This window comes from Saimiri boliviensis, chromosome 3 (genome assembly GCF_048565385.1).
Source record: "Saimiri boliviensis isolate mSaiBol1 chromosome 3, mSaiBol1.pri, whole genome shotgun sequence".
Lineage (NCBI taxonomy): Eukaryota > Metazoa > Chordata > Mammalia > Primates > Cebidae > Saimiri > Saimiri boliviensis.
Genome location: NC_133451.1, coordinates 14,945,389 through 15,067,284, shown reverse-complemented (window position 1 = coordinate 15,067,284; position 121,896 = coordinate 14,945,389). Strand labels below are relative to the sequence as shown.

The 121,896-nt window shown below is 42.5% G+C and overlaps 2 protein-coding genes and 1 pseudogene across 11 annotated transcripts; all 3 read left to right on the top strand.

Annotated features, from left to right (window-relative positions):
- Positions 1-1,158: 1,158 nt before the first annotated feature.
- Positions 1,159-107,651, top strand: PROM1 (prominin 1). 10 transcript variants are annotated; one of them, XM_039468378.2, is made up of 28 exons: positions 1,159-1,214; positions 7,082-7,512; positions 39,783-39,838; positions 42,740-42,766; positions 45,035-45,240; positions 53,187-53,307; positions 54,175-54,238; positions 55,156-55,245; positions 60,217-60,434; positions 62,888-62,962; positions 65,974-66,037; positions 69,916-70,075; positions 72,335-72,487; positions 79,533-79,656; positions 81,228-81,331; positions 84,374-84,458; positions 86,060-86,203; positions 86,826-86,897; positions 88,317-88,409; positions 90,378-90,431; positions 93,747-93,827; positions 93,949-94,017; positions 95,474-95,566; positions 98,620-98,735; positions 99,259-99,282; positions 99,704-99,772; positions 104,165-104,204; positions 106,178-107,651. In XM_039468378.2, exons 2-27 carry the CDS (start codon positions 7,293-7,295, stop codon positions 104,178-104,180), a joined length of 2,598 nt encoding a protein of 865 aa, XP_039324312.1. In that variant the 5' UTR covers positions 1,159-1,214; positions 7,082-7,292; the 3' UTR covers positions 104,181-104,204; positions 106,178-107,651. The 10 variants fall into 10 exon arrangements, with proteins under 10 accessions (XP_039324312.1, XP_039324313.1, XP_010336446.1 ...); XM_039468379.2 differs by lacking the exon at positions 1,159-1,214 and adding an exon at positions 1,277-1,965; XM_010338144.3 differs by lacking the exon at positions 1,159-1,214 and adding an exon at positions 1,277-1,983.
- Positions 70,238-70,350, top strand: LOC120363782 (U6 spliceosomal RNA; annotated as a pseudogene).
- A 4,364-nt stretch (positions 107,652-112,015) lies between the features above and the next one.
- FGFBP2 (fibroblast growth factor binding protein 2) lies at positions 112,016-115,799 on the top strand. The gene is made up of 2 exons (XM_003927456.3): positions 112,016-112,777; positions 115,403-115,799. Exon 1 carries the CDS (start codon positions 112,086-112,088, stop codon positions 112,755-112,757), a length of 672 nt encoding a protein of 223 aa, XP_003927505.1. The 5' UTR covers positions 112,016-112,085; the 3' UTR covers positions 112,758-112,777; positions 115,403-115,799.
- Positions 115,800-121,896: the final 6,097 nt, after the last annotated feature.

Here is a 121,896-nt window from a genome sequence, read left to right as displayed (position 1 = left end):
AGGGGAGGCCTCAGGAAATTTACAGTTATGGTAGAATGTGAAGGGAAAGCAAGCACTTCTTCACATGGCATCAGGAGAGACAGAGTGAGAAAAGGGAGAGTGCCACACATTTTTAAACCAGCAGATAACATGATAACAGCAAGGGGGAAATCTGCCCTCATAATCCAATCACCTCCCACTAGGTCCCTCTCCCAACATTGAGAATTATAATTCAATATGAGATTTGGGTGGGGGCATAGAGCTAAATCATATCACCACCTACCCTTGCCATGCCCTTATGTAATTTTTGGAAGACTTCTGAACTAACATTTCTTGTCTAGAAACATGCACACTCAAGATCAATTTAACTAGTAAAAACAAAACAAAACAAAAGCTTATTTTCTTTATGTTAGATTCTGGGGTAAGTGAAAAAGATACTGATCTATCATTAATTTGTAGCTTGTGCATCCATCCTTTCCTCTGTCTATCCACATCACAAACATGTACTAAACACCTACTGTATGTAAGACACAATCCTGAAGGTGCTTTTCTTCCCTAAGTCTTATTTTGCCTACCAGAGAGTACAGTATTCCCAATTCAAGATAAGAAGTGATGAGTAAGAGTGAGGTGAGGTGCAAATTTTTGAGGACAGTTAGAGGAGGGAGTGATTACTTCCGACAGGTTTCCACCACCCAGCTAAGTAGCAAGGTGAGGACTCCGGGGGTGAGCTGCCACTCACAGAGCGGGAAGACCAATATGCTGTGAGAAAAAAAGGTTCAGTGGCTTCATGCCATAGCAGATGCTGGTGTGTACACGTGGGAGCTAGTATTGCTTTATGCCGTTTTTCATCCGCCTCAGCCACTAGCATTGGAACTGATGCACACTAAGGATCCAAATGATTTTTTTTTTTTAATTGCATTGAGATCATGCAGCAGAAGGGTCTAATGGTGAGGGATGAGAGAGGAGAGTTTTTAGGAGGGTAGCTGCATTTCAAGTAAGGGACTCTGCTGGGGTACAAGAGGATTGAGCACTGCAAGAAGGGTTTGCGGGATTAACCAGGCACCCCTACAGGAAATGGATGCTGTCCAGGTGCTGATGGTCACCCAGGGACAACGTGGCGAAGCAGCTCAGCCGGTCCAATCAGAGTGCGTCCAGGGCTCGGGTTTCGCGATCTTTAAGTGACTGAGTCAGATCCCCACGCGGCACCTAGCCATGCGCTTAGCTCTCCCACCGCCGTGAGTATATTTAAGGAATCCTTCCCATTACAGCGGCTCCCTACCCAGGTCCCCGCCCGGGACAGAGGAAGCCGCAACAGGTCCCCCCACCCCCGCAGCCCCCGGCACCCGGGCCTCACTCTCCAGCCTCCCACCACGTCCGGGAGTCCGGCCGCAGCGCAGCCTGAGCCCCTCACCCGCAAGCAGGCGGGCCAGCGGGGCGGGCTCTCCGAAAGCCGTCGCGGTGGTCCCCGAAGCCTGGTCATAAATAATTCAAGAGCTGGGGCCTGGCGAGCTAAAGGAAGGGCGGCGGCAGCGGTGACTAGGGCGGGAGCAGGAGCGGGAGGCGGGTGCACTGTGAGTAGCTTCGTCCTCATCCCGGAGCGAGAGAGGCGTCGGCTGTCCAGGCGCGGGGCTGAGCGCACACCTTCCACTGTCCTGGGGGTGTGCCGTGAGGAGTGGACGGGCTCGCTCGGCGTCCCCTTTACTCTGGCCATCTGCGCCGCCTCCCTGGCCCCGCAGCAGGCGGTGCGGGCCGCGGCAGCCGCTGGGGGCCGGAGGGACTACGGGGAGCGCGTCGTGGTCCAGGTGCCCGGCCACCCCAAACTTTTTCGGCTGAGTGGAGGCCCGGGCCGCCCCGCTTGGGTCTTCCTTCCATCCACTGGAGCTGGGGGCGCTGGTGGGGGTAGCCGGCGGCTGTGGTTCCGGAGCCGAAGTAGGAGGTGGGTGTGCGCACCGGACTGGAGCCCCAGAGACTTCGGACTCGCTCTCGGTGAGAACGGTGATAGAGGTGAGACTCGCCAGGGGATTGGGAACGAGTCTTCGGTTAAGGAAGCACTAGGATGGCCTCGGGGACGTGAGGCGCTGAGCCTCCCTGGTTGAGTGCGGAAAGGGGCCAATACTATGCAGCCGACCACAGCCAGAGGAGGGATATGGGAGTGCAAAGCCAAGCCTTTTCCCTGCGTCGGTGGGGAGCGCCTGCACCCCTGGCTGGAAACACCCTCCCAGCCCCCCGCCCCACGGCCCTTCTCCGTGCATGCGCGGGGATCCGTGGCTATCGCTAGATGGAGAACTGGGGTGCACACGGCGCACTCCGCCAGAACGCGCCGACCCGACAACAAAGAGGAGCGTGGACAGATAAGGAGCTTCACGGCTGCAGAAAGTCGGAGGCTCGGGATCACTTTCCCTGAGAGCCCGCGTCTGGAGGGGCAGGGGGTCCGATCGGAGGGAGGAACTAGCTCCCTCCGATCTTTTCTCTCTGGCGGGATCGCCCCCAATCCGTGCCCAGCAGGGGCCGCGACAGGGAACTGGGGCCGACGCGCTTGGGGCAGCCAAGTTTCTCTGGCAACCTCCTACCCTGCGCGGCGGCGAATTCCTGGAGTCTCCCGGCTTCCCGCGCCCCCGCCGCTCATTCTTTTGTGTTCCGCAGCTATCGAGAGGCTTCTGCCCAGAAGGGAGCTAGGCCAGGAGGGGGTCTTGGCCTGGAGGTGGTTTGGAGGGAAAGGGCGGGGAGGCCGGGGGCCCAGGCTTCCTGCTGTAACAGGTTGCTCCCGGAGCCAGGGATGGGGACTGACCTTTCTGGAGAAAGGTTTGCTGGAGTTCTTGCGGCGGCAGCTGCTCTTTGTTAAGATAATCAAGTGCCTGATCCTAGTTCTTGAGTGCCCCCCAAGACTCACACGACAAGAACAACTGCGGCGATATGTTGAGTTGAATCATGTGAAATTGTCGGTTTCTTGAATGGAAGATATGTATATCGTCAACCTCATATGATTCAACTTGTGTGACGTTACTTATTTTTCTTGTGATGTTACTTATTTTTCTTTTCTCGCCGTCGTGTCTGTCAGTGTGATCCTAGGAGCCCCGGTGGAGTTGAGATCAGAGTATTGATGCTAGCAGAAGCAGACAGGCCCCAGATAGCCTCCCAGCTGCGTGCCCGGTGCTTTACCTAGTAGGTCGCTAGCCAGCCAACCCTGTGCGAAATCCCCCTTTGACAGATGAGCGGAAGAAGGGCTGGGGAATGCAAACAACTGTCATCTTGACCTAGTTAGTGAGGGGGACCAGAGACCCCGGCCCTATCTCAGGAGCTTGGGCTATTGTCTATTCAGCAGTGCCCTTTAGTTTATTCTTCTTCTTTTTTTAAATGTGTTCCATACTTTTTTTTCTAAACTTCCTTCTGATTTTTATATGAGACCGTTTCCTTGTGTTTTAGTACAGCGAAATAAACAAATGCGTCAAAGGACAAGCTGAAAACTTTAAACCAAAGGTTGTTTTGTTGGTACTATTTAAAATATAAAGGAAATAGGTTTCTCAGGAAGCAAAGAGCTATTTCTGAGATTGGTTAAGGGTCAGGATACTTTGTTAAAACAGTGGAAGCCGAGACGGGGGTAATTTTGTCAGATAAAGGACTTATTGGAAGAATGGGCCCTGGGTGACTTAGGGAAGTAGCAGGAAGGCTGGCTAGCCAGGCTTAGGAATCCAAGACACTCCACGGGACCCCTGATGGGTGGATGGCTGTGGCTGCCAGAGCAGGACTCTGGATGTTTCTGCTGGCATTGCTGCCATCATGGCTAGAATGAATTAGACACTGTCCTGCTTCAGAGTGCGCAGGCCCAGGCCCAGAAGAAAGCTTCTGATTGGCCCAGCGTGGCTCAGCCCCACCAGGACACAGGTTGGGCACCTCTACTGGCCTCACAATCCAAGGCAGAGGTGCCTCCCACTCCACTCACAAAGGTGGGATTAGAAGTTGGGTAACCCCCGTGTGCCCCCAAAAAGCACCCTAGATGACAAAAATCCATGACAAAGATCCTTTTTAAAAAGAAAGATACTGAGAGGTTTCATTGAAAGACGAAAAGAAAGTGATTGATCACCATATTTGCTTTTAATCCAGTATTGAAATACAGTTCTCTAGACTCCAGAATCATGTAAGGTCACCCAGGCTGGAGTGCAATGGTGTGATTATGGCTCACTGCAGGCTCAACTTCCTGGACTCAAATAATCCTCCTGCCTCAGCCTCCCGAGTAGTTGGGACTACAGGTGTGCACCACTATGTTCGCTAATTTTAAAAAGCTTTTTTTTTTTTTTTTTTTTTTTTTTTTTTTTTTTTGTAGAGACAGGGCTTCACTATGTTGCCCAGGCAGGTAGCAGTCCTTTCATTGAGTACCAACTGTGTTCCCGGCCCTGGGGATACAGAAATAAACCAGGAACCTGCACAGCAGCTGGGATAGATCAATTCAAAGCAACATGAAAAGGACATTTGGGGAGATTTCACCTTATATCTGTTATTCTTCAGTATGTTTGGGAAGTCTGAAGTGTCCTTGGAAAGCAGCATGAAGTGGCTAGGTGGATACTCCAGGATCAGAGTACTCCAGGAACAGAACTGTTTTCTAACTTTAGTTGTGAAGAATCAGTCCCCAGGACAGCTTGTTAAAAACGCAGATTAATGGACTTCATCCCAGAAATTAGGTGCATTAGTAATCTGCATTTCAAGTAAACGCCCCATTTTATGCTTGAGACATATGCTGCTCTCAGTGGTTCTCGGACCCAGTGGGGTTTACTAGGTAAGACTCAGAGCTTCTCTTCTTGGCACAACCTATTAAGCCCAGAATGAAAAACTTCCTCTTTGACTTGACTTTAATCAGTTTCCAGTGTTTCTTGGTGAGATTTTAATATTTTCTTAATATGTACTTTAAAACTTCCTAGGGACCTACATTTTGGAGCAAGATGTAGAGAAATGTGGAAGTACAACTCTAGTTGCTGTCAATCTCAAATGATTGTCTCCTGTCTTTGCTGTAGTGAGCAGCTGTGTTTCACTTCACTGGAAATTTCCCTTTCCCTTTTTGTCATCGAGGGAGTTGGAAAGCCTGTTTGCTCATAGTTGTTCGCTGGGCAGTTTCTCTCTGGGCCGAGGCTTGGTGGTATTACCAGAAAGCGGGCCTTTCTCAGCATCTGAGCCTTTAATCCTTCCAGCGGCTGTGCTGGAGGCTTACCTCTCTGTCTGTCCTGTAGGAAAAAAAAAAAGATGAAGAGTACACGTGGTGTGTATGTGCTTGCAGTACATATTCAAAGGGAGCCCTTTGGAAACCCCAGGGTCGTGGTGTCTACTGTGGGTGTGATGGAGGCAGAACCTGACGTGTGGGGCACGAGGTTAGTACTGGCAGCCACCTGGGATCCCAGCAGCCCATGATTTGACAAAGGAAGAGTTTAGGGCCACTATATTGGTAGCTTTGTGCAGGAGTAATTGGAGTGGGACAGGACTTAGAAGATGAGGCAATGGAGGGGATCAGATAGGAATTAACATCTTTGCTTAAATAGCTCATGAAATCCCATCTCTTGTCTGAAGCTTTCTTTGACTTGGAATATTGGTAGTGGGTCCTCTGGCCTCTTGTAAAGTATGTCACTTTCTTTCTCATCCCCCTTCCCTTTCTCACAGTGTATGTTTCAGGAGCACCCTGTACTTATCTAGAAAGTTAGTAAGTATGTATCTAGCTCACAAAATGACAGTGGCTTGCTCTTGCCCCGGAACACTTAATACAGACAGGAAGAGTGGCACATTCTGGATCCTTCCAGGTTCTGTGCTGATTTGCCTAGTCTCATGAAATGGCACAAGGAAATAACATATTTTGGCTTTGATGCCAGCGCCTGCCCTGTGGCTCTGGAGCAGGCTGTGTTTGGTTTCCACCCACCTACTGGGAATAGCTGAAGGCCTTGCTCTAAAGCTCTGCAGCCTCCTCTCCGGGGCAGTTCCTGGTGCAGGCAGGTTACCTGCATTGGTGACTCTGCCGCTATTTCTATGCCTGCCAGGGTTGGTGCCACGAGTGAAAGAAGCTACTCATCAGGCTCTTACTAAACACCGACCACGTGCCATGCCCGGTGTTAAGGTCTGGGGATTGAAAGACAAGTAGGACAGGGTCCACCTTGGAGGCACTTTCTGTCCCATTCCCTTCACAGATGCTGGAGTGACAGCTGCTTTAGGATTCTTGTGTCTTTCTCCCTCTCCCAAGGGGTAGGTAGGAGTCTACCTCTGCCCTACCTTTCATCTGTGAGACCCCTAGTTGTCGAGGTGGTAACTTAGGCTGAAGGTTTCCATCAGGATTACTTGGTGAGCTTATTAGAAAGACAGGTTCCAGTGACACACATGGCCTCAAACAGTGTGGTCCTTATCCTTGAGGCCATGCCCTTTTAGTTTGGACTGGGGGCAAAGTGGAGAGAGTGGTGTTTGAAATGAGATTAGTGAGCAACTAAGTAGAATAGAAGGCAGAGTAAGGTATATATAAGCGTCAAGGAGAACAGCACACACTTGGAGAGGAAATAAGCATATACTCGACTGTGGGAGCCTCAGTGGCTCTTACTAGAGGCTGAGAGGGAGGGACAGTGTGTTGAAGTCACTGTTAGATCTTGGACTTTGAAGACAAACTAGTGGGTTTGAATCTTGGCTGCATGGCTACTCACCTGTGACCTTGGGCAAGTCACAGGTGAATTCTCTCTGTGTCAGCTTCCTCATCTGCAAAATGAGATAATACTTTAAACAAGGAGGACCTTGTTTCTATCTGTGAAGCATGAAGAACAGTGCCTGGAATATAGTAAGTGCTCAATAAACGTTAGTTTCCAAGATCCCAAGCCTTCTCTACAATACCTGGTATTTCCTGAACCCAAAAAGGATCTGTGTTTTGAGTGTGGCCCTCCTGAGGAAGGATATTCTCCGAGTCATGGCTTTGATGCCAGCGCCTGCCCTGCGGCTATGGAGCAGGCTGTGTGCTTGGTTTCCACTGACCCATCCGGATTAGGCTGAAGGCCTTGCTCTAAAGCTTTGCAGCCTCCTCCCTGGGCAGCTCCAGGTGCAGGCAGGTTACATGCACTGACGACTCTCCTGCTGTTTCTCTCCCTGGCAGAGATGGTGCCTTGAGTGAATGACCCCCTTGGAGAACATTCTTCTGTATCCCTCACCTCAAGCCAGCCCCAGCCAGAAAAGGAAGATTCAGCAGATCCAGTCCTTGCTGCTCCTCTTCTGCTCAGGAACACACTTGTCTTCCCCAAGGCTTCCAGAAGCTCTGAGGCAGGAGGCACCCAGTTCTACCTCATGTTTGGAGGCTCTTGCTAGCTATGGCCCTTGTACTCGGCTCCCTGTTGCTACTGGGGCTGTGCAAAAACACCTTTTCAGGAGGCCAGGCTTCATCCACAGATGCTCCGAAGGCTTGGAATTATGAATTGCCTGCAACAAATTATGAGACCCAGGACTCCCATAAAGCTGGACCCATTGGCATTCTCTTTGAACTGGTGCATATCTTTCTCTATGTGGTACAGCCGCATGATTTCCCAGAAGGTAAGTACTGATGGCAGGCAAAGATAGGATTTATCCCCAAACACACCCACGATACTGTTTTTTAATGTCAATGCAATTAATATATGCTATATTCAGTATTTTAGTGATTGCTTTGCACAGAAGCAGAAAGCATTTAGATAGACGTTAAGAAGACTTGTACCAGGTTAAATAGGTTGTGAGGAATGTTATTGTAAGAAATGAAAGCAAACGATGTTGATGTGTTGGTCTTCTGAGTCTTTACCTTTTGTTTGGTTTGGTTTTGCTTTGTTTGGGTTAGAGCAATGAATTGTTTCAAGGGACTTAGAGTAAAGTGAAAGAGTAAAAGGAAAAGCAAGGTCAGAGTAAAAAGTAAGAGTGAAGCTAGAGTAAAAGTTAAAGTTAGGATAAAAATGCAATTGCGTATCATCAAAGGAGAAATGAATAATTATCTGGCATCTGATGGCCACCTCAGTGCTTAAAAATTTAACTCTCTTCTGCCCACCACAATAGGCAAATTTTGACATTGCTTAGGGTAGGAAAAACGTGTTTACCTGATCAGCTGTTTTCTTCAGTGCTAAGAGCTTGAGTGTGAGGAAGAGGATTGGCACTTCCCGGAATCGTCATGCCACAGTGCTGTTCTTCTTCACACACAGTGTTCTTTGAGTGTTAGTTGTTTTCCCTACTCTTCTGAATTTAGGATATGTGTTCATAGAAATGGTATCGTGAAAATAAAAATAGGCTGTGGGAAATGTCTGCTACTAGGGTTTGGCATCTAAATTTTTGATTGGCTTAACATGAAGTCTGTCCTAAGCCTGTTGTTTTAGCTACAAAGATTTGAATACAATCATTGATCATAAAATTTGCAGTAATCTTTCTTATCATTTAGCTGGTTGACTATGTTTGTAAGAGGCTACTGGCGTGTGTACGTGCCTGTGTGTGAGAGAGAGGGAAGGAAAGAGAGAATGTATTTAGTGAACCTCATCACTTGTTTATATGATGGAAAGTTTATAGATTTTCATTAAAATACATTTTCATTGATTTCTTTAACATTTATTTGTCTTAGATTGGGCAATTAAAATAGCTCGAAGTATAGTTTTCAATATTTTGCTAATTTAAATTTCAGTTCACTGGAACAAATCACTTTAAATGCTTATTTTCATTGAAGAGAATTCTGAACGAATGCTATTTACTGTTTCTGTTGCTGTTAAAATACTAACTTTGGAAACCCAAAAGACAGAAGTAAAAAATTAGCTAAGTTTATTAATTAACACTGGATTCAAATTTACTCTTCTAAACAGATATCTCTCGGTTTATTTGGAGACTTAATATGTGTTACTGAATAAAATACCTACTAGTTTTTTTTTAAGAAATTTATTTTAATTTTTGTGAGTACATAGTAGGTGTGTATATTTATGGGGTACAAGAGATATTTGATACTGACATGTAATACATAATAATCACATCACATAAAATGGGGTATCTATCCCCTTAAACATTTATTCTTTGTATTACAAACAATCCCATTACTCTTTCAGTTATTTCAAAATGTACAATTGTATTATGATTGACTATAGTCGTCTGCTGTGGTATCAGATACTAGGTCGTATTCATTCTTTTAAACTATTTTCTACTAGTGTTTTTAGTCTTTGCTTCTTTGTTTTGTTTTAATATAAAAGGCATATAATTCAGTCATTGAATATGAATTTACAATGACTTCTTCAAAAAGATTGGAAAGCTTCCCATGTCTCATTCTAAGGCATGTCATGTAATTAGTTAATCTCATAATCTCTCCATATGTTGCTCTATTTTGGTCCCTTTAGATTCGATTGGAAGGTTTCCTCATACTTTTTTTTTTTAAATAAGCAAAAGCAGTATATTTTAAGGTCTTCCTTCTAGTAATCAAGTTACAAGATGTCTTTTGGCTTACACAACTTCCAATGCATTACAAGGTTTTTAACTGCAACAACATTGTTAGACCGAAGGAGGGAACTGAAGAATTGTAATCCTAATGTAATCTGAGGGTATTAGCCTAGTTTGTCTCTTAACCTCCATCAATACTTATTCACTGGAGAAGGAAATTCTCAAGTTTCAACCGTAGACCAGGGCACACCAGCATTAGCCCTTTGAGAGGAAAAATTATTAGGTTGCTTAAATAATATAATATTGTATTTAACAAATGAATCTTGGGGTACTGGTTTTCTTCCATCATCCCATGTGTTTGTATTCTTTCACCTAGTTACTACATTCCCTAGTAGTCTCAAAGTGCCCACTGGGTGCTTTGCAATGTAGAGGAGACATATAAGACAATCGTTATTTTTCCATTTGGGGCCAGCGTGTTTCACAAGCACCAAATCATAAATAGATGCCCTCATAATCCAATATGCAAAAAAACAAAACAGAGAAAGAGGGAGTGAGAGTGTGTGCATGATTGAGTCCTATATATTGTTTATTAGTTGAATACCTTAGTACATTAACCAGACACAAGACTTCAGGACAGGTCCTCTGTGAAGTAATGTCTGCATAGAAGCTGTTCTCTCATAGGCATATCCTTTCATTTGAAGCATGCACCTACCTGCCCAATGGGCTCTTCGTGTCTGCTGCCCAAATAGAGCCGATATATTAAGGCAGGGAAATTGCAGTGGAGAAAGAGTTGAATTCAAGCAGAGCTAGCTAATAGGAGATGCAAGTTTTATTATTACTCAAATTAGTCTCCCTGAAAATTTACAGATTAGGGTTTTTAAGGATAATTTGGTTGTGGGGGTGGTTAGAAAGTGGGGAGCACTGATTGGTCAGATCAAAGATGAAACCTTAGGGAATAGAAGCTGTCGTCTTCTTTTGTCAGTTCCTGGGTGGTGGCCACAAGACAGATGAGCCAGTTTATCTATCTAGGTGGCATCAGCTGATGCATGGAAACACAGGCTCTGCAAAGTATCTCAAGCACTGATTTTAGGCTTTACAACAGTAATGTTATCCCTAAGAGCACACATTAGCTTGTGGCAGACTGAGAAACTCTCACCTCTAGGACTAGTTTTTTCTCCTATAAAACACAGCTGCTTTGTGCGTATTTTTCTTTTATTTTACTATGATGCTTCCAACATGACCATGGGTTAGTACGGAAAATAGTAATTTTTGTACGTTAAAAGTGTGCATCGTAAAAGGCTGCCTGATGTAGCTGATGAGTAGTGCCACTTTCAATTGTATGTGGCTGTGATGAACTTGGTGTAAGTTCTGACCCAGATCTGAGCTATTCTAATGGAGCAAGCAAGAAAAAAATCTCCTCTGTTGTTAGTTTTATATAAACTCTCTAAAATTATTCTCTGCCCTGTTTTGCTTTTTTTTTGGTTTTTGTTTTTGGAGATGGAGCTTCACTCTGTTCCCCATACTGGAGTGCAATGGCGTGATCTTGGCTGACTTCAACTTCTGCCTCCGGGGTTCAAGCGATTCCTCTGCCTTAGGCTCCTGAGTTGCTGAGATCACAGGAACACATCACCATACTTGGCTAATTTTTGTATTTTTAGTAGAGATGGGGTTTTGCCATGTTGGCTAGGCTGGTCTTGAACCCCTGACGTCAGGTGATCTGCCTACTTTGACCTCCCCAAATTCTGGGATTACAGGCGTGAGCCACCATGCCTGGTGTTGGTATGTTTTTAAAATTAGATTTTAAGATGGTCGACCTATTTGTAAAAACATTTTAGGTGAATCTGATTTGCTTCTGGGATTTAGTGTGTGTGGGAGTGAAGTTGGGTGAGTTGGTAGAAGTGGGAAAGGTGGAGAGGTAAGCTTTGTTTCTGTGGAATTTGAGAGGCCATCAGGATGTTATAGTGCATATAAAATCTCTCTCTGTTGCAGGTAACATAATCCTATTAGCTGTAAGGACAAAATTATAACAAATTTTGTGTATAGATCTCAATTGGCTATATTTTCAATTCCGGAATTTGACAACACTTTACTCCATAAAATTGAATAAGTGTTGCAGCGAGTCCAGCAGAGCCTAGCTTGCTAGTCAGAAAAAGGGCTGAAGAAAGCAGAAACAAATAACATAAAGTGAATTGGTCATTTCAAAGTTACTTTCCTTATAAGGCAGGGACATGGAGACAGAGCAAGAGAGAAATAACTGGTTACATCAAGTGACTTCGGGTTAAGGACTGAAAATGGAGGGAGCTTCATTATCATGCTGATAGAAACTGGCCTGTTTGGGAAATAGGCTGTTATCTGTTTCTCCTGATTTCTTGGAAGGTCACCTAACTCAGTTTCCGTTTAGTGACTTTAGCATGGGTGACTCCATTTTGATTTTTATTCTGCTCTTTTGGGGCCCAGTACAGGAGCTTAGTCCAAAACAGTGGTCTCCTACCATTTTTATTTAACGTAGCCAAGGTAATCAAAAACAGAGAGTTTCTCATCAGGACTCCAGTTTGTCTCAGTGCACTAAGTGACATATGAGCTACCACAGAGGGACCAGCCCTCACTCGGATTCTCCCTGCCTCTCATCTTGGCTTCTCTGTGCATCTACACTGTGCCTCCTCCCCTACCCCTCTCCCTCTGGCTGCCTGCACCCCTGCAGTCCTCATGGTGGAGAACCAGCTTGTCAACGTCATAGGTTTCAGGCCAGGTTCTTGGAGAGTGACTGGGAGTTCTTTCTTTTTTTATCCCAATTCTCAATTCCCAGGGAGGGCCTCTGACTCACCTGAACCAGTCACCAACCACGGAGCCACTGAGTCACATGGCTGGGGTTATCTGTGTGAGTCTGGCTGCTGTGGGCCCTCACTGTCACCATGGCCTCAGAGGCAGAGAGAAGCAGTGCCCAGGAAAGGGGCGGCTGAGTGGGCAGCCAAATCGACATGTCTATGCCCATGTCTATGAAGAATCAGACTCCAACATCTGCGTGTCCTTACTTAATTCAGACAAAGCTAGCATTGTCGCCTTTAGAACGTGTGACTCATGCTGGCAATGGGCCTAGCCACAAATTAGGTCACAGAGGAATGAACTGATATCTATTGAACCTTCCTCCTCCATGTCAGTCACTCTGCTGGGCAGCCTACAGCTGCCATCCCAACAGTCAGAATGGTAAGCACCACTGTGTGCCTGCTTTCAGGGATTTAGGCGAGTCAACAGCAGCAGGAACTAAGTGCTATTATCACCTCATTTTACAGAAGGGGAAGCTGAGGCTCAGAGGATCAAATAATTTGCCCTGGGTCCTACAGCTCATCAGTGGCAGAGGAAGGGTTTGAATCCAGGCAGGCCAGGTTCATCATTGCCACTTTTCTTTTGCTGATGAGGAGAGTGAGACTCAGAGGTTAAGAAGGAGTGTCCAGGGTCACACAACCTGAAGACTAAGGATTAGACCAGGGCCCTGGCTCCTCCCTCTGTACTGCACCCTGTTGCCTCCATGGAGGAGGAGATTTGCTACACAGATTTTGTTTGATGTCTCCAGTAACCTGTGCGTGGGTGGTTTTGAGTGGGAGGTGACGTGTCTGCAGATTATAATAGACACTCCTAATCTTCTTTGTGTGTCTTGAATTTCATAGGACAGTCTTCTGCAACCAAACTGAAAAGCTGGTCCTGGAGACTTTTATCCTATTACCTAGCCTACAAAGTCCCTCTGAAATGGTCCTATCTTGCCCTACATAAATAATCGAGGCAGGCTATGCACAGCTGGGAAATGTCCAGCTGAAGACACCAGAAGAAAAGCTTCCTGCTCTGCTGATCTTCAGTGATGACATCCTTTCAGGAGGCCTTCAATACCTGCAGGAAATGATTAAGTATGAATCGTTTGAGACCAGCCTGGTCATGGTGAAACCCTGCCCTACCAAAACCTGTGGGTTTTAGTGACTATATGTACACATTTCTGCTGAGGATATACCTAGGAATGAATTGCTGCAGCATGGGGCATGCATTTTTTCATATCTAGTAATAGTACCAAAAAGTTTTCTCAAGTGCATATGCCTGGCAAATGTTTTAAAAACATTATTATGGAGGATTTCAAATATGTATAAAAGTAGGAGGAGAGTCTGACGAGCCCCTATTTATCCATCACTCAGCTCCAATAACTTTCAACTCATGACCAGTCTTCCTTTGGTTCTATACCATTCATTCCTCCTACCCTCTTCCTTTACATTGAGGCAAATCCCAGTTGTTTTGTCACTTCATCTGTCAGTATTTCAGTATATGTCTCTAAAAACAAGAACAATACTATTATCATGCTGTGGAAGTTAACAGTATATCTTCATTATAATCAAACATTCAGGAAATGTTCAGTTTTATTGATTTTTCTCTAGATGCATTTTTAAAACTTTTTTTGTTTGAATCAGGATACAAATAATGCCCATACACTGCAATTGGTTAATGTATCTCCTTACATTTATTATTATTATTATTATTATTATTATTATTATTATTTGAGACAGGCTGGAGTGCAGTGAGTCATCCAGGCTGGAGTGCAGTGGAAAGATCTGGGCTCACTGCAACCTCTGCCTCCTGGGTTCAAGTGATTCTCCTGATTCAGCCTCCCGAGTAGCTGGGACTGCAAGCATGTGCTACCATACATGGCTAACTCTTGTACTTTTGGTAGAGACAGGGTTTCACCATGGCCAGGCTGGTCTCGAACTCCTGACATCAGGTAATCCACCCACCTTGGCCTCCCAGAGTGTTGGAATTTTAGACATGAGCCAGCCTCCTTACATCTGTTTTTGATTTATAAGGTGCCCCTTTATGTCTTTTTCCCTCTTGCAATTTATTTGTTGAAGAACCAAGTTGCTTTTCCTACAGTATTTCCTTTAGGCTGCATTTTGCTGGTTGCATCTTTATGGTGTTCTTTATCATGTTCCCCTTTGCATATTTTGTAACTTAAACATTTTACTTAACATTACATTACGGGAATCTTTCCATGTGTGTTCCTAATAGGGTGTTGCTTAAATTAAGAAGGTTTTTTAAGCAAGAAACTTAAAACATTCACCAATCTTTTGATGTAGAGCCAAGGCTAAGAATTTGTTTTTATTAGGAGTTAATTGTTTGAAGTTTCAAAATTAGTGTTTCTGATATAAATCATAATCAAAATGCATCCTTTATAATTTGTGGTTTCTTTGTTTTGGTTTCTTTGAAGTGTAGCAAAAACTAAAATACTTGGAGTTCAGAGTTCTAGATTTTTAGTTTCTAGTTTTTCTCCCCAGACTTTTACAATTTACTCACATGTAATTTCATTTGAATGACTTGCCTTTAATAAGTCTTCATAGAACATTTGACTTGGATTTTTCATGCTCGTTCTCTTTATGTTCATGTTTCTTCAGTTTGTGTAGTATTTATTTATTGTTCATTAAAAATTGTGCTTGTTACACAGAAAGAGGCCTGGGAGCAAACCCAAAGTTATGGGTTGAATTGTGTCTCCCGAAAATTTATATGTGGAAGTCCTAACCTGAAGTACCTCAGGATGTGACTTTATTTTGAAACAGTGTTGTTGCAGATGAAATTAGTTACTTTCAGGTTGTACTGGGGAAGGCTGGACCCTTAATCCAATATGGCTGATGTCTTTTTAAAAGAGAAATTTGTAAACACAAACACACAGGGAGAATGCCAAGTGATGATCGCACTGCCACAAGTCAAGGAACCACCAGAAACCAGGCGAGGTCTCTAACAACAGATCCTTCTCTAGGGCCTTCAGAGGGACCATGGCCTTGTTGACACCTTGATCTTGGATTTTCTGCCTTCAGAACTGTGAGACAATACATTTCTGTTGTATAAGCCACTCAGTGTGGTACTTCATTACAACAGCACCGGCAAACTAATTCACCTGTAAGTGGATAAACGAGCTGGTATTTGCAGAGGGTCAAGGGCACTGGACAGAGAGGTCACCTCATGGGGAGGAACAGAGCACAGCCGTGTTTTCTGAGGGACGGAACTGATGTCCATGTCATCTGATCAGCTAGGAAAGTGGACTTTAGCTCTTGCGGTCTGTATTCTACATATTCTAATCTCTATATATACATCTGAATCACATTATCTATTTAATCATGAAGGGTCAACTCCATGTGCTGAAAAGGAAAAGAAAGAGAAATAGCTTAGATAGTACACATGATTCTTTTCACTGTTCTACAGCTAGATCACATAGCATTCAGTGAAGACGCCCTTCCTCTCAGGGTTGACATTCTGCCGTTGCTGCTTCTCTAGAATCAGCTGATAGTGCATCTCTCTTTTCTTAAAATCCTAAGGATTCGTTTTATTCAAGTCTCTGGGTGAGTTCCAGTGGGTAGCTCCATTTTTTCCTGTAGAATTCAAAGTGCATGCATTTTGTGATAGCTATTTATATTTCGGGGACTTAATTATTTATTTCCAAGATAACTGCTTATTACTTCCATGGGAAAAATCAAGTTTATAATATTTTAGCCAACGGGAGTCCCCAGCTTCATAGTAACTACTTAACAGTAATTAAATATCTGTGAAGAGCCCAGGGGTAAGCAACAACTGTGATGTGAGAAACACTTTGGGTGATGCAGGCCAAAGGTAACAGGGCTCCTAGGGTTAGCTGAAATGAGAAGACACAGTATTGAATTAAATCTGAATCATCAAATGGGCTCAATTATGTATGTTGCTTTCTTGTTCAATATTTGCTAAAATAATTTCAAACCAAGTTTATTTTAAATTTAAAAACAGCATATATATGTAGGGAAAAATGCAAATACCACTTAACGGATGAAAAAGGAAGAGTAAAATAACCCCACTTCATTCTCCAGAGTAATTAATGATTACAAAGTTTGTGCGCAGTCATTCATTCATTCATTTGGTAGATGCTTATTGAGTGCCAGGCTCTGTTTTAAGCTCTGGGAAATAAACATCCACAAAATGTTTTAGACACACACAGACATTTTTTTTTAGAAAAGGAATTACTTGAGAGCCCAGAAGTTTGAGACCAACTGGGCAACATGCCAAAACCCTGTCTCTACAAAAAAAAAAAAAAAAAAAAAAAAGCAAAAATTAGCCAAGTGTGGTAGCACACACCTGTAGTCCCAGATATGTGGAAGGCTGAGGTGGAAGGATTGCTTGAGCCTGGGAGGTCAGTGGAGGTTGCAGTGGGCCGAGATTGCACCACCGCACTCTGGCCTTGGCAACAGAGTGAGACTTTGTCCAAAAGGAAAAAAAAAAAAAAAAAAAAAGGAATTACTTGATATTCTCTCTGTCCCTTGCTTTTAAAACTTAAAGTATCTGGTAGATAATTCTAGTCATGCATTTTCTGTAATTTGAAAAAAAAATGCAGGGATAACCTATTTATATGACTGAAAATTTGAAAGTACAAAAGAATATGCAGTGTGATGCTTCGGTCTCATTCTTGATTCTCAGACACGCACCTCCCTTTAAAGGCAACCACTGTTATCAGGGTTTGTGTGTGTCTGTGTCTTTTCAGACCTACTTTATGCATTTAGAAGCCAACATGTGTATATGGTCTTGTGTCCATCAGGGATAACATATTGCATGTATTATTTGGCACCTTGCTTTCTTTTTAAACGTACAGCTTGGTTATTATTTTATATTAGCACATAAAGAGCCCTCTCATCCTTATTTTTTTAGATCTACCCATAACAGTCTGACTACCATTTTTTATTGCTGTATTTTATTATTTATCATTTATTTTATTATTTATAACAAATAAATTTTTATTGCTGTATTTTATAATTTATCAATTAATTTCAACCATTCTGCTGTTATATACATTGTTATAAATTATTTTAATTATTTTGCAAACATGCAAATATATATATGGGATAAATTCCTAGAAATAGAATTAGTTTATAATTTCGTGAATTTGCACTTTTTTTTTTTTCTCGTGACGGGGCTGGAGTGCAGTGACACAATTGTAGCTCACTGCACTCTCCACCTCCTGTGCTCAAGTGATCCTCCCACCTCAGCCTCCCCAATAGCTGAGACCATTGGCATGCACCACCAAACCCAGCTATTTTTAAACTTTTTATAAAGACGGGATTTCCCCATGTTGCCCAGGCTTGTCTCGAACTCCTGGGCGCAAGCGATCCTCCTACCCTGACCTCCCAAAGTGCTGGGATTATAGATGTGTATTTCTGAGCCTGGCCAATTTGCACTTTAGATAGATACTGCCTAATGGCACTCCACAAACATTGAATCAGTTTACTTATATATCAGAAAATGCAGAAAAACTCACTGAATTTTGTCTACTGTCTCGTCAAGTGGGCATCATTTCTATTTTATGTATATGGAAATGGAGGCTCAGAGAGGATAACTCACTTAGCCAGGTGTCACACAGCTTGTGAGTGGGCAGAGCAGGAATTTGAACTCATACCTGACTGATTTCAGGGTCTTGTTTTTTTTCCCATTATCCTCTTAAACAAGGCTATTACGTAATACATCTAGGAGGACTGAACAATGCATCCCATGGAAAATACTTCGTAAGTTCCAGTACTTTTTAGATGTCTGTATAGGAAGAACAAGTGGAGTGATTTTGAACATGTGATATAAGTTTGTGTCCAGGTGTTACTCAGTGGATTTTAGCCCATTTCCACGTTATCTTTCTGGACACGGTACTGCTTCTTTTTCAAGTGTGTCTTCCCTGCTACAACATGAATAGACTTCAGAGTTAAGAGCTGGGCTTTATTGGCTTCTAATGTGCCTTTGAAATGAAAAATTGCCTTTGTTTAGCTTATTTTTAGTAATTCTTCCATTTTATTTTTGGAAGCTTATTTAATTTTTTTAGCCTTTTGAGGTAAATTATTTTATTTTTATTCTTATTTTCTAATAAATACATTTAATTCTGTAAAATTTCTCCTGAGGACAGCTTTGGTTTCACCCTGTAGGTTTTTAAATGCAGTGTTCTCATTTTCTTTTTTTTTTTTTCTGAGATGGAATCTGGTTCTGTTGCCCAGGCTGGAGTGTAGTGGTGCCATCTTGGCTCTCTGCAACCTCTGCCTCCCGGATTCCAGCAATTCTCCTGCCTCAGCCTCCTCAGTAGCTGGGATCACAGGCACACACCACCATGCCTGGCTAATTTTTTGCATTTTTGTAGAGATGGGGTTTTACCATGTTGTCTAGGCTGGTCTTGAACTCCTGACCTCAGGTGATCTGCCTGCCTTGGTCTCATTTTTTATTTCTAATAGTTCGTAATTTGAGTTTTGATTCCCCTCTATGCCCATTTGGTTAATAATACTGAATAAATTTTATCTTTCTGAAAAGCAGTGATTTTTTTAACAGTATGAGTTGTTTAGTTAGTTCAGTAAAAAATGTTAACGTCTTCAACGGTTATGTTTTGAGGTCCACTTGGGCTTCGTCCTGAGCTGAGTCAGATGCCTAGAGCAATTCCTAAGGCCCCTTCACTCTCTGCTCGTTGTTTTCTGGAACTGCACAATGAAACCTGTTCCTTCCACTAAGGTTGCTGAAGCAGTTGTTGATTATGTCTTGGTTTTCTTCTTGTGAGACCACTTGGAAAAACACCTTCTTTCTAGTCTGTTCTCCTGAACAATTGGTACCTGACAGTTTCAGGTGGCTGCTGCTGGGAAGTTCTGAAACAGTGAATCACCCTTCATCACAGGCATAGGATTCTGGTATACTTTTGCTTGTTTCTTGTTCAGCAAATAGGTAAGAAATGAATGGTGTGGGGGATGGAACCCTCCTGCATCAGGGAGCATCTGACTCTCTGGAGTTCCAGTTTCCTCTTAGGGCCCTGGGCTTGCTTTTTCTTTCTTCTTATTTATGTTATCATAATTCTACATGTATCTCTGTAAGCCTAGGTAGATATGCAAAAAAATTAAAATCCTCATCTTTCTTGAGTGGGATTAAAATAAGAAGAGTTGATAATTTAAAACCGGAGAAGGGAAATAGAGATCTGTTTTCCCCACCGACCTGGATGAAAGAAGTTTCTCTAGCCTGGCAAGGGGAGTGGTATGTAATTAGTTTACAGAAAACAGCTGGGGAGACAAAGATTCTGTTTAATAAGCCTGTGGAGAAGAAACTTCTTAGTCTACTCTGGGAGCCAGAAGGTGGTGATGTGACTATTCACATTTGGTTATTTTCTTAGCATTGATAACTTCATGTAGGAATCTCTAAGTTCCAGATTTATGATTTAAAATATTTCAAGCTGATGCTGTCACTGATGACATTAGGACATGTTTACTAATTGAGAGGAAGGCTCTCTTCAAACCTGACTGCATCCTGGGAAAGAGGAGGTCATATACATTGTTATATCCTCTTGGAAACTGGCTGACCCAGAAGTTCAGCCTAATGAGATTTGGACAGCAGGCTTGAAGGAGGGTGATTGATTGTGACATGTTCTGTGCTTTATGTGACAGATCTGTGTATAAATCACTGAGTACCCGGATGCCTGCCTGGCGAGAAATTGCGTTTCTTTAAAGAGCCAATCCAAATATAACTTGTGCATAGAAATAAAACTGAGCTGAAACGAGTATCTCCTTCTGAAATTCAAGTAAATAGCTCCCTGACTTCAGAAATGGCAGCTTCCTGAGAGTTGCATTGCAAAAACAGGATCAGGCCAGTCTTCCTGAACACTAGTTTGCCTGAATGGAAATCACGTGCTCTTATGTGAGAGTGTATTTCAAATCCATCCCCTTCTTACCACCAGGACTGCCCTCCCACAGCTGAGGCTGCCAGTCCCCTGAACAGGGCCAGGGCTCCTAATGTGTAGAGAGAATGGGCAGCTGCGAGTAGACCCAAGCCCCAGTAACAGCTAGGCCAGCCGACTCCCAGGAACACGCCAAACACTCCTCAGCCTCAGCCCCTTCGCTTCTCTTCCTGTTCCCTTTGCCTGGACCACTCTTCTGCATGGCTCCTTTCTTCCTTCCTTCCTTCCTTCCTTCCTGCTTTCCTTCCTTCCTTCCTGCTTTCCTTCCTTCCTTCCTTCCATCCTTCTTTCCTTTCTTCCTTCCTTCTTCCTTCCTTTCTTTCTTCTTCCTTCCTCCCTCCCTCCAACCTTCCTTCCATCCTTCTCTCCTTCTTCCTTTCTTCCTTCTTCCTCCCTCCCTCCCTCTTTTCCTCCCTCCTTCCATCCTTCCTTCCTTCCTTCGTTCTTCCTTCCCTCCTTTTGTCCTTCCTTCCTTCTTCCTTCCTTCCTTCCTCCCTCCTCTCTCCCTCCCTCCCTCCTTCCATCCATCCTTCCTTCCTTCCTTCTTCCTTCCATCCTTCCTTCCTTCCTCCCTCCCTCCTTCCTTGCATTCTTCCTTCTTTCCTTCCTTCGCTTCCTTCCTTCCTTCCCTCCCTCCCTCCTCTCTTTCTTTCTTTTCTTTCTTCTTTCCTTTTTTTTTTTTTCATGGCTTGTTTCTTGTTTTACTCCAGCCTTTGCTCAAATGTCATCTCAGAGGGACAGACCGTCTTCTACCCGCCACCCCCACCACTCACCTTGCTTCATTTTTCTTTATAGCTTTTATTCTGGTATTACAGTAAATATTTGTTTTTCTCACTTGATAAACTCTCAACATCTTGAAGGAGGGGGGGCTCTATTGATTTTTGTTCATTACTCCATATCGTAGCCTCAGAATCTGGAGCAGTGCCCACAACGTAGCAAGTGCCCCGTAATTGTTGCACACATGAGCGTATACACTCTTGTGTACCCTCTCAGGCCCCTCTTCTCGTCCCTTTGTGAGCACCCACAGTCCTGTATTATAAAGATCTTCTTGCCCTCCTGTCCTACCATGACTGTTGTTTGGTGAAATCCTAAATCTGGTTGCAGAGTTTTCTGGTTACTCCACTTTCTCAGACCTACACTCAAGCGGCTGGCTGCTCCTAGCAACAACTGTGACTGTGCCAACTGGACTCGCTTAAATGAATATCCACAGACCCCACGAGGATACTTGTACTCCTGGCAGCTCTGACCTGTTTCTCAGTCAATCCTCTTTCCTAACCTCCTGCTTGCACACGTCCTCTGCTCTTCTCAAATCTCTACCCTGAACTCTCCTCTGCCAGCTAGAGACCTTCTTCTTCATGGAGAATATGGATGGAATCACCTGCAAACTCATTCATTCTTCCCTGATTTTACTTCCAGGTTTTTGCTAGGGTTAGATACACAGAAAACGTTTTTGTTTGTTTTGCGTTTAGTATTCTTTTCCCCAGAACATTATTAGCCAAAATATATGATTAATTTCCAAGTTTTTGAAAGAATTATCAGTCCACGAGCAGGTCTGTGGTGTTTATGCCACCACTCGTGATGTGTTGGGCATTTAGGAAATGGAGTGGTAGGCCAAGCGAGGTGGCTCACACCTGTAATCCCAGCACTTTGGGAGGCCAAGGTGGGCGGGTCACCTGAGGTCAGGAATTGGCTCTTGAATAGCAAGAGCAAAAATGAGACCAGGCTGGCCAATGTGGTGAAACCCCATCCCGTTTCTACTAAAAATACAAAAAATTAGCCGCTGTGGTGGCACGCTCCTGTAATCCCAGCTACTTAGGAGGCTGAAGCAGGAGAATTGCTTGCACCTGGGAGGCGAAGGTTGCAGTGAACTGAGATGGCGCCATTGCAGTCCAGCTTGAAGAGCAAGAGCAAAACTCCGTCTCAAAAAAAAGGAAGAGAAAGAAAGAGGGAAAGAAAGAAGAAAGAAAGGAAGGAAGGAAGGAAGAGAGAGAGAGAAAGAGAAAATGGAACAGTAAAGGCTATGACACTACATTTTAAAAAATATGTATTTCCCATTACTCTTGAGGTTGACTGCTTTTACATCTGTTTCTTTTCTAAGGAGTTTGTCTGTGAAATGCCTCTTCTTAGCTATGTAGCAGAGTCTTAAGTCTTTTTATTATTGATTCCATGACAGCCTCCCTTCAGATGAAAACCATTTGCCTAGGCTGTTTACGGCGAATTGATATTAGGTTATTTGGTTTTAGGGAACTTGTGAGGTAGGGGAGATCTTCTGATCAGAAATAATTATTCAATTCCCCAATCCCATTTTATAGATGAGAACACGAAGGCCTAGATAGAGGAAGCCTGCTCATTTAAGACCATGCAGCCAAATGAGAGCTGGTAGGATAACTAAGCCTGAAAGAGGACAAGGGGAATTTTTGCCTGAGAGGTTATCTCAGAATACAAGTGATCCTCCTGCCTCAGCCTCTGGAGTAGCTGGAACTATAGATGTAAGCCACTATGATCCCCACAATTTCTTAAAAATAATACTGTGATTACGAATCCAGATTTTGTTTCTCCAAGGAAAATAGTCTTGCCTAGGCAAATGCTGGGTTCTTAGATCTCATTTATGTATTTTATTTGGGGCATGCAAGTTTTACTGAGCAATTGCTGCAGGTGGAGAGCACTAGGTTAGGGGTTACAGGATTTGTGTGGGAGAGAGCACATTTTCTGCTTTAAGAAATGAACAGTCTCTCTAGTGAAGGAGACAAAGGTATTTACATGAAATAAATAGTCCAGGGAATATGTAAGCCAGTGAATCATTACACGTCACAAGTGAGTTATGAGTTGCGAATACTACAACTTGAGTACTATTATAGGTAGGGTTTCAATAGGTGGAGAAATAGCATCAGTGGACCTCAGAGGGGTCATGAACAAGGCATGCTTTGGGAGGTGAGGGATCTTGCTGGATTGAAGGAGTCTCATTTGAAGGGAGACATTATTATGGCGACTCTATTAATCGCTCAGTATGTATTGGGCATCTTGCTAAGATTTTCACACATTATTTTTTAATGATGAGTATTATTACCTTCATTTTACAGATGAGAAAATTGAGGCCCAGGGGATTTAAATGATATGCTAAAGTTGCACAGCAATTAGTATAGGATCTGAAATTTGAACTCAGGATCACTTGATTTATGGTGACCATATATTTGTCATTTAAACTGGCACCTTTTGGGCATAAAAGAGAGCACTGGTAATGATTATGCCAGGACAACAGATGTAAACCAGGGCTGTCTGGGCAAATCAAGATATACATTTGGTCACTCTGACTCCAAAGCCTGATTTCACTTTGATTTGAATTGGAATGGTAGGGTTGCATTGTGGGTAGCTTGAAAGACAATTGATGGAGGCCACTTAAAAGGGATTATATATTGATTAACCTGACAGCACTGTATAGAAGGAAATGGGGTAGAAGAGAGATGAGAGACCGAAATAATAATCAATAGGTGACTTCATTGCAAGTAGGGTATTATGTGATGGAGATCTGAATTGGATGATGGAATGCAAGGGAGGTAAGACATCTTAGAAATTGTTTTTTGTTTTGTTTTGTTCGAGACAGAGTCTTGCTGTGTCACCCAGGCTGGAGTGCAGTGGCATAATCTTGGCTCACTGCAACCTCCACCTCCCTGTTCAAGTGGTTCTCCTGCCTCAGCCTCCCAAGTAACTGGGATTACAGGTGCTTGCCACCACGCCTGGTTAATTTCGTATTTTTAGTAGAGACGGGGTTTTACCATGTTGGTTGGGCTGGTCTCCATCTCCTGACCACAAGTGATCCACCTGCCTCAGCCTCCCAGCGTGCTGGGATTATAGGCATGAGCCACCACACCTGGGCTTATAAATTGTTTATAATGAAAAATTCCACACCTACTCAAAACCAGAAAGAATACAGTGAATTCCCATATGCCAGTGGTTCAGAAACAAATTATTTGATTTTGTCATATTTGCTTTATCTATGTTTTCCTTGCATTTTCTTTCCATTTTTCTTTGCTGAAGCATTTAAAGCTAACCCAAACATAAGGTCATTTTCCCTGCCACCACAGTGTGCATTTCTAAAGAATACTGACTATTCGTGGTGTCATTACCAAATTACCAAAGTTAATAAGAATTCTAATTATTTTACTCTTAAGTATCATCATTAAGTGTAGTGCCCACATTTTCTCAGTTATCTTTTTTACTGTTTATTTCTTTCCCTTGAATCAGAATCACAAAGAAAAAAGAAACTCTTAAACATTGTGCTTTTTCTCCAAAACTGAGTCAAAAAATTTTGAGCTTGATAAACGAGAAAAATTAGTTAACTGGTTATCTAGGAAGTAAAGTTTGGAAAAGGGGAATTGACTGCAGAGAAAGAGGTCTAAGAGGTGGGGTGTGGTGGCTCACGCCTGCAATCCCAGCACTTTGTGAGGCTGGGGCGGGCAGATCATGCGGTCAGGAGATCAAGACCATCCTTGGAAGCCTGAAGCAGGAGAATCTTTTGAACCTGGGGGTGGAGGCTGCAGTGAGCCGAGATTGCACCACTGCACTTCGGCCTGGGTGACAGAGCGAGACTCCATCTCAAAAAAATAAAAAGGAGGTCCAAGAACTTTTTTCATTTTGAATAACATCAAACCCTAAACACATTGCAAGAGTAGTACAGATGAACACCGATTTATCCTCTACCTCAATTCATCAGCTGTTAATATTTTGCCACATAGTTAAATACTTCAGCATGCATCTCAGGTCATTTTCCTACATAACCACATGCAAATATGGCACGCAGGACATTTAGCATTATTATAACACTTTTGTGTCATTTTACTTAAACAGTTCATATTTACATTTCTCAAATATCTACATTATTTTAATAGTTTTTATTCAAATTAAATATTTTGTCTGTGGTATGACATAAATGACATGTCCTCTCACTATATCACATTAGGAGGCTCATGATGTCAGTTTTTCCCATTGTTGATGAAATTAACAATGTGGTTAACGTAATGTCTTCCAGATTTTTCCATATGCTATCCTGTTCCCCAACAATCATTTTCCTAGAGCTTTTGGCATTTAAAGGTTATTTTTGCCTTAATAAATTATTTATCACCAGGCCTGGCGGCTCACACCTGCAGTCCCAGCACATTGGGAGGCTGAAGTGGACGGATCACTTGAGCCCAAGAGTTTGACACCAACCTGGGCAACAGGGCGAAATCCCATTTCTAGAAAAAATACAAACATTAGCCAGGCATGTTGGTGGTGTGCACCTGTAGTCCTAGCTACTGGGGACACTGAGGTGGGAGGATCACCTGAGCCCAGGAAAGTCGATGCTGCAGTGAGCCAAGATCACGCCACTGCACTCCAGTCTGAGTGACCAAGTAAGACTCTGTCTCAAAAAATAAAAAATAAACAACTTACAATAGTGCTGTGAAGTGGTGGTGTTCTGTCACTTCTTTTCCATTTATTAAGGGGCTTTCTGCTGTATCTGGAGCATTCTGATACCATGTTATAGAAATGGGGAAATGTGCCTGTTTCAGTATTTCCCAGGAACTTGGTGGTGATTTTGAGTGGCCAGAACAGAGCTCAGGGTTGTGGACTCTGTGGGAGTGCAGTGAGTAAGGCTGGAGACGTGGAGATGTAGAAGCAGTAGGGAGGAAAGGCTGGGTGCTCCTTCAGTTGCCAAGGAGGCTTTATTTAGCCTGGCATTCTCAGCAGGGGTTGAGGAGTGTTCAGACTCAGCTCTCACAAAGCATTCCTCTTCATCTCCACACTGGCCATAGGGTTTCCAATCCCATAGCTCACAAACAGGCGTAATTACAGATCCAACAGGGAAGTTGGTTTGTTTTATGTTTAAATTGAAAGAAGGTGCCCTTTGGGCATTTCATTCCCTTCCTTTTCATTTGGGGTTTTGTTTTCTGACATGTAGAACTTTATGTAGGAGAGATTCAAAGCAAATAAGAAGATGTCATGTTTGTATTGGATTCTAGGAAGTTTCTTGGAGGGCCAATGAGTTCTTACAAACCGCAGTCTCATTTGGAGTCTCTGACTCTGCTCTCAGCTGTGATGAATAATTGGAAGAGTCTGTTAAAATGCCAGGCTCATTAAACTAGGGTCAGAAACCCGGTCCCAGCTTTCTCAGCTGGGAGAAAAACCATTTGTGTCCAAAGACAGTCTAGGTCTTGACCACCTGATCAGGCAGACACAGAGGCTGTGCTTTGGCACAAAGGGGAAGGGACCTTACAGTCTGAACTCCCAGAGCACATCCTGATGAGGCCTTGTATATCCCACTCAACCTGTGGCCAAAACCCCACACTCAGCATCTGGTGGCGTAAAATCAACTCATGCTGTGCTCAGAGAGGGCTTGGCACACAGTAGGTGCCTTTGCCACTTCACAGGATGATGGATATTTAGAGTGGCTAGAGAGTTCACAGCTAATCACTTGTTAATGTTCTCCAGCACTCAAAAAGATGTTAATGATAATAATAACAAAACATTTATAGAAGAGGAAACAAAGGCACAAAGTGGCTAAGCCACCTGCCCAAGGACACACAGACATTAAATAGCAGGGCTGGAGTTCTCTGCTCCTCACTGCTGTGGTAATTGCCTGTCTTTCCTCATCTCCAAAGCAGAGAGTTGCTAAGTCACCTGCCCAAGGCCACACAGCCATTACACAGCAGGGCTGGCGTTCTCTGCTCCTCACTCCTATGATAATTGCCTGTCTTTCCTCATCTCCCATCTTGGCACTTTTATTTAAGCACTGCCAGTTACTTGCAGTTCCTTAAGCCTGTCATATTGTCTCATGTCTGCATAACTTTGAGCATGCCGTTCCCTGTCCCTGGAGTTTTTTCCCTTCATTTAATAGTTGGATATTTCCACTCCTAAGACACAGCTCAGATATCATCTGCTCTAGTAAGTCTTTACCTCTCATAACTCTCAAGCTAGCCAGCTGATGCCGAGTCTTATATGCCTGCATCTCCCCACACAGAACACAGACTGTATTTTGTTTACTGATCTGTCTTCCCAGTAGACAGTGAGCCTATTAACAGCATGGATTGCATTCTTTCATCCTTGTATCCTTAGAATGCAGCAGAGTGTGAAATGTATTTGTGCCTATTAAGCATTTTTGAGAATATAATTTGACAATGTCCTTAAATAGATGAAGGGATTTTAAAATGTTCATGGAAAATGTGTATATGAAAAAACTCTGCATGGATTTCAAAAATTCTTTTGCATTGAAATCAACTTATATTAACTTCTAAGATATCTGAATAGGTACTAGTTTGATTCACTAAGAAGGATAAGACATCAGTTTTAAAATAACCTGGATTAGGCTGGGCACAGTGGCTCATGCCTATAATCCCAGCACTCTGGGAGGCCAAGGTGGGCAGATCTCTTGAGCCCAGAAGTTTGAGACCAGTCTGGGCAACACGGTGAAACAAAACAAAACAAAAAAAAATCAGCTAGGTGTGGAGGCATGTGACTGCAGTCCCAGCTACTCAGGAGGCTGAGGTGGGAGAATCACCTGAGCACAGGAGATCGAGGCTGCAGTGAGCTGTGATCATGCCACTACACTCCAGCACAGGCAACAGAGTGAGATCCTGTCTCAAAAAACCCAAACAAACAAACAAACACTCTATATCAGTGCAATATGAATCCTGAAACTGAAGCAAGAACAAACATCATTTTTTTTTTTTTTTTTTTTTTTTCTGAGATGGAGTCTTGCTCTGTCACCCAGGCTGGAGTACAGTGGCATGATCTCAGCTCAATGCAACCTCCGCCTCCTGGGTTCAAGCAATTCTTCTGCCTCAGCCTCCTGAGTAGCTGGGATTAAAGGCACCCACCTCTGCACCTGGCTAATTTTTGTATTTTTAGTAGAGACAGGGTTTCACCATGTTGGCCGGGCTGGTCTTGAACACCTGACCTCGTGATCTGCCTGACTCAGCCTCTCAAAATGCGGGGATTACAGGTGTGAGCCACCGTGCCTGGCCCAAACATCATATTTATGGGGAAGCTTGGGTGGAAGAATAGTGAAATAATTGATGCTTTACACATAGTGCGTGGTGACAATGCCTCAAAGAAATCACAGTTTACAAATGGCTGACTCATTTTAAGAAGCAATGAGACAAGGTTGAAGATGAAGCCTGCAGTGGCAGACCACGCACATCAATTTACAAGAAAAAAATTAATCTTGTTCATGTCCTATTGAATATAATAATAAACTTTTTTTTATATATAAATTTAAGGAGATATATATTTTTTCTATATATAAATTTAAGGAGATCAGAGCCGTCTTATTCAGTACAATTACAATTGGCAGTTGATAAGTTTTTAATGACAAATACTACGTGCTGAAATACTGTAAAAATGGTTCTAGGTCACATATCCTACATAAGAATATGTTGACATCTGATTTACAGGAACCAGCATTTTTAACTTTGTTTTGTCAAGCAGTGTGTGTTTCATATTTCTTATTCGTGGGTGGGGGAAGAGGGAGATAGAGGAATAGATTAATAAAATTATTTTATTTTAGACATTTAATTAAAACAAATTTACCTGAGCTCAAGCTATATACAAAGAAAAGAATTTCCCCTTCATACTACTTCTAATCTTACTGTCTGTCTGAGGGAAGCCATTGTTGACAGCTGAGCCTTTTTTCACATAGAACAAAATAGGGTTTGGCTGATTCATGTTCTCACAAGCAGTATCTGGGATCTCAGGTGGACCTCCGTACAGACCAAAAAATGCGATTCAAATAACATTCCTTTTAAAGGTCCTCCCAGCAAACTTTCCCTCAAGAGCAGCAAAGACAAAGGCTGTAAATGGAATTATGCTTTCCAGGAATGTCTTAGGGAAGGAAATGTCTTCGGAATCCACAAATATTTTGGTGATGGTCCTTAACCACCCCCTCACCCCCAACTCCCACCTCTCTGGATTCACCAGAGGCGGCAGCACGAGGGCCCGGCCCATCGCACTGTTGGGGAGCCCCAGCCTAGCTGCCCCATCGTCAGGGTTGTCACTCCTCAATGGCCAGGATTCCAGGCTCCGGGAAACCTCTGGAGCCTTCGCCCTGTGCGACCTGAGCACTCGCTTCCTCTAAAGGAACTGGACATAATAATCTTCCCAGTTACAGGCTGGGCTGTACCACATGCTATATCCAGGTAAAGTAAAAATTACAGTCCACACACCACTGAGCATATGGCTGCCAGAAAGCTAAAGGGGCCAGAGTGGTCTAGACGTTTTCACAGGAATAGCTTCCCGGGCAGCATGTTTTCCAAGCTCCTTACCCACAGAGTGAGTTCGTGCCACTGTTAATTCTAGTAAAAGCCAATGTGTGTCAGTCCTGCAGGGAGAAGCCACTCCAGTCAGCTAAAGGAGAGTAACTGATGTTGGAAAAAAGAACCCAAAGATGTTCAACTTGTTTTTTTTTTTTGTTTGTTTTTGTTTTTGTTTTTGTTTTTGAGATAGAGTTTCACTTTTGCTGCCCAAGCTGGAGTGCAATGGCGCGATCTTGGTTCACTGCAACATCTGATTCCCAGCTTCAAGCAATTCTCCTGCCTCAGCCCCCTGAGTAGCTGGAATAACAGGCGCATTCTACCATGCCCAGCTAATTTTTGGTATTTTTAGTAGAAACAGTGTTTCATCATGTTAGCCATGCTGGTCTTGAACTCCTGACCTCAGGTTATCTGCCCACCTTGGCCTCCTGAAGCTCTGGGATTACAAGCTTGAACCACTGCCCCCCTGCCACCTCCCGTACCTCAACTTGTATTTTAAATAAAGGAAAGGGAGTTCTCCCTCTCCAGGGTACTTTGCTACATATGTGGAGGCAGCAGGGATACATTTGATACGTCTAATAAATACGGCTTGGCTTCTAAAAGTCTGAAGCTTCAATCCTTTTATCAAAAACCAAACTGAACAGTTTAGTCATGTGGATGTGAGGATTTGCAGGGTTTAACTAAAGTGTACTGAGAAACTGGAAAGTACAGCCTTGTTGCAGCAGAAATTGGTTGTTTCAACGCGTATCACTCAGGTACTAAATTCAGACAGGCGCAGCTCAGCTACAGCATAAAGAAATGGGCTGTCAGTAAATTTGGTGAATTCCAGGACCCGAGGCCGTTGTGCTGTTTGGGTCCCCCCGAATCACTTATTTGATCTCAGTTTCACCCATACCGGCCATGGGAAAATGTGAGCCCAGGAGTGGACAGGTTGTATTTATTTCATTATAAATGATCATGAACACATTTAACCAAATGGGGTGCTGGAAGGTGGAGTTGATAAGTATGTTTGTCAGAAAAGCCACACATAATCTTTTAAGTGACAAACTTCTTTAGTTCTAGTATTTTCCATAGAAATCTTTTCAAAAGGCATTTATTTGAATTCAGGCCTTTGAGTTGAGTGCACACCAAATATAAATCAACTGTTTTGGGGGGTGGTTAAGGCTCCTCATTCAAGATCCTTGTCCTCAGAGACTGTGTGTGGTCTCTTGCCCCTGTGCCCTCTGGGCCCCGATTGCTTCCCTTTGCTTGGTAAGGGGCTCAGGTTGTCGGCAGTTGTCATTAATGATGGTTTCTCTACCTGCTCTGAAACAGAGCTGCTCAGAGATGTTCTGCCCCAGCATCCATGCAGTGTAACCATTCCAGCAGGAGCAACAGCCAGTGGAGTAGACTTAGACCAGGCTATAGCAGATGATAGACAATGACGCAAGCAAGCATTAACCTAGTGTTGCTGCTAAAAGTGTTTTGTAGCTGTTGTTGACATCTGCAACTAGTTTAATGTAACTAATTGTAACCTTTACATGAAAGGCAGTACTGCCCTGGCATAGTAAGTACCAACTGGGCATGATGGCTCATACCTGTAATTCCAGCACTTTGGGAGGCAGAAGTGGGCAGATCACTTGAGGTCAGGAGTTCTAGACCAGCCTCGCTAACATGGTGAAACCCTATCCCTATTGGAAATACAAAAATTTTCCAGGTGTGGTGGCATGCACCTGTAATCCCAGCTACTTGGGAGGCTGAGGCAAGAATCGCTTGAACCCAGGAGGCAGAGGTGGCAGTAAGCTGAGATTGCCCCACTGCACTCCAGCCTGGGTGACAGAGACTCTCAAAAAAAAGAAGGGCAGTACCCTTATAAAGTGGGTGGCCTCATCCAACCAGTTGAAAGACGTGAAGAGCAAACACTGAGGTTTCCTGAAGAGGAAGGAATTCTGCCTCAAGACTGTAGCATCTACTGAGTTTACAGCCTGCCAGCCTTTCCTACAGATCTCAGACTTGCTAGCTCCCACAATTCCTTAGAACAAGTCTCTGTATATCTATACTACTGTCTCTTGTTGGAGAACGGTGACAGACACGGGCAGTTATCCCCAGTATTTGGGAATGAGGGTGGGAAGGAGTGTGTAGATGGAGAAAGCCTAGCCTTCTGCCTGTTCTAGTCACTGAAGAATCAAGTGAACAAGGTCACGTGGATCTTGAGGCAGAGTCTGTGATGACTGAGGGCTGTCTCTGAAGTACCCACTCTGTGTAGACAGCGTGAATCGATGGGGTCATTCTCTTCTCCCTTGAGCTTGTGATTTGGAGCTGAAGTGACTGGCTTTGCACCACATGATAGGCAAACGCATCTGTATTTGTATGTCTTAAGTTAAAGCAAAACATCGAAGGCTTGTTTTCCTTCTTTTTCTTTTCCAATCAACCTATCAGAATTGATGATATCTACTACACTGTTTCAATGTAGATTGCAACATTTTCACGCAATGAATTGGCTCCTTAAACACTGTTTTCCTTGATAAAAGGTAAATTGAGTCAAGTTGTGCAGACATTTCTGAATTTGTCTAAAGTCATGAGGTACGTTCCTGTCAAGAGAAGACAAATTTTCATTTTAGAAATCGGAATCAGGAAGTTCTAAAGCAAAAAAACAAAACCCAGCAGGCTTAGCCCAAGACTCAGAGGCAGTGTTACCTCAGTGTATAATTTAAGATCCCTTCTGTATAGGAGCCCTGGAGAAAGTGCTGGTGGCCACATATAAACCACATAAATGTTTATGTTTTCACCAATTGGCTCTGCATCTTGAGTTAAATCTGCATTCTTCTCTAGAAAAGGCAGCCTGGAACCTGGAAGCTGGTGCTCCCAGCTCATTTTGCCAGCCATTTGTGTTCATAACTCTTGGAGATGCTACCAAGATGTAAGCCAACTTAGCCTTGACCCCTGTCTGACGCACTATTCCCAGGATAGCACTGTTACCTGAGAACATTTTCCTTAAGTATTTTGGCAGTAAAGACTTGTTTGAATTGGTGGTTTAAACTGATTATGAACATGTGTTTTGTCAGTTAGGACAATTCCATTGGTAGGCTAACTGGATGTGTCTCAGGCCTGGGGTGACTCTCCAAGCTTTGTAGACCATGAATGAGAAACAGGTGGGAAGCGTGATTTATCTGAGCTATCCTCCACTGTATTTGGTAATGATTTTTATAAGTGCAAGTAACTTTTCATGCATTATCTTTTATGAATACAGGAATTCATATCATTGAATAAAGATGTCTTAAAATCCCGCTTTATGTGGGTGCTGATCTATAGGCTTCCCTAAGTCTCTGCACGTATCATATGTATGTATACTTTCTGCTGAGAAGAATAAGTTTTGTTTTGTTTTGCTTCTCATTCTTTGTTTAGTCAAAGCAGTCAGGATAGGCTACTGGTAGAGGAGGCACGTAATTAGAAAATGTTGGGGGTCTTAATTCAGTAGGGCGTGTTTTACTAGGTAAGTAACACCGTTTGCTAAGAGAAACAAGCCCAAGTCTCAGTACAAAATGTCTATGGTTCACTGCTCAGTCCAACGTAGAGGCTGCCGTGAGTTGGGGGGTGTGATCTGGGGACTCTACCTAATGGTTCTACCAGCCCCTTGGGCCTTGGAATTCTCCACTGGATCCTCTGCATTTGTCTGAGAGATGAATAAAGAGGGCAAACATGCAGGGTTTTTTGGGAGGTTTCAGAGGTCAGGCTCTGTCGAAGTGGTGTGTGTGTACATTTAAGTGTGTTCTGCTGGACAGAGCTCAAGGTCTCTGGTCCCTGGTAGCTGCAAGGGAGCAGGGGAATAGTGTCAGGCTGTGGGCTAGGGAGGAAGAGACAACACACAGATGCCACAGGACACTTTCGTTCTGTGCCACTTGCTGAGGGCCAGCAGGGAAGAGTGGAGTGTTGTAGGCTGTGGGATCCCAGAGCAGAGGTGGGAGATGCTAACATGTCTCTTAGCATCTGTAGTGCTCCATATGTTAGATACCAAGCACTGTGCTGGACATTTTTCTTGGGGCAAGATGCCTCTCGATCTTCCATGGCCTGTGTAATGATAGCAATCCAGAGACTTATCACTTTTTGAGCTGTCTAGATTTGTGTTTTTCCTGGGTTTACCAGTTCTGCTTGGTTTGCCTACTTCCCTCGTCCCCTTAGGAATTTGGTCTAGACAGGGGCAAGTTGTCAAATTTATTTGTAAGTGCCTGCAGAAATGTTTTTGTGCCTGGAAAGAAATAATTATAGTTGCTTTTAAATTAGTATTTAATTTACTAAAAGTATGCATATTCAAACCTAGTTTCTGCAAGTCTCTAATTTGAACTTGAATATCATTCTATTCTATGTCTTTTCAAAAAATATGAATAATCTCTTTCACTTTGATCAGTGTTGTTTTAATGTATGAGTTAACATATTAAATCCTTCTTCGCACACAGACACATGTGAGACCCCCTGAACTATGTGTGTTTCAGATGGGGCCACCAAAGGCAAAAGAAGGGACTCTGTGGTCTCTCCACAGAGAGGCATTTAACACCATTTATGCTCTCAATTAATCACATTTATAAGTAAACACAAGTTCTCAAGAGAGCTGACTTACAGATACTATCAGCAAAATCTTTCCAAGAGCACTTAAGCTTGGCAAAGTCTGATAAATCTACTGCAAACAACAGGGGATTTTCGGTTCTCTATTCATTTTACAAGAGAACATTACAGAGATGGAATCTCACTAGGCCCAGCCTGGGCCAGAATCTACATATGTATTAAAAGAAGCCAGTTTGGGAACAGAAATATCTTAGTCAAAGATGAGTTTTGACTAACAAAAAAGATGGATCTGTTATAATTCATGGGTCCTGCACGAGGCACGTTTCTTATTTTAGCTTACTTCTGTGGCTCAGACATCACAAAACTCGTAAATGGCACACATAATCATGCACGCAGCCTGTTGGAGAAGCTCCTGCTGCCTGTGCTATTGATAGAGAGACCTGTTGAAGTGGAGTGAGAAGGAGCACGAGAATCCTATGAAGCTGAAGACATCGTGACTGCGGAGCATCTGTGTGAGAGAGAGAGACAGAGAGGCCCTGAGTTCCAGAACTTGTTTCCACAGACTTGGCTTCTGGCCACAGAAGGTCCATCCTGAAGTCAGGGCTGCTCCCTCCCAGGCCACACACCCTGGAGAGGCTGGCAGTCAGAGCCATGGACAGAGCAGTGGATGTGGAGGCGCAGAACCACGTCCCAGACAGCATCATGGGGCAACCCCTGTGCCCTCGAGAGGAGGCTGCCCTCGTTTTTCTCTGCTTTCGGGCTACGGTACACACCCCTGCCACCTCGTTCACCTCATCAGCACATGTGCATTCAAAATGGGGCCTCCATGACGCTGCCAGGACTGGTTCTCAGGTGGGCTTCAATTCTCAGTCTCTTGCCTTGTGCTTGGAGGACTGTGGCAGTGGCTTCAGACCAACATCCTGTCCACCAGGGGCCTGGGGAAGGGTGGTGTTAGTGAGCATTCCTCCCCTGAAAAAGCCAAGGGTTAGCTGGGTGTGGTGGTGCACGCCTGTGGTCCCACCTACTCTGGAGGCTGAGGCCAGAAGTCAGAGGCTGCAGTGAGCTATTACGGAGCCATGGCACTCCAGCCTGGGTGACAGAACGAGATCCCATCTCTATGAAACAAATGAACAAACAAACCAAACAAAATACAAGAAAATCCAAATTTGTTGAGTGTGTCTCACTGGCTAAAGTTGGATCCTAAAGTTATAAGGGTTAGGGGAATATGTTACTTGGCTCAGACCAGAAGGCGTCAATTACACACTGTGGGTCTCAAATCCCCGTTAACTCTTAAAAATTATTTAGAGCCCCTTTTGTTTATCAGTATTTATCATATTTGAAGATAAAATGGAGAACACTTTAACATATATTTGTCAATTCATTTAAAAAGAATGATAATAAACCCTTCCCATAAATAACTTAATTTTGTTAAAAATAACTAGTTTCCAAAAGCAAAACTCATGAGAAGAGCGGCATTGGCTTTTGCCTTTTTTGCAAATCTCTTGAACATCTGGCTTAGTGCAAGTCAGCTGGATTTTCATATTTGTGTCTGATTCCGTGTTGTTGAGGTACTGGGTGTTAGCTCGATTGATGTAGTCTGCTCTCACTGAGATATGTAGTTGTAATAGAGAGCAGTAATTTAGGAGTGTCTTCAGATACTCGTGGCTATTTTTCTTTAATACCACACTAAAACTGTACAGGTGCTAGTTTTTAAAGGTTATTTGCAACGTGGAATCTGGAACATATGAATTAATTTTTCATACTTTGATCTATTAACATCCACTGGTCTGTCTTCCACTGTATTTATTTATTTAAAAATTTTTTAAATTTGTACAAATTTGTGGGGTACAAGTGTAATTTTGTTATGTGGATAGAGTACACAGTCATGAAGTCAGAACTTTTAGAGTATCCATCACCTGAATAACATACACTGTACCCATTAAGTCATTTTTTATCATCTGCCCTCCTCCCACCTCCCTGTCTTCCACTTTGAATGGATCTTTTTCCATGTGGGATTTTGTGACATGATACATGAATCATTTGGAAAATATTCATTCACTGAGTTTTGCACATCTCCCAAATGTGGACATATTTCATTTCATAGTATCAAAAATTCTTTAATATCCTTACTGATGGTGTTAGAAAGGCATAAGTACTGCAGCGCTGTCAAGCTCATGGTGGTGGATACAGATTTTGCAAAATCCTAATTTTTGCTTAAAAACTCCAATTTTATCATTGGCAACTAATCCTGTCAGTGGCTTCTTAAACTTTCAAGCTCCACTTCTTTCATTTTAGAGAAAATGCTGTCCAAGCATGGTGGCTCATGCCTGTAACCCCAGTGCTTTGGGAGGCCAAAGTGAGAGGATCATTTGAAGCCAGGGGTTTAAGACCAGCCTGGGCAACATAGTAAGACCCCATCCCTCCAAAAAAATTTTTTTAAAAATCTGCTCATGGTGGCGTGCACTTGTAGTCCTAGCTATGCAGGAGTCTGAGGAGAGAGGGGAGGATAACTGGAGCCCAGGAGTTTGAACGGCAGTGAACCACAATTAAAGGCAGAGATTGGGTATACCCAATCTGAATAGTAACGATTTGTCTCTCAGCCTGTCTTATTTTTTTATTTTTTATTTTTGAGACAGAGTTTCACTCTTGTTGCCCAGGCTGGAGTGCAGTGGCGCCATCTCAGCTCACTGCAACCTCCGCCTTCTGAGTTCAAGTGATTCTCCTGCCTCAGCCTCCCACGTAGCTGGGATTACAGGCATGTGCCACCATACCCGGCTAATTTTGTATTTTTAGTAGAGACAGTGTTTCTCCATGTTGGTCAGGCTGGTCTCAAACTCTCGACCTCAGGTGATCCACTCACCTCAGCTTCCCAAAGTACTGGGATTACAAGCATGAGCCACAGGGCCCTGCCTATTTTATTTTTATTCTTTTTGAGTCAGGGTCTCGCTCTGTCACTCAAGCTGCAGTGCAGTGGCTTAGTCGGACTCCTGGGCTCAAATGATTCTCCTATTTCAGCCTCTCACTATGTTACCCAGTTGTCCAAGCTGGTCTCAAACTCCTGGGCTGGAGCAGTCCTCTCGCCTTGGCCTCCCATAGTGCTAGGATTACAGGTGTGAGCCACCGTGTCTGGCCATCAACGTTTCTTCCAAGTAAAGATGGTGTTCCATGAGAACTGTGGCTAGTTGAGCTCACAACTTAAAACACTTGCACACATGCTTTTTGCATATTATACTTTGATGTGCATGAAAGAACTTTATGTGTAGTTGCCATTTTCTTACACAAGATAATAAAAAGCTGTACTCTCAGGTTGAGGTTTAATAAAAATAATTTTTAATGCTTTATCAAGACTCTTTTTAAAAAGTGTAACTGACTATTGAACATGAATGCATGATGGCAAAGAATATAATGAGTATTAGCTGCAACCTTGATTCGTTCTAAATCACCTGCATTCTTTTTTTTTTTTTTTTTTTTTTTGAGACGGAGTTTCGCTCTTGTTACCCAGGCTGGAGTGCAATGGCGCGATCTCGGCTCACCGCAACCTCCGCCTCCTGGGCTCAGGCAATTCTCCTGCCTCAGCCTCCTAAGTAGCTGGGATTACAGGCATGCACCACCACGCCCAGCTAGTTTTTTGTATTTTTAGTAGAGACGGGGGTTTCACCATGTTGACCAGGATGGTCTCGATCTTTCGACCTCGTGATCCACCCGCCTCGGCCTCCCAAAGTGCTGGGATTACAGGCTTGAGCCACTGTAAATCACCTGCATTCTTATCTACAACTGCCTTTGCATCCTAGTGCAAATGTCAACACAACAAAAAAGCAATTAACATCTTGTATTTCTACCTCATGGAAATGTTGAACATATCTTGGGGATTCCCACAGCCCACGCTTGGAGACCTGCTGGTTTAGACCAGTGAGGATCTACCTTTTCGGTGCTGGGCTCCTGGATTCCTCAGTCCATGTGGCCTGAGAGGATGGAAGGAGCAGTTCCCCAAAAGAAACCCAAAGGTTTTCATTTTGGTTTTGTTTGTTTGCTTTGTTTTGTGAGGAAAAGAAAAGTGAATGGTTATTGAATGCCACAATAACACTGCACTTAGCATGGACACTGTTCTGTAATCTGTGTTCTTTAAATCCCTTCATGTAATAATAGCAGGTATACACCAAGTGCCCACTGTGTGCCAGGCCTGGTGCTATTTTATTTATAAATGTTTTCTCACTTCACCCTAAGCGGTCCTTTGAGAGTAAGGACATCTTATTTTGCAGATGAGGATGTTTGTAGCAGTTACTCACCTAAGATTAGATACCGAGTAAGTGGTGGAGCTTGGATTCCCTTCTAAATGGTTGCTAGATCAGGATCCCAAATTGCAACATATTATGCTGTGCAACTAAATGTATTTTAATAAATAGATGATTTCTCATTTTTTAAATTAGCAGTAGACTCATCCAATGGCGTTTTAAACAGAAGCCTGATCTGTAAAACAGGCCAAAGCAATGCTGACTAGTTGAAGGGGGAGGGAGCTTGTGGGACTGGACAGCCTCAATGTCCCTCTGGTCCCTGGGCAGCCCCTGACGTACTGTGAAGGAACTATTGCGGTTCCCAGGGATATACCAGTTTGAAAAATCCCTTGTTCCTGCAGCACAATCTTTAAACATCAGCCCATATCTGAGTTGTAGAATAGAAAAATTATTCTGCAGAAAGCTGTGTGGGAAAGTGCTTGCTTCGTTTTCCTGTATGTGAATCTGAACTTTTTTGCATAAAAAAGAAGTCAATGTGGGGTTTCTTTTGCCCCCCAGTAGTACATTTCAGGTGTGATGGATATAGTGATAGCACTGCAGAAGCTCCTTCCTGGGATGAGAGACAGTGTCCAGGGTGGCGGGAAGTCACCTGCACAGGAGAAGGAAGACCCGGCCTTGATCTGGCCTCCTCACGAATCACTATGTCACCCTCTCTGTCCATGTATCAGTTCTATCCTATCATTCTTAGATGGTGGCTTGGGGTTAAGAGGTGGCTCTTAACCGTTTTTTGTCCCAGACCTATGTGAGAATTTGAAATGCCCTAAATGAATATCTACGGAAAAGTTTAAGTTTGCATTGCATAGATTTTTGTGCACTGCTTGAAACAGGAAGAGAAGGATTTCCATGTTCAGAACTCTTAGGTTATTTACTATTATTGTTTTTTTTATGGAGTCTGGAGTGCAGTGGCGCAACCTCGGCTCACTGCAACCTCCACCTCCCGGGTTCAAGTAATCCTCCCGACTCAGCCTCCTGAGGAGCTGGGATTACAGGGATGTGCCACCATGCTGCCTAATTTTTGTATTTTTAGTAAAGACAGAGTTTCACCATGTTGGCCAGGCTGGTCTCAAACTTTTGGTCTCAGGCGATCTGCCTGCGTCTGCTTCCCAAATTACTGGGATTATAGGCATGAACCATGGTGCCCGACCGAGTTGGGTTAATTTTAAGATTCTTTTTAATCCATTCCTTTGTAAAATATTAATATGCAAATGTAGAATTATTGAAAAATAAATTGCATTTGTGTTTCCAGATAATTAAGAATTGGCAATTTCAGCATAATTTTTATAAATGATTTATCAATAAGCTGCATGTGGTTTGCTGGTAAATATTAAGGTGTATTATGATCAATTACTTAAAAATAACAACTAATTCTGTCACTGGCAAATGGTAAATCAGAATTATTTGTCTTCTATTCTTGGCTTCTGGCTAGAGGTCATTATTTATCTACGTTAAGAAATAGGAATAAAATAAGAATAATGGAAATATAGGTATTAATAATTTGTAAGCATATATAGACCTCTTTTTTCCTAAATATGCATTTTATATTTTTGCTGAAAAAATAATTTTGTTATTTTGTGGCTTTTTTTTTTCCAGATACTTTGAAAAATGTCATACGGAAGGCACTTGAGTCCAAAATTAATTATGATGAGGTAATTTTTCATTGGTGTATTTGTTATTAAAAAATGTGAAGTATGAGAAAAATTTTGTCTGACTTGAAAGTAAATCTTTAAACAACCAGTAATTCAATCTGCAATTTTAGTAACCTTTTTTGACTAAGAACTCTTATGGAATATTGAACCACCTTACAGATCCCATTTGAACCATAGCAGAAGTTTCAAAAGTAGCATTTGAAGAAAACCTTTCAAGTTGTATGTTATTCAGAAATTAAAAACTAAAATTTCTTCAAAAAGAAATATTTCGCTATTTTTCCTTTAGCTGAGGGATAAGAACTCCCTCATTAAGTAGAATTGTTTGAAAATTCCTAGAAACGGTGACTGTGCACTTTGTTATAAAATATCACTTGTTAAAAAGTAGCTTTGCATTTGCATAAGGTTTATGCAGCTCCTGCTGTGGGAGTAGTTGGCTAGAATTGAAGGATAGTGGAGATGAGGATGATAGCCTTTGGTCTCAAGAGGCTAGAAGACAACAGCAGGGACAATATCTGGTTAATATGTAACAAGGATCACACAAGGGCTGGAGCCGGTGAGAGGGGTGGGCACTCTCTCTGCTCACATTCCAGGCTTCAGGAACCATGTAGCAAAGAGGTCAAGGTAAGAAAGAAGCAGGCCCCTAGCCAGAGGGAGAGAAGAAAAAGGTAAATTGGGGTCTGATCATGGGAGGGTCTTAAACGTCTATCTAAAGCGAGTCCATAGTATTTTCAGAAAGTATCAAGGCTCCTTCCATTTTTCTGGTTGTTACCCATGGTGCTGTCAACGCACTCCTCTGCAACCACCTACCGAAATTGAAGAATGGTCTTTTGACTTTGGTGTGTTATGAGTGTAGGTTGCCCACAAAACAGACAGACAGAAGTGTGTAGCATTGAATGTAAGGTAATACAAATTAGTAAAATGTGTTTGCTAGGTTCTCAGTCCTTCTTGGTAAGTAAAGCACTTTGCTCCTTCCTTTCCTGGTTTGAAGGTGGTTATCAAACCCCAATAAGCACATGTATATGTGGACGTGTTTTACTGGCCGGCACAACAAATCTGAATGCTAGTGTTTCTGGGGGCGGAGAGGTCCGTTAACTCTTGCCCAGTGAATCATTGCCTCAGATAGGGTAGTTACAAACGGCCTCATCCTATTCTTAATTTGCAAGAAAATTATATGCAAGAGAAAAGTAAATGCAGAAGCTGAAGAGGAAAGCCTTATCTGGAGGCCATTTGCATTCAGCAAGGGAATACTGGAAGATGAACTGAGCTGTTGCCAGGGCTCACAGCCTTCCCCAGCACCATGGAAAGCATTTTCAGTCTTCAGTGCCGCAGGCTTCATTTATATCTCCCAAACGTGATTGCCACCTCGGCCTGCATCTCTGGGGGGAAGAAAATGACTGTTGCTTTTATATTTATATTCAAATTAGCATAACATTAGTAGCCAGCCCGAATGCCAACCAAGGAATGGAAGTAGGGGGCAGTGCTTCAGTGGGATCCAGGACTTGGAAGACAAGGTCCTGAGACTGCTTGGTGGCCTTAACGAACCTGCAACTCTGAGCTGGAGCTGGGCTACCACTGTCCCTGGCAGGGTCTTAGTTGGACAACTGCTTTGTGCTTGACTTGGTAGTAGATTTAGCACTCCATAACCTTGGTTTATACCTCAGCTCCTGTTCTCCTTCCTTACCTCTGCAAATGAATAAAAACTCTGGCTGAGGGTGAGTGGAGAGAAGATGCAGAACTGAGCCCACATGAATGAGCTGAATCCTCCTCTAGATGCGGAACTGGACCACACTTTCTAAAAGATAGGGGTTTAGTTAAAGCAAAGTTACCAAAGGAGCCAGGCTGCATCTGGAGGAAGGCTTTCTGACTGGATTTAGTCTGATAAAGGCGGGGTGTGTTGGGTTGCTTCCCCTTGAAGCAGACCCTAAGCCAACGACTCCAGGTCAAGTTGTTTGGGAGGTGCGAGGAACACAGATTCCCAGTCTTACCCATATCTTCTGACTCATGTGCTCTTGCGGAGGAGCCCAGGAGTCAGTGGTTTTTTTTGTTTTTTGTTTTTTGTTTTCTAAACACACACTGTGAGTCGCTTTTTTTATGTCTGGTGAGCTTGGGAGCTTGTGCCCTGGTTGGTAACAAGCTTATATGCCCCTTCCCCAGAAAGCGAGACTGGGACCATTTAAGATGCCCAGTGTGACCCCAGAGGCAGGTATATCTGAACTGGCCCCTAGTCCCAGTATTTTGGATGCCTCACTTAAAAGTGTTTCTTTTCACAAATGTTCCCTCAGATCTGTGAAGATCTGCCAGCTAAGGCAATAGTTTCTAACCTTTTAGATTTCCAGGACCAGAATATTTCAGAGAAATGATCTAGAAAATGACATAGAGCCACCTAAGTTTATTTTGCCATAAAAGGACATTTAAAATTAAACATTGAGATGTTCAGAATAAAAATGGCGGGAATCCATTGATCGCTTTAAGCAAGGGAATAACACCATCAGATTTTTATTTTAGAAAAGGAACTTTGGAAGATGCTGTCATTAGTTCTGCAGTTCTCAGGCCTAATTCTCTATTTTATGAAGATCACATGATTAGTGCGTTAAGCATTTGTAACTCCCCCTCTGATTCTCCTTTTCATAACTGATTAGCACACTGATTAAGAACCTTTGGGGAACTCCAAATGTCAATGCAAATGTAAATTTCAGAACTCGAAGCAACTTAATACACCGTTTCTGGAATTTGCACTCAAGTTTTATATTCCTGTCTTGTGTTTATCCTTCTATCACTCAATTTTCTCCGTGTGGGATATTAATGTTTTTGGTTATGGTTGATCACTCATAACTTTTTCTGTCTGTTTTCTTGATGCATGCCGCCTCTGCCAAAATTCCTCACCTGCGTTGACTTCTACAGCCAGAAACTGTCCTCTTAGGTCTGAAGGTAACGTCTTCATCTGCTGTTTCCAGTTGCTCTTTGAAAGCTTTTCTGTTCTTCACTGACGTCCTCACTGTGAAGATTTTTAAATGATCCGTTTCATTTCTGTTTTACCACACTTTTAACCCTCTCTTTTAAGAAAGACATCTCTGTAATATTTAGATGTTGATCTTCAACATAATCAACAAAGTACTCAAAGATCTTGGTGTATCAAAAAACAGTTTAAGTACTGACAGACCTCCATCTATTCAGCCTAGAAGTGGACTCCGGAAATGCCCTGTCTTGTTCCTGATACTGCCTGATATTTAGTCAGTAACATTAGAAAGGTTACGTATCAAACGTACTAATTCTATTTAAAGGTAAAATTAGTGCATTTAAACCATTTCAATCTACTCTCCTGGGGTTGGGTTCAGTGTCTCCTGGAATTCAGAAAGAATTTACGTTTCTTTAAAAGAGTAAATAATTTAGAATATTTGCTGAGAAATGATGGAAAAATACGTAAGTAAAATTTGGAATGTCTGGGCTGGTTTCTTAATTGGCAAGTGATATTGGTCCTCGAGGAAGGGCTAAGTCAGCTAATAATGCCTCTTCATGGACATGGGATGGGGGTTAGCTTAAGCACAAGCAGATATTTGATGGATGAAACAAGATTCAGCCATTTTTTTTAGCAATTTAATTTTAATATGGAACTAGATAATATTCAAGTGCCAGATGTACCAGATTTACTAGTCTTGAGCATTTGCTCAGTTAACTACCATTTATTGAGTATCAGTTGTGTGCTGGGCACTTGGCTAGTTATTTTCACATTCAATCGTTTAGTTATTTGTCCCTTGCAGTATATTTATGAGGTTAATGCTAATGTAACACCATCCAGTTTAGGGACCTGGAAGCCCCCCTCTGGGATGTAAACCAGGTCTCTCCTCCAAAACATCCTATTTGCTCCCAGGAACAAAACTTGTGTTTTATTTTCCTTTACTCAGCTTGGCTTCAGAATTCGCAGCTGTCTAGATTGTCCATTTAGTTGCAAACTGCCAACTTGCAATTTTCTGACATTCTTTAGAAATGTAAGCAACTACATGCATGAATTGGAATGACATCAAGTTTCATCATCCAGTTGCATTAATTTTTGTTTATCCGGGAATAAAGTCAGCAGTGATTATGAAAATATGTTTAGGTCACATGATTGTATCTAGAAATTGTGCTGTTTCTCAGAGCTTAGGAACTGTCTGAAACGTGGACTGCTGAGGTTGGTCCTTCACTGTGAATCTGGCTCCTGGGCTGGCGAGAAAGGCATCTTTATTGTCTATTCAGTGCCTGACACTTGGTCACATTATTTCTAATCATGCCTTTTTGCTCATTTTCACAGTGACTTGTCAAGGTAAGTATTATTATTTCCAGTGTATCAGTAGAGAAACCCAGTGACTGGCCTGTGTTTAATATGCCTGACTCAGAGTCTGAGCCTTTTTTCTAAATTAAGATACATTCCAGATTCTTCTGTAACTGTTTGCCAGCCAATCCAAAGTGCTTTGAATTTTTAATAACTTCTACTTGTGCAGTTTTCCTGGTGTAAAGCACTTTATGTGTAGACTATTTGTTATGCAAGTACTCCTGCCAAGATTTATTGAACCGTTTAAAAACAAACAAAATACCTTTGGGGTTGAAATTAAACCATTTGCAGCTTAACCTAGCATTTAGACATCTTCCTAGGGGCTGAAAGACATCTTCCAGTAACCACTTGGTCCTATATTTAATAACTCAATTCTCTGCTTCCTCTGTTTCAAGAAGGACTTCAAAATGCAAACAACAACAACAAAAACCACACATTCAGATTCAATTAATGATAGCAGATAGGTTAAAAAAAAATGAAACACAGCCAGGAGCAGTGGCTTACACCTGTAATCCTAGCACTTTGGGAAGTGTAGGTAGGTGGATTGCCTGAGGGCAGGAGTTGAAGGCCAGACTGGACAACATGGTGAAACCCTATCTGTACTAAAAATACAAAAATTAGCTGGGCATGATGGTGGGCACCTGTAATCCCAGCTACTCGGAGGCTGAGGCACAAGACTCACTTGAACTCAGGAGGTGGAGGTTGAAGTGAGTGGAGATCGCAGTGAGTGGAGATCACACCATTGCATTCCAGCCTGGGCAATAGAGTGAGACTCTGTCTCAGGAATAAAAAAAAGAAAAAAGAAAAGAGGAACCACGTACACCGTGGAATGTTTTACTTATTATTTCGTATTACAATATGTGCTCTTTCTTCTGTTTGAATTGCAGATTGCCTACTACGAAGCAGGGATTATTCTGTGCTCTCTCCTGGGACTGCTGTTTATTATTCTGATGCCTCTGGTGGGGTATTTCTTTTGTATGTGTCGTTGCTGTAACAAATGTGGTGGAGAAATGCACCAGCGACAGAAGGAAAATGGGCCCTTCCTGAGGAAATGCTTTGCAATCTCCCTCTTGGTGATTTGTATAATAATAAGGCAAGTAGAATCTTGGACAACAACTGATTGTGTTTTAGGCTGATGAAGAACGTCTCATATTTTAATGGTTAAACCATGAGTTTAAAACTAAACAAAATAGCAGCAATGAAAGAAAATCCACAAAACAGGACAGGGAAAACACAAGTGCTTGTCTAGAGTGTTTCAAAAGGATCTCATTATCACCAGACATCAGCGGTGTAATGAAGCTGCCCTAACTGAGCTGTTGAGCCGGCCCTTTGGTATTGTTTTCCTCTTGAAGATATTCTGAGAAATCTTGAACTGCGGAAAGCATTTACCTCCCAGTGCAGCAGACTCCTCTTAATTAGCTGTTTGCAGACAGCCAGCATGTAGAAAAGGGATGGATCTGCAGGTTGATTTGCTGGTTGAGTCCAGAGGAATCTTGATGGACGGATGCAGTCCCTGAATTTGGAAATTTGAGAATATTGTAGAATGCAATTGACTTTCTAATAATAAACCCAGTTTTTTTTTTTTTTTTTCATATTTGCTGTTAATCTGCTACCCTCTCTTGAAGTCTGGAACACACTTCATGATTTAGGGTGTTTCTGCTGCAGATTCTGCTGCTTTCAAGTTTTCCAGTTGACTGGCTGTTCAGAAATACATTGCTTTTAAGATGACATTTTTTTCAAGTCTAGATTAGATTGCTCATCTGAAGAATGTGCACCACAACAGCGTTCCCTTGTTATGATGCTTGGTTATCATTCCACGTTTCCTCACTCATTCCGCCGTTTTATGCAGGGACAGAAGTAAAGTTCCTGGGGCATGTAGGCACAGCAAGGGTTGGCCAACAGCTTCTCTTTGCTGTGTCTCCAAATACCATGTGCTCAGTAGCCATAAGATTTTTTCAAGTTTCACTAAGGAAGTGATATTCAGGAATTTTAGTAGAAAATAATAAGTGCTATGAGTTAGAATTCTAGCTGCAAACCCAAGGAGGAGAGCCTTTAAGTGTGGCCACCAGCAAGGGTCTGATAAGATGTATGGCTTAGGGTGGACACTCACTGGAATGTAGTGTCCTCATTGGAGAGGACTGGGCAGCTCTGGACTTGATACCAAACAGTCACCAAAATAGATGAAGTGAAGAAAGCAGGTTGCAGACCATGTGCAGAACACGATAGCTATGTTAAAAAAAAAGATCAGGAAGGAGACACAAGCACTTGGTCATATTTTTATAGAGCGGATGGTATGTGAAAGGGTTGACAAGAAACTGGCAATGGTGGTTGCCTCTGGAAAGGAAATTGAGGGTTGTGAGGGGAAGGAAGGAAACTCATTTCTTGCTGTAGCTGGGCTTTTTGTCTCTTTTGAATATGTATCAGGCTTGGGTATTACCTATTGAATTAACTAAACTAAAACTTGAACAATGACAAAAAAAATCTTCACAACAGACAAAGGCCAATGCATTTCCACTTAGTCCAGGGCAGTGATTGTTTAAGCAAAGACAGACTTTTGCTGTTAATAGTGGAGTAGTAGAACTTAACAATATATGTGTGTAAACAGGATCCAGGTGAATGTGTTAGCCGACTTCATGCACTGCAGGCTGGCCCGAGAGTTACTTGTTTTCTCTCCACAGGATTGGGGTATGGGCATCTCTGTCCATCAGTCTCTCTCTTTACTGTCTCTCCTTGTACCTCTGTATTTTTCTGTCACTGTCTCTTTCTCTGTGTCTCCAAAAATCATTTGATACTTACTGTTTTTTTCACATTTGCTCTTGAGAGGCAGTTGGGGATCAGGTCAGTGATCATTCCAGATACCCCTGTCTCTCTCTGCTTTGCATTTGATATGCTGTAAGGAATTCACAGACTCCTAGCTGTAGGGGTATTTCCCTCCTTCCCGCTACCAAAAGAATGTCAGTTACAGCCCCGAAAACTGTCAGACCCACCAGGGATCCCTGTGTGTTTCCTGTAAGCCTGAAACTCACAGGCCGCATTTGTCTGGACACTTGCACAGCCATGTTACCCGTTCCATAAATCCTGGACCTCAGAGATGAGATTCAGATATGAAAGTGTCATTTGAAAATACTGCCCTTAGGACTTCTTGCTAGAGTGATTACTTATTTAACAGGTTAATAATTTTCACTTGATGTCAATATATACAGTGTAATTTCAGGAAAATTCTTTATTGAATGTAGTATTTATTTACCCGAATAAATGTTTACATGTGTAATAATGGGTTTCCTTCCCTCTCTCTCTCCTTTTTAAAATTTTCAAGACAGAATCTCACTGTGTCACCCAGGCTGGAATGCAGTGGCGTGATCTTGGCTCACTGCAACCTCCGCTTTCTGGGTTCAAGTGATTCTCTTGGCTCAGCCTCTCGAGTAGCTGGGATTATAAGTGTGCAACACCAGACCCAGCAAATTTTTGTGTTTTTAGTAGAGACGGGGTTTCACCATGTTGGCCAGGCTGATCTGAAACTCCTGGCCTCAAGTCATCTGCCCTCCTCGACCTCCCAAAGTGCTAGGAGTACAGACACGAGCCACTGTGCCTAGCCATGACATTGGGTTTCTTTTTAAACACTGAACTTTCATTTGTGTTATATATGATTATGTGTTATGATTGTTATAGTTATAACTCTCAGCTGATTGAGTCATTTACATTATGTTGAAAATGCCAAAATATATCATCAATAAAACTACAAAGTAAAAAATAAACATGGCTTCCATTTATATGTAAAATGAAAGCTAACCATTTTGTTAATTCTTGAGAATTCAGACCTATCAAATCAATATGTTTTCTCTAAGTATATTTTAATTTAGAAAATTCTTTTTAAAAATGCATGCTGTGATTCTATAGCCTCCTACACATTCAGTTAAAACAATTTTTTCCCACCCAAGTAAAATATTAATGTGAAAATTGTAATTTTAGATTTCAATATAATTAAACCAAAGTTGATCAACTGTTTGAGACTGTGACAAAACTAAAACTAATTTGACTTCATGTAGCACGTTGAATTGATATATAAATTATAAATAGGTTTAAATGAGAATAGTATGTGAATTTTTTTTCTCACTTTTAATTCTGATGAACTTTTTGATTTATGATGACTATTTTGATGGCTTCCTTTTGAAACTCCCACTGGTTTATATCTCAAACATCATTAGTTGAGTAATACCTACATACTGTTTGCAAATCATCAAAGCTAGCCAGGATTAAAGGGAGGATTAAAGACCTGAAAGTTAAAATTTCTGTATTATGAATAGCTAGACAGGAGAAGAAAGTATGTCAGCAAAATTAGAAGATTAGATAAAAATAAGAAGGAAAAGAATGTCAATAGAATTGGAAAGCAGAAAGGAAAGCTAGCAGACTGGACTCTCTCCTGTTTAATGCAGGGCCTCTAGCTGACATTGACCTCAGTGGAGATTGGATAGTATTGAGAAATAGTCTTTGTATATGATTTAACAAAAAATTCTTTTGGAAACCCAGAGCAGTTCATCTGCCCTTTATTGGACTCAATTTTATTTTGTGGTTCAAAATGTTTACAATTAAACCAAGTTAGTTTTCAAGTAATTTTGAGCATCCTTCTTTATTTTAAACTTTTCTTTGAGCGGGCCGAAGAGAAGACATAGGTGTTAAGGAGAAAGATTCCCTAGCAGATGTGGAATCTACGTGGGCATGTTCTTTCTCTGAGCATTCCCAGAGCAGCTGTGAAATGTGAGAATTCCGTATACACTGACATATGTTTATACAGTCTGTTTGACCATCAGCACAAGATCGAATCTCCACCTCTCACTGTAGACTGCTAAGCAGATGGGTCTTACTACAGAAAAGGCCAAGTTTCTTCTTTCTTTCTTTTTGCTTGTCACTGCTGCATTTTTCAAAAAGATTATTATTATTTTTTTTTAAAAAAAAGAACAACTATGCCTGACTTCCTCTCTATGTTTCTAAGTTTCTGAGCATGATAAGCCAGACTTGGTAATAATTCCCATAGAGAATTGAATCTGAGCCATTTTCAGGAAGCTGGCTATTTTTGAAGTTCATTTTACGTTAGGATGTGATTGCTGATTCCTGACTGGGAGGCTGCAAGTTTGTAGAAAAAAGATTGCACTACAATAGCAGTCCTGAAAATCATGAAACTTTCTTCATGCGAATGAAGTCTGGTTACTTACAGTTTAAATGTAATTTAAAATAATAATAATAATAATAATAATAATAAGAGACCAGTTACAGACTGAAAGCATTTATTTGGCTTCCTTTGACTAATTTTACTGAATCAGTAGAAATTGGTAAGAATAATAAAGTTTTAAAGTTAAGATTTAAAAGAAATGTTTAGTCTTACTCTATAAAAAGTTTACTTACTTGTGAGTATATATTTGAGAAAATTGAATTTTCTATAATAAAATATAGAAGATGTAAGACCAGAAAAATAAAAATTCTTATCTTCTGCTCAAAAGTTCCAAGAGATTTTGTTGTACTGCTTAAAAGCACATTTTTGATTGTTTAAAGGCATTTATGTCAAATGGCAGAGAACTGACATTCACTGAAATTATTTTTCCTTTTTGTGTTACGTAAATGTCTCTTAGTATCATTACATTCTAATAATTGACTGGGGGTTGTTAAAAATAAAAATATTTATTCACATACTTTTTTTTTGCTCAAAAAAGACATCAAGCAACAGGGAATATCCAAGTCAATACTACAAAGCATAATTTCTTTATTCTCTATTTGTGTTTGAAAAGGTTTAAATTTGAGATTGCAAATGGAGACCATCAGTTGGACTTCAAAGTATTTAAATCTTTCTTTGATTAGTTGCTAATATTTGAAAATTGGGAGATTTCACATAAGAATCTGGATTCCCAGATTTTCGTGGATAATGGGAAGATACGGTGATACTTATCTGCCATCGTGGTGGCACTTTTGAGACCTGCAGATTAGCTGCTGCTCCTCCAGCGCACCTCTGGCCTCCCGGCTCCTATGGCCCCATGCCACCCAAGTTTTCCTTAATGCTTTCTGCCTGCTTACACAGGCATTTGAATTTAAATACAAAATGTACTTTGTGCATGAGTTTGAAAATCACTAACTTCTACTCTATAATCATGCTTAGTACAGTTTTCTTTCCTTTTTCTCTTTAAAATGGGGTCTTGCTGTATTGCCCATGTTGGACTTGAACTCCTGGGTTCAAGTGAATCTCCCATCTCCATGTCCCAAGTAGCTGTGATAGCAGGCATGTGTCACCACACCCAGCTTAGTACAGTTTTTTTTTTTAAAATCAATGCTTTAATTTTAATTAGACCTATTATTGATTAGTAGAAATATAGGTCTTTCAAAATGCATAGCATTTTGAAATTTAATGTTGTATTGAAATGTGGTATTGTAATTCATTTCATTGACTGGTGATCTGTAAGTAAGGACATTTATTCAATAAAGCACAAAGACAGTTTCTGACTCACATTCCAGACATATGGCCAGTCTTCTAAATAGGCCAAATGAAACCAAAGCCCGACCCTTAAACTCACCTTCATGGAGCATCCAGTGTGAACACAACTGCGTTATGCAACGTTAACAAAGAAGTAGTTTCCACCTCTTCTTAGGAAAATTAAACAGATAAGAATAAAGACAAATTGGAGTGTGAAGTGAGAAATGCCCCATCAGAATTAAAGGGAAAGCCTCTGGGAGTTCAAGGCAAGGAGGTTCTCCCTTCTGGGGATGGGTGGAGGGGTCAGTGAGGTCAAGTGCAAGTGGACTTGTACTGGTTCTTTTCTCCCAAGTTCACTTTGACTTTTATATCTGGAAGCTGATGAGTGAATAAAATAATTTGGACGTTCTGGGAAGAGAGAGCAAGGGACCCCACTGTGAACATCGGGTATGTTCAGGTGGTGAACATTCTAGACTCATCATGGTCTAGAATGTTTTGAATTTGGCATGGTAGCAAGCTCCAGGTGCATTGCTGTGACTCAACTTCTGTGTGTGTGTGTGTGTGTGTGTGTGTGTGTGTGCTTCCTCACAAAACTCCAAAATCATTATTTTGAATCATTTGACTTCTTTTGGCAGGAGTGTCTGATTTAATAACTCTTATTGCTATAGTGCATTGGCTTAAAATACCAATGCATATTTAGGACAAATTGTAAGGCGGTCATTCCAAATGGCACATAATATTGTTAATATTTATTTTAAAAGATTATCATCAGAATTAACCCAAACTTAAAATCTTAGAGAACGTGTACATCCAATGCTTCTCTCCTTTACAGCTTGAGAAGCACTTATCTACTCTAAGTTAGATTGGATCTAATTTACCTGATTAGACCTAGAGATCTAAACTGATCCTTTCAGTTTGGAGATACCAGCTGGAGTCCCACGGAAGGAAAGTGATTTTCTCTGGCTTGTACAGTGCGGTGGTGGTAGGACGAGACCTAGAACCTACATCTTGTGCTCCTAGTCTAGTACTCAGTGCATTGCAACTTGCTAATCATGAGACATATTCCTCAACATTGTATTATATAGACTTTTTTGGATCATTTTGGGAAACCTAATGGACCAATATTATACTGCTATGGAAAAATATGTTTCAAAACCAGTAATGAACCAATGCTCCTGGGAATGTATTTATATATTTATACCATAAGTGGGGTGAATAACTGTTCCCATTCACCCAGGATGAAGAAGTTTCCTGGGAACATGGGATTTTAGGTGCAAAAATGGGATGTTTAAGTCATCCTATCTGTAAATATATGCACAAATAATGCCTCAAGACATTGCTTTTGCTGAAGAGGCACTGTATTAATTTTCTGCATCTGATTTTTTTAAGTTTGTCTATTATTTGCAAAACTTAATTCTAAAACCTTATCTACATCTTCCATTGGATCACTACAAACTAACAAGTTTGTTACTTGCTTCTGTAGGTAAAAATAGTTCCGCTATGTTTATGTATTTCCTTACTGCCATCTAGTGGCCAAGTTCAACAGAACCTTGGCAATTTGCACCTTGTGATGTAACGTTTTAATATTCGAAGGCTTGGGTACAAACACAAGCCAATTGGTCAAATTACTTTAAGTCAAATGATTATCAGTAACGAATCAACATTAAGAGCTCTTAAAAAGTATTACATTAGACATTTTAGATGGATTGAAAAAGATGGTTTTTTTGTTTGTTTGTTTGTTTGTTTGTTTTTTGTTGTTGTTGTTGTTGTTGTTTTTTTCCACATAGAGAAGGCTTTCCTGCAAGATACCTTTCGTACGGCATTTTTGAACCTTTTTCTGAAGTACATTTCACATGGAGGAAAATGTCCTTTTCACAAGTACATATGCATAAATGTCCATGAAGTGAATACACCCATGAGCAGAATACTCTGCCATTCCACCCCTCCTGTGAGCATAACCACGGACTTCTGGCACCACCGTTTCACTTGTTTTTGCACTTTCTGTGGATTTAATAATACACAGGTCATCTGTTGTACGTGCATTTTAATGCTAAAGTAACTCATGGTTCTTTCCAACCTGGACAATAAGGGCACTAACAGACAATTCGAGAAACCAAAAACCTTAGAAGGCTCAAGTACTCTTACCATTTTGACGTTTTTTTCTGTAGACTTCTTTGGGGAGTTGGGGAACAGAGGTGTGCACATGCGCCTATGGGAGGGTGTCCACACACGTTCACATAAGGACAGGAATGGGACTGGTTCACGCATGCTGCCTTATAACCTTTTTGCACCTATTTCCTCCACAGTGTATTATAAACATTGTTCCATTGATGACAGTCATTTGGAACTGAATGGAGATTTGCCTCCTCTGAGAGGACTGAGTCCTGTTTTGTAGCCTCTATGTGGGTGGTGGTTCTACTGTGGGATGGCAACGGGAAGGCTGTGGCAGGAGAGGACCGGGGGAGAGGAAAGGCCAGTCCTTCTGTGGGCCCCTCCCTACTCCTGCTCAGCTGCCTGGACCTGGACAGAGAACCATGGACCACACAGTAAGTGCTCTTCCTTCTCTCTGCCTTTTCCTGCAGCATTGGCATCTTCTATGGTTTTGTGGCAAATCACCAGGTAAGGACCCGGATCAAAAGAAGTCGGAAACTGACAGACAGCAATTTCAAGGACTTGCGAACTCTCCTGAATGAAACTCCAGAGGTAAAAACCATCATCTGTATGTACCACGATGCTCTATATTTTTGGCTTTTTGGAGTTCCTGTGTATATTTGGAATCTCATTCGAACCTTCTAGAAATGCAGCGAACCAGCATAGACTGATGTTATTTTTTAATGTCCTGGATGAATAAATAAAGGCCCAGAAAGTGATTTTTGAGAGGACAAAAGCCGAATTTCAGAATTGGGATTTTTATTTTATTAAGATATAACATAACATGACAATGTGTATTATAAAAGGACTTAATCATTTTAAGGCTCTCATGTTTTTTTTTTAAAGAAAAGTTGTCAGGTGCTATCATCCTTTCTTTTTGGTGGTACGGTTAACTTTCCATCACCTGTACAAAGTTACTCTTGTAATGAAACCATCCTGCTTTATAAACACCCATTTGCTAATGTCTGCACCGGTATGTCAGATTCCTTGGGAAGGACAGTCACACACACTCTCTATCTCACACACCTCACACACACACACATACGCACACACTCACATACACACACACACACGCACTCATGGACACACAAACTTCTTTAGAGAAGGACAATGGGATGGTTGAAGGGTGGGGATTGGAGAGAACGTCCCCTTTTTTCCCCAGATATATTTTTCTGTATTCCAGAAGCATGTTGATGAATTTACCTATTCAGGACATTGTTTTAAAAAGTGTCTGGGCAGGAATCATCCTAAATTTGTGATGCTCACGGTATCAACATGTTAGAAAGTAGAAAAGTCTCTAAGAACTTGTTACCTCAAAATGTTCTGATTCAGGATAACTTTTGTATATTAAATCTCTTTTTGTCCTTGCATTGCCTTTGGACATTAAAAGGGGAGGTCTCACAGAATGCTCTTTTTCAGCAAATCAAATATATATTGGCCCAGTACAACACTACCAAGGACAAGGCGTTCTTAGATCTGAACAGTGAGTAAAATTTAAAGTTGCTTCACATTTTTTTGTTGTTGTTGTTTCTTTGTTTTGATTCATCTCTCACAGAACGCGAACTAAGAAATTACGTATGTGAAAGTTGGAGGAAGACAGAAAGATGATTCCCTAGCCTTATTGCCAATGTGCCGTTTGTTACTCAGCGATTAGAGTCTAGCACTCATGGAAGGCGTCTTTTTCACAGGCAGCAGGACGTTTTGTTTTTTCGTTTTACACTCATTGGAAGGCATTAGCACTCTTGTAGTCACAAGCACCCATTCTCCATTTCCTTCATGAGGGAAAGATTGTTTTCCTGCCGGGTGCCCTGCACAGACCCAGCGAGCTCCTCAGAGAAACCAGTGGCTTCAGAAGCGGCAGGTGGAGAGGGCTCAACCCTGAAGGCCAAGGTTTGGCTTAGTGCTTCTCAACCGGAGGGGTGACATTTGGCACATTTGGTGACATCTGGAGACATTTTTGTTTGTCACAATGAAGTGAAGGTGGGGTGGGGACACTTCTACTGACATCTAGTATGTTGAAGCCAGGGATGCTCCTAAACATCCCATAATGCACATGACAGCTCCCCTCCCCGCCCGGAGTGCAGTCCCAGTGCAAACCCTGGTCTAGCTGAAGAGATCAGAGACACAGGCAGTTACATACTGACCAAGATGATAACACCATGCTCCTGGTATAAGTGAATATTGGGTCTGTGAGTCTGTGGTGATTAATTTTTCCCTGGGGGACAGCTGGTGCGAAGACCCCGAAGAGAAATCTCCATACACGAGTCGACCCCTAGACAGTGTCCAGGATGCAGATGGGTTTTGCAGCAGGAAAGGCTGAGGCAGTGTGGAGAGAATGAGGTTGGGGTGGAGAGACGAGCAGAGGCCACCCTCACTGTCCCTGTGCTCATTTTCATGTAGGTATCAATTCAGTGCTAGGAGGCAGAATTCTTGACCGACTGAGACCCAACATCATCCCTGTTCTCGATGAGATTAAGTCCATGGCGACAGGTAAGCAATGGGCAAAAATGACCAAAGACAGTTTCATGCAGAAGACCCTGCGCTTGGCAGCCTCACTCACTCTTTCCTTGCTCCCTGAGAGCTGGCTTGGGGAGAACCACCGTTCATGGCCATGCAGGCAGTTCAGATCAAGACGCTGTGTTACAATAGCTTGGTTGTGTTCTTTATTAAAGCTTCTGCCAAAGCTGTTGCCATTTGAGATGACAGGGGCAGAATTTGTTAGGGGCTCACCACCTGTTTTTGTGAACAAAATTTTATCAGAACACAGCCATTCGCATTTGTTTAGATATCATCTGTGGCCATTTTCATGCTGTGATGGCCGAGTTGAGTCGTTGGAACATAGTATAGCCCACAAAGCCTAAAATATTTACTATCTGGCCTTTTATAGAAAAAGTTTGTTGACCCCTAATAAAGAAGACAAGTAACCTATGGACATTCAGGTCATTTGAAGGCAACTGATTCCTTTTTCCTTCTTGAAAGAGAAACTTAGAAGCAATGAATATACATACCTATCTTAAGCCTCCATAGTCAATGATACAAGTGACAGATGTACCGATTTTAATAAACTGCTTGCTCCACTGTAATGAAAAAACACCTCCCAGGCCCTTCCAAATGTTGAGAGAAACGTCCCTGCTAGGTACATAATGGAGAGGACAATGACATCTATGTAATATGTTGATTTTGCCAATATGAATTTTATTTTCATGAGCTAGCATTCCTGAGAACATAGTCCTTAGAGAAGAGAATTGCATGGAAATTGGAAAATTATTCCCGTTCCTTTTGGCTCTCCTTATCGTTCAGCAACTGAGACAAATGTGCAGAAACGAAGACGTGCAGAACAGTCCAGGAGTTGCTGTGATAAGTCCTAACTAATTGAAAGGCCTTTCCTTGTCCTTGACCATGCAAAGGGTCCAGCCAACAATAACATTCTCAGCATTGACAAGAACATCACGAACAGCATCCCCTGCTGTTGATGCCTTAGATTTCTCTAGACATCTGTTCTCTTCATTACCAACCATTTTCTTTCCAGGCAAGGAAACTGAGGCCCAGAGAAGGGATATGACCTCAGAGACTGTTGCCTCCTGCCTTCCTGCCTGGCCATTTCCATGTGGCTTCTCCATTCTTTCTTTTCTTCCTTCCACCCTCCTTCCCTCCATCCCTTTCTTTTTTCCTCCTTCCCTTCTTCCCTCCTTTCTTCCTTTCTCCTTCCCTCCCTCTCCCACTCCTCCTTTCCTTGCACACCGGGCCCCTGTTCGTCATTCCCGTCTCACTTCCTGACTGGGACACTCATCTCTGATGTCTCTTCCTCTACTTATAAGAACAGCAGTTCTGTTGGATCAGGGACCCACCTTTAAGACCTTATTTAATCTTAGGTACCTCCCTACAGGTCGAATTAGTGGTTACGGCTTCAACATATGAATGAGGGATTCATACTCAGTTCATAGCAAGTGCACAGCTGGGAAGTGGGATTCAGACCCCTTTCTAGCGAAAGTCTGTGTTACCTGGACCACCCTAGATGGGACTCAGTACCTTGAAGAGTGTTAAGATGGAGGGTGCTGTGGTGACATCCATGAGGAGGCAACATGTGCACCTTTGGAGGGAGAGTTGGAAATCTGGGATTCAAGTGCTCACATGGCCACAGACGATGCCAGGCATCCCTGCACCCCAGAACCCTCGTGCATCAGTGCGCTCACAATATTGAACAAGATCTTTTTGTTTTTCAAAAGCTTCAAAGCATTTTATGTCTATAACGTATTAACTGGGTTGTAACTCTGGGAGTCATTCCAGGGCCACCAAGATCACATACATTATGTTATTGCAGTGTTGAAGAGATCACATATCTTATGTTCCTGTATTGAGGAGATCCAAGATCTCTTCTAGCCACAAATTAAGTAACGGTGAAGGCTGGGCAAAAGTGTATGAATGATGCAGTGTGGTTGATGCATACCTTTACTTTTTGTCCAATGTTCTCGCAATTTTTAGCAACTAAATTATAGTACTTTTTAGATAAAAGATAATGCAAAGATTTTCTTTCTCTCTTCAGTGCCTCCTGTGTTATTATTAAAGTTCTTTTTTTTCCCCTAAAATTCAGCCTGAATAAGTTAAAATTTAGCCTCTGGTGTTACCAGAACTTCTTAAAACATGCTTAATAAACTACTCAAGCAATTTTTTTTTTTCTAAAAATACTTTGCACCCTATGTGTTTAGTGGGTTTTGGAGGGAGCAGAAACATGCAGTCATTTTGGTGTGCAAATCATATTTGGACTACAGATCAGGACCTGTAAAAGAAATATGCTATGGGTTAGTAAAAGGTTAATTAACTAAATTTGAGAATCTGAGATATCTTTTCTACTGACTTCAGATTCATATTATATATGATCTTCGTGGGCCGGGAAGGACTCTCAGAGTTACAACCCAGTGAATAGTTCATAGAAATAAAATGCTTTGAAGCTTTTGGAAAACATGTATTTATTACTTCTGAGTCCTCCCTGTGACATGACAGAATATTATCCATAGCCTAGAATGTCTGTGAACAGCGCTTAACACACGTTTCCTGGGCCATGCATTTATTTCGTCATCTGTCATTCTCTGTCGGTGGTGGTGGTGGTTCTAGCCTTAAGATAACTTCTATCTTGAAGTCAAAGTGAAAAGGGCTGTGAGGAGCAAACCACAGAACATTAATGTGAAGTGTGTTTTAGCACGCTGTTTGCATTCTTCTGTGTAGTTCTGGTTGCAGCTGAGATCTTTTTGTTTGGCTGTGGTCAGTATTTACTGAGCTTCTCCTATAAGCCAGATACTAGGCTTCATACTTGCCCGATAAAACTGGATGATAGGTGGGCGAGATGAAAAGCTGATCTCCAGGGTGCTCTTCGATAGTTCTAAATATTATCATCTTAAATATTGTTATGCTATGATTAGACTGAAATTCAAGAGAAAAAACTGTTTGAAACAGATTTTAAGCTTTTCTATCCAGGTAAAGTGATAGAAATTTGAGGCCAAGGAAGATACAGTGTAATTCTGGAAGCCTTCCCAGGTCTCTGGGTACATCCTCAAAGCTAGGTTGCAGTACCTAGTTAGCATGGGGGATGCCATCGCCCAAGAGCTCAGCCCCACAAGCTATTAGGGCACAGCCTAGAATCAGACTCTTCTAGTAACAAGGAGGGGACCTAACCCCCTCCATAATTTATAGATGAGATCAAGGTCCTGAGAAGTGAGTCTGCCAAATGTGCTGCAGCAAGGTACCAGCAAAACGGGGATGCAACCGCGGGCTACTTTTGGCTAGACTCAACACAAACATTTTTAAAATGTGTGTGTCTGTGTGTCTGTGTGTGTTTATGTGTGTCTGTGTGTGTTTATGTGTGTGTGTCTGTGTGTGTTTGTGTGTGTTTATGTGTGTCTGTGTGTTTATGTGTGTTTGTGTGTGTCTGTGTGTGTTTGTGTGTGTGTTTGTGTGTGTGTCTGTGTGTTTGTGTGTGTGTCTGTGTTTGTGTGTGTGTCTGTGTGTGTGTTTATGTGTGTGTTTATGTGTGTGTGTGTCTGTATGTGTGTCTGTGTGTGTGTGTGTGTCTGTGTGTGTGTCTGTGTGTATTTGTGTGTGTCTGTGTGTGTCTGTGTGTGTGTGTGTGTGTGTGTGTGTGTGGTTGTGGTTTGAACCCGCAAGTATTATGTGTTATGTGGCTGCCAGGAAAGGATGGGGAAGCCAGTTTTTAAGGACATTCATACTTTTCCTTGAAACACCCAATTGCAGCTTGATCCTCCACACTTTGTTCTGTGAGCCACAGAGCAAAGACCTGACCAAGAATATTTATTTGCTTAGAAGAAGAACAATCTCTAATTTAAATTTCATATCTTTTACTGCTGTGGCTTTAAACCACTGTAGAAAAAAGTTAGAATTCCCTACCTCCCTAGTTGTGTATATGGAGCTCCCCCATCCAGAGAAATCAGGATAGCAAACACTTATTCTGGATTTCCTAGTACAGACGCCTCTCCACATACACAATGGGGTCACATCCCAATAAACTCAAGGTGAACTAAAAACATCACAAGTTAAAGATGCTTTTAATATGCTATAGAATATGGCTTGTTTGCCCTTTTGATTGTATGGCTGACGGAGCCGTGGCTTTCTGCCATTGCAAGAGAATATCCTTCCCCATATCACTAGCCTGGGGAAAGTTCAAAATTCAAACTTCGAAGTACAGTTTTAACTGAATGCATATAGCTTTCCACTATGATAAAGTTGAAAAATTATAAATTGAGCTATTGTTAATTGGGGACTTTCTGTATGAGAATGTGTCCTAGGTGGTGAGGCTTCCAAATTTATACAGATAGACCACTGCCTTTGAGGCATTTTCATCTGATTGATCTAATCCCCTTGTTTCATGATGAATAAGGTGGTGTTTCAGAAATTGAAGATGAGGAAATTGGCTCAGAGCAGATCAGGGGTCTATTTTTAATCACACAGCAAATAACAAAGCTGAGATCCGTGCCTAGACCTGCCTGAAATTAAAACCATGCACTTAACTACTGTGCTAGTTTTGATTTCAACTCTTAGAAAAATCAAAGTTAAAGTGTGTCTGGGTTGTAATCCATTTTGATGTGCATTTAAACTGCTGGGATTGGCTCGTTTGGACTGACCTCTCTGAGGCTGGGTGGTAATGACTTTGCTGGCCACTGCTGGCCAGTTACTGCTGCACTGAGGTATTCCCCCACACTCCCAGGTTGGTGCTTGCCCCCGGCTTCTTATTAGAAAGAGACCCCAAGTGGGAGAGCGGAGCTGGTGGGAGTAGCTGTTAGAACAGCCTAGCAATGCTCCTGTATTCCCCTCCCAGACTGCCCCTCGCAGTGTGTCCCCCTCACTGCCATCTAAAGTCATTTACCAGTCCATCCCAAGTCCCTTTAGACACACTTTTGTAGATGAGAGTGGACTTACATGTCTGTTCTGAAGTGGGCTGTGTTTCTACAGCAATCAAAGAGACCAAAGAGGCCTTAGAGAACATGAACAGCACCTTGAAGAGCTTGCACCAACAAAGTACGCAGCTTAGCAGCAGTCTGACCAGCGTGAAAACTAGCCTGCGGGGCTCTCTCAATGACCCTCTGTGCTCTGTGCGTCCAACAAGTGAAACCTGCAACAGCATCAGACTGTCTCTAAACCAGCTGAATAGCAACCCTGAACTGAGGCAGGTGAGCAGCCATGAGCATGCCATGGTCAAGGGCAGCATGCTGGGGACTGCCGGGCAGGGCTAAGCGTGGGTGACCTATCCAGTGCATGGTGGCCTGACTTGAAGAACAGTTAGCCCCTGGCATCTGTCAGCCTTCCTGGGTCATTTGATCACCATATTGGACCACAGCAGGAGCAAAGGGGTAAAAGGGAACCCCTTCGTGGGAGTTCTCTGCCATTGAATGAAACATATCAGAATTAATTTAGTTTTACAAAGAAAAAAGAAAACAGGATATATTCATGTAGGCCTTTAAGAATTAAAAAATATTTTAAATGATGTGCCTAGTCTGTTAACCATGTACACTAAAGTAGAAGAAAATACCCCCATTTTCCCAAAGAAAATATTTCTTAAAAACCATTTGGAACAACTTGAATATATAAAGTTCTGAGATGTAGATAAAATGCCTGTGTCTATTAATGATGTCTAACTTATTTAGTTAGATATCCGTCTCACTGTTTTTTTGAGATGAAGTCTCACTCTGTTGCCCAGCTGGAGTGCAGTGGCATGCTCAGCTCATTGCAACCTCCAACCTCTCGAGTTCAAGCAATTCTCTTGCCTCAGCTACTCCTGAGTAGCTGAGATTACAGGCACCCACCACCATGCCTGGCTAATTTTCACATTTTTAGTAGAGATGGGGTTATGCCATGTTGGCCAGGCTGGTCTCGAACTCCTGGCTTCAAGTGATCTGCCTGCCTCAGCACCCCAAAATGCTGGGATTACAGGTATGAGCCACCGTGCATGACTGCCTCACATTTTATATAAAATAACGTTTTAGTATAGATATACTGTTTCTCGCTTTTACATTTCATTCCTTTTTTTTTTTTTTCAAACATTTCACATGCAACATCTGTGTCTGAATATCACTGTAATCATTTTTGATTGGAGAGTTTTTTATAGCTTAGTTGCATCTGAGTTGTTCGAGATAGGTCCTTCTCAGGGGCACTTTTTATTTTTAATGTTCTATCAAACATGTGGCAAACTTGCAAGATGAGTGCTTGGATCCCTGTTCACACCCTCTGGCCACATTTTTCAAGGGTCACCGTTTTGCTCCGTTTGCTTAATCATATCTTATCAGTTTATGTCTCTTCATATCATTTAATATGCATAAAATAATATGCATTTTGTTCTTTTCTCAAATGGTAAGTTGTGAATAAGTTGTAGACATCATGTCTTTTTATCCCCAAATATTTCAGTGACCTTCCTACCTTTACATTATCATTATATAATGATCAAAATTAGGGCATATAACATTGACCCGACACTGTCAGTTAACCCACAGCGTCCACTCAAATGCTGATCTTTCCAAAAACGCCTTTTATAACTATCTTCTCTTTTCCCAGTCCCAGGTCCAGCCCAGGATCAAACATTGTCATTTATTGTCATGTCTCTCTTCATTCACATTAATCTGGAACAGTTTCTGAGTGTGTCTTTTCTTTTGTGACATAGACATTTTTGAACAGGCCATTTATTTTGTAGAATGATCTTCAGTATGGATTAAAGTTACTCATATTTGCCAGGGAAATATTACAGTAGTGATATTAGGTTCTTGGATATCATGTCAGAGGCATATGAAATTTGTTCCAGTATTGGTAAGAGTCAGAGCACTTCAAATCCATGTATAATGCTGTAAGTGGAAAAACTATTCCAGATTACTCACCAGTGTAAACACTGACTACATTGATTTTAAAAGTGACTTTAAAAAGGTTTTTTACAATTTTATTGAACTGCCTTTAGTATTTGAAATTGTAAGATCCTATATATTACGTTTGTGTTAAATTTCTTTGCCTTTTTTTTTTTTTTTTTTTTTAATCTTGGCTCACTGCAACCTCCACCTCCCGGATTCAAGTGATTCTTCTGCCTCAGCCTCCCAAGTAGCTGGGACTACAGGCACATGCCACTATACCTGGCTAAGTTTTGTATCTTTTAGTAGAGACAGGGTTTCACCATATTGCCCAGGCTGGTCTCGAACTCCTGACCTCGTGATCCACCTGCCTAGGCCTCCCAAAGTGCTGGGATTACAGGCATAAGCCCCCATACCCAGCTTCTTTGCCTCATTTTTTTTAGCTAATTATAGCAAGAGCCCTCCAGACATCAAAAAAGTAGTGCTTGCCAAGGAGGGTCTGAGCTGTGTTTTTGCCAAATAGTAGAGTATTATTTTTAAGAATTAAAAAATATTTTAAATGATATGCCTAGTCTATTAACCATGTACACTGAAATAGAAGAAAATTACAGGCGCCCACCACCACACGTGACTAAAGAAAAAAAGAGTATTATTTGGGAAAAATGAATACAAACTGCGACTGTACCCTATAGTATAGACGCTTTGGGACTTAGATATACAATGACTTCTTTCCTCATGAGGAATTGTTTTGATGGTAACAACTTTATCTTCTGTTTTGTTTCATAAATTTTCAGCTTCCTCTCGTAGATACAGAACTTAACAACGTGAATAATGTTCTTAAAACAGATTTGGGTGGCCTGGTCCAACAGGTATGTTATTTGGAATATATACAATCACTGATTTTATATCATTTTAAAGGGTGGACTAGTACTTAAGAAAATAGGGAACAGCAAAAAAGCAGTGAAATTCTAGAGAAGGGTTGGTAAGAAGGGTGATAGTTACAACCTTCCAGGCAACTGTGTTCATCATTCCAGTTCCCAGAATTTTTGTTAAGCACCTATTATGTGTAAAGTGCCACGCTAAGACCAGGAGAGATCAAGAACATGACCTCTGCTTTCCTAAGCCTCAGAATGTAGTGGGTGTGATGCTGAACCCCACACTGATTCTAATATGAAGTGCTGTCCCCCTCTGCCAGTGGGTCAGCTATGCTGGTTTTCTTTTCATTCTTTCCCACTTTCACACATTTGCACATGCTCTCTCCTCGGCTTGGCACTCTCTTCCTTTTGTGTGTTTTGTTTTGAGAGGGAATCTCGCTCTGTTGCAATCTCAGCTCACCACAACCTCTGCCTCCTGGGTTCAAGTGATTCTCCTGCCTCAGCCTCTCAAGTAGCTGGGATTACAGGTGTGCACCATCATGCCTGGCTAAGTCTTGTATTTTCAGTGGAGACAGGGTTTCACCATGTTGGCTAGGCTGGTCTCAAACTCGTGACCTCAAGTGATCTGCCCATCTTGGCCTTCTAAAGTGCTGGAATTACAGGCATGAGCCACTGCACCTGGCTGCTACTTAGTTTTTTAAGCTTCATATATCACCTCTTTCTCCTTTTTTTTTTTTTTTTTTGGCAGAGTATTGCTCTGTTGCCTAGGCTGGAGTGCAGTGGCACGATCTTAGCTCACTGTAACCTCTGCCTCCTGGGTTCAAATGATTCTCATGCCTCAGCCTCCCAAGTAGATGGGATTACAGGTGACCGCCACCACACCGAGCTAATTTTTGTATTTTTAGTAGAGGTGGGTTTTGCCATGTTGGCCAGGCTGGTCTCAAACTCCTGATCTCAGGTGATCCACCCACCTCAGCCTCCCAAAGTGCTGGGATGATAGGCATGAGCCACCATGCCCAGTCTATATGTCACCTTCTTAATAGGGCTTTCCTGGGGTTTTTGACTAGGTCAAACCCTTTTTAATACATTCTTACAGCATTGGAAATATTCTCTGTTAAGTTCCTCATAACTGTAATTATTTCTTCAATATCTCCTTTCCCACCACTGGACTATAAACCCCCCAAAAGGCAGGGACAGCGTTGGTCTGGAATACCCTGACTTCCCCAGTAGCTTGCCAAATGTTGCTGTTTATTCAACCAATAGATACTGAGTATGCAATAAATATTTCTTTATAGCTTATGATTCAGTTGATTCAGTAGAGTGCCAGTGCCTATGGGAAAAGGGGAGAGTAGTTTTATTTTTGACTCTCAAAAAATCTCAAATCTCTATTAACCCACTTATGCCTAGTGTTCCATTATTGGAACACTAAGCTGTGGGAGTTGTTTATATCCTACTGCCCAACATCATCTCCAGGTTCTGATTTTTCACAAAAAAATTTGCAACCTTCAGCATAAATGGGTAAAACACTTATCTACTACTTGTGTTTACTAGACACTACTGACAAAGTAAGTGGCCCCATACACAAGTTATTCAAAATTTCTTGGTCTTTGCACTCTGGTATTACTTCGTTTGTTAAATGAAGGCGTTGAACCAGGAGATCTGTAAGACACCTTCCAGCTGCGAAATCCCCCATGACATCTGCAAGTCCAGACACAGATGAATGTCAAGGAGTCAGGAACACAGAAAACCAACGCAAGCGTTTGTATGCTGAGTCGCTTAGCCTCCTTGGAGGGGTCGGAAGTCATGGATGTTCATTCTGTGACATCTGATGTAGCTAGGCTAAGGTGGAAGCTGGCTGGAACCATAAATCTTATGAAGGTTGAAAATGCTTTACTCTTCCCTGGCAGACGGCTAAGTACACCAGCAGACAGTGAAGAAACACCCACTAAACTTCTTCCAGAGGGAAGGCTAGATGTTTAGTTGAATTCTTTGGAAATAATGATATTTCCCTCTCATACGTTTAGCCCCAAAGCCCTATTGCTTGTCACGGTTGTTTTTTGTTTTTGTTTTATCCTAACCACAATTTGTATCCACTGTAAACTGTGTTTTGGGACATAATTTTTTTTTTTCTGTTCAACTATATCTCTAATTATTATTATTATTTTTTAAGATGGAGTTTCACTCTTGTTGCCCAGTGCAATGGTGTGACCTTGGCTCACCACAACCTCTGCCTTCTGGGTTCAAGCGATTCTCCTGCCTCAGCCTCCCGAGTAGCTAATATTGCAGACATGCACCACTGGCTAATTTTTGTATTTTTTAGTGGAGACGGGGTTTCTCCATGTTGGTCAGGCTGGTCTTGAACTCACAACTCAGGTGATCTGCCCACCTCGGCCTCCCAATGTGTGCTGGGATTACAGGCGTGAGCCACCATGCCTGGCCTCTAATTTTATATTTAATTAGAAACTAAGATTCTGTTTTTAGAAATTCACTTTCTATCTGCACGGGGCATATTGTACTGATCAGGGTCTCTTAACCTCAGCACTGCTGACACCTTGCATGCCTCTTAGCGGTGGGGGCTCTCCTGTGCGTGGTAGGGTATTCGTTAGCATCCTTGTTCTCCACCCACACAGTGCCAGCAGCACCCCACAACTGTGATAACCAAAATGTGTTTAGACTCTGCCAAACATACCCCAGTTGAGAACCACTGGTATAGATGTATGTACTCATCACAGTTCCCAGGCTCTGTGTAAATATGCTGATTTAAAAATTATGGGCCACTCTATATGAATAACTTCTAATGTGATCTTTAATATAATTTAAAGACAATGCTCTCTAAAGGGGATTCTTTTAGGCTCTTGATTGGCCCTATAATGATCATTTCAGCCTTATGATGAATGTTGTATTTTTATTTCACTTCTCTACTCATACCAAGTTGCAAAATGAGTGACTAGTCAACTAGTCTTCAACTTTCTGTATACATCCATTTATTTTGAAATCTTTTTCAGGACTATCAATCCCTTAATGACATACCTGACAGAGTACAAAGCCAAACCACGTCTGTCGTAGCAGGTGAGATTCAAAGTTTGAGGTGATTTTGTGTCTCTCTGATTGGAAGGTCAGTGTGGAGAAATGTATTACCAAGTATTGCATTGTTCTTTTTCTCTTAAAAAAAAACCAGTATCTCATTAAAACCATCAAAACTAAATGAATATCAGAGCTTTAGAATCACATCACTTCATTCAGTGACATTGATTTAAAAACAAGAACAAACTTGTTACTGAACACTGATGATCATCATCCAGCCCTGCCGGCAGCTACCACGTGGTTGAGGGCCACGGCGTGCTCCAGGTCCCCAGAGTATGTGCCTTCAGATCCTGCGGCAACCACAGTTTGGAAACTCATTCTGATTTTCACTGAAGAAAAAACTGTAGATTATTGTATGTGCTAGACAAACTTAAAATCAAACTTTTTAAAGGAATACTGTGCAAAAAGACTTATTTTGTCTTTTGGGAAGATTTTAATCTATCCACTGATGCTGACATAATAGAATTCTAGGCTCCTAAGGTTGCTTACAATTTTGGAGAGGCAGAATCAATGTGGAGAGGATTCTGCTCAGATTACTGAATCGTGCTGCATTCAGGTTATGGGGTTTGGGGTGAACATACAGTGGGAGAGAATGCAGTGGGAGCAGTTCTTTGTGCAAAGATGGAGACAAGCTGGGTTATTTGCTTGGAGAAGAAATCTCCGGGCTGGGCACGGTGCCTCACGCGTGTAGTCTGAGCACTTTGGGAGGCCAAGTCAGGTAGGTCACTTGATGTCAGGAGTTCGAGACCAGCGTGGCCAGCATGGCGAAACCCTGTCTTTACTAAAAATACAAAAATTAGCCAGGCGTGGTGGCGCATGCCTGTAACCCCAACTATGTGGGAGGCTGAGGCAGAGAATTGCTTGAACTCAGGAGGTGGAGGTTGCAGTGAGCCGAGATCAAGGCACTGAATTGCACACCAGCCTAGGTGACAGAGCCAGACTCCCTCTCAAAAAAAAAAAAAAAGAAAGAAAAGAAAAGCGAAATGATAGCCTTACACTGAAGCTGTGTAAGGCTATCATTTATTTCTTTGTAAAAATCATTTTAGTGCTGCTTTTTATCTGGTAAGTGGTTTTAAAATATTATGTTAGAGATATTTGATTATTTTTCCCTAATGGTGTTTTCTGACCTATGAAGAGTTTGAGTAAAAAAAGTGTTTTATCCTGTTACGTAACTCTTTAGATGTTTTGTGGGTTTCCTTTTGTATAATATAAGAGTCTACTTAAAAATATTAAGATACTAAGGACGGGTTCGGACTTTCGTGTGCTAACCTCTGAAGGCTGATGCATGCTATACATCTGACAGCCACCTGCTCACTAATGTCTGTGTTTAATTTTTGGTTTACCCTCTCTGGACCTCTCCTGCCCATACGTGCAGCCCTTCCTTGTAAGTCTGATGCAGCAAAGTGTGCTGCACATGTGAGTGCAGCCCATGGTGCATGGGGTCATGCTTGAGCACAAGCCAGCATTTTCCTAGGACCGGGCCAGTGCCGCCCTGTCGGCCTGGATAGCAGGAGTTTAGTTTCATGTCCTTAGCTCTCGTATTTAGGTTGTCTTATCCCAACCTGAACAAATTATTTAGTGCTGACTGTGTGCCAGGCTCTGCGAGGCACTGGGCTATGATATGCATAAGGAGTGAGTTCTGCCAGCCATGTGCACACAAGTGTATTGTCACACCCTGGCACCATGATCAGGTATGCGCCCAGGAAACAAGGTGAGGAGATGCTTGTGGAGGCTGCCTGGAAAAGGGGACATGGAGAGAGGCTTGAAGAGGGTAGATGCCGAGGGAGGGCACCAGCCACATAGAGAGTCGCCAGAGCAGCAAGGTCTCAGAGTCATGTTGTGTGTGAGGGCAAGCCAGGCTGAGAAGCAGTCCGGGGCCCTATGAGCTGCTCCTAGAAAATGAGAAGGCTACATTCCCGATCTCTCAAAATCTCAGAAGTAACCAAGAAACCCACTGAGTCATTTTGGCCAAGGATCCTCAGGTGTTTTTACACGAGCCATTAGTAGAAGGCAGTGAACCCCCCTGGAGTAACAGTCCTTTCTTGATGAATCACATCCAAACACCTGACACTCTGTTGCTCCCTTCTGTGTCTTTGATCTCTAGATGTCACAGCTATGTGAAAAACAAACTTTAAGGAGTCTCCAGTGCTGGGTGTGGTGGCTCACTCCTATAATCCCAGCACTTTGGGATGCTGAGGTGGGAGGATCACTTGAGCCCAGGAGCTCAAGACCAGCCTGGGCAACGTGGTGATATTCCATCTCCCCATCTCTACAAAAAATAAAATCATAAAACATTAGCTAAGCATGGTGGTACACACCTGTAGACCCAGCTACTTGGGAGGCTGAGATGGAAGGATCCCTGAGCCCAGGAGGTTGAGGCTACAGTGAGCCATGATCGTGCCACTGCACTCCAGCCTGGGCAATGCAGTTAGATCCTGTCTCAGAAAGAAAACAAAAAGTTTCCTGCCATTTTTTTGTGATTACATTTTGGACCAAGCTACCATCTCTACCCTCTACCTGAAGTTCACTGGGAGCATCAGGATAATATTTCGAGAACTGCTAATCTTGTCTCTGCTGCTGCAAAGAGATTTACCTCTCTTGCAGGATCAGTGGATTTTTAACTGATTAGTGTGTTCTTAGTATGTCTGTATCAAGAATCACTTGGGAAAAAAAAGAATCGCTTGGAGAAAGCCAGCTTCAGAACTTGTGTGAGCATTGGTTCAGGTGAAATCCTGCACCCCAGGTGAGTTTGATTTTTAGGACCTGTTGTGGTGGTTTTCTTTGAACTTAACTCCTGTCTGAGAAATTAGGACTGATAGCAAAAGAAACTGGCCACTGAGACTACTACTGATTTTTACATAGAAATGACACAGACGTACTTCCTAAGAAGTCTCAATTTGTATCTGTTCAGGTAGAATTTTAACAAAAATATCACCCAGAATCACTTGGGTTGTTTGTTTGTTTTCTTTTTTAATGAGCCTGGAGAATTACTCTGTTCCTGAATGCATTTTTGTGTGTGTGTGTTTTGGTTTTGAGAGGGAGTCTTGCTGTGTTGCCCAGGCTAGAGTACAATGGCACGATTTCAGCTCACTGCAACCTCCGCCTCCTGGGTTGATGCGGTTCCCATGCCTCAGCCTCCTGAGTAGCTGGAGTTACAGCCTTGCGCCACCTCACCTGACTAATTTTTGTATTGTTAGAAGAGTCAGGGTTTGCCATATTGGTCAGGCTGGTCTTGAACTTCTGACCTCAGGCGATCCTCCCACTTTGGATTCCCTAAGTGCTGGGATTACAGGCATGAGCCATTGTGCCCAGCTCCAAATATCATTTCTTAGATGGAAGAATTATTATTATTATTCATTTTCCCAAAAGCATGTAACAGGGGCTTTAGAGTCAGAGACACCTGAGTTTCAATCCCATTACCAGAGCCTTTTTAAAAAGACCCATGGGCAATTAATTGAATCTCTGTGAGCCTCAGCGTCACTGTTAGTAGAATGAGGAATGAGAATATCTACCTCAGTAGAATAAATGAGTTACCGTTTATAAAAGTGCCTGGCACATAGTCTGCACACCATACATTTTAATCACTTGATCTACTTTAAATAAAGTAAGGAGAAGAAGGAAACTGGCTTGACTTCAGCACCATCTCATTAAAGTCAGCATTCACAGCTTGCTGTTTTGTTAAATAATTGCTTTTCGGTGGTCTTGGCTATGTTCATGCTTGTTGTAAAATCTTACCATATTTTAAACACATACATAACATGGGAAAAATTAAAAGTGGTTCAGGTTTTTCTGTTTGGTTCCAAAACAAAGTTTCCATTTCCTCCATGTTTGCAAATGCATAACAAAAGTACCTCTGTTTTCAGGTGTCAAAAAAGTCTTGAATTCCATTGGTTCAGATATCAACAATGTAACTCAGCGTCTTCCTATTCAGGATATACTCTCAGAATTCTCTGGTTATGTTAATAACACCGAAAGTTACATGCAAAGACATTTACCCACATGGGAAGAGTATGATTCATACTGGTGAGTGTCTCCTTGGAGCTGGTGAACTACGAGAGTAAACTCTATAGAGAACGAGATAAAAATCTGACATTGGCATCAAGATAATCTTATGAGAGCAAATTGTACAAGAGGCCATGACCTGATATGTGTTAACCCCAGTTTATGTTCATTTAAAAAGTTGAAGTGTTTGCTCAGACCAGACAGCACATATACTAAAATACAGAACAATACAGAGAAGGTTAGCGTGACTCCTGTGTACAGATGGTATGGAAATTTGTAAAGCATTCCACCTTCATTTTAAGTTGAACACTGGACCTTCATGAGCCAAATATTTGATAATTTATAACTTTGATGTCATTAGTAGTTTCTGGAATATTAGTTATAATTATCAAACCAGACATGTAATGAGATATTAAAGCTTAAAAGTAATCAAGAAAAACATTTGGAAAATATTCTTTACATATTGTTTTATAAAATAAATATGCAGAAGTTAGTTCTTACCAACCAACCAAAAGAAGGAGCATCCTTTTCTTAGCTGTTCCTCGAAACCAGTGAATTGCTCCCAGATCTTAGGTGAGTGGCTGTGGTGCCCACTGGTTGTTCCATTAGAAAACGTGAGTGCTGGGGTGTGGCCCTGGGTGAGGGTAGTGAACATCCCAGCCAGAGCCCTGGGGAGGGAGGGACTTGGAGAAATGTAGAGGATCATCTGTTATGTAAGATGCATTTCTCTCTCTGAAGAGCTCAGCCCCATGACCTGTCACTAAACCCTTCGTAACTCCCAATCCCATGGGGAGTCCTGAGACTCCTTCTCATGTGGATTATTTCTTACACAAGACCACAAGATAATTAAGATAATAGCAATTGCTACCATTTAAGGGACAGTTTCAGTGTGCCCACCAAGCACGTTCTGCACATTTCTTTTAATGCTCACAAAATTCCCCCTGGGTTGTGTTCCATTTATAACCCTATTTTATAGACAAGGAGATGGGCTCAGGGAAGTGAAGAGAATTCCTTAAGGCCAGCTAGCATATGGCAGAGGTGGGTTTTGAAACTCCATCTAGCTCTGCTTTTTGTCATTGCCCCACAAACAACAAGCTCCAGGGGGCACCCGCCATGATTCCCTTGTGGGACTAGGCCACCCCAGCAAGTCTCAGGAGACAAGCAGAAGGCAGGCCCTTTCTCAGTGAGCTTACAACCTCATTAGACATCAGAGCTTCACAAACGGGAAGAAAATGTACCATTACCTGTCTACCTGGCTGCCCTCCATCTCCCTTCCTTTTCCCCCCGCCCTGACCCCATGAGCTTATCTTAAAAAGAAACTGAACTAAGCAGATGGTTCTTTAACTCTGTAAGTTTTCTGAGGCCAGACTCCATGGCTTATTTAATTTTGTGCCCTCAGTGTCTGGAACAAACCTCCCCAGAATGGCTGCCTGTGGCTGTTACTATAATTACTGAGATTGCTCTTAATTGAATGAAAATCTTCAGTGGTGACTTTTGTCAAGAGGCACCAGAAGTAAATTCTTGATTTTTTAGTGTCTTCAATGTTGGGAAGCATTACCACCCTTGAATGCCACTCTCTGCTGGGAAAGGTTGTTGTACCTTCCGGGAATGCCAGTAAGACCTAATTGAGGATCCATTATCCTAAGATGTATCGCAGGACCATTATGAAATTGCGATTTGCATTCTGCAGGCATTTGATTTAGTATGCTCATAAAATTCTAAACACCGCATGCATCTGCCACGTAATCTGGTTCAGTAAAGAACACAGTGGCCCCAAAGATTTCTGCAACCACAAAATATTTTGGAAAAAGGCCACAAAAAGTAGTCCAGTATTTATTTATCTGTAGTCTAATAATGATCCAGCCATATGTCATCAAGATTATAAAAGGCATTTAGAACATCGGAAACCTTAAAATAATGTGAAAATCTTAAGCATGTTTTCATCAGTAGCCTTGGAGAAGCTCCATGAGCCATGCTTATGAACCCTGTGTGACACCTGTAGGAGTCAAGGCAAAGGAAGGAAGCAGAACAATGGCCATGACCACCGAGAACAATGCAAACCTAGGATGAAAATAAACGTTTCTCTGTTGGTTGAATTGGAGGATTAGGGGTGGGAGGGGATCTTTTCACCCAACATTATTGCCCTCGGAGGAACTGATGGGATACTCTGATTTTAGAAGGTCAAGAATAATTCATCGGGTCCAGCCTTAGTCCAGCAGCTTTTGTGTTAGAGTGGCATCACCTGTGTCATGTCTGCTAACATTGTGCTTGCTTCTCCAGGTGGCTAGGTGGTCTGGTCATCTGCTCTCTGCTGACCCTCATCGTGATTTTTTACTACCTGGGCTTACTGTGTGGCGTGTGCGGCTATGATAGGCATGCCACCCCAACTACCCGAGGCTGTGTCTCCAACACCGGGGGCGTCTTCCTCATGGTGTGAGTGCCTGCTCCTCTCTTTCACATGGGGGTGGGAAAGCAGGAGAGAGATTGGGTGCTGACTCTGGTGTTACATGAACTGGGTGCCCTCTGGGCCACTTGCGTGGGATTCCAGCTCCCAGGTCATGAAGAGGAAAGATCTTGCTATGATTGGACCTTCCTTGATTTGGATATTTTCATCAAGCATAAAAAGTAAAAAATAAAAATAAAAATAACACTAAATTAATTGCATTTCGATAGACCAGCCTAAGCACACTATTTGTATATGGCAGCTTCCTTTTAAAAGCAGCTAGGTGGCCAGGCACAGTGGCTCATGCCTGTAATCCCAGCACTTTGGGAGGCTGAGGTGGGTAGATCACGAGGTCAGGAGTTCAAGACCAACCTGGCCAAGATGGTGAAATGCTGTCCCTACTAAAAATACAAACATTAGCTGGGGATGGTGGCAGGCATCTGTAAACCTAGGTACTCAGGAGACTGGGGCAGAGAATTGCTTGAACCCAGGAGGCGGAGGCTGCAGTGAACCGAGATTGCGCCACTGCTCTCCAGCCCTGGCAACAGTGTGAGACTCTTGTCTCAAGAAAAAAAAAAAAAAAGCAAAAAAAAAAAAAGCAACTAGGTTTCTTTCTTGATTTCTGTTGTTCCTTCTTTTTATTCATTCATTCATTCATTTACCAGAGGCTGAGCCAACCTCCTATGGGTCTTCAGTGTTGCTTCCTTGAAATTCTAGAAACTTGATTTAGAACTAAGGCAGGCCAGAACTCTTAGGATTTAGACAAGTAGCCTAGATTAGGGATGAGAACAGGTGTGAGGTAGCAGGGAGATGTAAGCCTGCAGCTGAAGACTGGAGCAACTGTCCCTGCTTTAAACACATTCACCTCCAAGTTCGTGTGTTTGCAAAAACCTTGACTCTGTGGGTATGACAAAGTATCGCAGGCATGAGCCAGGTGCAACAGGAGCCGGCGCCAGAAATGTCAGCTAGGATGTAGTGTACTGGCTTTGAATGCTCCGCAAAGAGGAAGCTGTGTGGGTTCTAAGTCAATATTCTCTTTTTGATAAGATCATGAAGAATCAGCAGTAGGAAGTGTGATGGGGCTCGAGGGCGGTGGTTAAGGTTTGAAACAATCCTTTGGGGAGTGAAGAACCAAAACCTGAGTCACGTTCTCTCATTTATCCTCTGAATTCACTAGCACGGGGCTGTGGGCGAGCTGGCTGGAGAGCAGATGATGTGCATTAATTTGATTAATTTGCTTTTTAAGACCTCAGGTCTTCAAACTTTCAGACAGACACACACACACAACAAACAAACAAAACTTTGGGTCACTGGAAAAATAACTGAGGCTTCTTATAAGCTATGATTCGAAGTCCTTTTCCTGAAATAGTTAGGCTCCAGTATGGTATAGGTCTTTATTAACAAGAGTCTTAAAATAACCTTAGAGCTAATGACTTGGACAAAGAAATCCACGTATGGAGAAGCCTAGATGCTCACAGGCCAAAGCTTAAGGAATTATATTTGGCTGGGTGCAATGGCTCACATCTGTAATCCCAGCACTTTGGGAGGCTGAGGCAGGCAGATCGCTTGAGGCGAGGAGTTCGAGACCAGCCTGGCCAACATGGCGAAACCACATCTCTACTAAAAATACGAAAGTTATCCAGGCATGGTGGTGGATGCCTGTAATCCCAGCTACTTGGGAGGCTGACGCACGAGAATCACTTGAACCCAGGAGGCAAAGGTTACAGTGAGCATCGTGCCAACTGTACTCCAGCCTGGGCAACAAAATGAGACTCTGTCTGAAAAAAGGAACAAGAGAAAGAAAAAAAGAGAGAGAGAAGGAAGGAAGGAAGGAAGGAAGGAAGGAAGGAAGAAAAAGCTGCAAGTACCTCTGGACAGGGAGGGAAAAAAGTAAGAAATCACATCAGCAAGGAAAACTGAATTTGTCTTGCCTTTTTGTTCAAATGTACACAGATACACAAAAATACATTAAACAAAAAAAAGATTAGTTTGGTGCAAAAGTAATTGCTGTTTTTGCCATTACTTTTAATGTTTAATTGGTTTTAAGTTTAATGTTACAAATTTAACAATCCTGATACTTGGCTATTTGTCAGTGTTTTGGTGGTGTGTGTATATATACACATATATTTCCATCTTTTTTAACTACTTGAAGGGTAAATTGCTCTGAAAAATGACGTACCCATCAAAATTGTATTCACACTTTTTAAAGGGATACAACCAAAAAATGTGATATCCAACTTCAAAGAAAGAAAAAAAAAACAAAGAAATTATCAAGAAATTGATGCTGGAGAGAATGTGGAGAAATAGGAACACTTTTACACTGTTAGTGGGAGTGTAAATTAATTCAACCATTGTGGAAGACAGTGTGGCAATTCCTCAATGACCTAAACATAGAAATCCCATTTGACCCAGCAATCCCATTACTGGGTATATATCCAAAGGATTATAAATCATTCTACTATAAGGACACATGCACACGAATGTTCATTGCAGCACTGTTTGCAATAGCAAAGACCTGGAACCAACCCAAATGCCCTTTGATGATAGACTGGATAGGGAAAATGTGGTACATATACACCATGGAATATTACGCAGCCATTAAAAACGATGAGTTTGCGTCCTTTGCAGGGACATGGATGAACCTGGAAACCATCATTCTCAGCAAACTGACACAAGAGCAGAAAATCAAACACCGCATGTTCTCACTCATAGGCGGGTGTTGAACAATGAGAACTCATGGACACATGGAGGGGAGCACTACACACTGGGGTCTGTTGGGGGGAAATGGGGGAGGGACGGGGGGTGGGGAGGTGGGAAGAGATAGCATGGGGAGAAATGACAGATACAGGTGAGGGTAAGGAAGGCAGCAAACCACACTGCCATGTGTGTACCTATGCAACAATCTTGCATGTTCTTCACATGTACCCCCAAACCTAAAATGCAATAAAAAAAAAGAAAGAAATTGATGGAGGCTAAAAGCTACCTCAGTTTAGATATACCAATTCTATAGATAAGGAAGCTTATGGTGTGGAAGCCATAGGATTCATCTCAGTAGCAGAAGAAGGGCTGGTAATTGTCAGATGTTGTTAGATTAATTTCAAGGAGTCTGCAGACTTAGGGTGGCTCTGATTTCTTTATTGTTGAATGCCACCAGTCAGCACGGCGCTCTGCTGTGCTTGACAGAATTCTCTACTTCTTGAGGTATCTGGTAAACAACTGGATAATTGCAAAAGGGGGAGATGATATGAGCGTCATCTGTCTAATCAGACTAATTAGAAGAATGCAATTTCTTTTTTTAAAACTGTTTACTTGCTTGTAGAAACCAGAAAGAATATATGTAGTTTTGCTGCAACCAAAACACCACCTGCTCTTTAAAAATGGTGACACCATCCAATCAAGAGCATCGTCTGTTTCAAAACCAAGCAGGAATTCTTGTCTCGCAAAAGGATGTCAGTGAAAGATCTGGAAGGAAGAAAGTCAGAGAGCCCTGGCTCTGCTCTGATCTTGTATCTTCAGAGGGTCCCAGAAGCATTTTGCTTTTATTTTATTTTTGTAGAGACAGTGCCGCTTTGTTGCCTAGGCTGGTCTTGAATTCCTGGTCTCAAGAGATCATCTGGCCTCAGCCTCAGCCTCCTAATGTGTTGAGATTACAGTTGTGAGCCACTAACCATGGCCCCAGGAGCAATTTAGCAGCTGAATAGGATGCAGTGGTGAATGTATTATCTGTTGCAGGGGGGAGTAGGAGGCACAAGCATCTCATGTTTTGAAGCCCCTTATAAAATTTTCCATTTTAGATATTGACAACAATGCCAAGAGCAGCCACAGTTATCACAAACTGGGCACAATGCTATGGCTGGTGGCAGTTTCTGAGGTTACAGAAAGGAGTTTGTCAGGCCATACAGCAAGGGCTGTAAAAGACAATAGTGCCCTTTCCCCAGTAATTTCCATTTTTGGGAGAATATAGGTGAAGGAATTAGACGAAACTATGAGGAAAGCATCATGAACAGGGAAGGGTTTTTGCAGTATTAGTTAGTGAAGCACTGGACATGACCTGCATGTCCAGCTGCAAAGGAGTGGGCGAGTAAGTTATGACACATCCATGCGTGGAAGATCACATGCCCCTGACGTGATAACTAGGTGACTGTCCTGATTTGTTGACAAAAGTTTCTAAGGTAACACATTTGGAAAGGGGTCAGAAAATGATGTATATATTATCCTAACTGTGTAAATCGGGGGTAGTCAGAAAGCTTTTCCCAAGAAGGGCCAAGTAATAAATATTTTAGGTTCTCCTGGCCACATACAGTCTTTGTCACATATTCTTGTTCTTTTTCACCTTCTTTTGCTCTTTCATCTTACTCTTATTCTCCTCCTCCTCTTCTTCCTTTTCCATATTTTCAGTACACATTAGCCATCATCTCACCAACCTTAGAAAAACAGACCTTGGGCAATGGTTTCCCTACCCCTGATCTGGGAATGTATATATTTAGAAAATAAAGGCTGGAGATGTTAACTGTATGCGATTTAGAGTAAGTCATGGTGCTCTTTTTAGACAGCTGACTTGGTTGTTATGAGTGGTTTAAGTCCAACACACAGACACACATGCTCAGTCAGGGACCCTGGTGTGGCCCTCGCTCACTTCTTTGTGCTCTCCCAGACTCAGGAGGCTTGTAGGTCAGAGGAGGTCAGGCTGGCCTAGGCCTTTCCAGTGAACTTTACTTGCTATTTATTTTAGTGAGATGTGCAAATACTGTAATTATGACTGATGTCTGCAGCTGGGGAGAATCATGCTCTTAAGAGGGGACGCTGTGGTGATTGCAAACATAAGCCCACCCCTATGAGGCTCCTTCCTAGTGTATGTCAGGGAGGGCCTTTGATTTGGCAACTGCATCTAGATTGATTTAAGAGTTTGCTCTCTCTCTGTGTCTACACCTGGACAGCTAAGCACTGCTGAGAAAAGTTACGCAGCAGTTACATCGGGCATCCCTACAAGCTTAGAATATCCTGTCTCAAATGGACCTGCCATACTCTGACAAATCTTTTATTTCTTTCGTTTTCTTCCTTCCCTTTCTCTCTTTTTTTGACAGCCCCTTCACTTTTCTGCAACAGTCTTTTCACTGTGATACATCCATCTTCCTCTCATTCACCTCTCTCTTAGCAGATGGCTTTACCCACTTCTTCTCAGAGAAAACAGAAGCCATCCTGAAACTTCCCATCGCCAAACTTCCAAACACACCTGCTCTCAAGCACATCCGCCCCTTCTCTGCAGTGCCAGAAGCAGAGGGATGCCTCCTCTCTCAGGCTCATCCTGCCAGCCATATTCTCAATCCCATTCCTTCCCCTGATTCTGAGAATAAAATGGATCATCTCCTTTCTTTTCCATGCCTTTATTCTCTTCCTCTCTCCTTGACTTTCACTCAACACTTAATGATGCTCTGTTCTCTTCCTTTAAAAATAAAAGCAGAAACCCTTTGACCACACTGGCTTAATGTTTAAACTTAAATGTTAAACCAGAAAGAATATATGTAGTTTTGCTGCAACCAAAACACCACCTGCTCTTTAAAAATGGTGACACCATCCAATCAAGAGCATCGTCTGTTTCAAAACCAAGCAGGAATTCTTGTCTCGCAAAAGGATGTCAGTGAAAGATCTGGAAGGAAGAAAGTCAGAAAGCCCTGGCTCTGCTCTGATCTTGTATCTTCAGAGGGTCCCAGAAGCATTTTACTTTTATTTTATTTTTGTAGAGACAGTGTAGCTCTCCTTTCCCAGACACCAGCTCCCTCAGAGGAGTGATCTGCGCTTGCTGCCTGTCCCTCCTCTCCTGCTGACTTCCCAGTCCACTCCAATTTGGTCCCCCCTCCCCCCAATGACTGAACTTGTTTTAAGTTGGCAGTGACTCTGTACAATGTAGACAGCACGTTGGCTGGTGACAGTGGACCACTCCCTCCTCCTGCAAACACTCCTTTTGTCCCCTAGGTGGCATCACACTCACATGACTGCCTTCCTACTTCTCTGCCTCATCATCTTGGTCTTGTTTGCTGGCCCCCCTTCCACCACCCGTCTTTGTAAATGTTGAAATCCTCCAGACCCAGCCCTAGGCTGCTTCTCTCTCCAAGCCAGCCCTGGGGTTAAATGATCATGGCTAAGCTGCTGACTCCCTAATGTACACCCGAAACCCAGATATCTGAGCTTCAAACGTCTGACTCCTACACAGTCTTTCCACTCAGTGTCTCTCTGGCAACAAGACAAACATCCAGCCCATCTTCTCTTTCCTTCCAGAGCATCGCTGCTCCCTGGCATTGCCCTTGGAGTCATTCCTTGCCTCTACCTCTCGTGCCCAGGGCTTCCCCAGCCCTGCTGCCCCCTGTCTTCTGCCTCCTGTGCCTCCTGTATTACATCATTGTCATCCACCTCTCCACCACTCCTGCCCCCTCGGCCACCCTCGTGAGCCATGATAACAGCCTCCTGAATGATGTCCCATCCATGGTGGCACCTGTCCAGTCCTTTACACTGTGCCAAGAGTGCTCTTGTTCAGAGAGAAGTCGGGTTGTGGTCCTCCTGTGCTTTCAGCCCCTTATTGGCCACCCCTTATGGGTCCCCAGGCTCTATACAGTCACCCCTGCTTGCCCTGGAGCTGCCCGTCCCCAGGTCCCCAGGCCCCTATACAGTACACCCCTGCTTGCCCTGGAGCTGCCCATCTCCAGGTCCCCAGGCTCTTATACAGTATACCCCTGCTTACCCTGGAGCTGCTTGTTGCCAGGTCCCCAGGACCCTATACAATACACCCCCACCTGTACAATAAACCTGTACCTGCCCGTCCCCAGGCCCCAGGACCCTATATAGTGCACTCTCGCCTGCCCTGGAACTGCCCGTTCCAGGTCCCCAGGCCCTGTGTCACTCCTAGGTGGGCTGATCTGTTTCACTTCAATAACAGTGAAGACTCTATAGAGTACAGGTAGATTTAGTAAGTACCCATAGGTAATACTGAATCATTCTTTGTTGAATTACTAACTTTATTTATGTTTTTTTTTTTTCCAGTGGAGTTGGACTAAGTTTCCTCTTTTGCTGGATATTGATGATCATTGTGGTTCTTACCTTTGTCGTTGGTGCAAATGTGGAAAAATTGATCTGTGAACCTTACATGAGCAAGGAATTATTCCGGGTAACTATGATTTTCTACCCATTATGAAAGGACTTGAACAGAAACTTGGATTTCTCCATATCTCATGTGATATATAAGTGCAAACATATAAGCACTTAAGATTTCATAAGTGAAATCAGGGCCATGGGTTAAGTCCTGCCCATCAATGTGGATTGCAATATTTGGGGAAAATAGAATTTTCCTCAGCTGTAGTTTTTAAATGTGGCTGAGAACATCAGAAGATGAGTTCCAACGTTCCTCCCACATAGCCCGGGAGATTCTCAGGCGACAGAGGTGTCTGCACAGATGAGCCCTAAATTTGAAGGGAAAGAGCCAGATAAGTGCATGACTCCTGGCAGAGGCTGACCCCGCGGATGTCCAGTGAGGCCGCCAGGAAACGATTTCAAGCTTCACTTTCTCCCTCTCGTCCGACTCCCGCAGATTCTGGGGCAGCGGGGCAGGGTGGGGGGGCAGTTAGCAGTTTTGCTTTCTTCATTAATGAGGAAATTTTGTTCTAAGTGTCTGGCTTCTAATTTTGGCTTTTCCGTGTTTTTTCTCCAGATTCTGATTTTAAAAATATGTTTCTATTTCACTCTTTCATAGTATATACATTTTTTCACCTAAAATCGGTTATGAAATCAGGTGAATACTGTTGTGACGGTATCTTAGTTATTTCATTGGTCAAGGGAGATTATATTGAGAGCATCAGTGGGTCAAATGATCTCCATCTGGCTTTTTGATAAAAGATACAAATCAAGCCAGGCATCATTGTCTCCTGTAGAATGTTGAATCATTCGAAGATAATTGTTCTTAAGTAGGGGATATTTCAAAACTATCTCTACTGCTCAAGCCCATACACAGTCATGCACTAATTTGCCCATCTTAAATATGTATGGTACAGAGGCATAGAGTGTGTGAATTTTAATATATTTTGTCCAGAGAGAGAAATAGCGCAGCACTGGGTACACCACTTCATAGCTGTATATTAGCTATTCTGAATCAGATGGTCTATTCTGCTTCTATTTCTAATGTGTTTTATTGAGATAAAGAGTTCTCAATCAGGTGGGGTGGCTCACACCTGTAATCCCAGCACTTTGGGATGCTGAGGCGGGTGGATCACCTGAGGTCAGGAATTCAAGACCAGCCTGGCCAACATGGTGAAACTTTGTTGCTACTAAAAATACAAAAATTAGCTGGGCAGTGATGGTGCGTGTCTGCTGTCCCAGCTATTCGGGAGGCTGAGGCAGGAGAATCATTTGAACCTAGGAGGTGTAGGTTGCAGTGAGCTGAGACTGCACCACTGCACTGCAGCCTGGGCGACAGAGTGAGACTCCGTCTCAAAATAGAAAAAAAAAAAAAAAAAAAGAGTTCTCAAAAAAAGTAATTTTGATAATTCTGATTGATACTACCCAGTGGTCAATTGATTTATTCCAATTATACCATTATTTTCTAGTTACAAGTTGGAAATCAGCCAGAAAAATAATGTTATGAAAAATTTCAAAAACATATTCAACAGAATATTCATTTTATTATATTAGTATGTATGTTAGTGTAAACCTGATTTTTTGAAAATACTTCCTAATGTGTTCTAGGTTTTGGACACACCCCGCTTACTAAATGAAGACTGGGAATACTATCTCTCTGGAAAGCTATTTAATAAATCAAAGATAAAGCTCACTTTTGAACAAGTTTACAGGTATCAATATATGCAGTATATGTTTTGCTACTTAAAATATTCTTTTTCCAGAATGAGAATTTTGCATTTGAAGTGTTTTAAAATCTTAATTATATGACTTTCCAGTTTCAGAGATAAGCTATTCTGTAGTATATTAAAGGCACAGTAGAAATTAGACCAAAAGATATTCCTTCTGCTGAAAGCCTTTGAGACCTTGGAATGGTGATGCTTCAAGGTCTCTCTCTCCAGTAATCTCTGGAACTCGCTAGTTAAAGTGACCCTACAATGCACTAATGGGACCCCATGACAAGGGATGAAGGCAATGCAGTTGGAGAGCTGTCGGCAGTCAGGCCTCCTGGGCTCTGACCCCAGCTCCTTCCTGGAGGCTCTGTCACCTGGACAATCGCACAGCTTCTCTCTTCCATAGGGGTCATGGTCATAGGAAACTGACCCTGAGGTTGTTTTAGGATTAAGATACATGAGATTCAAACGGTGCCTGACACATCATTTGGACTTGATAAACAATACCTGTTCTTAATATTGTTCATCTAGGCTGGCTATCGTGGCTCATGCCTATAATCCCAGCACTTTGGGAGGCCAAGGCAGGTGGATTACCTGAGGTGAGGAGTTCGAAACCAGCCTGACCAATGTGGTGAAACCCCATCTCTACTAAAAAGCAAATAGAAAAATTAGCCGGGCATGGTGGCATGTACCTATAGACCCAGCTACTCAGGAGGCTGAGGCAGGAGAATTGTTTGAACCCAGGAGGCAGAGGTTGCAGTAAGCCGAGACCGTGCCACTGAACTCCAGCCTGGGTGACAGAGTGAGACTGTGTCTCAGGAATATATATATATATAAAATCTAGATGCATTTTTCCCATTTCTCTTAACTCACTGTGCATTGTGTGTGTTGGCCCAGTGGTGAAATGGGCCTCCTACGCTGATGGCTGGTAGTCTTACAGGTCTGAACTTAGGTATGAACCCACGGGCAGCTCTCTGCTGTGAGCCATAGGAAAGGAAGTCACTTTAAGAGTATTTGAAATCAACTCACAGGATGCTTTTTAAACACTGGTGACACTTATTTCTCCCACTGTGAGACTGAAGGCAGAGGATGTGTGTGTTAACACGATGTGTTCATAGTAAATAAAACTAAAAATATGTAGGGCGGTAGCAACTCACATTGAGAGCAGAATGTTTTGTAAGTCACAGACACAGGTCCTCATCTGCCAAGAAGCCCTTCCATGGCCTACACGGGAACCACCATTCTTAGTGTTCTTATTACTCTCTCAGAGTTCCTTTATGAAGTTTTAAGCAAGTATTGATCCTCTGCCTAGCATTATTACTAAGCTATAGCTTAGTAGTATTTTACCATCATTTGCCATTTAAGAAACTTCTTAAGCATTTTGTGAATTGTTAGGTATACTTTTAGGTATTGCAAGGGTTTTTTTTTTTTTTTTTTTTTTTTTTTTTTTTTTTTGTATATATGTATTATTTTGAGACAAAGTCTTGCTCTGTCACCCATGCTGGAATACAATTGGTGCCTTCTCGGCTCACTGCAACATCCACCTGCTGGGTTCAAACGAGTCTCCTGAGTAGGTTGGATTACAGGCCTCAGCCTCCTGAGTAGCTTGGATTACAGGTATCTGCCACCACTCCTGGCTAATTTTTGTATTTTTAGTAGAGACAGGGTTTCACTATGTTGGTCAGGCTGGTCTTGAACCCTTGACCTCAGATGATCCACCTGCCTCAGCCTCCCAAAATGCTGGGATCACAGGCGTGAGCCACCATGCCCAGCCATTACTATTTATTTCTGTTACCTAATAAATGTTATGCTAAGTGATAATAGTGGTAATTTTTTAAAATTATAAGAGCTAACACCTGCCTGATACTTTCTATATGCCAAGACTGATGGAAACACTTTGGATGTATAAATTTCTTCAACATCCACACCACTCTGTGAGCTAGGTACCATGCTAACAACTTTTATTATCATACGAGGGCCTGGGGTAACAGGATACCTGAGATATTATACAAAATTGAATTAGACTCTGGTCCTCCTGTCAAGGAAAACCTTGCAGGGAGTTAGATCTGTACAGAAGCGTTCTAGAATAGAGCGATACTTACAGGTGTTAGAAATGTAGTGAGGCCACTATCGAAGCGCCAAGGAGGTGTCCTACGCAGTGTGGTGACGGAGGGATTAGGAAGGACTTCCAGAGGGAAACGGCATCTAAGCTGTTTTTAGTAGGTTAGTGGGCATTGGCTGGGCCAAGAAGAAGGAAAAAGTACCCAGGCCAAGGGACACAGGCAAAGGCACAGAGGTAGGCGCAATAGGCTGCCACTTGGGAGCTTTAAAAAATCCCACTACCACTTTGAGACCGAATACAAAGTAAAAGGACAGAGAAAAGTCCTCTTTTCCATTATTCAGCGAGTGGCAGTGAAAACTGAGCTTCCAGTGCACTGAGACAACACTCAGAATGAACTTCATCCCAAACCTGTATTATTAATGTTACTTGTAGGCGTTCCCTTCTAAATCTTTCTTAAATCGTCTCCTCTGTCTCTCTCTGCTTCCAGCTGGTCTCCTTGTTCCCATTCCATCCTCCAAACCTCCGAGCATGTGATGTGGCTCCAGCACTTGTGTCACTTCCTGTCTGTTTCTCCATTGCCTCTTGGCAAGAGCTTGATAGAATCATTGAATGAAGTTCATAATCTAATCTGCAATGTATCTCTTTCTAGCAATATTCTTTTTCTTTTTAATGAGAATTTATTTCTTCCCAATCTGTAAACTTGTTGTCCACAGCAGAACTACGGCATATAAGAGACAGATGGAAAGATATATTTATCAATCCTATTGCATCTCTTCCAAGAACAGGACTATTAGTAAATCAAGGACAGAAGTCAGAAGTGGTGGGTGCTGGGGGATTTGTGTGGCTACTGGGGACACCCAGCCCCACTTCTGGGTTCACAAACAAAGAGAAACAGTGAGCCTTTCTCGTCAACTTTAGCTGTGGACAGAGGGAGCTGCAGCAGCTTTTCCAGGTCCTAATTTCTCTGTTTACTCCCATAGTGACTGCAAAAATAATAGAGGCACTTACGGCACTCTTCACCTGGAGAACAGCTTCAATATCAGTGAACGACTCAACATTAATGAGGTAATTAGAACTAGTCATGTAATCGATGGAACACATTCTTTTACCAAATCCAGATGTCTTTCTTTCTTTTCTGGAAATTGAGATGAAATTTGCAGAAGATAAAATTAACTATTTAAAAGCGACGTTTGGCTTATTTACATGGCTGTGTAACATTCACCTCTATTTGGTTCCAAAACGTTTTCTCACTGCCTGACCAGCTGTCTTTCTTGTGGTTTGAGTTTTTCTAGTGGATTATGCAAGAGCTTCTGGAGGGGCCTCACTATGGACACTTCACAGGGAAAGATGTCATTTCGATGAGTATAGACGTTTTTATGGAAACAAAAGGCTCTCATTGCAAGACCAGCCTCCCTTTCTGCCAGTCCCTGAAATTGGGCACTCGGCATGGAGGAGCATGGTCTACACAGTCCACCTTCATTATGAGTCACATGGTAGCCCCAGGACTCCACTGTGAAGTAAAACAAAGGCTGCAAACCAACAGAACCTCCTCTTCTCCTTTGCCAGAGCCCACACCCCAGTCTTAAGTCTTAAGACTTGGAGGAAAGGCCATTCCAGAGCACACTGGCCTGAAGAAAGAGCAAGAGTTTCAGCTGCCCAGGCCTAGGATGCCGTTTGTCTAGACCAACCCCATTCCCCATATCTATAGGCCTCTTGTGACTTTCTGCCAGAAAGAATTTAGAGAGTCCTCTCTCTTTGGGGTTTCCAGAATGAGAGCAGAAACAAAGGGATCCCAAGGGAGGAGGCTGTTCCCAAGTCCCCAAAGCTTGCCTACTGCTGCTACAGTTACCATGAGGCCATGATGGCTTGATGGTTTTCAAATGTGAAAAGCTATATTTGAAAGCTGTGTATAAAGTGTTTATTATCTTCTCTAAATACTCCATGCATGTACTTTAAACATGCATAATTTTGAAACTAAACCCTAAATAGATGCCCGTCATGCTGTGGGTCACTTCTCTATGTGCTGTGGTGGGTAGCAGCTGGAGGGGTTGCCTGGGACATGCAGGCACTCCATGCTGCTGGAAACTGCCGACTATCAACACAACCCTGAATCAACCACCACATTTTCATAATCTGCCCAAGTAACTGAACCCTATTCCCCAAATGGTGTCTCTCATTTATTCCTACTCCCATCTCTTTTGTGTGCTGGTCCCTTCCCTGGAATGACAGCCTACCCTGTCCCTTTCAGCATCACTGTTTGTCAAAGCTAGGGACTTAGAAGCCATGGGACCCATAAAGAAAAAGATAGGAAAAGAACAGGATGGGAAATACCAGAAAGAGATGTCGTCAAGTAGTCAAGTGCTCACGTATTTTTTTTTTTTTGTCCTTTGTGGTTTGATTGCTCTTTTTTAAATTATTTTTTACATATACATTTAAAAATTGGTTGTTATGTTGTTGCTGTTGTTTAAATAGAGACAAGGTCTCTTTATGTTGCCCAGGCTGGTTTTGAACTCTTGCACTCAAGTGATCCTCCCACCTCAGCCTCCCAAAGTGTTAGGATTACAGGCATGAGCCACCATGTTCGGCTTTTCTTGATCTTTTCAAGCATTCAGTTTGTGACATTCTTGGACGGTAAGGGATTGATTTGTAACTTCCTTTCTTCACAGCATACTGAAAGCATAAGCAATGAACTGGAAAATCTGAAGGTGAATTTCAATATCTTTCTGTTGGGTGCAGCAGGAAGGAAAAACCTCCAAGATTTTGCTGCTTGTGGAATAGACAGAATGAATTATGACACCTATTTGGCTCAGGTATGACACGTGTTCATGCTTGATCCTTTGGAGGAAATTAGAGCCTCGGATATGTATTTCTATTTTGCTTTTTTTTTAATTAAAATGAAATTCACTTAAGACTAATAATTTTAAAGTGAGCAATTCAGTGCCGTTTAGTACATTAACAATGTTGCACCACTACTATCTCTATGTAGTTCCAAAACACTTTTATCACCCTAAAGCAAACCCCAAAGCAGTTGCCCTAATTTCCCCCTCCCCAAACCCTTGACAACCACCCATCTGTGGTCCCTTTAGATGGATTTACCTAGTCTGGATATTAAAAAAAAAAAAAAAAAAAAAGGATTATATAACATACAACATTTTGTGTCTGGCTTCTTGCATTTAGCATATGTTTGCAGTTCATCCACATTATAACATGTGTTTGTGCTTCATTCCTTTTCATAGTTGAATAATATGATGGAATAAAAATATGGCTTTATATGTATAAATAAGAATGCAAATGTTGCCCCTTGTTCAAGAGTTTCTGGCCTTACAAGATTACTTTATGGCTATCAATCTATGTGTAATCTGTTGCCTACTAGATGTTGTTAAGGCTTAAAGGTCCCATATCCATAACACAATTTTTTCACTTCTATTGTAGACTGGTAAATCCCCTGCAGGAGTGAATCTTTTGTCATTTGCATATGATCTAGAAGCAAAAGCAAATCGTTTGGTGAGTTCAGATTGTCCAGTTAAATACTGTGGTAGTTGTAGATGTCAAATGTCAGTACCATTCTTAGGGAAGCTGCTGACGAGGCTCCTCATATCACGAGTAATCCCTTGTTCATGAACACCTCTCTTGTGCGTGTCATTAAGTTTCCATCTGCAGCCATTGCCATGTGGCCCAAACCTCTCTGAGTCTTGGATGTTGCCAGGATGGCATCAGGTTGATGCAGGACAGGTGAAACCTGCTTTATTGAGGCAATGGTGGTGATACAGCTTAGAGACTGCTCTTTTGGAGCGGGGCTACCCCATAGGCAGTGTGCAGAGAATAGCAGCCCAGGGACAGTTTTGCAGTCTTATTTATAACCACTTTTAATAGAATGCTAATTAAGGGGTGGGTTGTTCAGCAGTTGCTAGAAAATGAGTGATAACTTCCCAGTGTTGCCATGGCAACGGGAAACTGTCATGGTACGGGGGTTAGCATGCTTTATGGTGATGGACAGGTAGAGGTACTTTGGGCTCCTCTTCCTGGTTCTCACCAGTCTTCAATCTGGTCCGGAGTCCCAACTGCCTTCTATCTCAAGGTGACTGCAGCCTCCCACCCTCTGCTCCAAGTGTGGGCACCTTCACTGCTTTAGCTCTGGATCTGTTTCCACTCCTGTTAACCCCTCCACTTCTAACCACACACATCCATGTACCAGGCTGTTTTCCTGCAGTGTAGGGAATAGTACCTGGGGCTGTGAGAGGAAGATGTCATGTGTTGCTTTGAATTACCGATAGTAAGTGGTGAGGGAAGGCAGAGATACCACCTGAGCCCCATAAGCTTCCCCATTCAACTCCTCTGCTGGTTGGTGACTACTTGGCCTTAATTAGTCCCGTCCAAGAAGCAGCACACCGTGGTGACAAGGAACCGAGGCTTTTGAGGAAGTAATGGGTTTAAGTCTTGACTCAGCTTCTTATTAATGATAGGAGCTTGGGCAAGTTATTTCTCCCTTCTGCCTTAGTTTCCTCATGTGTAAAATGGCGTAATGGTATCCTACCTCATAGGATTGTTATTCATTAATAAATACTAACTGAGCATGGGTTAAATAAAAATTTCTCCATGGAGCTTTGGTTTTATCACCTGTAAAATGGGAAAACTGATAGCGGCTATATCATGGTGAGGTGGAGATAACACAGCCTCTGGCACTCAGGAAGGTCGCATGAGTGTGCGTTATTGCTAAGAGCCCATGGTTCTGTGATTTGAAGGAGTGTCTTGGCACTGTCCCTTACACCAGCCCCCATGCCCGCTCACCACCATCATGGCACAAGGAAGGCTGTATGCTTCACATCATAGCATCCCTCCTGGCTGCACAGGCCCCTGAGGGTAGAGAGAGTGCTTTGAGTCTGGAAAGATAGTATTGATCTTTGTTTTTTATTCTTTTTGTAGCCCCCAGGAAATTTGAGGAACTCCCTGAAAAGAGATGCACAGACTATTAAAACGATTCACCAGCAACGCGTCCTTCCTATAGAGCAATCACTGGTAACAGTCAACAACACATTGTGTTTCACTGTGACATGAGCAAATCTCCTGTAGCTAGCTGGCTTGCACTTAGCCTTATGACACATGCTCATCTCTCATAGGTCCCAGCTGACTGGCCTCAGCCCCAGCAGTTGAGCTGGACTTCAGACAAAAAAAACATTGCGCCACCTTCTTCTGCTTATTCCCTTCCTTTTTTCATTTGAGTGTGAACAGTTAGATAAAATCTGTGACTGTTGCCTCCACCTTGCTCTAGTTTCCATTGCTCTGAGCAGGCCCTCCTATGCCCCGTTTAGCTACAGGGCTGAGGACTCACTGTCACTTATTCTTCCATTCTTTTTCTCCAAACTTTGTCTAGAAATAAGTGAAAGTGAGGTTGAGTGCTTCTCTGTGTACATCCACTTAGCCCGATCCGCTGTCTCGATGGGAGTCTCTTCCATCCTTTCCATTTGCTTCTCACCATCTTCTGGCTTCTTTCCTTAATGCAATACACCACATTTTCTAGCAAAGAAAGAGCGTGGACTTTGGAGTCAGACAGACTGCTTTTAAATCCCGCTTCCAGCTCTCCAAACTATTGTAGCTTCTCAGTTTCCTCATGTAAAAATGTTGGGATCAGTAATTGCCTTGCTGTTACCAGTTTATGAAGATGAAGGACCTGACCTCAGAGGATCTCAGTAAAGAGGAGGAAGTATTAGTATACTTATGTGGGGGCCGTATTTGTAGCCGTCAAGGAGAGAAGTGTGTGGAAACTGCATTACTAAATCTGCTTGCTCAGGTTTGGAGAAGCAAGTAAATCCACTCAGCTCCAGCATCCAAATATGCCAACATCCAAACCTTCCAGAACTAGTTCCCAATACAATACTCCTTTTTTCTCTCTTGATTTCCCAATTGATTAGACTATTCACAAAGTCCTCTCACTGAATTTTCTTAATTTGTGTCCTGTGCTCTTTACAATTTTCTATACACTTGTTTATACCTAACACAAATTAGTTAACATTTTAAGCTGGTTTTGCGTTTTTCTTTTTTTTTAGACGGAGTCTTACTCTGCTGCCCAGTTTGGAGTGCAGTGGCATAATCTCGGCTCACTGCAACCTCCACTTCCTGGGTTTAAGCGATTCTCCTGCCTCAGCCTCCCAAGTAGCTGATATTACAGGCACCTGCCACCACGTCCAGCTAATTTTTTGTATTTTTAGTGGAGATGGGGTTTCACCATGTTAGCCGGGATAGTCTTGAACTCCTGACCTCGTGATCTGCCCACTTTGGCTTCCCAAAGTGCTGGGATTACAGGTGTGAGCCACCGTACTTTTTTTCCAAGTACACAGGACTCTGGCCTTTTCAGAGCTAGGGAAACCTGTCCACAAATAAGCAAATTGTTTTTTACATGTGACCTATGATCTGAATCAGGGGTTGGCAAACTAGGTCCTCTGCAAACTGCAGCCTGCATCCAAATTCAGCCTACTGTGGGTTTTTATAAATAAAGTTTTATTGGAATACAGCCATGCCCACTCATTTGCAAACTCTCTGTGATTGCTTTTGACTACAAGGGCAACACTGAGTAGTTGGCACGATGGCAGATAAAACCTAAAGTGTTTACGGTGGCCTTTTACAGATAAAGTTTGCCCATGTCCCGTCTAAACAATTCAGCCTAACCACTCTCACCGGGCAGGCTCTGTTTTAAATAATGCCTTTCACTTTGACCAAACCTAGTTCAAAGGGATTTCTGGGATGCCTCACATGTGATTTGCTAGCCCTCACAGCTTCAGGATATGTATCCGGAATTTTTTCTTCATGTTTTCTTGCACCAGAGGCATATAAGGTTCACACCGTTAATTGTGTTGTTATTTTTTCTCGAATGAAACCATTACAGTATAAAGACAGATTTGATGGCTGTCTTGTGGGAGGGGAGGACATAAGGTATGTGATCTGGTTGCTTCATGTAATAATTTTGAAAATATTATCTATGTTCACCAGAGCACTATATACCAAAGTGTCAAGATACTTCAACGCACAAGCAGTGGATTGTTGGTAAGAGTTTACTTTGTTTTCTGTCATGGGGTTTTGTTATAAAATACCACACAAAGAATTCCAGAAATGTAGATTTTTGTAGGTACTCTAAGTTAACAGAAAGTCTCGGTTATCACCACCAGGCCTGCTTTACAAGAGCTTCTGAAAGAACCACTACACATAGAAAGGAACAATCAGTATCAGCCTTTCTAAAAAATACCAAAAAGAGCATCAATAAAATGAAGAATTTACATCAACTAATGGACAAAATAGCCAGCTAATATTAAATGGCAGTATTAAATTCACATATGTCATTATTAATTCTAAATTTAAATTGACTAAATCTCCCAATCCAAAGACAGACAGGCAATTTGAATAAAAAACTAAAACCCATCAGTATGCTGCATCCAGACCCATCTCACATTCAAGGATACACAAAGACTCAAAACAAGGGATGGAGAAAGATTTACCAACCAAACAGAGAGCTAAAATAAATAAATAAAAAGCAGAAGTTACAATTTTTGCCTCTGATAAAATAGTCGTTAAAGCAACACAGATCAAAATAAGCAAAGAAGGACATTATATAATGATAAAAGGATCAATGCAACCACAAGAAGAGCTAAAGATCCTAAATATATACACATCTAATACAGGAATACCCAGACATACAAGACTAATAAAGAGACTTAGACTCCCACACAATAATAGTGGGGGACTTCAACATTACTATTAGACAGATCAATGAGACAGAAAATTAACAACGATATCCAGGACTTGAACTCTGATCTGGAACAAGTAAATGTAATTAACATTTATAGAACTCTCCACTTTAAATAAACAAAATATACACTCTTATCAGTACCACATCATATCAACTTAGAAGTTTAAACGAAATGTTGGTTGGCTCCTTGTTTGTTATTCTCTTCCCTCATTTTCATTCATGTCTCCATTATTAAGGACAATTGTAGGCACACCCATATTTAGATTGCATTCTAGCCCGGGCAATAAAGCAATACCCCTATCCTCTCTCCCTCTTCCTCTTTCTCTTTCTTCCTCTTCTTTATTCTTTTTCTTATTAAAAAAAAAAAAAAAAGAAGCCGGGCGTGGTGACTCATGCCTGTAATCCCAGCACTTGGGGAGGCCGAGGCAGGTGAATCACGAGGTCGAGAGATCGAGACCATCCTGGTCAACATGATGAAACCCCGTCTCTACTAAAAATACAAAAAATTAGCTGGGCATGGTGGCTCGTGCCTGTAATCCCAGCTACTCAGGAGGCTGAGGCAGGAGAATTGCCTGAACCCAGGAGGCGGAGGTTGCGGTGAGCCGAGATCGTGCCATTGCACTCCAGCCTGGGTAACAAGAGTGAAACTCCGTCTCAAAAAAAAAAAAGAAAGAAAAATCATTTGGGTACAACTGTATAAACCATTTCTGGACTCTGAATTCTGTTCCATCAACCTCTATGTCTTTCCTTATGCTAGTATCACACTGTCTTGATTAGTTTTGCAGCCAGCTTTGAAATCAGGAAGTGAAAAAAAAAATCCTTAAAAGTGCATAATAAAAAAAAGATGTCACCAGAACACAACACAAAACAAACAAACAAAACAAAAACAACAAAAATAAGGGCTTCACCTCAAGTCGCAGTGAAAATATTCCTCAAGAACAAAGATAAAATAAAGACCTACTTAGAGAATTTACAAACATTCTCTGAGTAAATTGCCAAGGAAGGTCAGACATAAGAGAAATTCTATCAGAAGGAAGCTAGGCACATAAGAAATGAATGAAGAAAAAAAAAAAAGAAAGTCTCAGTTATCTACTCATTTTAAATACCAAATTGGTTTTCCTACTATTTCCTTTCTACATGTACTTCTATAAGTGCAGAGCTCATCTTAGCAGGCTATTACATGCGTAGGTGAAATCTATGTTTTCATGTGTAGGATGCAAGCTTAGAAGGCACATTGGTCATTTTTACAGAGATAATGCTGCCTAACCATCCTAAACCTCCATGCCTTCTAAGTATATATGTTTATTTTCCCTGCTGGTTTGACAGCAGTCTTCCCATTGAGAGACCCAGTCTGAAGGAGCAGCTCCTGTCTGGGGCACCTCATGTCCTCATAGTGGAGGACAGGAGTTCAGGGGATGAATGGAGGCACCGGTTACCCTTTAAGCCACTGCTCAGAACGGGCACCCTCCCCCTTCACCAGCATTCCAGTGGCCAAAGCAAGTCACATGATCATGCCCATCGTCATCTGGCTGGAGAAATATACTCCACACTGGGAGAAGCCACTCCAGGAGGGTGTCAAAAATCCTGAACAGCTAATGCAATCTACCCCAGGGGCCACCTGTGGGCTGCAAGCATTCCCTCAGCTGACAGGGAGCTGCAAGGCTGTGTCATATTCGTCTGTATCTACAGTACCAATAGGCAACTCAGACTTTTTTTTTTAATTGAACGGAATAGCCTGTCCATGAGAAGTTTTGGGTATCGGCCCCAAAAGATAAAACTAAATGTTACTCCTTCCACTTTTCTCAATGAGACCAACATCATGGCTCATCGTCTATGAAGATGTTTAGGTTTACTCTTCTCCAGGACCATCCCTATGCCTCTAATCACAGTTGCCATTTCATAAGAGTGTAGTCTGTGTGTGTGTGGTTTTGTGTGTGTGTGTGTGTGTGTGTGTGTGTGTGTGTGGCCAGGGGAACCTGGAAACACATCAGTGACTACATGCAGGTCCTTTGCTCCGTCTGTACACAGGGCAATGGTGTGCAATGGTGCAAGGCCTTTCATGAGGGGCCCAGCCAAGGGGGACAGTAGGGGCAGAAACTGGTCGTTGACTCGCTCGACAGGCTCTGTGCACTGAGGTCCCTGGGCAAAAGAGGCCCCTCTCCCAATTTGCACCAAGCTGCCATGTGGGTTGGCAGAAGACTCGTCTTTGCATGTTTCATGGTGCAAAGAGCATGGGCTTTGAGGTGAAAAACAAAGTTCAGTGCAAATCCCAGCCTTGTCCTATGTTTCCCCAGGATAGTGACCTTGAAGAGGCTCAGCTGCCTCATCTGTAACGGGAGCCTAACAAACAGTACCTTCCTTCCCGCCTCATTGTGAATATCCAATAAGGCCATTCCTACCAAGGACTAACCCGGTATCTGGTCCAGAGTAAATGCTCCCTCTCAGCTCATCTCCTTTCCTGCCTTCAGGGGGCTGGGTCTGTTCTGTCTTCCTCGTAACTAGCAGGTCCAGGTCATAGTGTTGTGGGGCTGAGTTACAATACTTGATTCAATATGCTTGTCTAACTAAATTTTTGTATGACTTGATACCCTAATGACTGTGGCTGTGTTTTTCAGGAGAGAGTGACCAGGATTCTAACTTCTCTGGATTTTGCTCAGAACTTCATCACAAACAATATTTCCTCTGTTATTATTGAGGCAAGTCTTCTTTTTTAAAATAAGCATGTCAGTAAGTGGGCATGTGAATGTTACAGATCAAATATGCATAATGTTTAAGGATGCTCCCTTCATGTTCTACTAATCTTCTGTTTCTTTCCAGGAAACTAAGAAGTATGGGAGAACAATAACAGGATATTTTGAACATTATCTGCAGTGGATCGAGTTCTCTGTAAGTGGTTTATCTCTTATGAACATTAATGGGGGTCATGTTTTAGGACAGTCATTCTCTAGGGTAAAATCTGGAAGAAACGAAATTAAATTTCCTGTAATTTGGTAGAACGCTGTTGAAGTGCAGGACCAAGACTTCCGGGGCTACCCACCAGGTCAGAGGACAGCGACCTCCTGGGTCCCCTTCGCTCACCTTTGCCGTATGCAATTCTTCCATTTTCTTCCACCCCCTTTGTCAGGTAACAAAGGGGTCAGGCAACAAATCTGAATTAAAACACTATGCTGGGCACAAGGACTTTTAAAATCTTGCAGAAGTCCTGTAGGTTGGGTCTTACTGTTCTAAAACAAATGAGGAAACTGGAAACCAAGGCTCAGAGAGAGTAAGGATCTTGCTTTAAAATACATACAATTGTCCCTCAGTATCCATGGGTGATTGGTTCCAGGGTCCCCTGCAGATACCAAAATCCTTGGTTGTTCAAATTCCTTATATAAAAGGTATAGCTATTTGCACATAACCTATCCACATCCTCCTGTATACTTTAAGTCTCTCTTGATTACTTGTAATACCTAATACAATGTACATGCTATGTAAATAGTTGGTATACTGTATTGGTTCGGGAATAATGACAAGAAAAAGTCCGTACATGTTCAGTAAAAAAGCAACCATCCATTTTTTTGTTTCTGAATATGTTTTAATCTGTGGTCGGTTGAATCCATGGATGCGGAATTCAGGGATACAGAGGGCTAACTGCAACTGTACATGCGGTAGAACTCATCCATGCAAATCAGCTGGCAGCTCCATGGCTTAGAGCAGTGGTCCCCACCCCTTTTGGCACTAGGGACTGGTTTAATGGCAGGCAATTTTTCCACAGACCAGGGGTAGAGGTAGTGTCGGGATGATTCAAGGGCATTACATTTATTGTGCACTTTATTTCTATTATTAATACATTGCAATATATAATGAAATAATTACATGGCTCACCATAATGTAGAATCAGTGGGGACCCTGAGCTTGTTTTCCTGCAACTAGATGGTCCTACCTGGGAGTGACAGGAAACAGTGACAGATCATCAGGCATTAGATTCTGATAAGGAATGTGCAATCTAGATCCCCCGTATGTGGAATTCTACAGTAGGGTTCCAGCTTTTAGGAGAATTTAATGCTGCTGCTGCTCTGACAGAAGGCGGAGCTCATGCAGTAACGTAAGCAGTGAGGAGCAGCTGTGAATAGAGGTGAAGCTTTGCTCGCTCACCTGCCACTCACTTCTGCTGTGCAGCTAGGTTTCTAACAGGCCAAGGACTGGTATCAGCTGGTCCATCTGTGGCTCAGGGGTTGAGGAGCCCTGTCTTGGAGGACATGGAGATCCTTTTGGTGACGCCAAGTCAAAAGAAATATCTCATTCCTGTGGATTTTTTTGGATGTGGCTCAAAGTTTGCCTGTGTTTCCACTCCCCCCAGATCCGTGAGAAAGTGGCATCCTGCAAACCTGTGGCTACCGCTCTAGATACTGCTGTTGATGTCTTTCTGTGTAGCTACGTTATTGACCCTTTGGTAAGATTTCATCTTTCAAAAGAAGACGCAATGAATCCATCATCTTTGGTTGTTTTTCTGGATTATGTTACACACTATAATATTTGTTTCCTGCTTGAGAGAATCCAAAACTTAAAATCTAACATTTTGGTCAATGTATTGAGATGCTGATAGACTAGAAAAGTCGAAGTCCTATGAGCTTATCTTCATTCCTCACTAGGATTATATTTACAGAATTCAGGAGACCTGCAGGGATAAAACTCCTACTAGTTCAGAATAATCAGAAAGACAGTCATGGGTGTGCGAATCACTAATCTTCAAAAGAATACTCAGTACAACTGCATATACAAGCCCAAAGTTGCACCAAACTTCATTTGTCGTTAAACAGCCCTTGGAAATGTGATTGTTAGGATGGTAAGTTCCAGTTAATCAGGCTTAAGCTTCGGCTCTTCTCTCCTCAACAGATGCTGACCCTCTTTGTGAGGGAATCCTCTCCCTTCCTCTGCTAAGTCCCTCAGTGGCTTCCCGTTGCTGCATAAAGATCAGGATCCTTCATAGGCCACACGAGGCTCTGCATGGCTGACCCTCCCCATTCCAGATCTCACTGTGTGCTGTCTGCCTGTCCTCCTTTCTTTCTGCACTCCAGACACACTCATCTTTCACTTCATCAAATGCATCCCAATTTCTCCACCTTAGGGCCTTTGCACATATCATTTCTTCTGCCTGGACTGGAGTTGGGCACACACCGCCTTTCTCTCTCTCCTCTTCCCCTTCCCACCTACTCATGCCCCACTGTAAGACTTAACTCCTCTAGAACTCATAACAAGATGGTAAAGAACACCAAATCTGAATTAAAATTCCACTTCTACATTTTCAGAAATCTGTGACTTTGAAAAATTATTGAAATTTTCTGAGTTTCTTGCCTCCATGGGGCTGTTTTGATGGTTCAGTGAGAGGTCACCTGTAAAGCCCTGAACCCTGGTTGGAACATCAACACTCAGTGAATGTTCACTACTGTTGTTGTTCAGTCTTCAGGTCTTCACTCAAACATGTCTTTTTTCCAAGAAGCCTTTTCTGATCCCCCAGACTAGGTTGGGCTCCCTTTTCCACATTCCTGCAGAACCCTATGCTTGTCCTTTGGAGATGTTATTGCTGTCTCAGTTATATATTTATATGTTTCTTTGATGAAGACCTGTACCTCCAGCACACTGTAGACTCTCCACTCCATGAGGTATCAGCACATGCAAGGCTGTGTCCCTGTTGTCTGGCATCATACCTGACACAGAGGATCACTGATGCATTGTCAGGTAGCTCTCTGTCAAAGTTCATCCCTATTGCCCGTCTGTCCATCTCCCTTGTTCACTTGTCCATCTGTCCACTGGAGGGACTTTCATGGCTAAGTGAAAAGGATTCTGCTCCTGTCCCAACCACACAGACCCTAGGCCCTGCTTCCTGGATGCTTCCTTCCTCTTGCAACTACCTTTTGTGCCCTGCGCTTGGTGGCCTCTGCCGCCACCTTTGGCCGAAGCCTTCATTAGGGGAGTCCCAGAGCCAAACTGCTTAATTCTACATTGACATATCTCTGGTCAATGCCCAGCCTCCATCACCTACCTCATTCAGTCGAACCATCTAGGTACAGGTTGCCTCTCCACAGATCACCAGGGCCAGAGGGGAGGCCTAGAGGCTGCTCAGGAAGATCATAGGCTGGAGCTATTAGCAGATGGTTTGCATCATAAGGAAGAGCTCCGGGATTCATTTAGTCAATAAGATAGACTGTGGACTGGCTAAAGTGTTTCTTTTGTATCTTGATTGTTCCCAAAAGAATTGAGGTAGCTTCCAGAAAAAGGGTAGGGTTGTTATAAAGCTTCTCAAAACAAGGTTGAAAACAGAAATCTACTAATAACAGAGCATAGAGGGAAGGGAGAATAAATTGACTGGAAATTAGGAGCCAAGAGGTGCTACCTCTGTAATTCTGAACTCAGCCAGAAGCAAAGCAGAAATGCAGGGTCTGGCTGTGAGGGTTAAGCAGCTGTTATTTCCAAGTGTCATTTGGCCTCATGGTGGGCTGGAAAGAGTCGTTCTAGTGTTGTTGACAGCATTATCCTAAAGTAGGGATATCCTCAGACTTGAACTTACATAGTAACTTGGCAGGTTATAGATTTACACAGCAGGTCAAGTGTAGGATGCTGGTCAGAGTGGCATTCAACCTGTGACATCTACGCATTGTGTGTTTGTCCTGATTTGTCATAATGTTAAATCACTGGAATATCACTTGGCAGAAGTGAGTGGTGTAGACTGTCACCACTGAGGACAAATGTCCCCTTGAAGGAAGAACCACTTCCAGATTATTGCTTTTTGGGAACAAGGGTTCAATGTTAAGTGATGAAACTAAAGATTTTTCAAGAAAAGACATACATCCAGGCTTACATGTGAAATCTGACTTACAAATCTTGGCAGCTATTTAAAAAAGGATACTTTCACATTGCTGTTTAGACAGAAGATGGTCATCTACCTTCTATCTATCTTCAAGATTGGTTAAATTTAATGTGGAACACTGATTGAGACCCTAGTATGCAGTATGCATTCCTTCTCATTTTTTGACACAATAACATTATGGATGCAGGCATCCCAACTGCTCAGATGCAGAACAAAGCCAGAAGGGTTAACTGTCGTCTTAGTAACAAACAACTCAGAGGGTTTGAAACTCAAACCTGCTGGCCATCCATGCTCTGAGTCCTGGACAGTAGGGAAACAAAGTTCATCTGGGGTGGTTAGAAGTTAGGTTGAAGTGGACTAGATTCGCATCCTGGCTTTACCACTTGCTGCTTCTGCTCCTCCTTTATAAAATAAGCATAATAATAGGATCTACTCAAGGTTTTTAGAACTACGAAATGAATCCTAACAACGTTGAGTAGTACTTCACAAAGTGCCTGGTTCACACAACATTCTCAAATGGTCTTAAAGAATAAATGACAATTCATTTTTTAAAATTCCAAAGAAAATTCCCCAAACAACTGTTTTTTCCATTTTCCATCTTCAAACATTTAATTCTCCTGATTTTTTTTTCCCCCTAGAATTTGTTTTGGTTTGGCATAGGAAAAGCTACTGTATTTTTACTTCCGGCTCTAATTTTTGCGGTAAAACTGGCGAAGTACTATCGTCGAATGGATTCGGAGGATGTGTACGATGAGTAAGTATGCGGGCTTCCACAGACACGGGGGTCATTTTTTAGGTGGTACTACTGCCTTCAAAGAGTTCCTAAAGATGAGCTCTGATGAGGTTAAACTTGATTTCTTTTCTTTTTTTTTTTTTTTTTTAAGTAGTTAGGTCTTTTCTGTTCAGGTGGATTTTTTTTCCTTGGTACTGATTTTTCTATACTTGTTTTAAGTACTTTTTTTCTCTTGCTTAATGCTCTCAGCTTCCCTAACCAGCCTTTTTATTTCTTGTTTGCAGTTCCTCTCTCTCAGGGACCTGGCATTTCACTTTATGATAACTGTTTTTACTCTTTCCATTTTGGCTGGACAGTCTGCCCCTCATTCTGTGTCTGGTGAATTTGTATGCCTCATTTTTCACTTCACTCATCTTTCAACATGGGTCTCTCCTGAATTTGCACTGTCAGTATCTGTGTTACAGTAAATACATGGGGGATGTAGTTGCTGAGCTTTAATAATAATTTTAAAAATTAATTTCATCTCCTTTTTTGTATTTTATAGTGTTGAAACCATACCCATGAAAAAGTAAGACTTTTTTTTTTTTTTTAACTATATTGCTAGATGGGATGGGGGAGGTCTATATTATTATGTAATGGACTTCAAAGATTAACTTATTAATGTCTTAAAATTACATAGAAACAACAGATCTGTCTGGGCAAAAATAAATTACAACACCTCTTAAAAAGAGGGCTGGCACATAGAAGGTGCTCAAGAAATATTTGATAAATTAATGAAAATTTTATATGCTAAGTTTATTAATCTATAAAGTAGTCATTTGGTCTTTGAAGGTTAAAAGGAGCAAAATGTAAATTACTCATTGGTCTTTTTTTTTTTTTTTTAACAAATTGTTATTTTTCGTGACCATTACATTGTCTTTGTAATCCATGGTGTAAATACTTCATCTTAGAGATAATGTGGTGTTTTTGGTGTATTTATTTTGTTACAGTATGGAAAATGGTAATAATGGTTATCATAAAGATCATTTATATGGTATTCACAATCCTGTTATGACCAGGTAAAGCAAAGTCTGGAAGTGCATGCCTATCTTGTGATAAGCCGTCTCATCTCCTGTAGATCAACACTGAATTTTCTGCATGCTGTTGATGCCTTCACTTCTCTCTGTGTGATACTTTATCAATGCTAGTCTCCAATCATGCTCTACATAGCTTTCCATGATGCCATGAGTTTAAATGTTCAATTGATTTCTAAACAATGGAATTGTTCAGCAACTGAAATTTGGTGTCATCTTAAATCGCTGTGTATGGCTGCAGATCATTACAGATTAAATGTATGCATACCTTGCATTGAGAAATTCTCCACACCAAATAAACTGAGTAGTTACAGTTTTCAAAGTTCTCCCTTCCTTCCTCCCTCCCTTCTTCCCTTCCTCCCTCCCTTCCTCCCTCCCTCTCTGTCTCTTTCCTGCCTTCCCTGCCTCCCTTCCTCCTTCCTTCCTTCCTTCCCTCCTCCCTCCTTCCTTCCTACCTTCTCTCCCTCCTTCCGTCCCTCTCTCCTTTCTTCCTCCCTCCCTCCATTCTTCCTTCCTCCCCTCCTTCCTTCCTTACTTTCTTCCTTCCTGCCTGCCTTTCTTCCTTCTTTCTTTCCTTCCTTCCTTCCTTCCTTCCTCCCCTCCTTCCTTCCTTCCTATAAATTAACTGTAACCAACCAGAAAAAGAACCTTAATTCTTCCTGCAAAAATCTTTATGAATTTACATTCTCTAGATTTAAGGAGCTTCTGTGGTTTTGTATCTATTATATGTCAGGTAACTCTGAGCTTTGCTTGCCAGAGGTCAGTCCTATTCTGAGATTCTACTAAGAATTCAGACCCACACGTCAGCCAGGGACCCATCTGCTCAGAAGAGGTAGAGCCATAGTGTGCAGGGCAGCAGGTCAGCAGTGGGCTATCCTCTTCAGTGGGCATGGTCCTTCCCACACCCAGGCACTGGCCCCCTAGTGCTCCCCGCCCCTCTGCTCCCCACAGTGATGTCTCAGATACAAAAGAGTGAGTCTAACGTTGGTGCATGGGGTGGCGGATCCACCTTAGAAGGCCCACGCTCCACATGGGAGGCATCCAGTTAAAAGTGCCCACATTCAGAGAAGCGCACAGCTTTGGCTTCACACTAGGTATTTATATTTAGAGCCTCCCAGACCAGAAGCTGCTTACCAGTCAGGCACATCCTTATCTCAAGCAATATTATCTAATAATGGTTGATGCTCCACCTTTGTCAGATTTCAAGATGAACAGAACTGGAAAGTCATTAAAATTTGTCCTTTCAGAAGGATAAGTGGCTTCCCGAACTTAAAACTTTGAACATTGTAAAAACTTCAGAACTTTTCATTATAATTTTCCATTTAGGGGAAGGGAGGTTATCTGAGTGCATTCCAGCTGCTATAACAAAATGCCTTAAACTGGGTAGCTTATAGACAACAGTGTTTATTTCTCACAGTTCCGGAGTCTGGGAATACAAGTTCAAGGTGCCTTCAGATGCGGTGTCCGGTGAAGGACCACTTTCCCGTAGGTGGCGGTGTCTTGCCAAATCCTCACTTGGTGGAAAGGGCAAGCTGGCTCCTTGGGGTGTCTTTTCTAAGGGCATTAATGAGACACTAATGAGGGCTTTGCCTTCGTGATCTAATGACCTACCGGAAGGCCTCACTTCCTATTAGCGTCACCTTGATTACAATTTCAATGTGTGAATTTTAGCAGTGCACAAACATTCAGTGCATAGCCGAAATGGTGATAATAAAAACAAAGTTCTGAAATGGCAAATTGACTTCATCTCCTCTGATACTTCCAGGATGCAAGGCTAGAGTGCTGTGTTGTGACAGAGTTGAAGATTGATTTAAGTGTCGATTAGCCAGGTGTGCTCTGGGGAGAGTAGACAGGTGGTTGCCTGCAGAATGTACTGGCCTTCCTTTTCATGGTATAGCATGCTTCAGGGTATATTTATGGACTGAAATTTTCAAGATCAGAGGACAACTGTTCTCAGTTACCAATGTTTCCCTAACTGGATCTTCTTGCTAGTTCTGCTGTAGATTCTTTTTTGTTGTTGTTGTTGTTGTTGTTTGTGACACAGTTTCACTCTGTCATCCAGGCTGGAATGCAGTGGTGTGATCTCAGCTCACTGCAACCTCTGCCTCCCAGGTTCAAGCAATTCTTGTGCCTCAGCCTCCTGAGTAGCCAGGATTACAGACACATACCACCGTGCCCAGCTAAGTTTTTGTTATTAGTAAAGATGGAGTTTCACCATATTGGCCAGGCTGGTCTTGAATTCCTGACCTCAAGTGATCTACCCTGAAGTGCTAGATTACAGGTGTGAGCCACAGCACACAGTCAGATTCTTAGACAGAAGTAGGAGGCTGCATTTCCGCAGCCTGGAGGAGGAAGCAGGTGGATCCCAGGGAATTCTACATGAACAACAGCTGACCCTTAGCTGTGTAGGTTCTGGCTGCATAGGTCTTGTAGAGGGTGCTTGGAGCCCCTTCCTTTGTGTTATGTTTCAGTTTCTTCAGGGGCCACGAACTTCCTTTTTCTGTGAAGGGGACAGTGCATCAGTGGCAAACAGATTCCACCTCCTGGGCCATCTTTTCTCTGTTGGTCAGGTTGCCCAGAGCCCTGTGTTAATTGAAATCTGCAGGCTTAATCCAGACTGACTGGATTACAATCCATCAGTGTGTAATGTCCACTCTGGGGAGAGGAGAGTCTTGGATGTCATGTATTGACCTTCTTTATTTTATTACTTTATTGTGTTGTCACCAGGATATTATCATTCAGAGCCCAAATCTTAATGGCCTGAAGAAATGTGTCCTCCAGTTATGGTCTCCTCTAAGGCCCATTGTTCCTCTCACATCAGGAGCTTCCAGGATTAGTTTTAGTTGCTTACTACAGTTTCATTGTCCCCTCCAAAACTCAAGTTGAGATTTAATTGCCATTGTGATTGTTTTTAACAGGTGAGACCTTGGACAGGTGACTAGGTCATGAGAGCTTTGCTTTCATAAATAAATTAATGCCATTATCATGGGAGTGGGCTCTTGTAAAAAGAGGAAGTTCTACCCCATTCCCTGTCTGTCTCTTGTGCTCATTTGTCCTTTCTCTATGGGGTGATGAGGCATGAAAGCCCTCGCCAGATGCCAACACCAGGCTCTTGGACTTCGTGGCCTTCAGAACTGTGAAAAACATATTTTTTTCTTTGTAAGTTACCCAGTCTCTGATATTCTGCTATAGTAGCAGAAAACAGACTAAGACACTGCTTAAATTGGTTTGTTTTGCTCATTTCCTGCTTCTGAGGTCTCTGGAGTTCCTTCTCTTCCAGAATAGGACAGATATACTGTCTGGAGGAGAGGCACTGCTAGGCAGGAGGAGAAGAACCAGTGATCTTGTTAGTGTGCCCAACATCCCTCTGTTCAATAAGGCAAATGTAAGTGTTCATTAGAAGTGATCGCCAGAGCCTACAGTCCTTCATAATGTTCAGCTCCAGGTCCTGATGATGTGGACAGTAGCAAGAGATCGAGCCAGCCCCTTCCTGTACCCTTTTCCAGGGGCCCTTTGAGCCCTTTCAATAAAGAATTTGTTTCTTTGCGGAAAGCATAAAGAGTAGTTCAAGAAGAGGCACACAGAACCAAGCATATGCAGTTTCTAAAGTGAAACACTTTACAAGGAATGTCTTACCTGGCAGGTGCCCTGATGTCCTCTGTGCACATCCTCCCTCAGTCATGTGTCTGATGCAGCACTGCAGTGGGACGGGGTGGATCCTGCAGGTTCAGAGGGGTTGTGATCCTCCCAAAGTCACATTCGGGGAGGGTGGTGAAAGAGTTGGAACTGCAGACCTTCCAGGTGGAGCTCACTAGTCACCCCCTAGTGTATACCTTTTTGGTTGTCAAGGCCATTATCACAGAGTCGCTTTAGTTACCACTAGGGCTTCTGTTGACGGTTCACCTGGAGAGCCACTTTGAGGACATGTGTACTATCTGGCTCACACCCAGGAATTTGTACTTGTAATAAGGTCCCTGCAGAACTTCCATTTGCTTCTGTCTTCTGTCTAGAAGCAGACTTCAGAAAGACTCTTGTGGTAGATTGGTGTGCACTGCATTGCTGCTGGTCTAATGTCTTCAACACGTATTCTTAGTGACTCTTAGCACTTTTAGCCTTAGATTGTGAATATTCACAGTTCCACTTGTCATAGTCTGTTTATCTATCCTCTTTATATTTTATTCTCTTTTTAGAGGCAATGCAAGCAGGAGCTAGAGTAACCAATGTTTTGTTTGACACATTCTTCCTGATAAACTTTAAGGGGTATGGTTTAGCTTCATCTGTACCTTTAGTCACATGCCTGCTTCTTAACACAGAGGTGATGAAACCACCCACAGCTTTTCTGGAGGTATTATATTTCTTTATTTTTTTGTTTTTTAGCCCATCACAACATTGATAGCTGACGCTGAAATTGCTTGAGGTAAGTTTCATGCTTCCACTGAAGAGAATCTATAGAACTATAGTTTTTAGTTTTTAGAACATCAAAGCATAGCTATTCCTAATACATTAAGTGAGAAATCTAGATCAGTATATTGGACATGATGATTTTATATATCCAATTTACCCTCTGTACCTGCAGGTTCTACATCCACAGTTTCAACCAACTATGGATCAAAAATATTCTTAAAAAATTTTTTAAATAACAGTACAAAAATAAAAATTAGAAAAACAATATAGCATAACAACTGCTTACATAGCACCTTCATTGTATTTGGTACTGTGAGTAATGTGGAGATGATATACAGTATGCAGGAGGATGTGCGTGGGAGTCCTGGAACTAATCCCACACGGAACCTGAGGGACGACTGCGTATATATACTATACAATCACTCTCTCTGTATATACATACATTGCTATATAAATGTGTGTTTACATATATATATATATATATATATATATATGTATATACACACACACATACACACACACAATGAGCATGTGTGTGTATAGTGTAAAAATAAGTTTTTTTTTTTAAGAGTAAAACATAAGACCTGGCATGGTGGCTCATGCCTGTAATCCCAGCACTTTGGGAGTCCAAGACAGGCAGATCACTTGAGGTCAGGAGTTTGAAACCAGCCTGACCAACATGGTGAAACCTTGTCTCTACCAAAAAAAGTTAACTGGTTGTGGTGGCAGGCACCTGTAATCCCAGCTACTCAGGAGGCTGAGACAGGAGAATTGCTTGAACCTGGGAGGCAGAGGTTGCAGTGAGCCAGGATCGTACCACTGCATTCCAGCCTGGGCAACAGAGCAAGGCTCTGTCTCAAAAAAAAAAAGGATTTTTTAGAGTAAAAAAATAAGGCAGGCATGATGGTGCCTGCCTGTAGTCCCAGCTACTGAGGTGGGAGGCAGGCTGTGGTAGGAGGATTGCTTGAGCCCAGGAGTTCAAGGATGCAGTGAACCACAACTATACCTGTGAATTGCCAACACACTCATGCACTCCAGCTTGAACAACGCAGTAAGACCCTGTCTCTTAAAAAACAAACCAACAAAAATCTTGAAATCTGTGTGCCAATTGTGTACCTTGAGTATTACAGACTTTAAAAAAAGTTTTTTTTCTGGTCAGGCCTGGTGGCTTATGCCTGAAATCCTAGCACTTTGGTAAGCCAAGGTGGGTGGATCACTTGAGGTCGGGGGTTCGAGACCAGCCTGGCCAACATGGCAAAAACCCGTCTCTACTAAAAAATACAAAAATCAGTGGGGTGTGGTGGCACACATCTATAACCCAGCTACTTGGAAGGCTGAGGAAGGAGAATCACTTGAACTCAAGAGGCGGAGGTTACAGTGAGCTGAGATTGTGTCACTGCACTCCAGCCTGGGTGACACAACGAGACTCCGTCTGAAAAAACAAATGAACAAAAAAAAAACCAAGCAAACAAAAATAACAATTTTTTTCTATATTTCTGTATTTTAACTAATTGTTTTACAACAAACATATTTCTGTGCCTCTTGAAAAAAATTTATATTTTCGCCGGGCGCGGTGGCTCAAGCCTGTAATCCCAGCACTTTGGGAGGCCGAGGCGGGTGGATCACGAGGTCAAGAGATCGAGACCATCCTGGTCAACATGATGAAACCCCGTCTCTACTAAAAATACAAAAAATTAGCTGGGCATGGTGGCGCGTGCCTGTAATCCCAGCTACTCAGGAGGCTGAGGCAGGAGAATTGCCTGAACCCAGGAGGCGGAGGTTGCGGTGAGCCGAGATCGCGCCATTGCACTCCAGCCTGTGTAACAAGAGTGAAACTCCGCCTCAAAAAAAAAAAAAAAAAAAAAAATTTATATTTTCTTTAGTTCTTAGGCTCCTGGTGGGGACAATTTTAAGATTATGCATTCCTGGTTTTCTTTTTATTAATTCAAAAACAATTTCTAAAATTTTGTTCAACTTTCATTTCAGCATCAGGATACTCAAAGTGGAGAGGATCAACTATTTTTGGTAGTTTCTGGGCCTACAAGGACTTTCCAAATCCAGGAGGAACGCCAGTGGTGACGTAGTGACTCAGGCAGGGAACAAGAAAATGGCGTCATTGGTCTCTGGGTAGCGCTTTAAGAATGAACACAATCACACTTACAGCCCAAGGTCCATCACTCTCCAAGGATGACTCCCTCCCACCCTATTTTTGTTTTTTACTTTTTCATACCAAGTTTCTATTTAAACACTACAACATACGGGGTGTTTGTTCCCATTGGATGCATCTCTGTCAAAACGCTGTTCAAATGTGATGGCTAAGTTCTAACATATTGCCATGTGTGGAGTGGCTAAACACACACTGGTTTACAGGAAAGATGCATTTTGTGTACAGTAAATGGTGTATATACCTTTTGTTACCACAGAGTTTTTTAAACAAACGAGTATTGTAGGATTTTCTTCTAAATGAGCTAAATAAGTCACCGTTGACTTCTTGGTGCTGTTGAAAATAATCCATTTCCACTAAAAGTGTATGAAACCTACAGCATATTCTTTGTTCAGAGAATTTTCATCTATTATTTATCAAAGATTGATCATGTTCCATTTGGAAATGGCATGCAGAAACAATCACAGAGAAACCTGTGTAACTCCATCTGGCAAATTTAGAATAGAAAGAGAGATCTTGAGAGAAAGAAATGCTGTTCGTTCAAAAGTGGAGCTGTTTTAACAGATGCCAATTACAGTGTACACTTTAACAGAGTCTTCTGTTGTATTAGCAGGCATCCCCAAACTACGGCCCGCGGGCTGCATGCGGTCCCCTGAGGCCATTTATCCGGCCCCCCGCCGCACTTCAGGAAGGGGCACCTCTTTCATTGGTGGTCAGTGAGAGGAGCACAGTATGTGGCGGCCCTCCAACGGTCTGAGGGACAGTGAACTGGACCCCTGTGTAAAAGTTTGGGGATGCCTGAATTAGGGTAAACATTAAATGGAATGCAGCTACCATGAATATCACCTGACTAGTGGCAAGGGTTCTAAAATGAAATATGAGAAGATCCTGTCACAATTCTTAGATTTGGTGTCCAGCATGGATGAATCCTTTGTGTTTGGTCCCTAAATATACATGAAAGCACAAGGTAAATATCCATTTGCTTTAGGATTTTCATGTTGGATCTGTCATTATCAAAAATCATCAACAATAAAAACCAGTCGGACAAAATTTAACATTGGCATAATGAAATTCTGGAGGTAGGTTTTCCCCCAGGTCTTCTCATGTGCAGAATGCAGTTCGGATTTATTTCAATAAAAACTATCTTGGAAAACATGATCTGTATGTTGCTTCATTGAACAGATCCAGAGACTCACAACTTAGATGCTGAAATTTGGGCATATGTTATTTGTGAATGTATTCTGTTATTTTCTTATTATTAAAGGACCCATTATACAGAAGTAATTCAAATGGTCAAAGCGGGCTTTTTTTTTTAGATCCTCCCTTTCTCAGATCTAAAGTCATCATTTCTTAGGGAACTGTCTAGATCACAATATACGCAATTGAATACCAACTCTAGGCAAACTTTACTTTGCCTGATGTACTCCTAAACATACATAAGTAAAAATGAATTTTTTAAAACTACACACAAGAAGCTTGCAATTTAATCAAGACTATATAGTGTATAATTCTTTTGGAGGAAATTATCTCTTCCCATTTTTTGAAAACCTGATCTTTCTATCACCCATTTAAATAATTCAAGTTATTCAAGCCAACTTAGTACTACTAGTGTCACTCTTGCAACTTTTACCTATTTATTTTTCAGTATCTCAAATCACCAAACATGCAGTGGAAGGATATGGTCCTAAAGTTCTTATCTTTCCTAAAAAAAAAAAAAAAAAAAAAAAAAAAAAAATCAGCCTGACAGGGCACAGCAGCTCACTCTTGTAATTCCAGCACTTTGGAAGGCCGAGGAGGGTGAATCACGAGGTCAGAAGATTGAGACCATCCTGGCCAACATGATGAAACCCTGTCTCTACTAAAAACAAAAATTAGCTGGATGTGGTGGCATGCAACTGTAGTCTCAGCTACTCAGGAGGCTGAGGCAGGAGAATCTCTTGAACCTGGGAGGCTTGCGATCAGCTATCATCGTGCCATTGCACTCCATCCTGGTAGCAGAGGGAGACTCCATTTCAACAAAAAAAAGAAAAGAAAAGAAAAAAAAATCAGCCTTTCCTCAACCCCACTGCACACTCAGCCTGGCAGAACAGCATGTTTTCTTTTTTCCCTCTCTCTTCACAAATAATTTCCATAAAAGAATTCTCTACACATCTCTATATCCAGTTTCTCACCTCCATTGGTTCTTCAACTCCTGCAACCTGGCTTCTGTCTCCACCACTCCTGAAGAGCTCCTTTTGGGGTTTTGAGGACTTGACTTTTGTGAACATAGCCCCTTTACAAAAATCTCCCTTCAGGCTCCCAAAGCATTTCTCTCCAGTGTCCTCCTGGAGCTTGGCTCTCTATTCCTCAGTCTCCTTCCAATGCTCATCTCTCCAATCCTTAAATTTAGGTGGCATTCACAGGTTCTCTCCTAGCCCACCCCTCACTCTTTCCTTGGGTGATTTCATTCACTTATTGCTTCAACTGCCCCCTTTGGTTCTCTCGTCAGAGTAGAGCTCTGGCCACCCCTGTATTCACGACATGCCTCCACCCAGATGCACCTTAAACCAGAGTTTGGCAACCTTTCTCTGTAAGGGGTCAGATGGTGAATATGTTTTGTTTTCTGGAACATGTGGCCTATGTCTCCTTAACTCTGTTGTAGCATAAAAGTAGCCATAGGCAATAAGTAAGTGAATGGACATTGCTGTGTTCTCCCAAAATTACAAAAGCAGGCCACATGGGCCACAGTTTATGGCCCCTGCCTTAAACCACTGTCCTGACCTGCACACCCCCACAGCTCTCCCAGCCATGTTCCCATTCTTGAATTGCTCCACCTTCATCATATCACTGGAGCCAGAGGAATCTCTTAAGTCAGCTTTCCCTCTCCCTTCCATCTACCCGTGGTTGCCAAACTTCTTCTCCATCTCCACGGACAATACCCTATTAAAGTTTTCATAATGTCTCTTGGCTAGTGGGGCATTTTCCTTTTTCTTTTATGCTTCCAGCCCCCTGAGTTTTGGCTAGACATTTGGCTATCTTGTGAGCACTACATTTCCCAGACTCCCTTGCAGCTAGGTGTGGTGAGTGACTAGGCTTTGACCCGCGGTAAGTAAATGAAGTATCTACTAAGACAAAACTGCAGATCCTTGACTTATTCCACTGGAGATGGCAGCAATCAAACAAACCTTGGAAGCCATGTGTTAAATCTGAAGAACTGCTGAGCATGAAACTGGAAGACTGGCTCATAGTAGAGAGGGTCTTTTTGTTACAGCAACTCAGCCTGTACACAGCCATCTTGCCCACTCCCTTCCCTGTGCACAGCCTGTGCCACCACCAATCTTTCCTCAATACTGCATTTTCTTACAGTGCAAATCTGATTATGATACTCCACATTTAAAGATGAACAAGCAAATAAGAAAGAAATCACCACCTTCAAGAGGGTTGAAGCAGGATGAAGTGATAGAGGAACAGAAGAACTCCTTTGCATTGTATAGTGAGGGAAGGTTTCTGCGAAAGTGGCAGGAAGAAGCCAGGCATGCTGTGTTCACAGAGTGGGCACAACTAGCACAAGGGTCTTGAGGATTGGCTTGTTCCAAAAGCAAAAGGTGAAAGAGCATGATTAGCACTCTTATGGTAAGTTCCCATTGCAAGGTAAACTCAACCTCACTAGGGCATTGAAAAGGGCTGGCCATAAACTCAGGGTGGCTGGATGGGTCTAGCAAGCTGTTTCCTGCAACACTGTGGTGGGTGGGGGAAAGGAGGTTGGAGCTGAACACCCGCCTTCCTCTGGCCACGACATGGAGCCTGGCTTGCAGTGCTGCTTACTCCAGGGCCTCCTGAATCAGAAGCACACAAAAGCCAAACCTCTGTCTCAGAATTGACCCTGTGGACTGATACTGGGGCCACGGACTCAACCCTGAGTCACCTCTCCAGGCTGTGTCTCACCGCTGCCTCCTTGCCCTTGACATTTCAGCAGTCCATAAACCCGACCTCTAGGAGCACTCTTTTACGGGAAGCGGTGTCCTGCCTTAAGAACCTGCCCTTGGCCATGCCGGTAGCTCATGCCTGTAATCCCAGCACTTTGGAAGGCTAAGTCCTCAAGGCTAACTCAGTACTTGAGATCAGGAGTTCAAGACCAGCCTGGTCAACATGGAGAAACCCCGTCTCTACTAAAAATACAAAAATTAGCTGGGTGTGGTGGTGAGTGCCTGTAATTCCAGCTACCCAAGTGGCTGAGGCAGAAGAATCACTTGAACCTGTGAGGCAGAGGTTGCACTGAGCTGAGATCTCACCACTACACTCTAGCCTTGGTGGCAAAGTGCGATTGTCTCCAGGAAAAAATAAAAAAGAACCTACCCTTGGCTGGTTGTGGTGGTTCACATCTGTAATTCCAGTAACTCCAGAGGACAAGGAAGCAGGAGGATTTCTTGAGACCAGGAGTTTGAGATCGGCCTAGACAATATAATGAGACCCTGTCCCTAAAAGCTAAAAATTTTAAGAATTAGCTGGATGTGGTAGCTCATGCCTGTAGTCCCAGTTACTTGAGAGGCTGAGGCAAGAGGTGTGATTGAGTCGAGGAGTTGGAGGCTACAGTGAGCTACGATCACATCACTGCAACTCAGTCTCGGTGACAGAGTGACAGAGTGAGGTCCATATCTCTCTCTCTCTCTCTCTCTCTCTCACACACACACACACACACACACACACACTGTCCTTTATTCCTTCTTAACCTGACAAGTTAACTGATTTGTCTTGAAGGTGGGATCTCCAAGATAAATCCCTCACATTCCAACTAGTCTCCCAATGTCTGTCAATTCTATCCCTAACAACAAATTACCACCTTTTGTCCACTCCACAGTGCCCTCTGGAAGGGTCACCAAAAGACACTTATGACCATAGAAAAATATGATACTTGACACAGAACCAGAAGTTATTTTCAATTTATTTTGCTTTATTTCCTATTTTAGCACAATAATGATAATATTTAAAATCATACTTTTCTGTGCTATAATTAAAACACTGTTATTTCAATTGAATTTGAAATAGAATTCATGGTCTAAAATAGACTGAATCCCAGTGTGAACATATATTTGCATGCTTTCCTCGTCTCAGCTCGGTGGGTGGGAGGGGGATCGTTTCTGTATTCCCTTAGTACACACACCTTCACACAATTCCTTTTTTTAAACATCACAGATAATTTTTTGCATTTGCTAGACCATCTCATAAGACCTAGGCTCACAAAACTCTGGCATCCTTTGGATTAACTAAACCCGCGGTTCCCCAAGATGGGGAGCAGGAGGGAGCCTCGAGGCAGCCCAGACTCTGAACTGCAAACCTCTCTTTCCAGAACTCCGTTGCCACACCTTGGCACATACCAAATGTTGACAAAGAAGGCTGTTCCCATACAAGGGCCAATTTTAGAGCAAGCTCCCCATGGTTGCAAAACTGTAAAACCCTCAACTCCAAAGCTGTGTGTAGTGCTTTGTGTGTGACAGAGCTGGGGCAGAGCTCTCTGATGCACTCAGGAAAACCATTCCCTTTGCTTGTGGTAGGCAGCCCCTGGTGGCTGCACTGCCCCTGCCAAGTGTTATGTGTCCAAGTTCTGTGGTCATGTTTCGCATTTGCTGCAAAACACCCTCCCACTCTTGCAGAGAAAGAGTCTTTTGTGCAGCACCCTTTAAAGGGTGACTCGTCCCACTTGAGTTCTCTCTCCTGGTGCAGTGTTGCAGGCGGGTTAATTAGAGCATCGCCATGAAGTTCATCCCGTGCCTCCTGCTGGTGACCTTGTCCTGCCTGGGGACTTTGGGTCAGGCCCCAAGGCAAAAGCAAGGAATCACTGGGGAGGAATTCCATTTCCAAACTGGAGGGAGAGATTCCTGCACTATGCGCCCCAGCAGCTTGGGGCAAGGTGCCGGGGAAGTCTGGCTTCGCATCGATTGCCACAACACAGATCAGACGTACTGGTGTGAGTACAGGGGGCAGCCCAGCATGTGCCAGGCTTTCGCTACTGACCCCCAACCTTACTGGAACCAAGCCCTGCAGGAGCTGAGGCGTCTTCACCACGCATGCCAGGGAGCCCCGGTGCTGAGGCCATCTGTGTGCAGGAAGGCTGGGCCCCAGGCCCACATGCAGCAGGTGACTTCCAGCCTCAAGGGCAGCCCAGTGCCCAACCAGCACCCCGAGGCTGGGATGCCATCTCTGAGTCCCAAGGCCTCAGTGAAACCCACAGAAGCAAGACAGCTGGGAAAGGACTCGATGGAAGAGCTTGGAAAAGCCAAACCCACCACCCAACTCACAGCCAAAGCTACCCAGCCTGCACCCAGGCCTGGAGGGAATCAGGAAGCAAAGAAGCAGCCCTGGGAACACTGTTGGAAACCCTTTCAGGCCCTGTGCGCCTTTCTCATCAGCTTCTTCCGAGGGTGACAGATGAAAGACCCCTACAGGTAACACCCTTTCCTTTATTTATATACAGAAAGTACTCGAGAGGCACTTAGCACTTTCACAACTGCTGCGACCACATCAGAGTCTCAGCATGTGTTTGTGGGTGGGTTTGGGGCTGTCTGTTGCAGAGCAGAGTAGATGAGTGGATCATCAGGAGGCACTTGACCCTGGTGATAGACAAGAATCACTTACAAGGGGCTTTAGAAACGCTGATGTCCAGGCCCCTCGCCACACCGTTTCATCTATGTCTCCAACATAGTAGCCCAGGAGCATGTACTTTTAAAACTCTCCCCCAAGTGATTTGAATGTGCAGCCAAGGTTGAGAATCTCCTTGTGATGGGCTCACCTCGCTATTAAACTGAGGCCTTTGGAATTCTGCTTGGTGATGTTTCCTACTGCACCAAGCCTTGGCTGCAGTTGTTTGTAGCTGAGGTGCTCGTCACAGTGGAGGTGTCACCTCACCCATTTTGTTCTGTTTCCTCTCTTACAGAGTTGAGTTAGGGTGGGGGGTGTTTTGCATGGAGAAAAGTCTGAGTCAAATAATCTTCAGTCTTTCTCACAGCTCTCAAAGACTTTAATCTTTTTTTCACTGCAGAAGAAAAAATCTAATTAATAATAAGAGATTTAATCAACTCCAAGTGTTGCTTTTATTTATTTTTTAGTTATTATTTTTAGACAGAGTTTTGCTCTTGTTGCCCAGGCTACAGTGCAATGGTACGATCTCTGCTCACCAGAACTTTTCCTCTCGGGTTCAAGCGATTCTCCTGCCTCAGCCTCCCGAGTAGCTGGGATTACAGGAATGTGCCACCGCGCCCGGCTAATTTTGTATTTTTAGTACAGACCGGGTTTCACCGTGTTGGCCAGGATGGTCTTGATCTGCTGACCTCGTGATCCACCCACCTCAGCCTACCAAAGTGCTGGGATTACAGGTGTAAGCCACCGTGCCCGAACCCTGAAGTATTGCTTTTAAAAGGCCAAACTTTTTCTTGTGGAAATAAGGCTTATAATTGATCTCTATCCTTAAATGCAGCACCTTTCATTAATTTTATACACCAGCAAGGAGTTCATTTACATGGGGTTCTAGTCTTATTTGTGTATTCTGAGTTTAAAAGGAGAGTTTCTGAGGCTTTTCATATTATCTATGTAAAAAAATAGGGAAAAAAAGGAGATTTCCTGATAAATAGTACTTTGATAACTAATATCACAAAACAAATAAGGCTTTTTCTAAAAATGCCCAGGCAGCAAGAAATGTTGGGTCATATCGGAGTTCGTTTAGTGTCTGCTCTTCTGGACTGGAGGTTTTCTGCTTGTTTAATATTTCAGGTCTGTCCCAGAGGAGAAAAGGGGCTACTTAAGCCAGAATAAATTACTATTGAGGAGAGGTCCTTGTTTTTTTTTTTGTTTTGTTTTTTTAAAGTCGATTTTTTTGGTCTTTCCACAAATAAGACATACAAATCATTTTTAAAATTCAAACACAACAGAAAAACACAAATAATTTTTAAACCTCATCCATAATCCCACCACAAAGAGGTAAACAATGTGAACAATTAGAACAGTACCCATTTAGACATCCATCTATGCATATATATACGGACAAATACACAGCTTATATGCAGATGCATACAGGGGGCTAAAGCTTAAAACAATGTCTTGATCTGGCAGATAAGCTGCATCGGACTACTGTATTAGCTTGCTAGGGCTGCAATAGCAAAATACACAGATGAGGTGGTTTAAACAACAGCTGAAATATGTTTTCTCACAATTCTGAAGACTGAAAGTTCAAGATCAAGGTGTCTATGAGTGAGAACATGAGGTGTTTGATTTTCTGCTCTTGTGTCAGTTTGCTGAGAATGATGGTTTCCAGTTTCATCCATGTCCCTACAAAGGATACGAACTCATCGTTTTTGATGGCTGCATAGTATTCCATGGTGTATATGTGCCACATTTTCCCTGTCCAGTCTATCATCGATGGGCATTTGGGTTGGTTCCAGGTCTTTGCTATTGCAAACAGTGCTGCAATGAACATTCGTGTCCAGTTGGAGTTGAACAATGAGAACACATGGACACAGGGAGGGGTGCACTACACACTGGGGTCTGTTGGGAGGAAACAGGGGAGGGATGGTGGGGTGGGGAGTTGGGGAGAGATAGCATGGGGAGAAATGCCAAATATAGGTGACGGGGAAGAAGGCAGCAAATCACACTGCCACCTGTGTATCTATGCAACAATCTTGCATGTTCTTCACATGTACCCCAAAACCTAAAATGCAATTAAAAAAAAGAAAGAAAAAAAAAAGATCAAGGTGTCAGCAGGATTGGTGTCTTCTGAGGACTCTCTCCTTGGCTCACAGATGGCGGCCTTGTCACTGGCATTCCTTAGTGTGGATCTGTGTCCTCATCTCTTTTGTTAGGACACCAGTCATACTGTATGAAGTTCCACCCTAACAACTCCATTTAACCTAAACCACCTCTTTAATGACCTCTATCTTTAAATACAAACACTCCCTGAGGTACTGGAGGTTAGGCCTTCAATTTAAGGTTTTTAGGTTTTGGAAGGGACACCACTCAGCCCATAAAAACTAACAAAGAATCTTTCACATCCCTTGCTTTTTTTTAATTTTTGTTTTTAGAGCTGACTTCTCCCTGACAGAGAACAATCTCTTTTTATATTATGCTGCTTTTAGTCCACGTTTTCACACTGGATGAAGGGAGTTTCTAATCAGATGCACCTGCCCAAATTCTTGATCTGCAGCGTCTCTGAAGTTTGGAAAAGAAAGTCCTTTCTGGAAGGAGCTGAAGGGCCCAAGAGTGACAAGCATACACATCTACTTTCTATCTGTACAAGCTTTACTTTGTTGATTACAGCCTTCTATGAAAGTTTAAATTTGTAATACATTTATGAATTTCCAGTTCAGCCTTCTAAGTAAGACGTGAATTTGTCACATTTCATTGCATGGCAGCATGGACTTGTAGTTAGAGAAAGTTCAGTGAATAGCAGCTATGTGTGTGCAAAATAAAGGAATGATTTCAGAAATATGACTTTAAAATTAATCTTCTTAACAAACTGGACACCTAGATGCTATAGAGATCATGGATATCCATTAAGTCACTGTTATTTTATTCAGGCTGCCATCATGCATTACACAGACTAGGTGGCTTAAAGAAACAGAAATGTGTTATCTCACTGTTTATGGAGGTAAGAAGTGCCTCAAGGTGTTGCCAAAGTTAGTTTCTCCTGGAGGGCCTGAGGGAAAATCTGTTAAATGCCTCTCTCCCAGTTTCTTAAAGTTACTGGAATCCTTGACATTCCTTGGCTTATAGACACATCACTCTGATCCCTGTAAGGGAGTTTTGCCTTAGATGTGTGTCCAAATTTCCCTCTCCTTATAAGGGCACCAGCCATTGGATTAGGGCCCATTCTAGTCAAGAATGACTTTGTCTTAACTCTGTTGTGTCTACAAACACCCTATTTCCAAATAAGATCATATTCACAGATTCCAGATGGACATAAATTTTTGGCGGACACTATTCAACCCAGCACAGTCACTCTACAGCAACAGCAACTAGCCAAAAGGATAGAGAAGTGGATCAGGAAGAGAACAACCCTGTACACTCAGCAATTAAATTAAATCAACAGAGTTGGAAAGGACAAAATTAGATTTTATTAGACATACACAAAAGTGACTCACTCCCTTCCTAATTTCATATTTGTCTGACCTAAGAAGACATTAATAGTCCACTCTTTTTTTTTTTTTTTTTTTTTTGAGACAGAATCTCACTCTGTCACCCAGGCTGGTGTGCTGTGGCACGATCTGGGCTCACTGCAACCTCTGCCTCCTGGGTTCAAGCTATTCTCCTGCTTAAGCTTCCTGAGTAGCTGAGATTACAGGCATGTGCCATCACACTTGGCTAATTTTTGTTTTTCAGTAGAGAAAGGGTTTCACCATGTTGACCAGGCTGGTCTCGAACTCCTGACCTCAAGTGATCAGCCAGCCTCAGCCTCCCAAAGTGTTGGGATTACAGGCATGAGCCACCACGCCGTACCCAATAGTCCACTCTTGATGTGCTTAAATTGTTTCCCTATCTAGCCCAGTAGTGCCCAATCCAAGCTACATAATGGAGTCACCTGGCACGACTTTTCAAAAACACTGCTGCTTGGGCGCCAGCCCCAGTGGTTATGGTGTAACCGGCCAGAGATGGGGCCAGAGCATGTGCAGTTTTACATTTCCCTGGTGACTCTAATATGCAGCCAAGGTCGAGAAACACAACCCTTGATTAATTGAATTAGAATCTCTGGGGCATATCCTAGGTAATTTCCAGGCAATTCTATGTGTAACCTGCTTGAGTTGAAGACTACTAATATGGCCTCTATATGTAGTTCACACAATTAACAAATATTTATTCATCATCAACTATGTCCCAAGCACCATGTAAGACATTGGGTAGGGAGATGAGCTAACTGAAACTGACTAGGTTTCACATCTTAAAAGTACAGTGAAGTAGTGAAAACCAAGACAACACATTGATGAGTGTATGAGATGACGCAGAAGGCTGTGGGTAGGAGTCAGGGGACATTTGCTGGGGATGAGTTTCTAAAATATATACATCAAACATCTACTGGGACATACCAAGTCTATTTCTTATAAGGGCTCTGTGCCTTTCACTTGCCCCTCATATAATTCTCACCACATCCCTAAGAGGTAAGTAATTTTATTCCCAATTTAAAAACTGAGGTACTTGAAAGCCTGGAGAGGTGAGCTGTACACAGCTTGTAAGAGTCAGGACAGCAAAGAAATCCAGGTCCACCCAATTCTAAAGCTCATGGCTTTCAATTTATAAACATCACAGTATAGGCTGGGATTTATCACAGACCATTTTTCACTAACATTTTAAAGTAAGGTCACCATATAACTGATTTTAACAATGAAACACAATTTAAATCTGTGCTACCCAAAGGGTAACAGGTGGGCCAGAAGCATCTGCTTCTCTTAGGGAACTTTAGTAATGCTAATTCTCAGCTGGATGTGATGGCTCATGCGTGTAATCTCAGCACTTTGGGAGGCTGAGGCAGGCAGATCACCTAAGGCCAAGAGTTTGAGACCACCCTGGCCAATATCTACTAAAAATACAAAAATTAGTTGGGCATGGTGGCTTGCTCCTGTAATCCTAGCTACTCAGAAGGCTGAGTCAGGAGAATCACTTGAACCAAGAAAGCAGAGGTTGCAGTGAGCTGCGATAGAGCTAATCCACTCCAGCCTGGGCAACAGAGCAGGACTCCGTCTCAAGAAAAAAAAAAAAAAAAAAAAAAAAAAAAAAAGCTAATGCTCAGGCCCCACCTCAGACATACTGAACCAGAGTATCTGGAGTGAGGTGCAGGAATGTGTATTTTAACATTTCCATGTGTTCTATGCACAGTAACATTGGCCAAGCAATATTTTAGTCATCCTAAAAGGAGAGGCCCTGAAACTTTTCTGAAGAAGTTTTTGCCCAAGAAGTGTGGGGTAAGCCAGATTTTAGACTATGGGTTTTTAGGCAAAGCAGTCTGTGCCTATGTAACTGCTGCACAAACTAAAGGACAAGGTGGAGTGAGTCCTGAGAGCTGCTTTTGCAGGGGTGTTTCACGGGTCATATCAGCAGGCCCAGAGCTCACCTTCAGTGGGAAATGCTTGTCTCCACCCTTATCTTCCCTGCACCTCCTGTACCTTTCCTGAGTTCTGCTGTTACAGGAAAGCGTTCCTGATCCGGACCCCAAGAGAGGGTTCTTGGATCTTGTGCAAAAAAGAATTCAAGGTGAGTTCATAGAGCACAAAGAAAGCAAGTTTATTAGAGAAGTAAAGAAACAAAAGAATGGCCACTCCATACACAGAACAGTGGTGCAGTCTGTTTAACTAAGGAGACTTACAGTTATTTCTTGATTATATGCTAAACAAGGAGTGGATTATTCACGAGTTTCCCAGGAAAGGGGTGGGCAATTCCTGGAACTGAGGGTTCCTCCCCTTTTTAGATCATATAGGATAACATCCTGATACTGCCATGGCATCTGTAAAATGTCGTGGCACTGATGGGAGTGTTTTTCAGCATGCTAATGCATTATAATTAGCATATAATGAGCAGCAAGGACTACCAGAGGCCACTCTCATCACCATCTTGGTTTTGGGGGATTTTGGCCAGCTTCCTAACTGCAGCCTGTTTTATCAGCAAGGTCTTTGTGACCTGTATCTTGTGCCGACCTCCTGTCTCATCTTATGACTAAGAATGCCTTAACCTCAGCCAGTAGGTCTCAGCCTTGTTTTACCCAGCCCCTATTCAAGATGGAGTCACTCTGCTTTGAATGTCTCTGACACTGTTTCCCTAAGAGTCAGTAACACCCTCAACATCACTGCCCTCCTCTAAGCAAGCATTTATCTCATTCCTCTTCCCCTCATGAAACCCCAAACATATGCTCAAGGGCCATGTCTTAAGTTTCAAATAGTTCTATTATGATTTTTTTTTTTAATAAAAATGGGGACTGGAGAGAGAAAAATTATCCTTCAAAAGAAAAACTATAATACACTGTTGTTAGCTGTTCTTGAATTTTTTTCTGCAATTTGGACTAAATCCTAAATTCTTGGATTTGTGGGTTAGAAGTCTCCAAACTAATGCTTTCAAATCTTAGTTTTTGTTTTTGTTTTTGTTTTGAGATGGAGTCTTTTTCTGTCACCCAGACTGCAGTGCAGTGGCGTGATCTCAGCTCACTGCAACCTCCACCTTCCCAGTTCGAGTAATTCTTCTGCCTCAGCCTCCCAAGTAGCTGTGACTACAGATGCCCGCCACCACGCGCAGCTAATTTTTTAATATTTTTTGTAGATACAGGGTTTAACCATACTGGCCAAGCTGGTCTTGACCTCCTAAACTCATGATCCACCAGCCTTAGCCTCCCAAAGTGCTGGGATTACAGGTGTGAGCCACTGCACCTGGCCCAAATCTTTGCTTTTAAAATTGGGAATTGTACTCCTCATCCTAGGACTCATTATTTATCTTATAGTAGGCTGTTCACTTAATATGGTAGTAAAATGATAGATAAAAGTACTAATGTTTTACTATGTAAGACTTGAAAGCCCAGCCAGGCCTGCATGAGCAAGCTGACAGTGGCAAAGCAGTTCCAGTCTTCGCACCTTGGTGTTCACTCTCTCTCCCAGTATGTCCCCTATCAGCAGGAAGAAGCCAGAGCAATTGATGACCTTTTTCCTTCTTCATAGCCTACACCTTAAGATTAAGATGTTATAAAACCAGAGCAGAGGGATTGAAACTGTCTTTGCAAAATTTATGACTGAGACAATGAAAGAGATCTAACATAACTGACTCCATCTTGCTTTTAACCTCTAAGCTGTCCTTGTTCATTCCTGGGTGTAGGCTGAACTAACTTTGGGAGAAACTTAGTTTATAGTTTAAACAAAGACATCGCTTTCTTAAAGGAGATCTCCTTCTTACCTGGGGATTACATTTCCTTTGTAGGACTAACATTAGCCATAGGTTTAGAAATAATTTTTTTGGGGGGGGGTTTAGTTAATTCTTTTTTTTAATTGCATTTTAGGTTTTGGGGTACATATGAAGAACATACAAGATTGTTGCATAGGTACACATGTGGCAGTGTGATTTTCTGCCTTCCTCCCCGTCACCTATATCTGGCATTTCTCCCCATGCCATCCCCCCCAACTCCCCACCCCCTGTCCCTCCCCTATTTCCCTCCAACAGACCCCACTGTGTAGTGCTCCCCTCCCTGTGTCCATGTGTTCTCATTGTTCAACACCTGCCTATGAGTGAGAACATGCGGTGTTTGATTTTCTGCTCCTGTGTCAGTTTGCTGAGAATGATGGTTTCCAGGTTCATCCATATCCCTACAAAGGACACGAACTCATCGTTTTTGATGGCTGCGTAATATTCCATGGTATATATGTGCCAAATTTCCCCTGTCCAGTCTATCATCGATGGGCATTTGGGTTGGTTCCAGGTCTAGAAATCATTTTTTAGAAGTCATGCAGCTGGAGACAAGATTCTGACCCTCCCTAAACTGCTCTAGATCAGTGGTTGAGATATTTTGCAGGCCCTGCACTTGATGGATCAGCTGGCACCACTCAGATTGATAAACTGGCTCATCTGATTTTGTGGCCCCCACCCAGGAACTGACTCAGCACAAGAAGACAGCTTCGACTCCCTATGATTTCGTCTCCAACCAATCAGCACTCCTGGCTCACTAACTTGCTCCCACCTACCAAGCTACCCTTAAAACTCTGTTCCCCTTTGGGTGGCCTAGGAAGGTAGATCCTGAGGTCAGGAGTTCAAGACCAGCCTGGCCAAGATGATGAAACCCCATCAATACTAAAAATACAAAAATTAGCTGGGCATGGTGGCGTGTGCCTGTAATTTCAGCTACTCAGCAGGCTGAGGCAGGGAATTGCTTGAACCTGGGAGGCAGAAGTTGCAGTAAGATGAGATCATGCCACTGCACTCCAGCCTGGGTGACAGAGCAGGACTCTGTCTCAAAAAACAAAACAAAACAAAACAAAACAAAAACAACAACAAAAAATGAAAAAAACAAAAACTTTGCTCCCTGAATGTTCAGGGTGACTAATTTGAGTAATAATAAAATTCCAGTCTCCCACACAGCTGGTTCTGCATGAATTACTCTTTCTCTATTGCAGTTCCCCTGTCTTGATGAATTGGCTCTGTCTAGGCAGCAGGTAAGGTGAATCCCTTAGGCACTTACAGTAGCAGGCTTCTTATAAATAACATATCACATTACTTTGTGAGGGAGTAAATGTCTTGCTACTGGAAAATTTAAGCAAAGGCAGGCCAATCATTCCATGTGATATCAGGAAGAATTGTCTCCATTCAAAATTTATTTTTTTTTAAAAAAGTAGATGATGCATTAAGAAATATCAAAAATCTATCTCCCCACTTAGATGAAAATTGCAGTGGCAGAATCTGCCTGATGTCCCAATTTTAGAACTCTGGAGTCTATTGAAGGCTTGCAACTTCCAGGGGAAGGCATGGATGGTTAGTTGCAGTTAATTTGGGTCAATTTCAACTTTTAGCACTGTAGTAGTTACCCAGCCCCCAATTTCAGCCCTATGGCAGGCAGCCA

What these genes read in the sequence shown, in the direction of transcription:
- PROM1 (XM_039468378.2), top strand. Translation starts at nt 7,293, where the DNA reads ATGGCCCTTGTACTCGGCTCCCTGTTGCTACTGGGGCTGTGCAAAAAC. An exon ending in TCCTGAATGAAACTCCAGAG is followed by an intron (nt 53,308 to 54,174) that starts GTAAAAACCATC and finishes GCTCTTTTTCAG; the next exon opens with CAAATCAAATATATATTGGC. An exon ending in GATTAAGTCCATGGCGACAG is followed by an intron (nt 55,246 to 60,216) that starts GTAAGCAATGGG and finishes GTGTTTCTACAG; the next exon opens with CAATCAAAGAGACCAAAGAG.
- FGFBP2 (XM_003927456.3), top strand. Translation starts at nt 112,086, where the DNA reads ATGAAGTTCATCCCGTGCCTCCTGCTGGTGACCTTGTCCTGCCTGGGG.